The sequence below is a fragment of the Sorex fumeus genome, unplaced genomic scaffold (assembly GCF_029834395.1).
Source record: "Sorex fumeus unplaced genomic scaffold, SorFum_2.1 ptg000063l, whole genome shotgun sequence".
NCBI classification, from domain to species: domain Eukaryota; kingdom Metazoa; phylum Chordata; class Mammalia; order Eulipotyphla; family Soricidae; genus Sorex; species Sorex fumeus.
This window is the reverse complement of record NW_026606120.1, coordinates 14,989,496-15,133,674: the sequence shown is the minus strand read 5'-3', so window position 1 is coordinate 15,133,674 and position 144,179 is coordinate 14,989,496. Positions and strand designations below refer to the sequence as shown.

The window sequence follows — 144,179 nt, the reverse complement described above, 5'->3', positions numbered from 1 at the left end:
GCTACTCCTACTCTGTGCCGGGTAGAGTAGGCACCAGAGGTCCAACCAGGGTTAGCTGCAGACAACTCAGCCCCCGTGCTGTGTCTCCCACCCCCTTATCATACTCTAGATGTGCTAAAGGATGTGCTGCTCCCCTAAATCTTAGGGATCTATTTGGGATTCAAAGTCTTTTTGGTTCTATCTTTGGGGACTTTCAATACTGAAACTCCTGGTTATTTCAAATTTCTACTTCACTGCCACAGTATTCTTCTTTTGTGAAGTGCACCAAAAGATTAGGACTCACAAAAGTCTGCTCTTGTTTCTACAAAGCGTAGACAATGACATTCTAGTCCCTGCCATCCCTGGCACCCAATCACACCCCCCGCCCCGCCCCCTCCCCGCAAGTCCCTAGGTTCATTTTCTCTTTTTGCAAAAATGAATGTCAGGGGCTAGAGATAGCACAATGGGTAGGGAGCAAACCTGGCATTCCCAAACTCTACGTGGCATCACAAGGTCCCTTGAGCATTGCTGACAGCAGGCCTGAAAGCCCCAAAGCACTGCCGGGGTGCCCAGTTTCCCCAAAACCGAGGGTCTGAGCAGCATCACATCCTCAATCCCTTTTACTGACCTACCACCCAAATGGCTAAAAATTGTTCCTGGGCAAGCAGCACAGCACTCGCAGTGGAAGCTCATATAGATTAGAGAAGCACACCTCACGAGGCCCCCATCTGCCAAAGAATTTCAGAGGACAGGAAGCAAAACAGGCGTGTCCCAAGAATAGCCGAGGTAAGTACCTGGAGGTTTACTCCATGGCTTGAACGCCGGCCACACATGCTAGGGGGAAAAGCAGCTCAGATAAAGAAGGAAGCATCAAATAAAGGGTGTTGGGAGGATCCTCCCAGGGTGGGAGAAGCATGCTGAAAGTAGACTCTAGATCAAACATGATTGCCACTCAATGCCTCTTTTGCAAACCACAACACCCAAAAGGAGAGAGAACAGAGGGGAATGCCCTGCCACAGAGGCGGGTTGGGACGAGGGGGATGGGGGTGGGAGGGATACTGGGATCCGTGGTGGTGGGAAATGGGCACTGGTGGAGGGATGGGTATTTGATCATTGTATAATTGAAACCCAAGCACAAAAATTTGTAAGTCTACAACTGTACCTCATGGTGTTTCACTAATAAAATTTTTTTTAAAAAAAAAAAGTTAATGAGAAAGAATTCATAATGTGAGGCCAGATCACTTTTGTTTTTTCCTGGTCTTGGAAACAATTGCATTCCAGTTGAGGAAAATATTGTCAGGCTCTAGCCTACAATTTATTTTGATGTATTGAGATGCCACGGAAGGTTTCCAGTTTTCTTGAAATAAAAGCAAATGCCTTTGAAAAAAAAAAAAACAGGCATGTGTAGGAAATATGAAAGAGAGGAGCCCCCTGTTGGATAACATTGGATTGTCTTTGCTCTTTCCTTAGGGAGCTTAGGTTTATTGAGTTACTCCCACAACAGTACCCCTGAGGTACACCAATTTCATCAAGCGCTGATAATACTATATTGCTTTTCTCTTTCCTTTATGTCATTTGCATGGTTGAGTTTAGACACAGGATAGACACAGGAAGTATAGACAAAGGAAGACAGCTGATGCTATGCTTCATAACATGGGAATTGACTCCAAATAATGTTTACTCCTGGGCATCCATCATATTTACTTGACTCAAGCCTCGGTTGTCCTTACTTCCTAACTCCACTAAAAGGAGGGCCCCGACAAAGGGACCGGATGGACCCAGGACATCAGCTGTTAGCTACCCTGGCATCAAAAGAGGACAAGCTAAGCACCATAAATATAGTCGGTTAAGAGCATGGTCATGGAACAAACTCTGTCATGATCCAAAAAGAAGTAACTGAATAAGGACCCTGCTGGGGTTAGAAAAGACTAACCTGGCCTGAGGACTGTGGGCCTGGGATATATAGCAAGATGTCCCCAGGAAGAGCCATCCTTTAAGCCTATGTCTTTTTTAACTTTTAAGTTACTTTTAAGGTCCTTCGGTCTTATCAGATTCCCTTGATGCATCTCTTTAATTAGGGGAAGCAGGTGGCACTCAGTGGTGCTCAGGGCTTACTCCTGGCTCTATGGGACCATTCCTGACAGTACTCAGATACCATATGGGGTGCTGGGGATCAAACTGGGGTCGGCCACATGCAAGGCAAGTTAAGTGCCCTACCTGTTGTACTATCGACACCCTCTTGACACACCTTCTGATGGGTCCTGGGCTTGGCTTGAAACTTGCTCCCCGCTCTCTAGCCAGCAGATGGTGACAGGAACTCTTCTGGGTCGTATCTTCATCTCACAGCTTTCTGAAATCCACTGTCCCCCACCTCACTCCACCCCCACCCCAGCACTCTCACAACGGGATGAGGGTTACTTATGGCAGAGCAGGTGTCTGGGAATAAGGCCTCACAGCACACACCCAGGGTGTGTGCACGTGGTACTTGACACATGGCCACCAGCGGGCAGCCTGCCTCGGTTTCCTGCAAAGTCTCAGACACCAGCTTATCCAATAGCATCATCCACAAGCAACAGAATAGCAGTAAGCCTCGAAAAGAGGCTATCTCCATCAGCCCTGCTTTCCATGAAAATGCAGGGTGGCTCCAGACAGCTCAGTACTGAAGAAGCATGCATCTCGGTAGTCGTGTTGTGTTGGTTACATGAGATTCTTTAAATATGTTGAAACAAACTCATTAAAATGTTCACCTGCTTTCTGTTTTACTCGCACATATGGCTCATATCTAATTTCCGCTGAGTGGTGTAACGCCAGATCCTCGGCAAAACCTCAGCCCAACTGGCACAGGGCCAAGGGGCTGGAGCTACAGGCTCTGCTTGGCTGTGTCCTTGATCTCCTACTACAGAACTGGACCGAGACATCTGGGTCCTCACTTCAAAATCAAGAAGCAACTTAAAAGGGGTACATGTAGGCCCATCATGTCCTCAGTGGTGATTGGTGGAGTTACAGTGAGACATTCCCGACCGCCTCTGAGCTCAGCCAAATTTCCCAGAGGGAAGAAATGGTCTTTTCACATGCTTCTTACCAGGCTAGAAATCTGCAACTCAAAAGGGGGGTGCTTAAAGGAGTCCCCGCTTAGGCAATGCACACACACTGGACAAGGGAGTGGCTCGTGTTCTCAGGTCACACTGAAGCAATTAAAATTCTCGTAACTGACAGTTCAAGTACTTTTTCACAAGTACATGTCAAATTTTCAGAAATACATTTTTGTGTGCCTGTGTGTTGTCTAACTTTATGTTTGGCTCTGAAGTGCTTATATAACACTTTATATAACATTTTATAATAATGATAATTAGTACACCTATACTAGGTCAGTTTTGCATTGTATATGTGAATATATATGTAATTATACATGTTCTTTGATAATCTTACAGCATGTTCATATTACTCATCATAATGTACCTAGGTATATGAAAATATCTAGGTGTATATTCCAAGAAACTTGTGAATAGCATTTTTTTTTCAGTTATGAGTGGATATTTTGTTCATTTACATAACTATAAAACAAGATTCAAATTAAACACACAATAGCATCAGGAAGGCAAGATGATGATAAATTACTAGGGTGACTTCTTTGAAATGATTGTCTTCACAGAGGACACACTTCATGTAGGTTTGTATTTGACCAGAAATGTTTCAGGTCCACACTGTCCTCCCATTGTTCATCGATTTGCTCGAGCGGGCCCAGTAACGTCTCCATTTTGAGACTTGTTACTGTGTTTGGCATATTGAATATGTCACGGGGAGCTTGCTAGGCTTTGCCATGCAGGCGAGACTCTCAGTAGCTTACCGGGCTCTCTGAGGGGCGGAGGAATCGAACCTGGCTCGGCCGGGCTAGCTGCGAGCAAGGCAAACGCCCTACCACGGTGCTATCACTCCAGATGTTTCTAGTAGCTGCTCATATTATACCTTCACTGATTCATTGACAAAATGGCCACCTGTTGTATAACATTTTAAAACAATCAATTTCTATACCAAATTTCACTAGTTCATCAAAGCTTATGATTGGCAAGCTTTGCATGACAGTAATTATAAATTTCAAATTCTATAGTCTACTACTCACAAGCATAAAATAACTAAATTTCCTTTTTCTGGCCAACGAGAATCCCCCAATGATGGCAGAAAACATAAATCTCATTCATAAAACAGGAGCCGTTTTGCTCTACCTGACCCTGGTTTCCTCACTTCCATCCCTTCCTCCCTGAAGATTAAGTTCCTAAAGGACTGATGTGTGCATCAGGGAAGAACACTGGGACCCCATAATCAGGCCAAGCTTGTTTGATGGCAGTCATCCTTTTCAAGATCCATTTCTGAAAGGTCTTTGCTATCAGCCTTCCCACTGCGGTCTTACATGGGTCTGTTCTTACACTGACCACCAGCTTCCTTCAGCCCGTGGTCTTGTAGGACCTCCACTCCTCCCTCACGTGTCAGCACATGTGGGGCTTTTCTTGGAGCTTTCCCTGATGTACAGTGCTGTTTTGCGTAGGGTAGTCTATTCTCTCAGAACCTTGAGCACATTGACAAGTACATACTGGTGACCTCCGTGCCTCTCCACACAGCTTCAAGAGCTCTGGCCATCACCTCACGACTGTGTCCAATGATAAGTAAGAACTGCCTTCTTGGAACCTCTCCCTCAGCACCACCAAGACCGGTCTGGTTACATGCCCAGAGAATGGAGTAGCAGGCTTCTTCCCCTGCACTCTCCAAGCTGAGCATAACCTCATTCCTGACCTTTATGCTTATTTTTATTGGGAGTGGGAGCACACCTGGTGACACTCAGGAATCACTCCTGGCCACACTCAGGGGCCTATACTGGATGTCAGAGATTGAACCCAGGTTGGCCACATGCAAAGCAAGAGCCTTACCCACTATACTATTTCCCAGGACCCCAAAATGTTACTTTCCATATACCAAGTTCATTAAGCATTTCCTACTCTACTCTATTATCATCCCCTTGGCCCAGTTCCTGAGGCTTAGGTCTCGACAGAATTATGTAAAATTCCAAAACACTTGAAGAACATGCCCCTACAATTAATCTCTCCATTTTGGCCACCAAAGCCAAAATGGAAAAGAATTTATGTCCAGGGCTTCCAGGAGGCATAAGCTAAGCCTCTTAGTCGCGAGTGTTTCATTAAAATGTTTGGTCAGACTGTGCAATAGCTAAGTGCAGTACGGATAGGACGTATATGGGAACTCCGCACTCCCACTCAAAGCTGTGTATCTGAAACTGCTCTCAGACATCTAAGAGATGCTCTTTAGTTCTAGTTCTCTAATAGGCCTTGTGCGAACGTACTGGAGAAACTGAAGGCCTCTTCAGCAATCCTTTGCCCAAGCAGAAAATGCCATATAGCCCCTTTGAACTTCGAACAGAGTGACTTTTTTCAAGCTAAGGAGTGGGAAAGGGAAGGAGGTTCAGAGGCACCTGCCCCTTGAGGATCCCCCAGTTAATGGCAAAAACACAATGAAGTCTTGAATGCTCTTTGCTCTGTAGTTACCTGTACACAGACCTCTCCCTGAACTGGAACCACTTACTGGAACCAATTTTCCAGCATGCGAATTACACTGTTATGTCATTCATAAGTGTCCCCTTTTCTCATTCTTTCCTGCAATAGTACCAGAGGACAAGTGAAACAATTGCTGAAATGCAAATGAGGTACTGGATTCCATCACCTGAGACCTATCCAAGCAAGGAAACCATGGGGCCAACGGAGAAGAATGTGATCTTCATCGAAATTAAAATCTCCAAGTTACGAGTTCCAAGCAAACACTGCAGAAAGCACTGCCATCAGATCCCCTGAAACTGGAAAGCAATTGAAGAAACAAAATGGGGACAGCAAAGAACTTGTAAGGTTACTTTCATAGATGGTGGGTGCTTCCCAGATATCTTAATAAAGGTAAACAGGTCATTTTTGTAAATGAAAAAAAAAAAATCTTCATATGGCAAATAGGGCATGTGTGAATATGCTCAGAAGGTAGGAGGGACATGGCACTGGGGTAGTACAAGTTTATTTTTGGTCTTTGGGTCACACCCGGCAATGCACAGGGGCTACTCCTGGCTCATGCACTCAGGAATTACTCCTGGCAGTGCTCGGAGAACCATATGGGATGCTGGGAATTGAACCCGGGTCGGTCGCGTGCAGGACAAACGCCCTACCTGCTGTGCTATTGTTCCAGCCCTGGGGTAGTACAGGTTTAAAACCAATAGCAACAACAGTCTTGGTACTATTGAAAAAAAGATTTTAAACTTGTAGTAATCTCCAATACTATTCTGGCCAGCACCACTTTCATTTACTTGCTCTTTTCCTAAATTTTGGATTGAGGCAGTTTTACTAAATGAATTTTGAAATTTGAAAACCTGCTTTTAAAGGACTATACCACATGGAACGCTTTAGAAGCTGCAGTCAATGATCTCAGTTTATGCCAAAGCTGTGGCCTGGCACGACCTTCTGATGTCCCTCCCGCTGGCAGTCTCAGAGGGAAGAGGAACAGGAAGGGAAATGTCATGGAGTTTCCTTTTATTATTCTCATACTGAACTTCTAAATACTCCTGTTCAAATTGGGCAGGAATGGGGGTCGGGGGTGAATTAAAGCTACTCATACACATAAATGCTCAAGCTAGTCTGGGAAACTAGGGAAAAGTTTAAAAAAAAATTTCAATGTTGCCTACTTAAAAGCATGACAACCAAATATCATGGAGTATCATCTGAGTAGATTGTGAAGATAGTATCTATAGAAATAGGAGAGTTGGATAACTCAATTTAGCTACTTTAATGAATCACCTATGAATGATAGTACAATTGCAAATTACAGCTAATTTAAAATTCTTTTAACTGTTCTTGACACTTGACACGTTCATACCCTGCTGGTGGCTCACAACTGTATATGGCTTAGTAACCCAAGGTGCAGTGCCAGTGTCAACGTGTTTAACTCTGAAGGGCCGGTGAGAGCTCAAATGGCTGCAGCCGATGCTTTGTATGCAGAAGGCACAGGTTTAATCTGCAGCACAGTATTTTGCCTGACCAGGCATAGCCCCCCAAAGCAAACCATCCTGGTGTGTGTGTGTGTGTGTCCTAAAATACAATTTACAAATGCATTCTGCAGGTTTTAAAAAAAATGCACCAAACAGTAAGGATGGGACTGACTTAAGTGGGTGATGGTGAGATCATGTATCACTTGCCTTGCGCATCTGACATGGTCCCCTAAACTTTTCCAGCTGTAACCCCTGCCCAGACAGGTGTGACCTCCAACAAATAACTAAAAGGGTACAGTGATAACTCAATGGCCCAAGTTCTTGTATAAACCAAAGTAATCCTGAAATTCTCTTAGGAAACCTTGTTAAGAGAAATGCCTGGGAGATGGCTTAGTGGGTTACAAAATGGGTACCCAAGTCCGAGTTTCTGAGTTTCAACCCCTGTGTGTCCAACCTAACAGCAGTGTGCCCCATGACCAACACACATGAGAATGGGGTATTTGACGACGTATGAGACACAAATATATAGTATTTATTTAAAAACTTTTCTTGAGAACAATTTTCATATGTTCGTCTTCCATCCTTGTACATACTGAACAGACTGATCACAGGATTACATATCAGTGTGTTCCCAATACAATATCAATCCCCACAATATGTAATTTCACCCAAGAACAAAACAAAGCACAGAAGACAAATCCCAGAGTTCACTAAGATATTTTACTAATACAGTATAGCAAACAAAATACTTCAGTAGTTTTTGTTAGATGCCCTCTTTCAAACGTAATTATTGAATTACAGGGATAATTCAATTAAAAATTTAATTGATAATTCAATTAAAATTTAATTTAGACATAAAAATGGGATGGAACAATAGCACAGCGGGCAGGGCGTTAGCCTTGCATGCAGCTACCTGGGTTCGATTCCTCCGTCCTTCTTGGAGAGCCCGGAAAGCTACCGAAAGTATCCCGCCCGCATGGCAGAGCCTGGCACATTGCCTGAGGCATATTCGATATGCCAAAAACAGTAACAAGTCTCACAACGGAGACGTTACTGGTGCCCGCTCGAGTGAATCCAATGGGAGGAGAGTACTAATTAAAAAGGAAAGAGGGATATAGGAGTAAACAAACAGTCTGGCAGTTTCTAGCTCCCGGAAAGGGAAAGATAACCAAGATCATCAACACCCAACACTTTAAAAACTTTTCAGAGACTCCAAATGGAAATTGAGTGACCGGTGTTGGCGCCATGCTGCTGTTTTCTAAGTCACTAATGCCAGCATGGTTCTTCCAGTTTCTGCAATGCTTATTGAAGCTTTTTTAAAGACCTGAAGAAATAACTGTTTTACACCCAAAAGGTTAACGTGGAATAATAAGGCCCTAAGAAAGGCAGCAGGTCGTATAGTTACCTCCTTGTGGGCAAAATCCCTGCCCTAAAACTATGCAACCTACTACCTCTTCCTAGGAACCCACTTTTTTCTTGCCGGTCTTCTACTTTGCAGATGCACTTCAAATTAGCCTGTTAAATCTGATCACATTCGTCACAATTTTTTTTTTAAATTTAAAGCAGTTAGAATTCTTTCATTAATGCTTTTAAAAATAAGTTCCCGGTCATATACAAACTACAAATGTACTTGCTTAGAACAACCTCAATTACAACTTACAAACAGAAAAAAAAAGGAAATTAGAATAAAGAATACAATTCGGAGCCTGGTACAATGCAAACCAGAAGTCAAATACCAGAGATTCTCATCTTGCTGAAGAAGTCTTTTGTCACCAAACTTTCACAAGTACTTTTAGTACCTCCCCATAAAGGAAACTGAAAGCATTTTTATAAAATATAGCCGATCTCCAAGTTGATTCCTATCCGGCTTGGCTAATAAAGAGTAAGAAATGGATCCTTACACAATTAAGAAATTCCATTTTCTACAGACCTCAGTTAGTAACTAGATGTTTCCAATTACAAAGCAATGAGTATGCCCACAATGGAGGTACTTGGTGAAAAACCATTCAACCCTGCAACTGTACTCTCCCCAAAATGGGCAGGTGAGTTATCATTTAGTTCAACAAAGATAAAGCCAAAGAAAATTTCTTCAGCTTTCTCTTCATTTATTAGTATACTAAAAGCAACAAAATTATGAGTCTCTCACCCTGCAGTGTTTATATATCTAGTTATATAAAAGCAGGAATTTAGTCCAGGATAAATCACTTGGGTTGGATTCATCGGAAAGAGAATTTGTTTTCTCTCATGCAAATTTCTATGCATGATGATTGTCTTAACTGAGGATAGGTGAAAATATTTGTAAAGAGGTTGATCTCACCCTAAACTCGAGTCTTTATTTCTTCTCCCCCAAAACAGCAAGCATTTGAAACTGAACTTTGGCCTTGCCCAAGTCCCAAGGTACCATGCATTATGATTTGACCATAGAAACACCCGAGACTTTTCAAGGGTATTAAAACTCAAGAATTAGCATTATCTTTACACATTCTTTAAAATCACCCTCTCTTTAAATGAAGCATCACATCAAGTTCTGGTGCCAAAGATGAGGTCTTAGTGAACTTATCTTTTCTAGGCCGGATAATGAAGTTAGAATCAATTAAAACATGAAGCAGTAGTTACATCACTGCCCGAAGCATCCCAATAATCCGAAATGGGGGCTGAAACTCATCTATCTTACTCAACTTTAGCTCAGACCACCCAGTATTTCACCCTAAATGTGTGTGCTGGGTTTGAAGCAATGAAGTTTCAGTCTAAAAGGGGGCTGGTCCTCTAAAGATTACTTTCTCCACTTTGAAATTAAGCTTTTGCTTAATTGAAAACTTTTAAAATATACCACATACGAACATTTGAAATGTTAAAATCACTCTTATAAGGATACTATACATAAAGGAAAATTCAGCAACTGACAAATTATAAAAATGAAAAATTGAGTTTCAATAAAATCTAGGTAAAAACAAAATGCAGCAAGTCTACTCCTCAGGGAAGGCAATAGATTGTATAGTTATCTCCTGAATAGGGTAAAATAACTACCCCACAACTATACAATCTACTACCTCACTCTGACAGAGCAATCTTTTCTTCGGTAATGGATAACGCTTTGCAAAAAAATTTTCAAAATATTATACACACTATTCTGATATACAGAAAGCAGAAAATAATTTCATCACCGACACGTTAATTTTTAATCACTGTAACAAACAATGAGAAATGATGCATTTAACATTCACAATCAAGTACTGTACAATTAAATCATAAAATTCCATGAGGCCACCTGGATGCAGATTTTTCTATCACGTTAGGAAAGACAGTAGATTGTATAGTTATCTCCCAGTGGTGGGTGTGACCCTAAAACTATACAACCTACTACCTCATCCCACAGTGAAGACAATGCCCAGAATGAATGCTGAAAAGGTAGCACAGCTGAATACCACAGGAAGGCCTTCTTGGGAATCCTGGCTCCCTGTGTGATTTAAGAATAACGAAAAATTAGATCACTTTTATTGACTCAATACACCCGTAACACATTTCAAAATCCAGCAATTTAAATCTTAACAGTTGTGTGAACAATTCTGTCCTTTCATTTCCTATATTAAATGTTTAACTACCTAAATCCATTATTACATTTAGAGATTCGGGTATCACTGTACATACTGCTTGATTTTATCAACTTATCATTTTCTTATAATTAGAAATAAAAAGTTGTGAAGTAATGTATCTTTTCTCGAGGGTAAAAATTCATTACAAAAGAACGTAAGAGCCTCTGAAGAAAACTGATTTCACAAGTCTTACATCATGCATAATTCATAAGTAAACGTACTAATGTACAGAGATAGTAAAAAATACAAAGAGTAATTTTTCAATTAACTTATTTGTGCTTTCCATGTAAGCAAATACTAAACAGCTTAACTATCAAAACAATCTGAACTTGGGCTTGAGTGATAGGAAGCAGGGAGCCACTTATCTTGCACACGGCCCACCAGGGTTCAATCCCTGGCATTATATATGGTTTCCCTGGGCACCGCCAGGAATAATTCTGAAGTGCAGTCAGCAGTAACTCCTGAACATCGCCAGATGTCCCCCCAACCCCACAAAGGCAATATGAATCTGAATCAGGATGGGTATATATATCATTCTCTTCTATCCAGAAAGGTACTATAAGGAAAAAACACAGTGACACCAAGATACTTAAAGCATTGATACTATCCTAAACTAAGTAATTTGATCAACTTAAATAATCAAAATTAAAAAACCAAGTAAGTCCAAATCATATTACAAATCAGACTTCTATTTACAATTATTTAAGCGACAGCTACTATAAAAATTATTTCCACCACACAGAGGACAATCTAAATAAATGAATACAAAAGAAGAGTGGTGGAGACAGCTGTGACCGTCCTCTGCTGAGCTCACTAAGGAACCCATAGAAGGGACCAGAGGAAAGAGGCGAGTTTACTTTTCTAGCAGTATGCAAGTTTTCTATAGAAGAAAGTTGCTAAGTAGTGACTCAGTAACCAAGATGTGTAGTTAAGTCTCTTACGGAATTGCATACACCAGACATAAAACCCATAATGGGGTCGACTGATTTCCAAGAGTGACCAGACAATTTCCTACAAGAGCGCTCAGTTTCAATAAATTGTGCTAGGACAACTAGATACCCACAGGGTAAAGAATGAATCTGGACTCCAACCTTGCATCAATTATATATAGATTGAAACTTAAAACAATCTAGGGCAAAATCAGTCACAACTAACACATTCTATGGTAACTCACTGGTAACTACAGAAACCAAAACCACCACAGCACAGTACCTATTTACATGTGTGTATGCTACATATCATGTACCACACCAACTGGTGCTTGGGGAACACGAGAAGGCAGGTGTGTGGTGTCAGAGCCTCGAACTCTGGGCCTTACACATGCTGTACCTACCAACACCAACCAGGGGCATCTTTATAACCTCAAGGAGGGCTATAATAAAAGACAAGTACTGAGCTGAAGCAAGATTGGGCATTTGCTTTGCATGTACTGGCCCAGGTTCAATCCTCAGCACTCCATATGATGCCCTGCCAAGGGTGATCCCTGAGTGCAGAGCCAAGAATAAGCCCAAAGGATTGCCAGGTGTGCCCAAGAAACAAATTAAAAAGACAAGTATTGATGATGATATGAAAAGAAATTAGAATGGGAACATGAAAAGGTGCAAGTGCATTGGAAAATTTAGCAAACCCACCAAAAAGTTAACCCACCAATTTCACACATATACAATGTGAATTAAACTTTTACATGAACTCCCGAAGTGTTAACTTTATTGTTTTGAAGTTTTGTTTTCTGGGGGGTAACACACCCAGCATGCTCAGGGGACCATATATGGTGCCAGGGATGCAAAGCCTTACACTCTGGCCTCATACAGGAATCAACAAGAAGACAAGACCCAGCTGGCTCATTAGCTGCTACTGAAACCTTGCTAGAGTCTTTTTAGCTCTAGCCCCTAACTTCCCTAACTTGGACTAAACGACTCATAGGGATTCAGAGAAAAGATCTTCACATCAGAGAAATCATCTGCACACATTTAACATGCATAATGTACCAGATCAACTCTTTCGTCTTAATAAATTTCCATTCTGCATAGGTTAAAAATGGTGCTAAGTGAAATTTGTGGGGGCTGGAGCAACAGTACAATAGGGTGTTTGCCTTGTGTGCAGTCTGAGTTTGATCCCTAGCATTCCATATGGTCCCCCAAGCACTGAGTACCGAGCCAGAAGTTCCTGACCATCGCCAGGTGTGGCACCAAAGCAAACAAATAGAGTAGAATCTGCCACAAATTTTAGGTGATCAATGTTCCTCCGAACTTAATACACCTGAGTTAATCAATTTCACTAATGATTCAAAGTATAAACCCAACAAATATCCCCTAAAAACCCCTACCTTTCTTTACAAGCAAAAACATTTAAAGCCCTCTAAAAACAAACCAATATTAACAGCAAAACCAAACCCTCAACCCTAACCAATTTTCCTATTTTAAATGGTTAAGAGTCTCAGACCAGAGATATAGCTCAACAGGCTAAGTGCACACAAAGCTATGTGCAACGGAGGTCTGGGTTGGATCTCCTGTACTACATGATCCCCTGATCATCTCAGGGAGCAAACATCCACCACCCAGAGAGCTGGGAATAGCCCCATGCACTACCGGGTGTGCTCCAAACCAAAAAATACATTTAAATAGAACGGTAAGTCTTGGGCTGGGGAAAGAACTCAAGGGGCTGGAGCATATACTTTGTATATGAAGTCCACAAGTGGTTTCTCCCAAAATCCTTAAATGCTAAAATCTTCCTTGTCTTCATTCTTATATACTTTGCACTGTTTACTGTGCTCCAGCAACAAATACAGGTCGAAAAAAATTGGCAATATACCAAGGGCCATTTAAATGCGCAATCTAGAGAATATGTGCGTACAAATAAACCAAAAGGGACTGGGAGACTACAGAGCTTCACTATTCCTGAGCAGTGACACCTTTTCAGCAAATTTTGAAAGCTAAAAATCTAACAGCAAGAAAAGTATGTTTGGCTAATAAGCTTCCAGTCAAAAAAAGAAGAATCCATAAGCAGAGCACATAAAAAGACTGATAAAAATAGTTACTGTTATCTAGTTTCACTTAAAGTTTCTATTTCAAAGAACCTAACTGGGAAATCTAGTAAGAATTTATGGATTATGAGGATCCATGGAAATATTAAGAACTATGAATAAGTAAAACCACTTACAAGTAAAAGCACTTATACACTGCCCAAAGCAGGGTACTGGGGGGGGGGGGGGAAGAGCAAGGAAATTAACGTTTGAGTTCTTGAAAATTTTTCATTCCCAAGTGTACTTCAAAATGAGATATTTGATTAAAATTTGGCTCCACAGTTACTGTATGTTAGACACACACAGTATCTAATTTCTGGGTCTATTAAATTTATATAAAAGCAGACAACTCTTACGGGACTGTCAAGAAGGATTAGAAATAGAATGCAAGATCAAGGGCAGATGTTTATTTTCTTTATAACCGTCATTAAATTTTTAATAAAAAAAAGTCCTTAGAAGAGACTAAGTGAATTTAGTCTTTCAGATAAATTTTTTAAAAAAACTTAAAAACCACTTTGTACTGAAATGTTTCTATCCACATTAACTCTTCCACACTAATAGGGTTTTAAAATCACAATCCAACTGGGACAAAATATGAAACAAGCTTATTTCAGCACAGCAGAGAAAACTTCAGGGGTATGGCTTGTTCACCTGCAGCTCTCTGGTGGCTGTGTTGAAAAAGTTACAGATCCCCCTCACACCCAGTTTTGGTTTTCTCATCCCCACAAAATCCTACCCTGTGGGCAGTTTTAATACAAACACAGGCAGTGCACTCATGAATGGTCAGCCTCTAGTGAAAGACTGCTCCTTTTCCTTTGGCAGGGCTGGGGTCTAACCCAGGACTCAAGTGTGAGAATATGCACTCTACCACTGAGCCATACACCCAAGTTATTCTTAATAAATTAAATCAACTAGAGAAACTCAGTAACTTTACTTTCCTAGATATACACATAGTAGCCAAAAATACTTACCTTCCACAAAAATCTACTGGAGGCAAATGTACTAATTATGAATGAACTTGCTCACTTATGAGTCTGTATATTGTATGCAGTTCTATAATTAAATCACTGTTGCACAACATTGTGAAATTCATCTATGTTTTGGCAAATGACAGTGTGTAGAATATTTAAGTATAGTTAAGGTTTTTAAAGGCAGAGTTTTTTAATCTGCATCAATAATGGGCTTCAGGGAAGGCTCCAAACGGCCCCAAAATTGTATACACAATTCTGCAAGCAGTACAGGTTTTAGCATATCTACAAAGAAGTCTATAACCCAAAGTGCAGTGTAATAAGGCCACATTTAAATATACACCCAGAGCAGTATATTAAGATATAAATTTTTCATACTTATATTTATCAATTTTACTAATACAGAACTTAAAATTAGCTTCAATCTACATTCTTAAAAACTACACTGAGGTGTGCCAGAGAGATAGTACATGGGGGCAGGGTGCTCGCTTTGTGAACAGCTTACCAGGTTTCATCATGGCACCGGATAATGATCCCCTAAATTGCGCCAGGAGTAAGACCTGAGCACCACTGGGTGTGGCCCAAAAAAGAAAATAATTTTTAAAACTACACTAAACTCAGTCAAGAAGAGGTAAACTTTAATACTCAATACATTAACAACTTGAATTCCTGAGCTAAAATATTTCTCCGGAAACTTAGTATCTTTTCACATTAACTTACATACTTTTTAGATCAAGATCTTTTATTTTTAAAATATTTAATCACAAGCAATGACAGTATAAATTTCATTCTGCCCAAACTGCCATTTAAGTATTTCCTTCAGTCTCATTCAGTTCATTTGCTGATGATATGCAAATTAAATACCAGTTACGGGATCAAGATTTCAAAGACCCAAAATGATCAGAATGGTGTGGGCTAAACTATTAAACTCTTCAATATTTTAGAGTATATGCAGAGTGTAAGTATAGTACCAATACATATACCAATCAATCACTTTGAATTGATGAGATCATTTATACTAATGAGAAATTGTTAAAGTTTGAGCTGTAACTTAGATTCACTACTAAAAGAACGTCCTTTTCTTATTCTACCAAACACTGTGTAACCCTGATTAAGATTTTCAAATCGAACTATCTAAGTCATTTCTCACAAAGACCATTTCCCTCACTCATTGATATTCTTGTGAGACCAACATAGTAAATTCCAACATGCTTCTTAAAAAGGTACTACTATCAACTTAACTACCAATTACCCAGTGTAAATTTTCCAACGCAAACTGTTCATGTGGGGCCAACTTCCTGCCCGCATGTATTTGAAGGTACTTCTACTTAATCCCAGAAATGAAGATTCTGCTATACTCTAATGTGCTTTAGGGTAAAGCAAACACCATTTGGATGAACTGGTTATTATTTATATTCTCCTTTCTCAATCCTTTCAAATCTCATGCTTTCCTAGTTTTCATTAAACTACATTCCCAAACTAAGGTAAATTCTATATGCTTTAACTGTACAATTTATTATAAGCCTATCCTTGGAAAATTCAGTCTACTACTCTGTATAACAATGAAGTAACTAAGATTTCCTCCTAGGTCCTGACCAAATAAAAACTTTGGGGGAAATGCCCATGATCTTAGAATAACTTTATAATGAATATTGTCATGGAGCACAAAATGTATTAACATCTGCCACTTTAAAACAGGTAATCTAAAAATCTCTTAAAATATCCTACAGAAGCAAAAGTAACACTTAACAAGAGTCATTGTCAGCTGCCTCAGATACATACATCTCAGATCTAGATCAATGAAGCCCAAGATGCAATTTCCTCACATTTGAAATGACTCTATGGAGACAGAAACATCTGACTGATAATCTGAAACTTCTAATATTCAGCTAGATGAATTTAGTTCTTTAAGAGCTACCAGAAAACCCACCAGAACCACACAATTTGGTAGCTGTTAGCCACATGTCACTATGATCACTGAAAAATGCAAATCAGGCCAAAATGAACCTTGTTTTAACTATAAAATACACCCAACACTAACAAAGAAAAAACACTGACTCTCACTTTATCTGAGTCAATGAAGTCATGCTTAAATGATTGTGCAATGCTTAGAACAACCATAAAAGCAAAGAAACAACAGATAGTCGCAGGTCCTTTTCTCCAGTCCTGAGGTCACTTGAGGCCCTACCTACCGCTCATTACTGGAATCTGGATTCTCCTATTCTCACCTAGACACGGAAAAATCCTTGTCAATTAATCTAAACTGGAAAAGATCACTTATTGTACACAAAATGCCTGTCAGGCTATGAAAAATATTAAGAGAAATTATGATGCTAGTTACTGATGGCCAATTTCCAAACTCCTGAACACTAAAAATGAGTGGGACCTGCATCCAGCCAATCCAAACAGTGCTGTTTTCAGTTTGGACTGAAACTGGAAACTTTTACAGAAGTTCATTCAGTGCTATGAGAGAAAAAAATGCCCTTGAGAACTGTTTCTCAACTTCTTTGAAACCCTCATAAAAAATATTTTTCGCAAGAAAATATCATTTTAAGGGGCCGGAGCGATAGTAAAGAGGGTAGGGCGTTGCTCGGTGCCGACCCGGGTTTGATCCCTGGGATCCCATGTGGTCCCCCAAGCGCCACCAAGGAGTAATTCCTGAGTGCAAAGCCAGGAGTAGCCCCTGTGCATCGCTGACCCAAAAAGGAAAAAATATACATTAAAAAAAAATCATTTAAGAGCTTCATCAACACAAAACTATTTTCAGTTCTATTTTTTAAAAATCCTAATCACTCCCACCAAAGTTATTTCATCGCCCTTAGTCACTTATCTACAGTTCGAAAGAGTTAGCCCTTTCCATTATTTGTAAAGCCATCGTTACGATAACCAATAAAGACTGGAAGGATATGTAAGTTTCTTGTTTCACGCAGGCCACGAATCTGTCCCAATTAAAATACCCTTCCACGTGGGAGAGCAACTGGTGCAATACTGAGGCGTTACTGTCACAATGTCATTAGTGTAATCACTGAACGGTGATTTTTCCAACTTCTTTGGTATTTTGTCATCAGACGTTTCGCGTCCCTCCGCTCGAGGAAATCTGGGCAATTCTTGAACCTCTCAAGAACTGAAACTTCAATTAAGCGGAGCGTGGGTGGGGACTTCACTGCCGACTTCAAAGGTTTAAATGATCCGTACGAGCTGTCACTGCAGTGTTAATAAACTCCAGGATTCCATTCCCCCCCACTTCCCCCCACCCACCCCACCCCACCCCACCCCACGCCTACGGCATCCTTGTACACCTTTCCAAGACTTTCAAACGCTGTGAAGCCATCACGGGCCTTCCTTAGAAGAACATCCATCTCCTCTCGTAACAGTTTCGAAGTTCCCAAACAATACTTGCTGCAACTGAGCCCCGTCTCCGCCACGCGGTCACCGCCCTCCTCTTAAGTCGCCGACAAAGTTGGATCCCCCCCACCCACCCGGCTGCCCCACAAACCAGAGTTTTTGCAAAGTGCACGCGCGCACACACACACACACGGGCAATGCCGCCTTCGAGTTTCTGGGGTCCCCCCGCGGGACGCTCTGGCCAAGAGGCATAATAAGCGCGGGAGCACGTTCCGAGGCGGCTCGGGCTAAGCCGCACCGCCCGCCAAGGCCGCGCCGCCGGTCCGGAAAGCGCGCCCCCACCGAGAACTGAACGCTCATTGTCCCCCACCCCGGCCCCCCAACCCCCGCACGCTGCTCCCGGGCGGCGGCCGGCCAACAATAGCGCCGAAACCGGGGTGACACGCACCCCCCTCCTCGGCCGGCGCCCGCGCGGGTCTTGGCGCGCCCGCGGGCCAAAAGTTGGGAACGCCGCGGGGCTCGGGGAGAGGCCGGCCAAGGGCACCGAGGTTAACCGGGGCGCCCACGCCGGCCGCCGCCAAGTCCCAGGCCGCCCAAGGCGGGCGCGCGGCTCGCGCGGGCCGGCCGCTGGCGGGGGCCCAGGCCACCGCCGAGCCCGGGCGCGTCCCCGGGGCCAAGACTTCCGCCGGCTCCCCTCCCCCCACAAGGACGGCGCGCGGCGGTCCGGCCGCTCGGACGTCCGGGAGGCTCGGCGGCAGCGCCACCCGGGCCGGCCGAGGGCGGCGGGGGAAGAGCCGGGCCGGGCCGGGCCGAGCCGTGACGCCCGCCCGCCGGCCTTCCTTCCCCGCACCCCCGCCTCCACGCCAGCATCCCGGCCCCCGAGGCCAAGGTCTCCCCGGCCCGCAGACCTGGGGCGGAAGTGACGTCAGGGGAGCGGGCAGCCGCCGCAGCCAGTCGCGACCCAGCGAGCGGCGCCACCGGCCAACAGGCGCGCTCCGAGGGCGGGACTTCCCCCGCCCAAGTTTGATTGAAGTGGGGGGAGGGGCGGGGTGAAGAATGTGAAGAACGACCCCTCCCCCGCCGGCCCGCGAGGCGCTGGCGGGAAGCGGAGGGGGTTGGGGCCGGCCGCCACGCGGCGCCCATCCCCCCCCGCCCGCCCGCGCCGCCCGCGGCCGCGGCCGTGCTACCCGCGCGCCACCCGCCCGCCTGGGCCCCGGGTCTCCGCTCGCAGCGCTGCTCTTTCCCCCCCTCCCCCCGGAGCCGCCGGCAGTCTGAGCGGAGGAAAATGGCGACGGGCCCGCGCCTGCTTTCCCGCCCGCCGTACCCACCTCAGGCTCGAGGAGAGCGTCAACCGCCCGCCGCCACCACCGTTCTTCGTGGAGGCGGCCGGGCCCCGCGCCCGTCGCCGCCGCCGCCGCCCGCCGCTTCCCGAGAGCGGTGCGCGGGATCCCGGGGAGTGGAGCGGGCGGGCGCCGCCGCGGCGGCCCGAGGGAAGACAGCGCGGGCACCGGGAGGCCGAGGTGGGGGCGGGCGCGAGGGCAGCGCGCGCGCCCATTGGCCGGGGCCGTCTGATTGACATGCGTCCCGCCCTTTCGCCTCCGTCGAGCAGGACTCGCTGGGAGCCCACTGGCGGGCGGCGGCTGGGCCCGCCCCGCGCTGAGTGGCACCGGCCACCCTGCCCGGTCCCGGTCTCCTATTGGACAGCTGGCAGTGGCGGGGGACGGCGTCCCGCCTTCCGCGGGTGATGAACGAGCCCCGTCACGTGGTGGCGAGGTGGCTCCCGACCGCAGTGCGCCCACCGCGGCCGCCGAGGGCTGTGCCTCAGTTTACCCATCTGAGCGGACGAGAGGCAGCTGTGTCGGTGGGCACCCAGGGTGTTCCTTCGGCGGGCGCCTTCCGAAGCCACCGGCCACCACCAGTCGAACGCGGGCCAAGGCGTCGTTTGCAGACCTCGGAAACCGTCGTGTGCCGGCTCGGAGCCGCCGCCGCCACGGCCGGTGCCCGGAGCACCAGAGGACACTCGTGCTACGGGAGAAGAGGGTGTTGGAGCCGCTTCGAAGCCCGGGTCAGCCGGTGGTGGTCGCGGTGGAGACCGATCGAGGTGCCGAGTTGCTGAAGCTGCAGAGGCGGAAGGCGGCCGGGGCGACCGGGGGCACCGTCGTCTGCCAAGGAAAGTCGACTGGCCCAGAAAATCCGGGCCGCGCTCACGGCAAGCTGCCCTAATTTAGCTCGCTCGCGGGGGGCACACGTGCTGCATGCGGGCTCTTTAGCCAGGGCGGTTTTTGTGGACTGTCACAGCCCAGCTCCAAGCCCTCCCTCCCGGGGGCACCCTGGCGCCAGCCAGCGGGATGGCACAACCTCCGGGAGTGTCGGGGGGGTGGGGGGGGGGACCGCGGGTGATAGGCATCGAGTTGTCACTTGACGTTGATTTTTGAGGAGCCGGCATAAGGCAGGCTAAGGTGGCTGCTGGTTCTTTGAATTATTCGCACTGCCAGATTCCTCCACTAAGGACCAGCCTCCTGCTCTGTCTCTTTATCATTTACATAAATGCCATTCAAACCTAGCCGGCTTGGTACCCAAAACGTAACAACCTCCCCTCCACCCCCGCAGCCCCTCACCTGATCTGCCTTGGTCGTTGCGTGACCACGAGTTCTTGGCCTGCTGTGACCTTTCCTGATCACCCAGCATCAGTGTTGCACCCTTCCTTCACCCTCCCTCTCCCCTCAAAATCAAAAACACCATTTTCAGTACTCTTTTCACATCTTCAGTGCAGGGGAGAGAGCTGTTGTGTGTTGCATGCAGGAGGCCGGGGTTAGATCTGTTTCAGGCAAGGGAGGTAGGAGGGCCTTGGTAGTATATATTGTAAAGAAAATATTGGAAGCTGAACCAGCTCAAAAGCGCGAAGGCTTTTGAGACACAGAACCCATCTCAGGAGCCCTACCTAGGGAAAAACTGAGATGCAGAATTCCAGGCCCAGAATGTGGCTGAACCCCGAGCAAGGAACGTGACACCTCTGGAACAAAGGCCACACCAAGAGTTAGTTATCTTAAGAAGATCCAGCTCCATGCTTACTGCTTACCCTGTTGGCAACGACCCTAGCAACAGATTTTTGGGGTCCGCTTGGGAAAAGGTGCACACTTTGGGGGTCAGCAGAGGGAAAGGTGCACATTTGCCTGCATCTCCCGCCGAAATCTGTAATTTCTTGCTTTAAGGGGCATTTCCCCCATGGAGAAAAGGCCTGCATGTGTCCCTGGGACACGTGCTTCCTTTTCCACTCAGGAGAAATGTTTTCTCTCAAGCGGGTACTCGTGTGTGTGTGTGTGGGGGGGGGGGGGGTATGTGTGTCTCCTCCCACCCCACCTTTATTACCCAAATAAATTTACTTATTTTCTGTGAGGAAAGGTGGAAGACCTTGAGCCTGGATAAGATTTTGGAATAACTTCCTGCCTGCAAAGAGCAATTCCTCACTTAGCCTGGGTTCCAAAAGAAATCAGGTGATAGATCACGTCCCACACCAGGCAGAGCAGGTGAAACCCGTATGTCATTTGACACGGCCTCGGATGGGTGAGACATAAGGCCATACCGTGCTGGTGCTCATAGTCGACTTAACATCAGTTTAGATTTCCCAGGTACTTCTTTGGGTGACCAAGGTGGGGAGAGAGGGCCATGGTAGACTCCCTTCTTGAGGCTGCCTCTTCTCTCTTGCCCCTTTCACACTCCAGGAACCCTCCCCTCCAGTGAGAAAGGTGATTACAGATTCTGGCACTGCGGGGTCCTCCAAAAGAACCTGTAGCAAGCACCCCAACCCCTAACAGCAAAGAGACTGAAGTAACCCCTGAGTATTGTGGGGTGTGATCAAAAAAATCCCAAATTAAGTGATGGTAGCATTTTAGCACTCTGGAACTATCGAACTTTTTTTTTTTTTAAATCTCTCTCCAGAGAGCTTGTCTGCATGAGTGTTTTATAGCCTTTCCTTAAGTGTGGAGTTCAGAGTTCAGTGGTCTGGAGGTCTGGAGAGGAAGCCGAGCTGAAGGATCTGGAGCTGTGGAAGGAGCTGGAGAGGAGTGGTGACGGCTATGGCTCTGGACAGGGTGACCAGCAGAGCCAGGTGGAAGGGGCTGGGGAGTCCAGAGTAGACAGCTCCCTGAAATAGCAACCCCAAACACTCCATAGGCCAGTATCCCAGAGGCCTTTTATTTTCATTCCAATTTTTATTTGTGAAGGGGAGTGTGGTTGGGGCACATGAAATTGCTCAGGGCATATTTCTGACTGCTCAGGGATCACTCTTTGGTAATGCTGGAGATGAACTTGGGTCAGCCATGAGCAAGGCAAGCACCTTAGTCACTGTGCTAACTCTGACCCAGGGCTCTGGGCATTTCAAGTATTTTTGTGGGGGAGGGGCTTGGGCGGGCTGGGGGAGGGGGGGTGACTCCTGGTTATGTACTCAGGAATCACCCCTAGCAGAGTTCTGGGGACCAGATGGGATGCCAAGAGTCAGGCCTGGGTCCAGTCGCATGCAAGGCAATGACCTTACCCACTGTATTATAACTCCAACCCCATCCTGGGCACTTCTGATCCACATGTCCATACCCCTCCTGCATCTTTATTGTTTTCTTATAATCAAAACTACCCACATAAAGTGTCCAAAAGTATGCACTCGTGGACACTTCCTCTGACTTGCCTTCCCCACTGCCCCTCCCTAGTTAAAATTTGAAGATTTGGGTGGCTGCACCCTCTGGTCAGTCACTCAGCACATGAGTCAAGTGAGTGGCTTAATGTCCCTGCTCTTCATATAGACAGAATTGAGGTGAGAAGGGAGCACTCTACAGGAAAGAAGGAGATATCTGAGAACAGACAACACAGACAGCAACCGGTTCTCACAGCAGACTTTCTGAGCATTTTCCTTGAGCCCACCCCAAACTCTCTTGTGTTTTCAGGAGATGCTCCTTTCCCTCTTTTCCCAGCACCAGTGACTCAGTTTCCATCACTTACAACCAGTTTTAACTGGTAATGAAGCCACTAGAGGGAGGACATTCAAGTCCATGTTCCTCCCATGATGCTGACCAATTTTGTATGAATGGCTGACCTCTTTTTCATTTTGTTCATCAGTCTAATGAAACTCTCCTGCCAACCTGCTAAGGTGGGAGTGAGGAAAAGTTTCCATAGTGTCATTTATGTAAGGCGGCATTAAATGCATTGCTTGGACATACAGTAGTAGCTTGGGCGCTACTTACGACCCCAAACATGTTGGATTTTATAGTGGATATTTGAATATCCAGCAGAAAATCTGAAATAGAGCAGTTTCTCTTCTAAAGAATGATAGTGGTGGGGCTGGAGCAATAGCACAGTGGGTAGGGCGTTTGCCTTGCACGCAACCGACCTAGGTTCGATTCCCAGCATCCCATATGGTCCCCCGAGTACCACCAGGAGTAATTCCTGAGTGCATGAACCAGGAATAACCCCTGTGCACCACCAGGTATGACCCAAAAAGCAAAATAAATAAATAAATAAATAATGGTGCTCTAGTTTGTATAGTTTGTTATTTGGGTTTTGGGGGAGGGGATTCTTTTTCAGTGCCAGTTCTCCTGCAGATGAAGCATGCACTTTACCACTGACTCACACACTCAGCCCAGATAGCAGTGTTCTCTCAGTCTTGTTTCCAAATCAGTCTTGCCTTCAGAGACTCGAGAGGTAGGCTGAGAGAAGCCAGGATTCTAGCCAGATGCACTTGAATTTGTATTTTCCATGACACTAATCTCGACCTAGTTATTCTCTGACTTGGGCTAAAGAGATAGTACAGGGGTTAAAATGCTTTCGCCTTGCATGTGGCCAACCTGGTTCAATTCTTGGCACTGCATGGCTCCCCTGGACATTACAGGAGTGAGCATAGAGCCAGGAGTAAGCCCTGAGCACAGCCAAGTGTGGTCTGAGCCCACTTCCCCAATAAAATAAATTACATGCCTCATTAGCTTCTATAAAAGAAGAGACAATAATTCTCACACCTTTCAGTTATTTTGAGAACAAGATTAACTCATTATATAGAGTGCCAAGAAGTATGTACCAAGCACTCAACAAATTGGGGGAATCAAAAGTCATAGACAAGAACTCACCAAAACTTTCATTGCTGGGGAATCTTTGCTATTTAAATTAATAGGATCTGAGGCACCACTAAATTAAAATTGCACGACAGCACACACACACACACACAAAAACCCCTTGTGCTAAGAATATACCTCCTGAACCATCCATCCATCCTATGGGGCCACACCAACAGCCATCACAATTCAAAGCCTTCCTACCTATGCAACAAACCATTGCTTCGAGGTATATTTCCATTAAGAAAAGGAAAAAAAATTTTTTTTTCTATTCATTTAGTAATGTCAGAGCCAAAATCAGGAGAGAAACCACAACATGAAAAGATTTTTTTTTCTTTTTAAAGTCAAGTCTGACAACTTTCAGGTTGCAGCTAAAATAGTAAAAGTTATTGACAGTCTGAGGTCAATAGAATGTATTATACCATTGACTCCCTAAAACCAACCCGTTTTCTGTGGGCCCAGGGCTCACTGCCTGAGGAATTACCCAGGTTCCCTGAAAGCTTTGCCTCTTCGCCTGGGTTGGGTACCCAGTCCACCACTGCCTAGGACAAAATCTCCAGCATTTGTTGAGACTGCACACTCTGTGCCCAACCCTTCTGCCAAGCTTTGCAAAGACCCAGTGTGGGGGCCAGCACTGAATTACTCTCAGGGAGCACAAAGACACTGATATCAATGCCCTTAACGAGCTCTTGAAATAGTGCCTGATAGAGATACGGTCTTTGAGAGGGACCTGGGGGACCAGATCTGCCCCCTACAAGTCTCTCCATCTCTGCCTTGAGCCTTTTGTGCTCATGGAGAAATTGCACGGCACTCCCTGGGCACTGCAGCAGCCACTTCATCTGCTGGTAGAGCTGCCGCGGGGGTGTCCAGCTCTCCGGCCGCTAGTTGTAACTTCTCCAGCTTAGAGGGAGTTTGAGCTCCAGCTGCTGCCTCAAGGAGGCCATGAGCCCTCTGATGCCGCTGAGCAGATGGTCTCTGACAGCGTCCACCATGGCTTGCACTTCAGTCGCACTGCTGGAGAGTGCCCCCATGAGCTGCTTCGTGCCCTGAGGAAGCAGTATGAACATTTTCTCAGCACAAACCTCTGGAGAGAAGACCGGACACTGGCCTCTTCTGCCAGGCTAAGCCAGGGGCAGACACCTGAATCTTCCTCATCACAACTGGTTTCCCAGCATCTGTTTTTCTACCAGAGACCCCCTCGTTCTTCTACCAGCAGTGGGAGTAGAAACGTAGCAGATTTGAGGCTGGAGCGATAGTACAGTGAGTAGGGCATTTGCCTTGCACCCTGGTTCAATCCCCAGCCTCCCACCCGGTCCCCTGAGCACCGCCAGGAGTAATTCCTGAGTGCAGAGCCAGGAGTAACCCCTGTGCATTGCCGTGTGTGACCCAAAATGAAAATAAATAAATACATAAAAGTAGCAGATTTGATGGGATTAGATTTGGTTTGGTTTGGTTGAGGGACCACACCCAGTGGTGTTCAGTTCTTATTCCTGGCCCTTTACTGTAGGATCATTCCTACAGTAAAGACACCATTCAAGACACCATAGGGGGCGCCAGAGATTGAACCTGGGTCAGTCACGTGGGCGGCAAATGCCTGACTGCTGTACTATCCCTCAAATTTGATGGTTGGTTTGTGGGGACCACACCCAGAAGTGCTCAGGGCTTCCTCCTGGCTCTGTGCCCAGGGATCACTGCTTGGGAAACCCCATGTATTGCAGTAGAGGTGACCCAGAAGACTGAATGCAAGGCAAGTGCCCTATGGGCTGTACCAGAAATACCAGAAATGTGTACCAGAAATCTGTCCAAACCAGAAATGCCAGATTTATTTCCTGCTTTCCTTGCAGTTGGGCTGCGACCAAGGCAGGACTACTGGGATGAATCTAGCAGCTTCCTAAGGGCAGCCTTGAGTTTAGATCTATCCTTCCCTCTCACTGACATGCACCCAACTGTGAGCTGACAAGAATGAGCACCACAGAGCTGAAAGAAGGCAGGGCTCCGTGGACACAGCAGTATGGCCAGTCTGGATGCACCACTTCTGTCCATGGCTTAAATGAGAAAACAAAAGGCCTGGTTTTCAAAGCCACTGCTCATGAATCTCTCAAATGCAGCTCCTTCTGAAAAAATAGCCAAACTGGAGGACCTACTTGGGAACTTTAAGTGGAGTGTTACCTCAGAGTCATCTAACCCTCAATGTACTGTCCTTGTGAGAAATGCTGATCTCCTATGCTGGCCTCTGCCTCTGTGACTCATGAGTCTCTGTAGACCACCAGTGTCATGTGACTGTCAGTTGCCTCCCTACTGTAGGCAAGCCCTTCCTGATCAGAGGCAACAGTGTTGGGATGCACCAGAAGTGAGGTGAGGGGTGTTGTGGAATCTCTGAACTACGCAGTCAGTTCTGTAACTCAGTATGGTCTACAAGATCCATGTAAGCATGTAGAAGGGAAAACTACCCTCCCACCATCCCCCCCACCACCACATCACTGGCCCAAAGGAAGTGTCACGGTGACAAAACCATCTTGTGACATGTCTACTGTAAACCAAGTCTGGTGCCAGGCATGACAGTTCTCTGGAACAGAGTTCCTTTTCATGAGGCAGACATGGTGATGGTGCTAGAAGACCAGGACCAGAGAGGATCAGGAATTGATTCTCTGAGACGCCTACCAGTAACCAGTGGACAGATATAGATACCTGAACTGGAGGTGAAATTCTGGAGTCAGTAGCAAAGAGGTGTTTTTTTTTTTCTAAAAGTTTTGAATCTGAGGGTAGTACAGAGATTATTTATGTGAAGGGAGTGACTAAAGGGCTAAGCTATGATCTGACAGAGGTAAAGGTAAAGGTAAAGGCCCTCCCGTTGATAGTCGATTTGCTCGAGCAGGCCCAGTAACATCTCCATTGGAGACTTTGTTGTTACTGTGTCTGGCATATCGAATACTCTCGGTAGCTTGCCGGGCTCTCCGAGAGGGGCGGAGGAATCGAACTCGGGTCAGCCATGTTGGCCGCTTGTAAGGCGAACGCCCTACCCGCTGTGCTATCGCTCCAGCCCTAATGGATTTGCTCGAGCGGGCCCAGTAACGTCTCCATTGGAGACTTTGTTGTTACTGTGTTTGGCATATTGAATACGTCATGGGGAGCTTGCCAGGCTCTGCCGTGCGGGCGAGATACTCTCAGTAGCTTGCCGGGCTCTCCGAGAGGGGCGAAGGAATCAAACTCGGGTCGGCCATGTTGGCTGTGTGCAAGGCAGACGCCCTACCCGCTGTGCTATCACTCCAGGCCCTGACAGATCTGACAGAGATGGAAGCAAAAAGAAAAGTGGCAAAGTTCAAGTTCAGGTTGCTGAGGTCGTGACTGTTTTAATTCACACCAATCTGGAATGTTTTGTTGACCATGGCAACGAGTGTTTTCGGAGATGTTTTCTCATTCAAGCAAAGAAGGAAGATGAGGATAAAAAGCAGATCATTGAGCACTTTGTCTCCTCCACTCAGTTGGGTCTTTCAATATTTTAAATATTTCTTTATACACCTATTTCGCCCGCACGGCAGAGCCTGGCAAGCTACCCATGACGTATTGGATATGCCAAACACAGTAACAACAAGTCTCATGATAGAGACGTTACTGGGCCCGCTCGAGCAAATCGAACAACGGGAGGACCGTGACCATGACCGTGACTTTATACACCTAAATTTTTTACATATTAGTTGCTATTTATCTCCTGGGGAACTTTGTAATCTATGCTCTAAATGAAATGTGCTCCAAATAGTGGGATTTTACACTTATAAATGGTCTATTTTCTTGTAAGATAAATAGAAAATAGTAAATAAAATGATAGTAAATAGAAAATGTATTTGATATGCTACATGATATATATATATATTGTAGACTTAACAGAGTGAATAGTGCACCCAAGGATAAAATTCATTTAACATTGATTTCAACACCATATTCTTTAGCTTAAATGAGTTATTTAAGTATTTGCTTTTGTAATAGGTAATAGGTGACACAGTACAATGAATTTTAGGCAATCCTATAAAGAAGTTTATAAAATAACATGTCTGCTTAATTTCCCCAACCTTTAATCTCACTGAAAATATACCTGGTTTATCCAATCTATGGAGTGACGGTTTTCTTAAATTTCCTGCAGTAGACATGGGGGTGAAACTAAATGAGTACTTAGCAAAATCCTCCCTTTGGGTCTACTTTTGGAAATACCAAAACTATTTGTGTTGGTTCTTCACCATGACTTGAGTTCAAAAGCTTAAAATATTTCTGTTTCTTAGGCCAGATATGAATGGTTGGCAAATGCCTAGTGGTTAGACTCATGCACTTGTTAGCAAAAGAGGCCTAAATTCATTGTCCTCTCCCCTTCATACACCTGGTGTCAGCAATACTCCTACATTAAAAAATTATTTTAACTACAAATTTAATTTTTCCTTAATAGACAATTGACCATTCTTCTTCTTAGGCAAAGATTAATAACATATCTCTTCACAGAATTTAATCTATGCTGCAATGTTATTAGCATATAATTGTTTATAGTGATTCATTATTATCTATTGGAGTTACTCCTCGAAAACCAGAAGACTACTAGAGACACCAAAACCACATTTAAAATATTTTAAAATATTCCTGGAGAGGGTTGGAGTGATAATACAGCGGGTAGGGCATTTGCCTTGCATGCGGCCGACCCAGGTTCACTTCCCAGCATCCCATATGGTCCCCTGAGCACTGCCAGGAGTGATTCCTGAGTGCAAAGTCAGGAGTAACCCCTGTGCATCACCAGGTGTGACCCAAAAAGCCACTATATATATATATATATATATATATATATATATATATATGGAGAAGCGAAGAGTATGAATTTTGCTTGAGGGAACAAAAACCATAGATTTTTTTTTAACTGGGTATGAGATGGGTCTATTGGTGCTTAAAGGTCTAAACTTCCTGCAAGTGAAAAACACAGGAAGAAGACCTGGGCCTTCTCACCAGCTTTTCCAGATTTGGGATGGAAAGAAAGAACAAGAAATGAGGCTTACAAGCCATCAGCATTTGGGAAAATGGAAAAGTCACATTCAGAACGCAAAAGAATGAGTGTATAACTCTATTTCACATCAGGCACAAAAGTTAATTCAAAATGGATTAAAGACTTAGAACCTAAAATCGTAAAATATACAGAAAAATATGTGCACAATCCATGCTATTGATTTCAGTTGTGTCTTTGGGGATTTGACTCCATCAGCAAGTAAAAGCAAAGCTATCAGCAAAACAAATAAAGACATCTTACTGAATGAGAGAAAACATTTGAATGTAATACATTTGACAAAGCTTTAATATCCTAGTTACACATAAAGACTCACAAAGCTATAATAAAAATATCCCCAGCAAGAAATGGGGAGATACATTAAACAAACACTTCTCTAAAAAAAGACATATGGGTGGTCAACAAGCACACACACAAAATACTCATTATCACTTATTATTAGATAAATGCAAATAATAATAGTTTATATCAAAATTACCAGAAACAATAAATTCTTCTGGGCATATGGAGAAAGAGGAACCACCAGTTGACTTTTGGGATTATTACCTTACTCAGCCTCTATGGAAAACAGTATGAATGAAGGCATTTTTAAAAATTAAATATAGAACTTTGGCCAGGATCCAAAGATTATCACAACAAGCTCCCGGGAGAGCACAAGGCAGAGTCTCCTACCCTGTGTCTGACTATCCTCGCCAGGGCCCAACAGCTGAAGACTTCCAGGCCCCAACCAAGGCCTTACTGGAGCCACTCTCCACACACTTGGATAAGCCTCAGACATAACCGAACTGGCAGAGGAACCCAGGTGTGTGGGACCCGGGACTGAGATCTCTAAGCCTGCACGGTTTGGGACTGGACCTGTCAGTAGCTAAACAGTTACACCCTCCAACTGCCGTGTAACCCCAACAAAGGCCAGGATCCAAAGATTATCACAACAAGCTCCCGGGAGAGCACAAGGCAGAGTCTCCTACCCTGTGTCTGACTATCCTCGCCAGGGCCCAACAGCTGAAGACTTCCAGGCCCCAACCAAGGCCTTACTGGAGCCACTCTCCACACACTTGGATAAGCCTCAGACATAACCGAACTGGCAGAGGAACCCAGGTGTGTGGGACCCGGGACTGAGATCTCTAAGCCTGCACGGTTTGGGACTGGACCTGTCAGTAGCTAAACAGTTACACCCTCCAACTGCCGTGTAACCCCAACAAAGGCCAGGATCCAAAGATTATCACAACAAGCTCCCGGGAGAGCACAAGGCAGAGTCTCCTACCCTGTGTCTGACTATCCTCGCCAGGGCCCAACAGCTGAAGACTTCCAGGCCCCAACCAAGGCCTTACTGGAGCCACTCTCCACACACTTGGATAAGCCTCAGACATAACCGAACTGGCAGAGGAACCCAGGTGTGTGGGACCCGGGACTGAGATCTCTAAGCCTGCACGGTTTGGGACTGGACCTGTCAGTAGCTAAACAGTTACACCCTCCAACTGCCGTGTAACCCCAACAAAGGCCAGGATCCAAAGATTATCACAACAAGCTCCCGGGAGAGCACAAGGCAGAGTCTCCTACCCTGTGTCTGACTATCCTCGCCAGGGCCCAACAGCTGAAGACTTCCAGGCCCCAACCAAGGCCTTACTGGAGCCACTCTCCACACACTTGGATAAGCCTCAGACATAACCGAACTGGCAGAGGAACCCAGGTGTGTGGGACCCGGGACTGAGATCTCTAAGCCTGCACGGTTTGGGACTGGACCTGTCAGTAGCTAAACAGTTACACCCTCCAACTGCCGTGTAACCCCAACAAAGGCCAGGATCCAAAGATTATCACAACAAGCTCCCGGGAGAGCACAAGGCAGAGTCTCCTACCCTGTGTCTGACTATCCTCGCCAGGGCCCAACAGCTGAAGACTTCCAGGCCCCAACCAAGGCCTTACTGGAGCCACTCTCCACACACTTGGATAAGCCTCAGACATAACCGAACTGGCAGAGGAACCCAGGTGTGTGGGACCCGGGACTGAGATCTCTAAGCCTGCACGGTTTGGGACTGGACCTGTCAGTAGCTAAACAGTTACACCCTCCAACTGCCGTGTAACCCCAACAAAGGCCAGGATCCAAAGATTATCACAACAAGCTCCCGGGAGAGCACAAGGCAGAGTCTCCTACCCTGTGTCTGACTATCCTCGCCAGGGCCCAACAGCTGAAGACTTCCAGGCCCCAACCAAGGCCTTACTGGAGCCACTCTCCACACACTTGGATAAGCCTCAGACATAACCGAACTGGCAGAGGAACCCAGGTGTGTGGGACCCGGGACTGAGATCTCTAAGCCTGCACGGTTTGGGACTGGACCTGTCAGTAGCTAAACAGTTACACCCTCCAACTGCCGTGTAACCCCAACAAAGGCCAGGATCCAAAGATTATCACAACAAGCTCCCGGGAGCGCGCGGCCGCATTCGCGGCCGCGCGACTATTTATTTAATAATTTTCAGGATACCTTAAATATCCTTAAATATCCAACCCACACGGCAGAGCCTGGCAAGCTATCCGTGATCTATGCCAAATAGACCAAATTGATATGCCAAATCCAGTAATAAATGGATCTCATTCCCCTAGCCCTGATTATGCAGAGTCGAGAAGGATATGGAAGGAGAAGCTGATAAAACACCAAGGCAGACATGGGCTGCCAAAACGCAGAAAAACAAAAATGATTGTCTGTACTTTTAATGCTCGTACGCTGGCATCTGCTGCATCCATTGAAGACCTTATGGTACAAGCACGAAAGATCAAGTACGACATCATTGGTCTGACCGAAACGAGAAGACATCAATCCCATCATGCTGTTTTCGACACTGGAGAAGAACTGTTCCTTGGAACATGTGATAAAAGAGGCGTCGGTGGTGTCGGTATCCTTGTCAACACAAACTTAGTCACAAGCATTGATTCATTTGAATGCCTAACAACCCGAATCGGACGATTACACTTGAATAAATGTGGCTCACTACCGGCAGTTTCTATCTTTGTTGTCTACGCACCAACATCCAGTTATGGTGAAAAAGAAACTGAGAAATTCTACATGGAGCTGGAGAAATTCTATAAAGAAGATCACACCTTCTACAAGATCATTGTTGGTGATTTTAATGCCAAGATAGGACCAAGAAGATCAGTCGATGAACTCCACATCGGAACCCATGGCCTGGAATGGAACGAACAAGGTGACAGACTGTCTGAGTTCATCATGTCAACCAAAACCTTCCATGGTAACTCACAATTCCAAAAGGCTGAATCTAAACGTTGGACATGGGAGTCTCCCGATGGACGGTTCCACAATGAAATAGACCACATCATATTCAATCGGCGGTTTTGCCTAACCGATGTTGCTGTTGTCCCAAAATTCCAAACGGGATCAGACCACCGTCTTCTTCGTGCAAAATTCTACCTCACAGAACGAGGAGAAAAGAATGCAAGGTTTAAGAAGAAGACTCCCAGAACAACCACCAACTGGGAACTCTTTGGCTCTGTTGCAGCAACATGGGAAGATGCCGTCATTGACAACATTGATGAGGAATACGATCGAATGATTCAGCACCTCCATGATTGTGCAAGGAATGCCAAGAGAGAGATAACCACAAAAAACCGTCTTTCTTCGAACACTCTTGAACTTATTCGCCAACGTGGCGTGGCACGTGCCTCAGGCAACCACAAGCAAACGTCCGAACTGGCAAAACAGTGCAGAAAAGCCATCAAGGATGACCTCAAAAACAGGAGAGCAGCAGTACTGGTAGATGCAGCAGAAGCTGGGAAAAACATTCGTAATGCCCGCCTGTCCTTCACCAACTACAAAACCAAGATGACTGCCCTCCGACATCATGATGGATCTATCACATCTTCCAGAAGGGCAATGGAGAAGATTATTCATGAATTCTACTCAGATCTCTTTAATAGCCACATCCACTTGCCCACATACCACATACCACATGATGGATATGTCGTTCCCAATGTTCTCCCTTCCGAAATCCAACATGCCATCTCGTCGGTAAAGAAACAAAAAGCACCTGGCCCAGACAAGATCAGACCTGAACACCTGAAGAACTTACCATCAGTACTCATCAATACATTAGCTCGACTCTTCACACGCTACCTGTCTGAATGCAAGGTTCCATCCCAATGGAAAACCAGCAAGACTGTACTACTATACAAGAAAGGAGACATCCACGACATTGGCAACTATCGCCCAATCTGCCTATTGTCTGTCATCTACAAACTATTCACTCGAGTCATCCTGAATAGGATTAGCAGAACACTAGATGAAGGACAACCATGTGAACAAGCTGGATTCCGAAAAGGATTCAGTACCATCGACCATATCCACACAATAACCAAGCTCATTGAGGTATCTCGGGAGTTCAAGATGCCGCTCTGTCTAACATTCATTGATTTAAAGAAGGCCTTTGATTCTGTTGAGACGGAAGCGGTCATGGAAGCCCTAGCCAATCAGGGCGTACAAACTCAATACATCAGGATCCTTCGTGAGCTCTATTGCGGATTCACTACCAAGATCTCACCATTCTACAAAGAAGTAATCATCCATATCAAGAGAGGGGTTCGGCAGGGTGATACCATTTCACCAAAACTCTTCAGTGCCACCCTCGAGAACATCATGCGACAACTAGAATGGTAAAACATGGGAGTGAAGATAGATGGTCGGCAACTACACCACCTCCGCTTTGCTGATGACATAGTTCTAATAACACCAAACATCAGCCAAGCAGCACAAATGCTTGCGGACTTTGACCGTGAGTGTGGAAAGGTTGGACTACAGCTGAATCTTACGAAGACAATGTTTATGAGAAACAGCCTTGTTCCTGACGCTCCATTCGCTCTCAACGGAACCACCATCTCCGAATGCAACAGTTATATATACTTAGGTCGAGAAATCAACATGATGAATGACCTGGCACCTGAGTTACGCAGGAGGAAGAGAGCGGCTTGGAATGCCTTCAAGAGCATTGAAGAAATAACTAAAAGGACAAAGAACCTCCAACTACGAGCACATCTCTTTGATTCCACTATTCTTCCTGCATTAACATATGCCTCAGAGACCTGGACCCTACGAAAACAGGATGAGAACACTATTTGGGTCTCTCAAAGAGGAATCGAAAGAACTATGCTTGGAATATCACGATTCACTCAAATGAGAGATAGAATCCGGAGTTCTGATCTTCGTCAACGCTCAAGAATCAGAGACGCTGTCTCATTTGCCAAGACATCAAAAATCAGATGGGCTGGACATGTAATGAGGTTTACAGACAACCGCTGGACTAGAGCCATTACTGATTGGATTCCACGAGACATCAAAAGATCACGTGGACGCCCACCTATAAGATGGTCAGACTTCTTCGTCAAGACCCTAAATGATCGGTTTGAGGCTCTACATGTTCCTAAAACGAACAGATACCATTGGGCTACGCTAGCACGCAACCGTGAGGAATGGAGACGTTACTGGCACCCGCTCGAATAAATCGATGAATAACGGGGATTAAGTGATTAAGTGATTAAGTGAAATATAGAACTAGCATATGACCCAGCAGTTCCAATCCTTGACATCTATCCCAACTACACAAAATTCAAGAAGATTTTTGCATACCTCTGTTCACTGCTGCATTATTTTGAAACAGCCAACTTCTGTACGCACCCCAAATGCTAAAGAACAGCTAAGGAGATATAGAAATTGTGGTATATGCTCACAAATGGAATACTACTCATCTATGAAATGAGTAAGGATGAAATCTTTCAGTTACCTGCTGGATAAACAGGGATGTCAGGTTAAGCCATGCGGGTCAAGAGGACCAATGAAACTAAGATAACCCATAAAGCCTGAGATTCTGCCTCCAGAATCAAGTCTGCCAAGCGGCGTGGGACAGGAGCAAATGGGAAAGTAGCTGGGGACAATGGTGGCAGAATATTTGCATGCTGGTGGTTGGGTATAATACAGTAAGAGGGTATTCCTAAAACATTCATCTTACTACTGTTGTAAATCCCAATACCTAAGTAAAAAATTTTAAAGATGTAATTTTAAATTAAAAAATGTACACACACAATGGAATACTACTGGACTGTTAGAAAGGACGAAATGATGAAATAGTGTTTTGCTACAACACAGATCGAACTAGTGTAGAAGAAAGACAAATACTGGATGATCTCACTCATGTGGGGCTGGAGCAATAGCACAGCGGTAGGGCGTTTGCCTTGCACGCAGCCAACATGGCCGACCTGAGTTCGATTCCTCTGCCCCTCTCGGAGAGCCCGGCAAGCTACCGAGAGTATCTCGCCCGCACGGCAGAGCCTGGCAAGCTACTTGTGATGTATTCGATATGCCAAACACAGTAACAACAAAGTCTCCAATGGAGACGTTACTGGGCCCGCTCGAGCAAATCTATGAACAACGGGAGGACAGTGACAGTGTCAGTGTCTCACTGATGTGTTATCTTGAGAACCAAAGCAAGAAGCATTAACAATGTCCAGTGAAAGTGAATTGTGAACTCAGACCACACACAAACCGAGATTACCGAGGTCGAAGTTCAGGGCGGAAGGGAGCGGAAAGGGTCCAAAAGAGTCCAGTAGGCTGGGGTGGAAGGCTGTTATTAGCATTTTGGTGGCAGATGTGGTACAGTAGCAATGTATTCCAGAAACAAAACATTCACACTCTGGGAAATCAGTGCTACCTCAATAAAATATTAATGAAAAATGCGAACAACAATAAAAAAAAAGCCCTACCTCATCAGCATTTAACATCACCTGACATGAAATCTGACAGTTTATGGAGGGTCGTGTAGTCAGATTTTTATTGTAAGGTAAGTGACAAACCAGCGGTCCCATTTTAAAAGACATCTGTCTGAATAAAGTACAAAAAGTCAGAAATCCCACCCATGAAGTTCCTCCTTTTGGTTTTAGGGAGTGGGCTATACCTAGCAGTGTGGGGGTTAGTTGTTGTGGGGAGTGTATTCCAGATTTGGTGCTGGTTTGGTCCTACAGGGAACCATGTGGTGCTGGGCATCAAAATGGTATCAGCAGCATGCAAGGCCAGTGCCTTAACCCTGACTATCTCTCCTGCCCTAGTTCCTCCTTTTAAAAAGCTCTGCTTGGCCTAGATAATTTGACCTTCTGGGCTGATGACTTGCTTTTCACTTCCTGCACTTTTCATCCACTCCGTTTTAAATTCACCAACACAGTAGTGAACCGGCAAAACCCTAGATCCCCCACCCTTGACCTTAATAGAGGTAAAATCCCAGATTTTTCTCTGTCTCTATCTGTCTGTCTCTGTCTGTCTCTCTCTGTCTGTCTCTGTCTGTCTCTGTCTGTCTCTCTCTGAATGTGTCTGTCTAACTCTCTCTCCCTCAATCATTGACCTCAAAATAAATCTCCAGACTGACTCACCTCTTCACTCTCTCTCTCATTCCCATCCTGCCCTCTCTAATATACATACTCCCTTCTCTTCTTTCCTTTCTCCTCTCCTCTCTCCCTTACTCCTTCGCTCCCTCTCCTCCCGCCACCTCTTCTCTCTCTCTCTCTCTCCTCTCTCTCTCTCTCTCTCCTCTCTCTCTCCTCTCTCTCTCTCTCTCTCTCTCTCTCTCTCTCTCTCTCTCTCTCTCTCTCTCTCTCTCCTCTCCATGGCTTTGTTTTATACGCTCCACATATACCATGTACCCTAATCTAGGACCTTTGAAATATTAACTTTTAATCTTCAAAGTTCCCTCACAATGGTTGCTGAAGTGTATCTTGTGTCTTGCAATCATAGTAAGAACCCTTATGTATTTGTAAACTTACTAAGATGCATAAAAACACTGACACTGTCACTGTCCTTCTGTTGTTCATCGATTCGCTCAAGCGGGCCCAGTAACGTCTCCATTGTGAGACTTCTTGTTACTGTGTTTGGCATATTGAGTATGTCACGGGGAGCTTGCCAGGCTTTGCCGTGCGGGCGAGATACTTTCGGTAGCTTGCTGGGCTCTTCGAGAGGGGCAGAGGAATCGAACCTGGCTCGGCCAGGTCGGCCAGGTCAGCCGCATGGGAGGCAAACGCCCTAGCATAAAAACAATTGGAACTAATATTCTTATTCTTTCAACCCCTTTATCCAAATAAACTTCTCTACATTAGTTAATTTGAAATATGCTTTCACCTTATATTACTGGATCAGTTTCTTTCAGCAAAATATGCCTCTCCCCATTCATTTACTTTTTCTTTTTTTTTTCTTTTTGGGTCACACACGGCGATGCACAGGGGTTACTCCTGGCTCTGCACTCAGGAATTACTCCTGGCGTGCGGGGGGCCTGCAAAACCACTCTCCGGCCTGCGGAGGTGGCCCTAGGATCCGTAGGTGCAAGGAGGGACCAACCGAATGAACACAAGACACAAGAGACAGAATGCAGTTTAGAAACAGAGAGAAAAAGGGACAGACTTTATTGGGGGCAATCGGGGTATATATCTATTAGTAAGGCAGCTACACAAAAGGTCGTGCCCATATATGGTTAGGAAGGTTTGTTTTCACATATCATGCATTACAAGGTTTGTGTCTATCTCGTACCAGACACGAGGTGATTACACAATGGGCCATGTCCATATGATTTACCAAGTTTATACGTATCACGTACCAGACATGAGGTAGTTATTTCTTGTTATTACTGTCAGCCATGACAGATGTTCTCTCAGGATAACCATACATCAAGATAACCATACATAGCACTGGCTTTGCCTGCCACGGTGTCACGTAGTTCAAGCCAACCATACATAGCACAGGCTGTGCGTGCCGCAGAGTCATAGGTCAAGATGACCATACCTAGCACAGACATGTAGGCCCTTGGTCAGTTAAAGGGCCAGCTTCCCACACTGGCGGTGCTCAGGGGACCATATGGGATGTTGGGAATTGAACCTGGGTCGGCCGCGTGCAAGGCAAACGCCCTACCCTCTGTGCTATCTCTCCAGCCCCAGCAATAGGTGGTTCTTGACTTTTTAAATCTATTCTGACACATTTATTTTTAATTGGGATCTTTAGAGTATATTCCCTTAATAGCATTATTGATATGGGCAAGTGAGATTTTTATTATATTGGTATTTCTTCTGTGTAATATGTTTTTTGTTTCCTTTCTCTCTTTCCTTGCCTATAAGATTACTTATTTTATTATTTTAGCATTTTTTAGGTTTATAGTATAACTCACCACAGTCTACCTTCAAGTGACAATGTGTCATTCATGTAAAATGTAAAATAAATACAGTATAGAAGATAGTATAGAACACAGATAGTATAGATTTAGTATAAAATAACAGAGTATATGTGGAATACTATTGTTTAGTATAAAGTAGTAAGTATTGTATATAATAGTAAATATAGGAAGAATATAAGTATAGTACAGTATGGTAATATAGTGCAAATTTTGAGCCCCTTCCCTTTAGCTATTATGCTATTATTGTTGTGCATTTTACTTTTATACATTATAAGCCCTATCATCTATTGCTATTTTTAAACAATTATCTCCAAACTAGAGTTAAGTAGGAAATCAATATATAGTTATGCTTTAGTTCCCATTCCGGGTTCTCTTCTTTCCCTGTGTAGTACTAGATTTCCTTCTGCCTGAAGGATTTGCTATACCATTACTTGTAGTTTGGGCCTGCTGGCAATGTATGCATTGAAAATATTTTATTTTTGCTTTACTTTGGAAAGATATTTTCATTGAATATAGAATTCCAGGTTGTTATTTCTTAAATTGGTTCTCTTAACATTTTCTTCATTGTCCTCTTGTTGGATTATTTAGATAAAACAAGAAGGATTTTTCTTCTGTTAACCACACACATTTTGTTTAGCTGCTTTTAAGAATCTACCCTTACCATTGGCTTTCATCACTTTGACTAAGAAGTACCATTTTCGTCTTATTTCTTGTGTGTAAGGAGAGGGATAGTCAAGCTTTTTGGATGTCATTTTATAGTTTTCATTATGTTTGGAAATACTTGGGTCATTGTTCTGCAAATGTTGTTCTTGCCCTACCCCCGGTTTATTATTCCCTTCAGGGATTTCAAATAATCTATACATTTGGGACATGTAAAACTGTTCCACAGGGGCTGGAGCGGTAGCACAGTGGGTAAGGTGTGTGGCGCACTAGCAGGAGTGATTCCTGAGTGAGAGCCAGGAGTAACCCCTGAGCATCGCCAGGTGTGACCCAAAAAGCAAAAAATAAATAAATAAAAATAAAAAAGAACCAAACAGACAAACTGTTCCACAGCTTCTTGTTTCATTTTTAATTTATAGTTCCTATTGCTATGCCTTCAGGTTCATAAAACTTTTCTCCATGATGTTTAATCTGCTGTTAATCCCACCTGGTCTATTTTCAATGACATTTCCACTTTAATCCTTTCAACTCCTGGTTTTGTTGTCTGGTGGTTCTGGAGTTGGGCTAAGTCTGGGGCTGGTTTCCTGAATAGTTGCCCCAATGTCTCGTGGATGTATAAGCCTTGTTAGGTCTTATGATGTATGAGGCAGTCACTGTTTCACAGTTCTGTGGTTCCTTCCCCAGCCTAGGATAGACTCCTCATAGACTAATTCCAGTAGATTCTCTGTTAAATGTTCCGGGATCCTCTGTTGACCTCTGGGGCTATTCTCTGTGCAGTGTTATCTCTGGGTTCTGTCTTGTGCACTCACACTGCTTTCACCTCTCCAGACTCTCAGGTTAATCTCCTGACCTCACAGATTCTCTGGGCTATGGCTTTCTTATTCCTGTCCCAAGGCTTGGAGATTCTTCCAAGGCAATAAGTAGGGAACAGTGTGGGGATCACCTTCTTTATAGCCTGTGTCTCAGGCATTATTATCTTGCGTCTGAGGTCCAGTGCCTTCAAATCCATTGTTTCATGTTTTCCTGTTTACTTTTTTGCTATAGTTTCAGGTGGAAGGTAAATTCAAGAAGTCATAAGCCTGATTTTAACAAAAAGTATTTAGTATTGATAAAAGTCAACTGTAGCAGACATAGAGCTCTTCTTTCCACATTCCTCTTTTCAGGGTAAACTTTCAGGCTGCTGGTTAGACCAGCCTCCACGATCCGATTCTTGTCCTTTCCCAGAGAGCCCCACTTCCGGTGGCCGAGGAAGAGAATCTATAATAACCTGCTGCTTCAGCCCAATGTAGGGGACTCCCGCTGGTAATGCTGACTGCAGGTCCCCCACCTGGATCATACCAAATTCCCAACACGCTCTGACCCTGCCGGCCAAGTCTGCTGTATAGTTTGCCTTTCCCTCTCTTTCCTTGCTTTTTCCTTTTCCTTGTCACACGTGAATCTGTGTATCACAAACTCTGTCTCAACTTCAGCTGCCAGAGACCGCAACCTGCGGTATCAATGCTTAAGTAGCTACTACTGTTCTACAGATAGCCTGGTGAGGAGACAGTCCTCAGGTCCTCTGACCTGGCCATCGACTGTTATTTCTGTCTGCAAGAACTGGAAGTCACTAGTGTTTGTCAAATGCCTACCTAGACCTGGGCTTCTTGAACTTTTTCTATTGCAGCCCCTTTTCAACTGATTTTACATGACCTCAAGTTTATAAAGTAGGTTCAGGCGGTTGGAGTAATAATGCAACAGGCTAGACCACAAACTTTTCAGGCAGGAGGCCTGAGTGTGGTCCCCTGAGCACTATTAGGAGAGACCCCTAAGCAACAAGCCAGGAGTAATTCTTGAGCACCACCAGACATGGCTCCCCAAACCCAAAATAAGTAGGAACACAAATCCAACATGTAACAACACAAATCATAAATTCTTTGAAGCACATTTTTCACGGCCCCACACTTAGTTACATGGTACCAAATAGGGTAGTGATCCACCATTTAAGAAGCTAGACCAGCATAGGTGTATGTGACTTAGAAAATTTAGTTCTCTTGGCAAGGCATAGTTGACTAATAATCCCAAAATCCTACCTAGCATGGGGAAAAATAATTTGGAATTAAGAAATACAGGCCATCAAAGTTAGAACTTATTCTAGAGTGCCAGAGAAAAAGTACAGTGGGTCAGGCTCTTCCCTTGCATGCAGCCAAATCATGCAGGTTTGATTCCTGGTACACCCATATGGTCCTCCAAGCCCCACCAGGAGTGACCCTGAACACCGGAATAAACTCTGAGAGTTAGGAGTAAACTCTGAGCACTGTGAGATGTGGCCCCCAAAAAAGTTTATTCTAAATTGTAAAGGGTAAATGATGTGGCCATTTTTAGAAGTGAGAAGTCCCCTTATTCTCATGATGCACCATTCAAAATGGGATGTGCTTCAGGACACACTTAAGGCAAGTCAGTCTCTAGAGAAGGTAACCTGTAATTTCTCCTTGAATTGAACCACTACCACCTTTGTCAGCCCAGTGTCCTGCTGTGCACAGGGGCAAGGACATGGGCCCTCGCACATACCTGTAAGGCCCATGTGGCATGATGAGATTCCTGCAGCACCCGCTGGAGATCCGTGGCCAAGCTCACCTTCCTCCGCACGGGCGTCAGAGATCTTGGCTACCTGGTGCAACTCTCTCTCTCTCTTCTCTCTCTCTCTCTCTAACTGAAAGAAACAAAATTCTCATATACTTTATTATGTTTTAACCACACTACAGCTATTTGGGCCCATTTATCCACGGTCCCTTAAATTCTATGTATGTACCTTACTCCCTTCGCCTCACCCCCATCCCTCTACATGTAAATTCCTGGGCTTCATATTAAGAATGAAGACTGAGAGCTGTGGAGATGGCTCAAAGAACTGAAGCCCGTGCCTTGCATGTGAAGGGCTGTATTTCAATTCCCAGTACCACATGGTTCTCTCTTGTACCCCTCAAACATTGCTGGGTTCAAGCAGGACCACATTGCAAGATTGAACATTTCAGGTCCACACAACTGGGCCAAGAATCACTGGGAGAGGTCTCCAGGCCCCCTGAATACTTCCTAAGGGCTCTCCCTACAAAAAAAATCCTGAAAAATAATATTATTGTGGCATTTATTTATGTTGCAATCGTTTGCTATGCTCTGGAATTAAAGGTATTCTTCGTGTTGTGCTTTCAACTAAAAGGTAGTCACTTAGCATTCTGGATGGCAAAGCAAGAACAAAAAAAGAAAGTATAATTTCGTAATTATAATTTCATAATTTCTCCGTGTTTTTCACACATCTGAGCAAGCTGATTTTGCTCTGTGGTGCGGAGAGTCTCAAGTTCTTCCTTGAACTTTTCCAGTATGTTTTCAGCCAGGATGTTCCTCTGAAATTCATTTGTTTCCCTTCCCCTCAAGTTAATCACCTGGAACAGGAAGACATCGGAGTGGGTGGCAAGTTCCACCACCACTCTGAGGGCAGGCATCCTGGGGAGAAGAGAAATTTTCCTCCAGTACTTAATCAGGACACAAGGGAGAAGACCCAAATAGGGAGTACAGTCAGGAAATCTCACTGACACATGGTAGCTCCACCTTCCCGGAACTCCACCTGCGACGGTAGCTCCACCTACCACGGTAGCAACACCTATCACAGTAGCTCCACCTACCAGGGTAGGTAGCGTTTATTAGGAGAAATCCTGTCTCAGATGTGTACAGTTCGGACACCTTGCCACCTGTATTTTATGCTCACACAACTTTGTGCAATAAACAATGGACTGAGATTTGCATACTCTGTGACTCCTTAGGGTACTCCTATAGCACAGAGGGAATACCACGTGCTGTAAGATGTATCACACATGGAGGGAGTTACTATTCTCCTTTCCCCATTAATGACATATGGTTGTATAATTCATTGCATTACTCACACGCTGGGTTGTGATGCTTGTCCAAGGTCACACACTGGCTTGCAGTGTATCAAAGATTGTGACAACCCCAGGGATGCCAATGCCTGTGCCAAAGAATCTCTCTGCATTCACAAAAATTCGAAAATTTTTGTTATTCGTCGATTGCCTCGAGCAGGCCCCAGTAACGTCTCCTTCATCCTAGCCCTGAGATTATATTCAAGGCTCTTTAGGAGAATGAGACCCATCATTGTTACTGGTATTTGGCATATTGGGTACGTCACGGGGAGTTTGCCAGACTCTGCCGTGTGGGCAGGCTACATTTGGTAGCCTGCCAGTTTGTCCAAAGTAGGAATGAGATGATAAGATGTCATAATAAGATGTAGCGTGGTTCCGGGAGCTGGTTTTTATAGTCTCTGAGTCTTGGCCGTTGATGGGATTACATTCTGCATTCATGGTGAAAATAAAACTCAATGGAGTGACAAACCCCCCCTACCCTTGGGTCACCTCCCAGCACCCCCCCCACACACCCACCGCTTATAAGATGGGAGTTCCACCAGTGATCCATCATCATTATTCTTAGAGTGGATGTTTTCTCTTTCAAATAGGTGCCTAGTTAAACTTCTGGTCTTGGATTTAGAGATCAATTTCTTGCAATACTTATGTACTTCTATTATTTTTCAATTTATTTATTTTTCACCAGGACTGAAACCCAATCATGAGCAAATGATGCCGTTTTAGCACTTCTTTTTCTCGGTAGTCCTTTTTAGAGTTTCCCAAGGTGGTGATTTGGGGGCAGCACACTGGACTGCTCCAGAGTGGGGCAGTAGTAGCCCTGGATGCAACTCAGGAGGTGCTTTCTGTGTGTTCAGTTAAAGAAGGTAGATTTCTTGGGAGATGGAGGGGGCTAGCAATGTGTAAATTTGCAAACCTCTGCTCTAGAGGGTCCAAAAGCAGGCCCGGCTCTGCTCTCTTGGCCACATATACTTTCATATCTGAGGAGTTTCCCCCCCACCCCACCCATTTCTGCATATTCTCTGTTCCCACTGACAGAGATGCCTTACATAACTTCCGTCTTCCTGCTATCCATTTATCCTGTATTTCCTTCTTCCATAAATACCAAAGGATTTGGAAAATTGTCAATTACTCTTCGCTACATCTCAGCTGGGAAGACATACCACAAAAATGTTCCATGAACGCACATAGTGTAGATCATAGTATACTTTTGGATTCAATGGCATTAGGACTTTTTCACCCAACACCCCACCTTTCCTAAGATAGAATGCATATGATTTTCCATATCCCCTAGCTTGCCTTCCTTGTGAATACTCCCAAGTGCTCTGACAATCCCTTGTTCCTTCCCCTTTTCTGTCAGGAATTGAACCCAGGGCCTTGTTCATACAATTATGTGCTCTACCACTGTGTTACACCCTTGGCCTACACTCTAGCATCCCTAAATGCCAGCCTGCTTTAAACATCTCCAGTCCCAGGTTGGTATCTGTTACTTTTTGCCCAGAATGTTCTCTCAGTCTCAGCTTGCTATAGACTCCATTCAGGTTGTCGCTCCCATGCAGCCTTTCCATGCCTCCTCTTACTGAGTGGGACCTGCTGGTGGCGTGACGAGCACCCAGTCACCTACATGTCAGGTCTGTCCCTAGCCAGCGCTAACCACTTCTCCCTTAGCCCGGTCCACACTGAGCATCTACTCCTTCTCTGGTGGGAATCTCCTCTGGTGGGCCACATTCTCTGCTGACCTGCAGCACCTCACTTCACACTGAGCTAGGCTAGGCCCCCATGGCCCCTCGCCTGGTCCTCTATGTTTCTGACTCTGCATCAATGCCTGACAGTCCTTCTGAGGGGACTGTCGCATAACCTGGGCTGAGTTATGTGGGATGGGCCCATTCCCAGGAAGGATTCTGAGGAGGACACCAGGAAGATCTGTGTTGCCTCATGTAGCAGGAGAGCCTAAATGCTTCTCACCTTCTGAAACACGGGGCAGTGGAACTGCCCGTGGCTGTAGGTGCAATTCTGACCCACCAGGACCAACTCTAGGCACTGCTGACAGAAGTTGTGGGAACAGGAGAGCAGCAGCATTGGGGGGTGGGGGGACGGAACGAAGCGTCCATGCACATGGGGCAGGTCAGTAGCGTGTTCAGTGCCTCCATGGCTCTGCTTCACTCCTCCCTGGAGGGAGACTCCGGTAGGGTTTCTAGAACAGACTCGGAACATGGTGGAGAGAAGCAGATCACCATGGAGACAGGGCGAGGTGTTCATTCCTCAGAGACAAGAGAAGACAGAGAAGCCTCAGAGAAGCTCAATAAGAGCCCCCCCCCCACCCCCTCACCCTCGAGGAGGCATGGAAAGGCTGCAAGGGAGCGATAACATGGACAGAGTCCAGAGCAAGCTGACACTGGAGAGAACATTCTGGGCAAAAAGTAACAGATTTCAACCTGGGTCTGGATGTGTTTAAATTTCAACCTGGGGATGGCAGGTGTGTCCACAGTGCCAGGTGTGTGCAGTTATGTATATGTGCTCTCTCTATGTGTCTCTGTCTCTGTCTCTCTTATACACACACACACACACACACACACACACACACACACCAGCTCACAAACTCAGACTGCTAGATCCTCTCCACAGCCTCTTTCTGTACCACTCATAAGCCACAAGTGGTTTTTTATCTTTAAGAAGATAAAAAATCCAAAACCATGCATATGGATTAGACACAATCCATGGCCAACAAAGACTAAAATATTGATGTTAACCCCTTTATTAAAGAGTTTTTGTAATTTAGGTGACAGGAACCTATGCACATTCTATCTGTCTCAATTTTAGGAGCTGGCAGATTGGGCAAGTCTGGGCCCAGCAAGCCACAGGTGAAGGACTGCCCGTCTCGCTCCTCCCATGTCTTTGTCCTAAATTGTTGAACTGGGTCTACTGCCATCCTTCCTGCTGTGTAACTCTCTTGCTTATCTCTTCTCTTGAGCCAGACTCTCTTGTGAATGTGTAACTGTACAGTGTTGTATAGGCTGCATAGTCCCTGGAACTGTGGTCTTGGTATTGGCTGGTCTTACACCAGAGACACTGACAGAGCACCAGACCAAACAGAGATTATTCCAGTTATGCTCCTCAACCCTCTGAGCGTGGGCACTGCTTTCCCCTGAGTCCGGGAAACAGGACTGAAAGAGTAGATGACCAGCACTACCATGTCACGTTCTTTGTATCTGCCTGCCTCAGTGGCTTCACAGAGGGAGTCTCATGCAGACCTAAAGGCTCACAGTGAAGTGTCAGCTTCTTCACATCCCTGGGGTGCTGGTGGGCCAGGCTGGCAGCAGGGAGAAGGAATGAAAACCATTTGGCATGCTCTCAGCCTCCATTTAACAATGGATATATTCAAGACATATGTAACAGCACACGTGTTGCTCCTGTAGTCCAACTGAATCACAAATGCAAGTGTGGCAAAGCCCTGTTCTCAGAGAACCCCAGTTCAAAGGAGGGGAGATGTAAAGTAAAAGAGAGACGTGAAAACAGACTACCTCTCAGTCACCTCTCAGACCACCTCTCAGTCACCTCACAGTCACCTCTCAGATGCCTCTCAGACACCTCTCAGTCACTTCTCAGACGCCTCTCACACCATCTCTCAGAACAACCTCTCAGTCACCTTTCAGGTCACCCCTCTGACACCTCTCAGGTGCCTCTCAGACCTCTCAGACTACCTCTCAGAACAACCTCTCAGATCACCTCTCAGACCACCTCTCAGTCACTTCTCAGACCACCTCTCTGTCACCTCTCAGATGCCTCTCAGTCACCTCTCAGTTACCTCTCAGACCACCTCTCTGTCACCTCTCAGACCACCTCTCAGTCACCTCTCAGTTCACTTCTCAGTCACCTCTCAGACAACTTCAGTCACCTCTTAGACCACATCTCAGTCACCTCTCATTCATCTCTGTCTCTGTCAAGACCACCTCTCAGTCACTTCTCAAATCACATCTCAGTCAGTTCACAGACAACTCTCAGACCACCTGGCATGGTCTTGTCAGTGTTTTTGTCCAATAAGACTGCCATTGAGTTCAACTGAGGGGTTTGTGAAATGTTCTTTTTTTTTAATTAAATTTTTTTTATTAGTGAATCACTGTGGGGTACAGTTACAAACTTACGAACTTTCGTGTTTGCATTGCAGTCATACAGTGATCATTTACCCATCCCTCCACCAGTGCCCATTCTCCCCCACCAATGTTCCCAGCATTCCTCTCCCCACCCCCACCCCGTTCCCCCCACCCCACCCTGCCTCAGCTGCAGGCCATTCCCTTTTATTCTCTCTCCTTTTAGGTGTTGTGGTTTGCAATAGAGGTATTGAGTGGCCATTGTGTTTGGTCTATAGTCTACTTTCTGCGCGCATCTTTCAATCCCAATGGGTTCTCCCAACATCCTTTACTTGGTGTTTCCTTCTCTACCTGAGCTGTCTTTTCCCCCAGCATGTGAGGCCAGTTTCCAAGGGGTGGAGCAGACCTCTTTGTCTTTATTTCTACTACTCTTGGGTGTTAGTCTTCCATTCTGTTACTTTATATTCCACAGATGAGTGCAATCTTTCTATGCCTGTCCCTCTCTTTCTGACTCATTTCACTAAACATGATACTTTTCATATTGATCCACGTATATGCAAATTTCATGACTTCATCTTTTCTAACAGCTGCATAGTATTCCATTGTGTAGATGTACCAAAGGTTCTTTAACCAGTTATCTGTTCTTGGGCACTTGGGTTTTTTTCCCCCAGATTTTTGCTATTGTAAACAAGTGCAGCAATGAACATACAAGTGCAGATGTCATTTCTACTATACTTTTTTGCCTCTCCAGGATATATTCCCAGGGTCAAATGGGAGCTCAATTTCTAATTTTTTTTTTGAGAATTGTCCATACTGAAATGTTCTTTCTTAATCATAGAGATGAATAAATATTCCACCATGCTCTTTTCCTCTTTCTACCTCTAAAAGACTCAGAATTTGAGGGGTCAGCCACTTTACAGCCCTATGGATCACTGACAGGGGCTCCATTTTCACCTCCCTCCAGCTCTTTGCATCTGGAAAGACAAGACCATCATGAACAGGGTCTGCAAGTTGGAACCAAGGGCAGCTGCATGCAAGGCAAGAACCTTAACCCCTGTATCATCTCTCTATCCCCTATATGCTTTAATAGACAAACCTATTTCCTACACTAAGCAGTATGATTTTCTTTCCCTTTTCGGGGGTGGAGGTGAGGTGGGCATTGGGTCACATAGGGCAGTGCTCAGGGTTTACTCCTCTGTGTTCAGGGAGAACTCTCAGCAGGACGTAGGGATCATATGTAGCACTGGGGATCGAGCCAGGGTCAGCTGCATGCAAGGCAAACAACTTACCCTGTACTATCCCTCTGGCCCAAGATTTGCAATGCTACCAGATAAAACAGGGCAGTTGCTATTAGGAGCCTTTAAAGAAAAGAAGCCAGAAGTCAGAGAGGCCAGGAGAGAAAAGCTTATTCAAAGAGAAGAGTTTGGGTCCATGCTAATTCCAAGAATGGTAGGAAAGGACTTGGACCCTAGACATCGCCTGTGACCTCAAGATAGGAGAGAGGGGCAGGCAGGGAGGGATTCAAAGGACTGAGTGTGGACTTTGTACGCTGGACTTCTAAATTCCATCCCAGCACTATATGGTCCCCTGAGCACCTTGGGAAATAGTCCCTAGGTACTAGCTGTGACAAATTCCCCTCCTCAAAAACAATACAAATAAAAATGAGCAGAGAGGGGACTTGGGTGGTGCGTTGGCAGGGGGTGTGGGGGGGACAGAGATCCAGAAACAGGGGCTGCAGCTTCTGCTTTCGGAATGAGTTAGGGCAGTCAGTGTTCCTTTCCCTGCTGAGAGAAGGCGGACGCCTCCCCTCATGGCCCTCCCTGGTCCTAACTCATTCCCGTTGCTAAGCTCTGTCTCATCCTTTCCCATTTCCACACTGCCCCATTCCATGGCAGCCCTCCTTTGGACACTTCTCTGTGCCATGCACCCTGCTGGTATTGGGGACTTGAATAGAATTCAGCAGCTGCCCCCACCTTCCAGGAACATGCTTGCTGGAGGGGCCAAGTAGGCCAGCGGCCCATACACAGCCCCAGCAGGAGGCAAGCGCTCTCCTAGGAAAAGAATTTGCCCTAAGACAAGCTCTCTTGGCCTGGAGCTTGGGGAAGCTCCACAGAGAAGTGTTTCACTTACACGACCCCCCAGGAGACTGACTCATGGTGGGCAGGTAAAGGTCACCAGGGAAGCAGCTTAGAAATCAGAACCTGGGCTCTGTTTGGTGCTGATCAGGCCATACACAAGTGGTTACTGGGGACAGAGAGGAGGTAGGATGTGACCAGATGGACTTTGAGAAAGCTAGAGATCCCGAGATAGCAGATGGAGCTGAAAGTTATCCAGTAACTGGGGACAAAATGGAATGTGGGTTTGAGGGGTGGGGGCTGAGGTAGGGAAGGTGAGGAATAGGGGCTGCCCTGTTCTGTGCAGGGCCCAGAAGAGGGAAGACTACAGTAGCATCCATTGTTTATAAAGCTGCTTGCCACCACAGCCATGGCCCTTTACTAAGCTGGTACCCAGGAGAGGCAGCGGGTACACAGGGACCGCTGTCAGTGTGCATGTGTGCCCCATCTTTATTCACAACAGCCAGAGGCTGATTCACCCAGACACCCTGGGCCAATGATCTGTCAGTGAAAATGTCTTCCATCAAGAAAACAGACCCAAGACCCATAATCCCACAGCTGCCACCCTGTAAACAATGGCCCAGCTTCACAGTTTAATGACTAACCTAGGAAGAGATGAAAGTCAGGCTGCTGAAACTCACAGCTTCGGACGGAGCCCCCTGGGGAGGGGTATGACTGAGAATCATGCCAGTTCTACAGATCCTAGAGCTCCTGGAACTTGCATATGCAGCTGCGGGAACACCTCCAAATTTCCCTGGACTGACATTCTAGTAGGAGCACACCAAATCAGATGGGAAAGTAGCATAGAAGCCTACTAAGCTCAATAAACAAAAACAATAACACAGAAGGCTCAACTAGCAAGAAACTGCTCCATAAACCCTCAATGAACTTTAATGACCCCATTGTGAGGCATAACAGTTTTCACAAATTTTCTTTGGCTGAAGTATTTTTGATAATTCCATTTGCTATTTTGTTGTAACAAGCAATATAAAACAAATCATTGTGTGCCTGCTAAGGAGGCAGGTTTGGGATGTAGGTGGGAAACTTGGAAGGTTTGTGAAGGGTGAAGGGAAGGTCACACTAGTGGTGGGATTTGTGTTGGAACACTGAAGGCCAGAAACAACTGTATTATGGACAACTTTGTTAACTCCTGTGTTTAAATCCAGTTTTTTAAAAAAAATAATTAAAAAAATAAACTATAAATGAAAACAGACCTGGGGGTGACATGCAGCCACTAACGGAGATGAAAGGAAGAGATGTTCTTAAACAACTCATTCCCTTAGGCAGAAAGGACCAAGAGAATGGAGAATGGCGATTTCCTTGTGTGCAAGAGGAAATCCCAAGTGAAGTGAAGTTTAGAAGTGAAGCCTCTAAACTCCTAGAGATCTGTTTGTCCTTTAAGAGTCCCCGGGCACAAATAGCCTCTGCTCCTCATGGACTGACCACATCTCCAGCTCAGCTAGAAACAAGTCCGCAGCCTGCTTTGGACCTACCTACATCCAGAATGCAATTCGGCATTGAAGGACAAAATCTGCCTTGCTGAAGGTCTTGAGTGCCAGGGGGGTAAGGAGGGGGAGCTGGGAGGTAAGTTAATGGATGGACACAGGCTTAGGTAGAGGGACAGAAGACTTGGGTCAAAGAGAGCTAACATTTCTTGGGCACAACCACGAGCCCCAGCATCACTACAACCAGAGATTTCACAACCTAAGGGGAATGCAGACTAGGAGTGGACACTGGATTTAAGTATGGAAATAAAGGTGCTATTATTCTTTTCTAATATTTACTTAGAAGTATTCAGAATGTAAAAATAAAACAACTGAAACGTTTTAATTTTGCAGATACAGAGCGGTTTTCAGTTAACAATAAGAATTATTTCATGTGAGCGGCATCAGAGACAAGTGAAGACGAAAGAAAACACATCTTCCTATATAAGCAACTTGTGCTGTGCACCAACAAGAACCTGCTTTAACTGACCACGTGCTCCTAGAGTTCTAAACTTTTAAATAATTGTGGTCCAGAGGCATCCCTGCAGTGTGTTGCTCTTTTCTGGGATTCATTTGTGAGTCTCTGGATCATGACCATTAATGTGCTTAAGTGGCACCCAGAGGCAGTTTGTGGGCATGACTGCCAGGAAACCAGAAGGTCAGGGAGATGGGGGAGGCAGTCCATTCCCGACTCCGTGAAGCCTGGAGTTTTCAGTCACTGGTCCCGCATTCCTGGGGTTTCCGGAGGATTCATTCTCATGTGTGGGGGGCTCTGGATAAGACTGTGAAGGTCAGCTATGATTAGGTTCTGGGTTTTTTTTTTAAGGAAATCTTATACAGCCTTACATTTCAATTTTTTTTTCTTTTAAAAAAAAGGAATGAGTTGTGTATGAGGTGGGGGTGGGGGATAAATGCCATATAGACAAGAATGTAAAAACCTGGGTTAGAACTGATTTACTCATCATCTTCATCTTCCTCCTTTTCTTCTTTTTCTTGCTCTTTTCAACTCGAACAGTTCCCGTTTGGGCCCTATTGGTCAGTATGCAGCAATCTCCTTTCTGTATTTTTCCTCCGGCTGAGCAGCCTTCTTTTCATAAGGCTGCTTGTCACCCACAGCAGTGTTGTTCCACATCTCTTCTAGTTTCTTTGTTATGTCGCCAATAGACAGGCCATGATGCTCTCCTTGGTTTGGGGGGGGGGGGGGAGCGATACTCAACATACAAGGAAAAGGCTGAAGGAGGCTCTTGGGTGTACTGAGATCCTTGAACTTCCTTTTTGTTTCCCCTTTAGGATATACGTTTTCATTTCTCTTTCATAACAGGCCTTGCTGGCCTTTGCCATACCTGCCAATTTTCCTTTCTTTTTAGCAGCCATGGTCTTCCACCTCTCTAAGCACTTCTTAGAAAACTCTGAAAAGTTGACGGAAGCATCTGGGTGCTTTTATTGTGCTCCTCTCGGTAAGCTTGTACAAAGAATGCATACGATGACAAGCTGCCTCTCAGCTTCCTGGGATCTCCTTGAGCCATGTTTCATGATTTTTCGTCAGTGAGGCGCAGAGTTGCCCAGTGTCTGCCCGGCTCTTACTTGCCCTGGCACTGTCTTTATGTCTTTATGGAGCTCGGTACTGTAATGGCAGAAAGAGTGGGCACCATATGCCAAAGAGGTGCTGCTCTTGATCCCTGTGTTTATGGATTTTTTTTTAATTAGGGTGGGAGTGGAGGAGTCTGTGAGACTTAGACTTCTGGTTTCTGCCCCAGCCTTCTCTTAATGCACCCTGGAGAGTCAGAATGATCTGGCCTCAGAACAAAAGGCACTTTTCACTCCCCACATGCTCCGGCCGACGAGTGAACATATTCCTGGACACATCATAAGAAACACTCCCTACCCATTCTCCATAAGTACCGCACCATATTTGATGGGGTTCCGATAGTAGAGAACAAATCATAGAGGGAAATATATGTATATTCATATATAGCACAGTGGGTAGGGCGTCCGCCTTATAAGCAGCCAACATGGCCGACCCGAGTTCGATTCCTCCGCCCCTCTCGGAGAGCCCGGCAAGCTACCGAGAGTATTCGATATGCCAGACACAGTAACAACGAAGTCTCCAATGGAGACGTTACTGGGCCCGCTCGAGCAAATCGATGATCAACGGGAGGGCCTTTACCTTTACCTTATATACATATACCAAAGCTCACATCACTCAACTTTTAACATGTTAGTGATATCCTAATAGCCGCTGCCAAAATAGAACAATCTTCACACTGTTTCCTATATGAATATTTTTTGTAAGCATTTTCAGCAGTTCTTCATAACAGACAATACAAAATATATTATTTCGGTTGTGCTTTGGGACAGGGCTTGGGGCTTGGGATGGAAACATCCCAAATTGGGTGGTGGGAAGATGTAACGGTGGTGGGATTGGTGTTTGAATATTAAATGTAATCAAATAAAAATAAATAAATGTAATCAAATATTATGAACTATCTTATAAAATAAAAAATTAAGAAAAAAAAGAAAAGAACAAAAGGCACTTCCATAGTTTCTAGGTCCAGAACTCTCCTTCCTATTACACATGCCTAGTGCCAAAGCCATGCACTGGCCGCATCATGGAGCCTTTTCTCTCTTTTCCAAGGAACCAACTCAAATGCCTCCTGCTCCAGGCTACGGCAGCCTGGCCCAGCTGCTGTGTGACTGTGGGGTCACCAATCCTGGGTCCTGAAGCCTGGAGACTCTGCAGGGGCTCGAGTGAGGACTGAATGGCATCACAGGAGAAGCATTTACGTGGCCCCCGCATTTCATTTAGCTTTCTACTCTGGATCTCAGACACAGCCCCCTTATTTTCCACAGCCCTTTCTTAAAGCACCGTTTCTCTGTTGTCTGAGGTTTATTTTACACCCGGGGTTTCTTCATGACTCAGTTCCTGGGCAGCAGCCAGGAGGCTCCTTCTGTCCGAGTTCCTGGGGTGAGGAGCAAACCAAGCAAGCCGTTGAGGGAAGCAACAGGGGGAACCCTTTCTGAAGTGCTGGAAAGAAGCAGGGATCTCTGCACCCTCAAATCGGTTGGTAAATGTCACTGTCAGAACTCTTAACAGTTGAAGAAAATTATTATGTGGCTCCAACAGTTGACTCTCCTCTGAACACTTTAAATATAGAAAGCAGGAAGACAAACACTTAGTAATAGGGGCTGTGTGCTGAATGGGCAGTCGCCAAAAAAGAAAAAAAAAATCCTTGCATTAGTCAGAGTCTAGAAAAATAGTGTTTTACTTTTCCAAGTAATATTTAGAGACATAACTCAAGAGGGAAAGACATGTTAAAAACCAGATTTTTTTTCCAGTCCAGTCTTTCAGAAATTCTTAACAACATTTTATATGAATAATTTTCCATTTCTTTAATGATACTGCAGGTGACAAAAACAAAACTCCTAGTATAAAAATGAGACCTCAGGGAGTTTCCCTGAAGGTTAACAGTTAACAGCTCTCTTCTGGGCTAGCCATTTTTTTTTTCCGGTCTTGATTTTTGGGTCATACCCGCTGGTGCTCAGAACTGACTCCTGGCTCTGTGCTCAGGGATCACTCATGGTGTAACTTAGGGGAACATTATAGGGTGCTGGGAATTGAACCCAGGTCAACTAAATGCAAGGCAAATGCCCTCCAAGTTGTACTACCACTCCAGTCCCTAGGCAGTTCTTTTTAACATTGTAAAATTACATAGTGAAGAGGTGAGCAAATTTGCATTATAAGATCAATCCAGAGAAGCTCATGTTCCTTTGAAAAAGTAGAGCCCTCATCTCAATCTCCTTCCATCTACTTGCACATTCCTCCTTCCAAACCACAGCCCACTCATAGGAAACACACTTCTATTTATCTTATTGTAACATCGAAATTGATATAAAGCTGATGCAAATATGTGTGAAGCACAACACTTGGTAAGCTCTGACACAAATATAGCGATGAGACCAACGTAACAGTATGCAAATGCGTCCATCTTTCAGAAAGTTCCATGGTGAATTTTTGTGATTCCTCTCCACTCACCCTTCACACTCCCAGGAAACCACAAATCTGCTTTCTGTCATTTAGATTACTCCCCCACATCCACTTTTATTTTTAGAGTTTGCTATAAATAACATCATACAACATGTACTTTTTTTTTCCCCTTTTCTGGTTTTCCTACCAAGTACTTTTAGGCTGAAATCATTCCTGTTGTATATCTCAAGAATTCCTTTGCATTGCTGGATAGCGTTACATCTGTGGATCAACCACAATTTATTTGTACATTTACCTCTTCATTGATATGTGTAGTTTCCAGTTTTTGGCTATTCCAAATAAAGCTGTTGTTAATGTACACATTCTTGTAGAGACAAACACATTTTTCTCTTGGGTAAACATATACAAGTTAAATAGCTAGATCACATAGTAGGTAGATATGAAACTTTTAGGATTTTTTCTCCTCTGTTTTCCCATGTATGTACTATTTGATTTAGTATCTCCATACATACTTCAAAATCAAATGGGGGGGGGCAGTGTTCAACACCAAAATGGTGTTCAAGATCCAAGGGGATTCTCCTGGCAATTCTTGGCCAACTGGGCTTGTGGTTCAAACACGAAAGCCTGAGAATATGGTGCTGCTTAGGCCCTACAATGCTGGCGATAATTTTGACCCACCTTCTGGTGCCTGGTGATGCTGAGGACCTTCAGGGCTGCACCTAGCAATCCTCGGAGGATGATGTGATGCTGGGGATCAAACTGAAGTCGGCTGTATGCAAGTTATGCAACTTAATACCTGTATTATCTTTCTGGCTCTCTCAAAAGAAATTTTTAAGATTTTTTTTTTTGACACACAGATTTAGTTGCATGACCTCATATGGGGTCTCAACAACAGTTTAAGAAGTTAGACCCTTCTAAAGGTCCTAGAACTTTTGGAAAAACAGATCATGCTAACACCTTAATTTTATTTATTTTGGGGGGACTCAAGAGGGTCACATCCAGCAATGCTTAGGGATTACTCCTGGCTCTGCACTCGGGAATCACTCCTGGCTTGAGGGATCATATGGGATGACAGAGATCAAAAGCAAGTTGGCTGTGTGCAAGGGAAGGACCTTACCCACTGTACTACATCCCCAGCCTCCAAATAAAAAGCTTTGAGGTAGGAGAGGTGGTGTAAAAAAAATTACTGAGAGGCTGGAAGAAAAATGTTGGCATCTTTCTTCAGGATTTGACCCAGCTCATAAATTCCAGCAATTATCATAAAGATCTGGCAGGCGGGGCTGGAGTGATAGCACAGTGGGTAGGGCTTTTGCCTTGCACGTGGCCAAACTGGGTTCGATTCCCAGCATCCCATATGGTCCCCTGAGCACTGCCAGGAGTAATTCCTGAGTGCATGAGCCAGGAGTAACCCCTGTGCATTGCCGGGTGTGACCCAAAAAGAAAAAAAAAGATATGGCAGGCAAATATTGTCATGTCTTGGAAAAAGCCATAAAGCCATTCAGTTATCTGGGACAGAACAACTAGAAACTTTTAGTCTCTGTGCAAGTAATGGGAAGGGGCGATGTCAGCCTTGTGATCTCCCTTGCTGGTTGATGTCTTCACACATCTCCCTAACAGCACAGCCAAAGATGTTTATCATTTCACCAAGGAAAAAATCCCGCCTAGAGTCATTTCAGTTATGTATGAGACACGTACGAGAAGGAAGAAGACTGGAGAAATGCAGGCCAAATATTGGTGGGGATCCCCCTGGAAATAGGACAAAAACAGTACAGTGTGAAAGTTTTAAACTGGAGCCTTACCAGGAAATTATGAGGCTCTACCTGGAGGAAGATGGTGTATATATAAATAAGGCATCACTGCTACAGAATGAATCAACCAATGAATGATTACAGACACATGATAAAGTATGCTCTACACATGTTCTTAATTATAGAAGAAAATCCACTGAGGCTGCCAAAGGTACAACAGGCTCTCTAATAAGACAGCAGTGCTTGAAACGGAAAGACTAGAGGACTTAAAACATGCTCTGCATCGTACCATCTTGGCACTAGTAGGACAACAAAGCTCTTGGTGTTAGCTGCTGTTGCTTTTGTTTAAAGTCATACCCAGCTGTGCTCAGGGAGTACGCCTAGCTCTGTACTCAGGGATCACTTCTGGCAGGGATAGGTGGGCCATATGGGATGCTAGAGATCAAACCTGGGCTGCCTGTCATGCCAGGCAAATGCCCTATCCACTGTGCTATTTCTCCAGCTCCATTTAGCTATTCTTTTTAAGGATGAAAGGTGTCAGCAACATGTTGCTTATCGGGTCCTAGAGAAAATGCACCTGGGTAGGACCACCACAAGAAATTAATTTCAAGAATTTGATATCGAGGGGCTGGAGAAAGAGCAGAGTGGGCAAGGCACTTGCCTTGAACAAGGCTGACCCAGGTTTGATCCCTGACATCCCATATGATTCCCTGAGCACTGCCAGGAGTGATATCTGAGCACAGTCCTGAGCATCACTGTGTATGGCCCCAAACCAAACTGAATCAACTCAAATCATAAATAGGGCCAGAGCAATAGTACAGGAGGTAGGGCACTTGCTTTGCATGTGGCGGCCAACCCAGGTTTGATCCCCAACACTCCATATGGTCTCCCAATCTCTGCCAAGAGTGATCCCTGAATTCAGAGCCAGGAGTAAGTCCTGAGCATAGCTTAGTGTGGGCCCAAGACAAAAACAACCAAAAAAGAGAAACTGATATCATATCAATAGACTTTTTACTACTACTTTTTTCTTTTATTTTTTTCCTTAAATTTTTATTATGAAACACAAATTTTTGTGCTTGGGTTTCAGTTATACAATGATCGAATACCCATCCCTCCACCAGTGCCCATTCTCCACCACCTCTGATCCCAGTATCCCTCCCACCCCCCATCCCACCCATCCCACCCTGCCTCTGTGGCAGGGCATTCCTTTTTGTTATCTCTCTCCTTTTGAATGCTGTGGTTTGCAAAAGAGACATTGAGCGGCAATCATGTTCAGTCTATAGTCTACTCTCATTACGCATCTCCCATCCTGAGAGGAACCTCCCAAGACCCTTTATTTGGTGCTCCTTTCTCTATCTGAGCTGCCTTTCCCCCTAGCGTGTGCGGCTGGCCTCCAAGCCATGGAGTAAACCTCCTGGTACTTATCAAGGCTATTCTTGGGTGTTGGTCTCCTATTTTGTTACTTTATGTTCCCCAGAGGAATGCAATCTTTCTATGTCTGTCCCTTTCTTTCTGACTCATTTTGCTTAGCATGATACTTTCTATGTTTTACTACTACTTTCAATAAAAGATTTTTATTTATATTTTAACTTTTACTACTTTCAATGGGGCTGGAGCAATAGCACAGCGGTAGGGTGTTTGCCTTGCGCGCAGCCAGCCCGGCCGAGCCTGGTTCGATTCTTCCGCCCCTCTCAGAGAGCCCAGCAAGCTTCCCGTGACATATTCAATATGCCAAACACAGTAACGACAAGTCTCACGATGGAGACGTTATTGGGCCTGCTCCAGCAAATCGATGAACAACAGGAGGACAGTGACAGTGACTACTTTCAATAAAACATTACTTCCTCTGAGCCCATATATACACCACATTCTAGACATTTCCTCTATACTCATACACATCAGATGCTATCATTTTTTGCTTAAGTCATTAAATATGATTTTTACATTATAAACAGTCTACGACGCCAACTTCTTTGTTTTCCTCTTCTTTCTGCAACTCCAAGCATCCTCTTGTAGCACATTCTTGCTTCCTTTTGGGGGTTCTAGAATCACATGCTGAGGTGGGTGGATCTGTTCAGCAGCCGCTGGGCCTGCCCCGCCTGGCAGTGACTCATTGGCCTTGCAGATGGCTGGGGGTGGGGAGGAGGAAGGGGTGAGTTCTTAATCTTGCCCCTGCAGCCTGGCATTGTCATGATGGAGTGAGTGCAGCTGCCCAGGTGACCTGCTCTCACCAGGAAAGAGGGTGCAGAGGTAACAGGCTGCCTGCTGGATGTGCATCCTTCATGCTTTGTTGACCCCTCACAGTGAGGGAAACAGAGCCCTGCCTGTGGACTGAGTGGAGTCACATCAGAGATAGGTGGACGCCAGAGGGGCAAATAGAGCACTGACAGCCCTGGACCGGGGCAGGCTCCTCTCCCGACATTTCACCTTCACTGCCTTGTCTTGTGGCTGCTTCCAATGTGACTGGGGCTCACTTGGATACTGAATTCCCCCTGCCCAGGCTTCTGTTGGGTGGGCATGGTGGGATGTGTCCCCTCCTGCTTCCATGGGGGTCTAGAAGGGGGAGGCACCAGCACTGTTAATGGCCACAGGTATCTGGCTGGAGCAGGTGCTGTTCGAGGGCCTTCTGTGGGAAGACTCCCCGTTCCCTGCCTCCTTGAGGAATCCTGGGTTGGCAGTGCCAGCAGCAGAGTCTGGAACCTGGGGATGTGTGTGGGGAGGCAGAAGGGAGCTCAGGGGGCTTCCAATGCTCCTCAGATTCTGAACCTGTGTGCTTCTCCTGCTCACTTTCTTGGCTTGGGTTTTGCTGCTCTTTCCAAAGTGATTTGGTTATAAAATGACCTGCAAGGAGGTGCTCTTCCACTTCAGCCAGAACTAAAGCTTGCACTGGGTTTGAGCAGGGAGAATGATTTCTCTCCCATTTCTTCTTCCTCTGTCCCTTCTCTGATCTCCATGCATTGATTCCCCTCCATGTGCCAGGCATTAAAATAGGTGTCAGATTCATTGGGTGAACACTTTTTTTATTGATTGCATTTAATAGAATGCATGCTCCAAGTTTTTGATACTTTGGAGGGCCCCAAATTTGGGATTAATAATGATTAATTGGCTTCCTCATTGGCTGGCTCTATTCCAAATTACTAAGCACTAATACATTTTCAGTGTGAGTGAATCAAGAAGGCCATTCCTTGATACTATTTTTCATGAATGTGGTTCAGATTCTAAAAGAGTTTTCTTGGGGCTATCATGATAGTACAGCAGGTACAGATAGTACACTTGCCTTGCATACAGCTGATTCAGGTGTGATATCCAGCACCCTCTATGGTCCCCCCACACTGTCAGAAGTGATTCCCGGGTGAAGAGCCAGATATAACCACTGAGCATTGTCAGGTATGTGCCTCAAACCAAAAATAAATAAATGAGTCTTCTTGATTCTAGATTGTTGAACATTGTTTAGGAATAGAGAGGCAGGAGAAAAACTCAACAAATGCTGTTGTGCAGTGGTGCATTATTTTTTAATTATGCTTTTAGGCATGGACTGATCTTGGGTCAGCCTGACACAATAAAACTGATTTACAAGTAGTCACAATGGAATCATTCAGTAGTGGCCTGTGGTGAGTCTTCATCCTGCCACCCATCACAAATTCCAACTACCGGAAATAATGTCTCAAGAGGACTTTTACCTTCTGAAGCCTATTTTGTAAGGAAAGGTGCCTGCTGATCCACTATAATTCACCACCTTACGCTGCTTGGCCCTGGCTTCCTGGCTTTCTTGGTTAAAAAGAATGTTTCACTCATTTACCCATCTGGGGAAGAAGTTTGGGGAACAGGTTCTCATTTACATGACTGCATGACTACATGCCATCTGCAAAAATACCTGATTTGATTTAGTGAATAACTTTATCATTTTCTTTTACCTTTTAGAAGAACCACTTAGGTTGAGCCATGTGACAAACCTCTTCTGCCTGGTGAGAGAAGGCAGCGTGTGGTTGGTGTTGAATTCTCTGCTGAAAGATGTAGGAGGCAGAGTATGGTGGGTTGCTGAATTCTACTGCATGTGCTCCTGACCCTTCCCACCTCTGCCCAGTGGAATGTTGCAATTCTGTCACTTTTTCTGCTGGGCAGATTCCTTTCCTCTGGACACAGAAGCATTTACCCACTCAGTTATCTCAAAGCAGGAGCCACCCCAGCAGCCAGGGCACCCTCCCTCATGGCTCTGAAGTCTCTCCATCTGGTGCCCTCTCTGGTCATTCTGATCCATGGATGGGACTGGCCAGAATGAGCTGGCACTGCCTTGCAACTCAGTGTGTGTCAGGAGATTAATCATAAGAACAGGTTTCCTCAGAGGACACACACACACACACACACGGCTTCCAGAGCATCAGGCAAAGAATGAGATGAGGAATAGAGCTTATTCTCATTTTTCTAACACACACAATACTCACATACTGCTGGCGTCCTTTTTTCCTCACCATTTCTCTTCTTTGGGTAGTTTATACCTGGGACATTCGATGAGCACCACAAGAGTTGTGTTCAGCCATACAGCTCTTATCTCACGGGAAACCACCGGTTTAGACTAACAGGCCAACAGCCACTCAACCAATGAGCTGTGGCATCACCTGCCCAGGGGAGACTGGCTAAGATGAGGGCAGACATCTTTTTTTCTTGCAAAGTGTATTTTCACACACATGGATGTCAGTACAGATACCTAGCGAGGCAATGTACCTACGAATAAAAGTTCTTTCTTTTCTCGCAGAAGAGGCACTTGAAAAAATTTTTTTACAATGGGCAATGCAGTTCATTAAAATTCATTGGATTTGACTTCCTAAGAAAATCCAGTGTGGGAGAAAACAGCATTTGGCATTTTCCAACAAATTAAGAATGATGAGGACTAATTTTGATGTGCTAGAGCTGGATTCAGAAATGTGAGAAATTCTGTTATAAATTTGTCTTGTTTACCCTGAAAGTCTGTCACTAAGATTAAGCAGTCCTTTATTTTAAAAGTTTGAACTTTTTTACTAGTTTGATATAATTTTTATTGAGAAACATTATTTTCTGCGATAAAACTATTACCTTTTCTGTGATGTCTCTCCTCAGTCCCTGTACAAATTGATTTAAAGAGTCTTTATGGCTTTAAATGCTGATTGACAGCTTGGTCTCCCACGAACTCCTAAAGGCAATTCCTTCTCACCTAAAGCCAGTCAAGTGCATGCAACCTGCATGATCAGACTCAACTCAAAAGCGTGAACTTACACAGGAAAAAAGTAGCCCTCAAAACAGAACCCTGAGCCCACTGGTTGCAGGGGTTGGTGGCAGTGGAAGGTGTGAGTCAGGCCTGTCTCTGGCGCTGGCTGGGTGGGCAGAGCTGCCTCTGGCGGCAGCTGTGGGCTGCCCACAGCCAGTCCTCCCCGCGGCATCGCCTCCGGCAGCCTCCCACGCTGCTCTGCAAGCTCCCTCTTCCGCTGGAAGGAAGCCGGCAGCTCGGGAGTGGGAGAGGCCTGACGCGCTGAGAATGTCTCCACCCCCACGGAGGCAGCGTGCAGAAGCCGTTAGCCCCAGTTAGCCCCACGCGGGCACGTTCCCTTCCGCCGTAAAGCCAACCCAACCACCTCCCACAGGATCCTGGAATACAAATGGAAATCACTCCTTAAAATAATACACTTGGGAGAGCTTTGCAACGTTTATAAAAACGACAACTATCCCCACCCCCAAATTCCTTTTCAAATGAACCAAGAGGTTTCCAAATAAGAAATATAAAATAGTTTAAGACACTTGGTGGCTTCCATAGGTCCTGGATCAGGGGATGGATACACAATTAGGTTTGACTACTAAAACGATCTATTCTGGTAAAAACTCTTAAGGAAGAGTTTTGGTCAACAGAACAGCTGTTTTGGAAAGAAGAGTTACAACTTTTCCCAAAATGTCAAAGAATAGTGATGTAAAATGCCACATACTTGAAATAGTCATACAGCGGTTACTACATTAATTCAGTTAAGTGAAGAAAAGTGGTACCCACTTAATGGGCAATTTCAACGAAAAGAAAGCTCAAAGAGATTATTCCAATAAATAATGGCTACAGAGAGGAATGAGCATTCTTCGCACAAACGGAGAGTATCTGAAATAAAGTGCTGCATGATACAGTTGCCCCAGACTTGCTGACCGCTGGGCAGAAGTGCTGCCTGACCTTTAGGGTGAAATATTCGAGGCGACAGCATTAAGTGGCAGGCACGGGGCTGTCTTTTGTCAGTTTCCTTTTTTCTTCCAGTGTGTGCTTAAATATTTTCTTCAGGGTGTTATAAACTACCGGTCCATTTTCAGAATCCAAATTAACCTGACGACAAAGAAAAGTCATATTCAGGGCACATGAATGTGAATTTTAATTAGTCTCAATGTTGGGAGGAAAGCAGGAGGGTGGGGGGGGGGGAGGGAAACGAGGTCTTAGAAACAAACCCAAAACTAAAATTTAAAAACACAAAATGCATTTCACACATTTTTTTCTTAATTGAGGCTGTATGGGAACTATCTATCATGTCCACCTGAGCATTAAGAAGAAAATTTTAATTCTTTGTTTTTGGGCCACACCTGGCAAAGTTCAGGGGTTACTCCTGGCTCTGCCCAACTGGCGAGTTCAGGGGACCATACGGGATGCCAGTGATGGAAACTGGCTGGCTATGTGCAAGGCAAGAGCCTCACCCGCTGTATTATCTCTCTGGCCCAAGAAGGAAATTAAAACAACAGCAACAAGCCAACGCAGCACCTAGACATGAAGCAAAGTCACATGCCCCATCATGAAGAGTGTCAAATTGAGAGTGATGGTTTAACTGAGACTCATCACTGACAGTCAAGGAAAGGCCTCTGAGGGAGCCAGGGAATGCCTACTCTGCTCTGAGGCTTCACTGTGAGTCTGAGGGTGCCCTGAGCAAGAAGTGGGCACCAGCCTCCGTGAAACCTGTCTGAAAAATAGCATATTACTACTCAGTAGAACTCCTACATGTTTGATACACATGAAACCCTCAGTGAAAGTAACTCATTAGAGGCTGGAGTGATAGCACAGCGGGTAGGGAGTTTGCCCTGCAAGCGGCCAACCTGGGTTCGATTCCCAGTATCCCATATGGTTCCCTGAGCACCGCCAGGAGTAATTCCTGAGTGCTTGAGCCAGGAGTAACCCCTGTGTATCACTGAGTATGACCCAAAAAGGAAAATAAAAAAGGAAAGTAATTCATTATAGGGGGAAAGCACCAGGTATTACTCTGGCTGCAGAGGGAAGGCACCAGGTAATCACCTTGAGACTGTTTACTTAACACAGGATTAGGTGTGACCTGGGCAGAGATGCAGGCTTCTAGCCCAGTCCCCTCCCCCAGTGAAATGCGTGGACACTGGGAGGAGGAATCATTTTCCTGGGAAGGCCAGGAGGGAAGGCTCAACCTTGCCCTGCCTCCGCTCCCCCCACTTGCAAACACGAACAGAACGCTCGTTGCCTAGCTCACCGCCTAGCCTCACGGGCACTGCTGGGTGAGACAGCTCAAGGCTGTACGTGCCTCCTAACTGGGTTCCTCTGGGTGAGAGGAGGGTATTGTGGAGGGGGCTGCACAGACAATGTGTTTGCCGCAGAGCTGAGGAACGCCCAGGCTGAGGTGGTCCCAATGCTTGACGAAGGGGCTGCAAGCAAGCCTGCCAAGGTTTGACCATGATGTTTCTTCCACAAGAAACAGACTCTGCTGAGGCTGCTGGAGAGCGCGTCCAATCCAGATCAGGGGCTGCCAGCTTGCATGCTGTGCCCCAGGGAGAGTCCCCAGAATGGTGTCCTGACATTTTAATAAATTTGGAGCAACTAGTATATTTAGCTTCTCATTAGTGTCCTCCCAAAAGGCCAACAGAAGTTGTAAAGAATTCCTACCGCTTTCAGAGAGAGACCAATAAGGAATTTTTTTTCCAGTTAAATGCAAAAATGTCATTTTATCTTAATGATTGTATTCTTTATTCCATTTGGAAAAAAATTTTTTTTGCAGTGCTAGGTTTCGAACCAAGGACCTCACACCTTCAAGGTGAGGTGCGCTGCTGGCCCTGCAAAAATTTAACAAATAATCGTTTAAATAGTTTATTTTGCTAGACACAAAACCACAGCCCACACCACACAGCAGGTCTCTTCTCTGGGAAAGTCTAATATAGACATTCAAAAAGCTCATGTGATCCAGGTTTGAGCTACTGACTCTGGAAGGTCTCAAGAAGGGACTGAGCAGCCACAAATGATACCTCACTTCAGAAGGTGGAGAGGAGGAGGCTGGTGAGTATGTACAAACACCAACTACGACGATGATTAGTAAGGTTCATACTGACACTGGTACCTCTCAAAAGTTGGGTTCTTTGTTTAATGATGTGTTGATGCCATTTAGGATAGAAACCAACACATTAGTTGAAGGGGTGAGGGAACCTTTTTCTCTTAGCATGAATCTTGCTTCGTTCTTGGACCAGGATGGGCTGATTCAAGACAAGGAGGGAAACTTAAAAAGACAAAGAGGGGCTAGAGTGATAGCACAGCGGATAGGGCGTTTGCCTTGCATGGGGCTGACCTGGGTTTGATTCCCAACATCCCATATAGTTCCCCGAGCAACGCCAGGAGTGATTCCTGACTGCATGAGCCAGGAATAACCACTGTGCATTGCCAGGAGTGACACAAAAAGAAAAAAAAAAGACAAAGAAAACAAAACAGAAAACAGAACCTCTCTGCTAAGGATTTGCCAACCAGGACATGGCACTGAATTTCCAATCCTGGTTACTGAATTCTCAACAGATGGTTTCTTGTTCAGACCCCAGGTAGAATTGGCTCAACCAGAAAAAACTCTGATTCCTACTAGGCTCAGGATTTAAAAATACTTTCTCAGCACCCAATTGTTCCCATACAAGAGCTCTTTGTTCTAACGTTCTCCTTGAAAAAACCCACAGTGTAGCTTTTTTCTCAAACCACTGTTAGGAAACTGATATTTGGGGACAGTTCTGCTTTCAAGAGTGGTCAAGCATCCTTCTCCCCGGGGGAAAGTCGGCTGAAGTTTTGGGGAGAGGGTTGCTGATGTGTGAGCTGTGGATTCGTAGAGAGTCACTGCCTGTGGTGTGTGTTGGGGAGGTTGCATACCCACCTTGGTGAAAGCCTTGATGCTGTGGGCCAAGACAGCTTCCTCCACATCCACTGGGAGCGTCCGCAAGCTGGCAAGGCAATGCAGCACACACAGGATGGTCTGGTGCTGACCCTGATTTTGCAGAAAGGAAAAAAAAAATCAAACAAGGGATTCCAAAATGCCTCTAGAAATCAACTCACAGTGACTTCTGAGCCTTGGTCTGCATCCGAGGATGCATCCTCTCAGACACTGAATGAGCTACTAAGGGCAAGTCAGTATCTGCTGTTGTGTCTATGTGGTTTAACCAGTGCCTGGACCATGAAAGCAGAAGAACCAAACCACAACCACCAAACTCAACGATGTGCCTGTCGAGGAGGCAGGCTGGGGGGTGGAGGGACCCTCGGGACATTGGTGGAGGGAAGTTGACACTGGTGGTGGAACACAGCACGACAAAAACTCAACTATAAATAACTTCATAAATCATGGTTTCTTAACTAAATTTTTTTTTTCAAAAAAGCACTTAGGAGATAAAGTCAAAGCTGATTTTTCTGACATAAAGTACAAATAAATCTGGAGAGTGCAATTCCACATCAAGTGCTTTCCTTGCAGCAGGCTGAAGAGATGTTCCACTCTAGTTTGTTTTGAGACACAACACACGGACACCCAGAGCTCAGGGTCTGCGCGTCCTGCCCTGCACACAGGCAGCAGGTCCCGGGCAGGGCAGAGGGTCTAGAGACGGCCACGTCCTTCACGAGCAAGGCAGCACTGAAGGGGGGAGCACAGCAGAAAGACGAGCCCCCGATAGACTCTCGAGGCTGTTCCCCTTAGAGAAGCTGAGGGAACGGTCACCGCTTGAGCAACAGGCATGAGGCACACATCACTCTAGAGACACTAAGTTCACTCTGGAAATTGCCCGGGAGGATCAATGGGACCCACAGAACCACCTGTAGGACAAAGGAGCATACCTGCTGTGTGTGAAGGGTGGCTGTGGCACTGGCATGGCCTGACATGCCACACAGGGCAGGAGCTGGGACTCCGCTCTGACGTGAGCTGTTCTAGCTTCCCTTCTCTGTTGAGCAGACGCCTACCTCTCAGGGCCATGGGGCTGGCCATGGTGAAGGCGGAAATGGATTTCTTGGTTTCTAGGTGGAACCTGGAAAAGGCCCGGCCCCCACGACCCACGGAACTGGACAGTCATCTCTACTCCCTTATCCCATCAGCTTCGCCTCCAAAATGGAACTGCTGAGGATATATCCTCACCCAAGGGGCCCGGATGCAAGGCGGTCTCCTATATCAACACCTTTATTTCTCACGCCATGCAGTGCGCAATGGTTCAACTGTGCAACTGTCTGTGGTGTACATGTGCCACAGTAGATGACCTGGGAGTGATAACAGGGTGCACTGAGGCACAGCAGGGAACGCGAGTGACTATGACAAGGACAACAAAGTCTCTTTGCAATTAAAATTATAATCCTCTCTCTCTTGCCCTCTCTCTCTCTCTCTCCTCTCTTACTTTGTCTCCTCTCTCTCCTCCCTCTGTCTTTCTCTCCTCTCTCTCTCTCTCTCTCTCTCTCTTTCTCTCTCTCTCTCTCTCCTTTCTCTCTCTGGTTAAAACACCAACTTGTGCAAGGACTGCAGAAGAAAGCAAGTATCCACTCTGCCAGTCCAGGTCTCCGAGGATCTTTCCCCAGGTGACCATCATCACTTTCTTCTTTTTCCCCTTCCAGACTCTTAGGTAAACCCATATTCATCAATATCTGTATGTGCCACACAGCACTTTGTGGAGAAATATAAATACTCCAGCCTAACTCACAGTATTTTTTAAAAACAATATCAGTTCAAAAAAAATAAAATAAAAAAGAACAATATCTGTTCATGGTAATAAAAAGTAGAAACAAATAGTTAAAAGTGATAAAGTCGATAGTTACGTCTTGTCCCTTTGTTCCTGGAAAAGTACTACTACCTACTGTAATAGTTCATTTTCACAAAAAAACTAATATAAGGAAATAGCTATAATTTGTGAGCAAAAATGGGATGTAAAACTATAGGTTTATTAACCAAGTTGAACATAGGTATTTAGAATAAAAATCTGAAAATGTTTAAAGTGGTTCTTTACAGACATCCCGCCCCTTTTTCTCGCATCTTCTAAATGTTTATACTGGGTCTGCATTTCTACACTTACCTTGGAAAAACTGAAATAAGACTCAGATATGAGATTATGCACAAATTCCTTTTTTTGGGGGGGGGGGAATCACACCTGGTGTAACCTGGTGCTCAGCGCTTATTCCTGGCTCTGTGCTCAGGGATCACTCCTGATGGGGCTAAGGAGACCATATACGGGGCCCTTGGTTGAACCTGGGCCAGCTGCATGCAAGGCACATGCCTTACCTGCCTTATTATCTCTTCAGCCCCACAAATTCCAGTTTTAAAAGAATGCCTTCTTTTTTTTTTTTTGCTTTTTGGGTCACACCTGGCGATGCTCAGGGGTTACTCCTGGCGGCACTTGGGGAACAGTATGGGATGCTGGGAATCAAACCCGGGTCGGCTGCATGCAAGGCAAACGCCCTCCCCGCTGTGCTATCGCTCCAGCCTCTAATGCCTTCTTCTTAGCATGCAGAGCTTACACAAGGGCCTTAGTTGCTGCCATCGGTCCGTCAAAGAATGAGCTTACCTTCTCCAACAGGAATAGTGCCTCGGCCGCCTCTGCGCGTGCGCTGACCAGCATGTCCAGGTCGGCTTTGGTGATCACAGGCTCCTTCAGCTGCTCCACCCACGACCACATCAAGCTACAGAGGGTGAAAGGGTCCCTTTCACCACAGATTCTTTCCCAAGCTCCATCTCGGGAATTTAGTTCTTTCTAAAAAGAAAGAAAGAAAGAAAAAAGACAGAGACGCACAGGAAAGGAGAGGGGAAGGGGGAGAGAGGGGAGGGGAAGGACAAAGGGGGCAGCAGAGGGCTGAGAGTGAGGGCGGGTGGCACCACTGGACGACTAATAAGCCCCAGTCAGGTCCTGGGTTGTGGACTGGGACCCCTCCAGCTCCCCACTTCTGAGGCAGTGAATGGGTTCAGATGCTCCATTTCTCCAGGCCTCGATTTCCCTCTGTGCAGTCAGTCCTTGCCTCACACGTGCTGCTGGGTAGAAAAACCAAGAGGTCTGACCAACCTCCCAGCACCGAGAAGGTGCTTGTCTTGCCCAAGTTGGTTACTTCACTTCTAACGAACAGCAGCATTTCCTGAGGAGGGAGCTCACCCCTCACAGCCTCAGTGAACAACACAGAGATACTGCATGAGGGAGAATCACCACGACGAAAAGGTGTGACTAAGAGCAACTGGCAAATTACTCTAGGGAAAACTAACCAAGAGAAAGCTTGGGACTGAAACTTTGAGGTGGGGCATGAAAGTGGGAAAACGTGGTCTGCTTTCTTTCTTTCAGATTCATTTTAAAAGTCCTCTATAGAATTACTATTATTTTTATGTGGGGGCCATCGCCATGAGGCTCAGAGTTATTACCAAAGTGATGCCGGGGACTGAAGCCCAGGTTCCTACATGCAAAGCCTTCACTCCAGCCCTCTGTTCCACCTCCCTGGTCTCACTCTTTAGAACTCAACAAATAATAGGTCCCACATCCTGGAAGTGATAGAGTGGAAATAACTAGAAAGTCTTGCCAGTACACCAAATGCCTAGAGATCTTTTACGCAGAAGATCCAAAACCTTTGCCTAACAGAGCTGGGAAAATGAAACGAGCTCTTAATTCCTGAAAGAATTGATATTTGTCTTAGAAACACGTCTGTCTCCAACAGCAGTAAACTATGAAGTGCTTCCATATATTATTTGCCCACCTAATACTGATTGAACCCTTCCGACCTGAGAGCTACTGTGACACACGACTTATCTCTGAATTTTAGCAACCTGATAGGGAGGCCACAGAGACAAATACGGAATAATGTGCCCAGTGGCCCAAAGCAAGAAGCCTGCAAAAGAAGCTTCCTACCTACTTCTGCTCTGTCTCAGTTTGATGTTTCTGCCATGCACAGAGCTTTCTGGCATCTGGATGCTTTTTATTATCACATAAATAAACCAATTCTTTCAGTTATGTCAAGTCTTTCATACTCCATAGAGATCATACCTAAGGCAAAAGAGCTTTTTATTCAAGTTTATAATGCAAGTGAGAAAAAGAATGTCTTTAGGAAAGATCGGGAGTGACAGGAAGCATTAAACACACAAACTATGCCCCCAGTGACTTGTGATTGAGCAAGTAACTTGACCCCCGTGGACTTTCGACACCCCAGCCTAGGCACCCAATTCATAAGGATGATAAAGACTAACAGAGAACCTAGAAATACACCACCTGCCTCCCAGGACGGCTAAGAAACTCACTAGGAATAACACGCTAAAGGGCTGAGTAGAGGTATAGCATCTGATGCTGTTCACGTCATGGTCATTTTACTCTCTCCAGAATTCAGTTGGTGTATGACTGACAGGCCTAGAATTCACCTAGAAAGTGGGGGTGCGGAGCCCAACCCATTCAGGTGAAAAGCTGATGGGTCTCGTGTGGGCCAGAGGTGGGGCTCAGCTTGGGCACGGGGTCGGGTGGGGGGGGGTGATCCAGGATGATCTCGAGACCCACGGGCCTCCTGGAGGCTGCTGGACACAGGACTGAGTGGACACAGACCTTGCCAGATGTGGACAGAAACTAACGAAGACACTTCCTACGGGATGTACATGAGAAGCAAAACACAGGCAATTTGGAGGCTCCCTGGGTGCAGCCCTGTCAGGGCAAAGCTGCCTCGCGCTCCGCCTCTGCATCACTGATGCCCCTGTCACCCCCTCTGAGGCACCCACCCTGGACTTCACTACAGGGCAATGTGGCAGAGAGTGGTGGACATGGTTCCTGGTAATCCAGGCAGATCAAGATGTCGCTGAGTCACACTTTCCCTGCTCAGCCCTCTGCCTGGGCAGGGCTCTGCTCAGGCCTGTACCTGGGGAGGGCTCTGCTCAGGCCTGTACTTGCATAGGGCCTTTGCTCGGTCCTGTACCTGGGGAGGGCGTTTGTTCATAAAACCAAGTTCCTCAAGCCGGCTTTTCTTCCACAGCTCCTTATTTGAGGGGTTGCATAATTGATTAAAGGCCATCGTTTTGGTACAACATATGAAAGGGGTTGAACATTTTAAATTTGGGGTTGGAGAGAAAATACACTGGATGGGGCACTTGCCTTGAAAGTGGCCAACCCAGGTTTGATTCCTGGCATCCCATATTGTCCTCTGAGTCCCCAGGAGGGATCCCTGAGCACAGAGCCAGGAGTAGACCCTGAGCACAGCCAGATGTGGCCCAAAATCCAAACAGAAAAATGTAAAAAAAAAAAATTTTACATTCTAATTCAAAACCAACAACTGGTCCCAAAGGTGCAATCTCAGGTCAGACAGGGACACAGTCGGGTCATTAGTTGCTCCTTGCCATTCTCAGGACCCTGAAGCTGCCATGACCAAGGATTGAGAGGGCCAGGAGAGGTGATGGAAAGGAAGCATTTATCACACCTCACCTGTCTTCACTCAACAACCAGAGCTATGTACTGGGGAAGAATTTTCTTGGCTTTCATTTCCGTCTCTAGTTCAGTGATTCAGCGGCAGAGGCAGAACCCCCTCCCAGACTTTGGGTTAGAGACATCAGGTCACTTCCCAGAGTTGTCGAGCTGTGGCCTGCCCACCTGTCCAGCGGTCTATCCCACAGACCCAGTGGGAAAGAAGGAAGCTGCTGCTGGCATGAATTCACATTAGCCCCTGGCTAGGTCAGGCTGCCCACAAAGGACCCAGCACTAAGCACTTCTGTTCACACAGACAACTAACGGGACTTCATACGACAGTCCTGCATCTGTTGTCTCTCTGACAGTCAGCTTATATGGCAGCCCGGCAAAGTGAAGTTCAAAAGGGGCTGGAGTGATAGAACAGCAGGTAAGACATTTGCCTTGCACATGGCTGACCTGGGTTCGATCCCCAGTATCTCATACGGTTCCTCTGAGCCTCACCAGGAATGATCCCTGAGCACAGAGCCAGGAGTAAGCCCCAAGCACCGCCGGGTGTGGCCCCCAAACAAACATTATACTGACATGCCAACCAACTCCAGTGACAAATGACATATGTAAATAACATACAAATACCTGCCACATTTCGACCTTCCTCCTCACTTCCTCCTTCCCTGCAGACTCATTTAAGTTTGCTAGGGCTTTGGCCGCCAGGACTCTCCTTGCAGTGACACTCAATTCTGACTGTTCAGAAAGGTCTTTGCTGCCCTGTGGTCCAGATCCAGCCAAGACCTGTGATTTGGAACTACAGCCAGAATCCACAGGCATGGAGCGGGCCTCCCTGTCCCCTGTGTTCGAGCTAGAAGCCCGGCCTGGGGCTTCGTACAGGCCAGTGAGCTTTTGCTGGTGAGAACGGTTTGGCTCTTTTTGGAAATGTGCACAGTTGGGTGTCCCTGACTCCTCAGGGTTGAATGGACACGAAATACCCGAAGAGAAAGTTCGACTTCGCGGAACTTCCTTTTGATTACTCTTTCGATAAGAAACTGGTGACCTGTCATCTTTGAGTCCCTCCGTGCCGCCAAATTTGGCTTGATTCCAGAAAGAAAATGTGTTATGGATCAGAGTTTCCTTACACAAGTCTACGTGGGGAGTCTGGGGGGTGCAACAATGGCTTAGGGGCTTCTGCTGGCGGGAGTTAGGGTCAAGCAAGGAGTGGACAGGTGCCGTCCACGGAGTGCCCCCTTGCTCCAGAAGCCACTCAGCCCTCTTCAAATCTGAGTCACTGTAGCTGAGTCGCCTCTTCAGACAAGTCAGGGGCTGAAGGCACTCGACATTCCGCCTCTTCCAAAGAGGGTCGAACTCGTGCTCGTTGGAAAGAATCATACCCTGAGTTTCACCGTCTGCTGTCACCAGGGAAGGGGTACAGGAGTCAGACGTGTCACTACCAGGCCACAGCAGCTCCTGGTCCCGGTGCATCGTCACCATCTCAGACACCGTCTTTTCAATTTCAGCAGAGAGGCCGGGTGCTGGTGCCACTTCCTCCGTCACCACGGGCCTGTTTTCAGCTAAGTCCAGGAGCAACTTGCAAACGAGGTGGATGATTTTGGGCACATGCTTCAGAAGCCGCGCCTCGTAGCCATGAAGCAGGTGCCGCTGGCGAATGAGGTACTGTGCCAAGGTGACAGCGTGTGCTTTGGGGTCGCAGCAGGAGAAAATGTTGCGCAGGGGAATCAGAAACTGAGTAAATTCCCGGATACACAGCAGCTGTCCTCGAGTCTGTATGGAGTTGGGTCGCTTTGCTCGAACGAAGATGATTGCCTGGTCGGCAGTCATTCTTGTCGCAAAAACTAAATAACATGCTATTAAAACACCTAAACAGTGAAGAAGATTGGTAAGAGAAAAACGCACATTTTACTTACCGCATTTTTACGACTTAATATATGTAAAAGTGTTAGGAAATCACACAAATCAAGGAAAGCTTTGGGGTCACTATAGCTTCGTGACTTTATGTACCGCTGTGCATGTATTTGCTCGCCTGTATGATGATGCCCATTCCCTTCAACCTGACACTTCTGTTCTCTGTGTTCACACATGAACAGTCATGGAGGGACAAAGTACGGAGGAATGAAGTATGGAGTACTCAATATAGTATAATGAGTAAGTGTGAAGCAAGAGGCTATGATGAGTTAGTACGGGGTAAGTGAGGATGAGAAATAAGTACAGAATAAGGAGGGATGAGGAAGAAGCATAAAACGGGAGGAGCGAAGAGAAAGTGTGGAGTGAGGGAGGATAACGAGTCTGTGTGAAATATTGGGGATGGCGATGAGTAAGTGTGGAGTGTTGTGGAGAATGTAAAGGATCGAGTAAGGTGGAACGTTAAGCAATCCAGACTGAGGGAGGATGATGACTAAGTATAGAGAAAGGAAGGAAGGTGAGCAATATGGAGCGAGGTAGTAGGATGACTAAGTGCAAAGAGGGAAAGTGAGCAAGACAGAGTGAGGGAGGAGAATGAGTACGTTCAGAGTAAGGAGGGAAGGCGAGCCAATATGAACTAAAGGAGGGATGACGAGTAAGTTAAGAGTAAGGAAGAGAATAAATGTGGAATGAAGGGAAATGATGAGGAAGTGTGGAGTAAGAAGGGATGCTGATTAGAAAAAATGAAGTTATGAAATTTACATACAAGTGGTACTACATGGAAAGTATCATGTTAAGCGAAATGAGTCAGAAAGAGCGGGATAGACACAGAAAGATTGCATTCATCTGGGGAACATAAAGCAACAAAAAGGGAGACTAACACCCAGGAGTGGCTGAGATTAGTACCAGGAATTTTGCTCCATGAATGGAAGGCCAGCCACACGTCCTAGGTGAAAAGGAAGCTCAGATAGAGAAGAGAGCACCAAATGAAGGGTGTTGTGAGGACCCTCCCAGGGTGGGAGAAGCATGCTAAAAGTAGTCTATAGACCAAACATGATTGCCACTCAATGTCTCTCTTGCAAAACACAGTACCCAAAAGAAGAGAGGGAGAACAAGGGGGAATACCCCGCCACAGAGGCAGGATGGGACGGGGGGGATGGGGGGGTGGGAGGGATGCTGGGACCCATGGTGATGGATGACGGGCACTGGTGGAAGGATGGGCACTTGATCATTGTATAACTGAAACCCAAGCACAAAATTTGTAAGCCTATAACTGTACCTCATGGTGTTTCACTAATAAAAAAAAATTTAAAACAAAAAACAAACAAACAAAAAAAAAGAAGGGATACTGAGTAATCTGATGTGATAGGACATAAGTATACATGGAATTGATGGGTTTGATAATTCAGTGCAGAGTGCAATTTCTCAACTTTGCTCTGATCGTGGTCCCCTTCCGACCCTGTTTCCTTCCTGGATCCCTGCTTCATTCCACTAGTTGGTCCCCTTGTCTAGAGTCATGGCCTCTATTTATGAAATTTCCACCTGTTGTGCCCTTGGAATATCCTGCAGGACCCACGGGGGACCATATGATCTCTGACTGAGAAATGCTGTTATAAAATATGGAAAATTATGAGTATCAAGAGGAAGATGAGTAAGCATGGAGAACGGGGAGTAGTGTAGAGTAAGGAGGAGAGTAGTATAGAGTAAGTAATAGTGTGGAGTACGTGTGGAATACGGGAGTTGAGTGTGAAGTGAGGCAGAAGGATGAGTAAGGGTAAGTAGAGGGCATGATGAGCAAGAGTGGTGTACAGGAAACGGTAAAGGTAGAGTAAGAAGAGAGGATGACTGAGTGTCGAGTGTGGGGAATGATGACAGAGCATGAATAAGTGGGGATTAGAGGGGTTCTGAGTTAACAGGGAGTAACAAGGATGTAGACTGAGGCGGTACACGAGTGAGTGTGAAGCAGAATGACATCTGACTGTGAGGGGATATGATGCACTTGTGTGCAGTAAATGGAGGATGATAAAGTGTGAATTAAAGGGGGCGACCTAGTGAGTGCACAGTAAGGAGAGATGATTATTAAGTGTGGAGTGAGCGGGGAGCGAGTAAACGTGGAGTGAGGAGGGTTAGGAGTAAGTGTAGTCGTATGAGAACTCAAGGAACTCATTAGCTAGCCAATAAATTTTTACTTCTGTCAAACTCCCAGTAAAAAGGAAGCGAATCCAAAAAAAAAAAAAAAAAGGGAAGCGAATCCTGTTCTCCATTAACTAATTCTGAAGAGCACTTATGATTCCCTACTCAGCTGACTCATACCTATGCTTGGGACTTCTCACCTCAGCAATTAGCACTAGCCACTGTCAGCTCCAGCTTGCATTCTCCTTACTTGATCTTTTTGGGGGTGGAGGGAGATTATTCACATTTACAACCCATTTTCACCCCAGGATTTTATCTACACTATGCTTTTCTCCAAATCATTACATAAGTATCTTTCTCGAAACACTTAATATTAAAGAAATCAGGAGTTGGAGCCATAGTACAGTAGGTAAGGCTTGCACGTGGTGGCCAATCCAGGTTCAATCCCGAGCATCCCATATGGTCCTCTGAGCACCAGAAGTAATTCCTGAATGCAGAGCCAGGAGTAACCCCTAAGCATCACCAGATGTGACCCAAAAAGCCAAAAAAAAATCAGGTACATCAGTATAATACCATATATTCTTATAAGTTAGAATCAAATTAAAATAAGTAATAAATGAAAAGGTCAAAATCAATCAATTCTATGGGGGCTGGAGCAATAGCACAGCGGGTAGGGCATTAGCCTTGCACGCGGCCGACCTGGGTTCGATTCCCAGCATCCCATATGGTCCCCTGAGCACCGCCAGAGGTGATTTCTGAGCGCAGAGCCAGGAGTAACCCCTGTGCATCGCCAGGTGTGACCCAAAAAGAAAAAAAAATCAACCAATTCTATGTCAATTAATATTGAAGTGAAAGGCAAATCAAGCAACACCTGTGTGATTCTCCAAGTTTGAGACATTTGTTACATATGAAAATGAAAACTAAGTATTTCCTGTGATATGGGAGATAGTGTCCAACTTCTCCATCGCTAGGATGTGTCAGGCCTTTAAATACATATGAAGTATCTGCAGAGCTACTATGTGACCTCCCCAGGAAACAGTGAGATTTTTGCCTGACTCCTAAAACTATTACCTTGGGCAGAACTGAGTCCCAGACCTGAAGATGACCTCAGCCAGGTAAGAGGTCTGATGGCAGGCACCATGCAGAGAGGCCCGAGTCAAGCACTAGTGTGTGATCGGACCCAGTGACAAGAAAGACCCAACAATCCAATACAGCACTGTGCTGAAATTCTGCTGCACTTTTAAGTAAAACAACACACACACAAATCTAGGGATGTAAATTCTTCTTTATAAACACAATCTGTAGTCATGGGTTTATTTATTTGTTTGTACTCAGGACACATCCTGGCTCTGTACACTCTGGTGGGTCTCAGGGGACCAAATGCAGTGCCAGGTATGGGCCCTGGGTCAGCCACATGCAAGCCAAGTGCCTTACCTACTGTCCTGTCTTTTGGAAGAGTCATGAATTTAAATCTTGGTCTTGTTATTTGCTTGAGGTAACTAATTAATTGACATTCAAAACTCCCACTGTTTCTAAAGACTTACAAAGATAGTAGATGTAAAATGCTTTGGACAGAGTAGGTTCTATGTTTGTCATTTTGTTATTATTTTGGTCAAGAAAAATTACCCTTTTAAAAAGACATTATGTATTAAAATATGAAGTTGGTTCTTTGGGAAAAAAAAAGAAAATCAGAGTGGTCATTTAGGTCATTTAGCTAGCTATAAAGAGCTGTTTATGAAATAGGAGTTTTTAGTCCTGAGTCACTAAAACAGTCTCAAAAGCATAGTGAAATGAAGATTTCAAATGTCTTTTATTTACTTCTTCCCTTTGACTCCAAAATTCTGATAAGACTCTGAAAAAGATATTTACTCAAGAATTTAGGAAATACTAATCCTAATCTGTTTCAATATGCTATTACATAGCCAAAAAAAAAAAACCCACCTCCTAGAATTTACCTGTTCGCCCGAGTCCTGCATGACAATGGACAGCAACCTTTCCTTCTTGTAAGGCAAATGTCATAACCTTCACCATATCTAAGATGGTGGTGAGGGACGCCACGCCATAATCCTTCCACCCGAAATTGTAGAAATAAACTAGAAATGAAAAGAGAACAGTTCCCCCAAAATCATATAGTAAACATGCTTGAACACTTGAAGAAAAGAGTGAGATAATATAAAGTACAATGTGTTTCAGCACTTAGATTTCACTGACTAAAGAGACCTATTCTAATAGGCTTTTTCTGTTTCTACTAAGTTTATTATTAACATTTTTTTTAAATGAAGCACATTCTATCTTAAACTAGTTCCTGATGAAACTCAACCAGAAAAAATTATTTAAAAGTAAGATTTCAAATGAACAAAGTAAGTGTTCTGTCTTAAGATTTCTCTCCCCAGCTATGGAGAGAAATCACAGTCATGTTTAAATGCTAAAACATGTCTAAGTGACTGATAAATGGCACAAGATGACATACACAGATTTTCTAGCTAGCTAATGGGAGAAGTACAACCCAGACACAGCTTTTTAAAAACCAGCTCTAAAAATCACACGGGTTTACTGTCTAGGCTGGTAGCAATGATGTATGCAAGTGGATCCTACCCGAAAGCCCCCGTAACCAAGTAGCTGGTGGGGAGTCCCATGAGACCCAGCATCCTGCTGGGGTATGACAAGCAGCAGTGACAGCACAAGTAGGAACAGGAGCTCCTAATCACTTGCACTGTGAGATTGTGGTCAAAATTGTTCTCTCTCAAGAACCGTGGGGTCTAATGTGCAAAGCAGAAACTACTTCTTACAGGACTGCTCCGGGCACTCACGGAATGAGACAACCATCTGGGATCTGTCCGTTTTTCATTACTCAGAAATGAAACGTTACCAATATTCCTCCAGGGCCTCCACCCAAAATCCCTCTCTCAGGAAAAGAGGAAATGCCGTACTTTCAACAGCAGTGCCAAGGAAGAAAGCCAGCACTGTTTAAAGTCAAAGTTAGCGCGGCCTCGGACAACTGTGCAGTGTTATTTTCCACTCCCACTTCTAATGCCAGGAGCTGAGGAGACAGGCCAGAGCGATGGTGCAGCAGGCAGGGTGCTTGCCTTGCACGCTGGTGATCCACGTTCGATGCCCAGCACCCTCTAGGGTCCCCCACGCCAGGAGTGAACCCTGAGTGCAGAGCCAGCAGTAAGCTCTGAGCACTGCTGGCTGTGACCCAAAAACAAACAAACAAACAAACAAAACAACCGAAAAAAAAGAGCAGAACGTTTTACGCACCCCTGATTATTCATAGGGAAGGGTGAAGACTTACTGCCGGTCTCCATGAACGCCTCAGGAAGGTAGGTGAAGCCACTCTCCTGCTCCAGGGGGTTCCCACAGCTGGCATGCTCTCCAGGGCGCTGCAGGTTGATTATTGTTTTTATGCCATGGCTTAAAAGGAAAAGAAAAAAAAGTCATAATCGATGCTAGTACTTAAAAGGATTAACCTGTTTTGTTGTTGCACTAATAAACACTACGCTCAAACACTTCCTGTTCGGAATGAGTTCTTTACTGCATACTATGAAAATAAAAGCACTTTGCATTTAAAGCTAAAAACCATGGAAACGAGAACATTACTTGGCGGCTTTCTTTAAGGCAAGTAAGTGTGTGGCACTTCACCTTCGAAATTGTTCGATGATGCAGTACTTCTCCAGAAGCTCGGTGGATGGGCGGGCCATGGCCAGGATATTATCAGTCACCCTACAGAGGGAAGGAGGCACGAGTGAGTGGCAGAGGGCCTAAAAGAGTCGAGCTCCAAAGAGGGACAGAACAAGATATCAAGCCCTCTACCTTTTCCCCTGTGATTTAAGAAGAAGATAGAAGATAAGAATACTTTCATACAGCTTTTGTTATGGGTTTTATACCCTGAGTAGACACGCTTAAGAAATACTAGCTTCTCAAAATGGAAATCTCTCTCTCAAAAAAAAAAATAGAAATAGAACTACCACTCAATCCAGTGATACTACTTCTTGGTATCTACGTCCAAACACAAAAATATGAACTTGAAAGGATATATATACACACACCTATGTTTATTGCCACAGGAAAGCATTTTCATGGACTCTCAGGAAAGTATACAGGATACTACAGGGCATCCTCAACGGTGCAGAAAAGGTAATATCTGAATGGCTATCTTAAAGTCACTTTGTGAGGAGGTGCTGGGGGGAGTTCTTTGCAGGGAACGGCCTCAACTTACCTTAAAAAGTTAAAGGGGGAGGGAATACCCATGTAACAAGATTGTGTTGGGCTGAAGCAATAGCATAGCGGGTAGGGTGTTTGCCTTGTTCATGGCCTACCCAAGTTCGATTCCTCCGTCCCTCTCGGAGAGCCTGGCAAGCTACCGAGAGTATTCCACCCACACGGCAAAGCCTGGCAAGCTACCCATGATGTATTCAATATGCCAAAAGCAGTAACAACAAGTCTCACAAAGGAGACGTTACTGGTGCCCGCTCAGTAAATTGATGAACACCGTGAGGACAGTGCTACAGTGCTAAGACTGTGTCAAAAATCAATATGACATGGATTTCGAGTCTTAAACACACATGCTACTGTGTGATTTTTAAAATTTTTGCTAAAATACTCTGCATTTATTGTTATAAATATTTATGACATGGTCACAGTCCTCCCGTTGTTCATTGATTTGCTCGAGCAAGCCAGTAACGTCTCCATCGTTAGACTTGTTCCTGTGTTTGGCATATTTATATAAATTTATATACATAAATTTATATAAATATTTATAACTTATTGTTATAATTAAGTGCAGAGTATTTTAGCAAAATTTTTTTTTAAATGGGCTGGGGTACTGGAGTAATAATACAGCAGGTAGGACACTTGCCCAGGACGCAGCTGACCCAGGTTTAATCTCTGGCATCCTAATATGGTCCCCTGAGCACCGCTGGGAATAATTCCTGAGTGCAAAGTAAGGAGTATTCCCTGAGGTCAGGTATAGCCTAAACACACTTCACCCCCAAATCAATCTATCTATCTATCTATCTATCTATCTATCTATCTATCTATCTATCTATAAGGGCTGGGCTTTGGGTCAACTGGGAGTGGTTTCAAATGCTGACTGTTCTGCTTTATAGCAAATCACTTAGTTCTCTGGACCTCAATTCTTTCATCAATAAGAAGGACATTAACAATGCCTACTTCACAAGAGTTCTGTGAAGATCAAAGACAATAATTTAAGAGTGGCTAGCACAGAGCCTGGCGTGGAGTCAAATGGATGTGTATTGATAGTATGAAAGGAGAGAGGCCCAACAAACAGCATCCTGGGCTCAGCTTCCCCATCTTGAGAGCTAAAGGCCTGCTAAGAGACAGAAATGGGAGGCATGGGCCCAGGAATTAGAGAGGCATACCACAGACAATGACAAACGGAGAAAGATCCAGAAAGGACCCTTCCCTAGTGCCAATGCCTGAGATGGCCACAGGGTTCACTCTCCACAGGAACACCTCCCCCCCCCCCCCCCCCACACACACACACCACCACCAAATTGAAAGTTCTTAGAACAAAAGAGGAAAGATGTACCATAGAAGCTGCAGACGTGAAAAAGACTCAGAGGACATCATCACCAATAAATCCAAACTATTCATGTGATCTGAAGCTGATCATTAGAAACTGACTCGTGGGCATTTCCTGACACAGTAAGAAGGCTGGACACAGCCTGGAATGTGATGTGCTGGGAGGCTAGGGGGCCAGTGGGGCCTAGCTGGCATCCTCACACCAGGACCAGCGAACCCAATATGAAGAAGTATTGGCTATAAGCTGGGGGAGCAGGAGACAAGGATCCAGTTGATCACTGATAAACGAATCCTTGCTACATTACAAATAAAAAAATTCCCTCACAGAGTTCTTCAAGTGGAAAATTCCTCTAAGTGTATTTGTTTTGGTTTTATTTTGGGGCCAGACCTGGTGATATTCAGGGGTTACTCCTGACTTTGCAGTTAGGAATTACTCCTGGCAGTGCTGGGGGGACTATACTATGGGGTGTTGGGGACTGAACCCTGGTGAGCTGCATACAAGGTCAGGGCCCTACTGGCTATACTAGCTCTCTGGCTCCTCCAGGAGCATTCTGAATGTGATCGGATCACTGGGAAGTTTCAGAACCATTACTAGCGGGCAGAGCTGGCAGTTTACTGCTAATAAACAGGATGAGTTAACAGTGAAGGAACTTCACTTCCATACCAGAAATCAACCGCAGGGGCACAGAGCAGTGTGTGGGCTCCTGCCAGACCCATGGCTGGAAAACCCCTGCAGAAACAATGCAAGCTGTCGCTCAAGCCCCTTCCCTAGCAGACTAAAAGCACGCTTGAGTGAAAACGTGTTCTTTCAGCCGGAACACAAGAACAAGATTAGAGAGAGGTTTCCGCTGACCGGAGGGAAGTGGAAAACTACATGTGCACCCCAAAGTCTCAGATATTTAAGCTGAGTGCTTTCTACCATTTCTAGCCGTTTCTGCGGCTGAAGAGGCATCTACTGACCGTGGTAGGAGCCTTACCTACATTTCACCTAATTAGAACTAGGGAAACCCAAGGGGCTGGCATCTCTGTCCCTTGGATGGATGCAGAAACTGGTTCAGGGTGCCTTTATAAATAGGCTGTGCTCACACGGCCCGTCAGGTGGCGAAGTGGGAATGGGGAGGGGAGGCCGCCTGGCTCCCAAGCCTGACTCCTGCACCTCCAGTGCTGTGCCCCGGGAGTGCGGCACCCCATGCCCCTCTCCCACTTGGCTCTGGGGTCAGCCCCACATATGGGCAGGGTGGCTCACCAGGATGAGTAGAGCCCCTTAATGGCCTGTTCGTGCTCGCTCCAGCGGCTTGGGTTCTCATACTTGCAGGCTTTGCCACCGCACGCCATGGAGCAGGCCATGTGTCCGGGGATGACATGTCGCAAACGCTCTCCAACTTTCGTGTACTTGGGTGCCGGGCGTCCCGAATGTCCTGGAACAGACAGAGATGGGGAGAGTCACAATTCCACTCCCCCACCGGAACCGGAACGTGGAAAACAGCTTCTGCTTCCTCGAGGCCTGGAGGTGTCCAGTTGGTGGCCTCGGTGCATGTCCCATGGCCCCTGCCCCTCTGGGGGGGTGCATGCTCTCTCTAGTGCACAAAGCCACCATCGCTACCTGTCACGTCGGTCACAGAGAGAAAGAAACGGTTGCAGCCCATCCTTTACCAGGTCTCGTTCAAAATCTACATTTCTCGTGAACGCATGCCAAACACTCACAGTTTATCGCCCTGCTCCTGCCCACTGCGATTCTGAGCAGGAGAGGAAAATGCAGCTTGCAGAACCATCAACATTTTCAACTCACCCACTCACACGCCTTCAATCTAAGCTCAAAAGGTGTGGCGAGCTGTCAGAAGGGGGGAAAAAAAGAACTTTACTTTTTCTCTCGGGGCAAGTTGGGTTTCTCTCAACGCCTCGGACGGAGGCCACGGCCACCATCACCTGGAGGGAGGAAGACGACAGCAACTTGGCGGCGGAGCTGCCCCGGTCCTGCTGCAGCCGCATCATGGGCTCCGAGGTGGAGTGGCGGCGGCCCTGGAAGAAGGCGCTGAGGAAGGGCATGGCCGAGAGCCTCCGGGGCGCGTCCTGCATGGTGCTCGCTTGGCTCCCGGGAGGAGAGCTGCAGGCAGAGAGATGCCGGTGCCAGCCCACTCGGCGATGAAGTTACACTGAAGCTGAGCAGCAGCTGCTGATCTCAGAGCATCGGGATAGGCTGCCTCGTTTCCATGGAGACGAACAAAGAAACTACTGATTCCCACTCAGATCTGTGCAGGCACGGTCTTGTGTGAATGGCTCGCGTTTTGGACAGATTGTTCAAATATAGGGAACAATAGCATGCCTGCAAATGGATTTTACCTAAACTGAGAGCGATTCCGGTTCGCTCCTCTGACACCCTAAAGAGATCTGATGGCTCCGGGAATTACTCCTCAGATGCTCTGAGAACTGAGAAACAGTTCTGGATGGCGTGAGCTCTGCGTCACTCTTCAAAGACATGCAGATTAAAAGGGTTAAATTCCATCGTTCCAAGAATATGTTTTCTCTGGATAGTTTGAAAAACAAAACTTTCAACTCTTTTTTTGTGTTTTTTTTGTTTTTTTTTTCTTTTCTTTTGGTGAGCGCTGAGCCACACCCAGTGGTCGTAAGGGATTCTCCTGGCTTTGTGCTCAGGGGTCACTTCTAGCAGGACTCAATGGTACTGGGCACTGAACCTGGGTTAGCCTCACGCATACTAGCCTTACCCACTGTGCTATAACAGCCTGGTCCCCAACTTTCTACTCCTCTATGGGCTAGAAGAGCTAATAAGCTCACTGTAATGAAGGGGAATAATCTAGATTTTAAAAAAAACAAAAACAACAACTTTCTTGATGGAAATGCTAAAGAAATTCCAGCCATTCTTGGATGAGTCACAAAAAGATACCTATATGGCTGGCATATGAATCAGAAGATATTTCCCTTCATAGTTATACTTCAGGAAGCTGGAAACCCAATTCTTGGTTATACTTTTGTTGCACAGTCACGATGCCTCTCAAAAACAAAAAATACATAATTCCGAGCCGTTGTCGCTGACTAGGGGTAAAAAAGAAACCTTCAATAATGTTCTGGTGGAGGCACACGTAGAAAATTCCACAAGCATCACATTTTTTAAAGGAGCTAGATGAGGGGGAGGTTGCAACTTGAGGATAAAGGATATAAAGAAAACAGAAACTCTAACAACCACCTAACAACCACCAATTGTCTGCCTCCTCCCTCATTAATGTCAGGCCGCGTCCCCACCCCCGACTCCCTCTCCAAATGGTATTTCAGTTGTGCGCATACAGAAACAATCTACTTCCATAGATAAGGCTTTTTTTAAAAAAAAATTGGAGGGGGGCTTTGTTCTAACAATTAAAAATGCTTCATTCTTGTGGAGTTCAACCAGTACTTTGTATATCCTTGATATCAACCCCTTGTCGGATGTGTATTGGGCGAGGAGAATGGGCACTGGTGGAGGGATGGGTACTCGATCATTGTATAACTGAAACCCAAGCACAACAATTTGTAAGTCTACAACTGTACCTCATGGTATTTCACTAATAAAAATTTTTAAAAAATGCTTTAAACAAGCTCCTTCTGAAATGTACGGCCCTGCCCAATGCATAGATGGGGAAGGCAGAGCAGCTCAATTCAGTGACCCAAAGCACCAAACGCTGGCATTAAATATACCCTAAGGGGAAAGAGGGTGTGTGTGTGTGTGTGTGTGTGTGTGTGTGTGTGTGTGTGTGCGCATGTATACATGTGTGTGCACGTGTGTTCGGTTTTCACCTGTATGGCAAACAACCCAGAAGCATGGAGAAGCTTTCTTAGAGAGGAAGGAGAAAAGGGTACACCAAAAGAAAGCTGGCACCTGGCACCTGACTCCCAAGGTCCCAAACGCGCAGATGAAGGGGTCTGAGGGATCGGGGAAATCAACTCAATTTCCAGAGCCCAGGTTCATCCAGAGCTTGCTACTCCCCATAGAAGCTGAGCCAGAGCTCAGCCTGCTGGGACAGTGACCATCCAAAAGAGCTAAACCTGGACAGAAGACAGTGCAGGGCTGGCCGGCTGGGTGGGTGCTGCGTGGATGCTGGAGTGAAAATGGGCAGAGAGGGGGATAATCAAGCCTAAATGAACAGTAAGCATGAGGGAGGAGAAGGCCCCAGAAAAGGCAGGCACCGTTGGAGATGCAAGGGCCTCTGGGGGACAACTAACTCCAAGGCAACTTGGAAGTGACATTCTAAGGGGGCCATGTGGGAGGGGTGCCTGCAGTCTGCAGCGTGAAGGACACAGAGATGAGTTTAGTGACAGCTCTCTCACAACAAACCTGAGGAGAAGAGAACTTGCCTGGACGAAGTGACGGAAGGCACCGCTAAGGAATCACCCCCAGAAAAGTTCCTGGTAGGAAACCTTCTCTCCCTCCTGCCCTCCCTTCCTCTCACAGTTGCTGACATGACGGGGTACCAGGCTGGGTTGTGGTGCTCCCAGGAGGCCTATCCCTGGCTGTGCTGTGCTGGCCGGGGCTTCTGCTCCTGGTTCTGGTGATGGGGTACCTGCCAGGGGTCGCTGTGGTGCTCATGTAGGTGAAAGCCAGGGTCCCACGGCCCAGCTGCAATGCTGTGGGGTGGCCGGAGAAGGTGCATGGTGTGGGGAGTGCAGGCAGCTGGGTTGCTGGGCCCACTCAGTGTTCTGAGCAGCGCAGGGCCTACCTCTGCCTCGCCTGAGCCATGGAGCTGCCCCTGGGTCCAGTGCTGGGAAACCCTAAAACTGTGCCGGCCCCAAAGGAGCAGGAACCCCGGAAAGTCCAGCAGCTGAGTTGCCTCAGTCCCTGGACCTTTGGGCACTAGGGATCTGGGAGAGAGTTTAAAGGAGACCACAGCCTCTCTTTGGGGGATGACCATGGCAGGACCACCCAGTACCTGTGGCCTAGCACAAATGGGAAATCACCCTCCTGGGGGGCATTCTCCACACAGCAGAACCATCACCTCACTAGCTCATGCTTGGCAAAAATGTCCAGTTTACATTAAATCCTCCTGAGTGTGACTGGACATGGCCCCCAACAAACAGAAGAGCCAATCTGCTTTGTGGGAAAGACTTCGCAACAGGAATGGAGACCTTTTTTTTTTTTAATTAATTATTTATTTATCTATTTTGCTTTTTTTTCCCCAGTTACACCCAGCAATGCTTGAGGGCTACTCCCAGGTCTACATTTAGGAATCACTCCTGATGGTGCTCGGGGGACCATATAGGATGCCGGGGATTGAAGCCAGGTCGACCGCGTGCAAGGCAAACGCTCTACCCGCTGTGCTATCACTTTGACCCCAGGAAGCAGACCTTTAGACTTCTAAAACTCCAGATGGGCTCCTTTCAATCTCTGCACATTTGTAATAATACTGAAAATACATTTTTCCAACTTTTTCTAAGTATGAGAATATATTACCAGGGTTGGATTAGGAGCGGGGCGGGGGGGGCGCACTTGTCTTGCATGCAGCCTGAGTTTGATCCCTAGCATCCTATATGAGCGCCCCTTCCCCCCACCCTGCGTACACACGCACACACAAGACCACCAGGAGTAAGCCCTGAGCATAGCTGGATGTGGCCCCAGAATAGACAAACAAAAAAAAAACATATTGCCACACAAAGCACTGAAAATGATGGAGCCCCCACAAAACGGAACTAGTCCCTTTATGTCAATGGTGCTTCTACTGAACACTCGTCTAGAGAATCTTAGTGCAGTATTTGGAACCTGACCCAGAGATATCATAATACTTTAATTTTTCAAAGAGCGGATTTGGTTTCTGTGGTTTCTTCCAGTTCCAAAATAATGGTTTTGCTATGATTCTAATGAGACTTTTTAATCAAGCTGTTTTATATAAATCACTTTACTTCATTGGTTAAAACAAAGTTTTGGAGGCCTGATGTGATAGTGCAGCGGATAGGGTGCTTGCCTTGCACTCAGCATCACAGGTTCAATCCCGGGCATTCCATATAATTCCCTGAGCCCAGCCAGCAGTGATCCCTGGATGCAGAGCCAGGAGTAAGCCCTGAGCACTACACGATGTGGCCTCAAACCAAAATAAACTTGGGGACCAGGACGTGGCTCAGTGGGAGTGCTTTTGTCTGGGAAAGATCCTGATTTTGATGTCTGGCACCAAAGAAAAGAAAAGAGAACTTGATTATACTGTTATACATTTGGCTTAACTATGTGAGTCTACTGGGACAATTACAAATATACCTTAATTATATTAATAGAAAGATTTCCAAATATGTAATATTCCAATCTGTTTCTTTGTATGCGTAATTAAGATATTCTTTTTAAATGGTGAGTATTAAAACAGTCCTATTTTTCTGGGTCTGAATGTGGAGGTGGCTGAACTAATTCATAGAAAACTACTGTGTAAAATTCTGCATGAGTTTGGAAGGGCTGGAGCAATAGCACAGCGGTAGGGCTTTTGCCTTGCACGCAGCCAACATTGCCGACCCGAGTTCAATTCCTCCGCCCCTCTCGGAGAGCCTGGCAAGCCCGAGAGTATCTCGCCCGCACGGCAGAGCCTGGCAAGCTACCCGTGACGCGCTCGATATGCCAAACACAGTAACAAGTCTCACAATGGAGACGTTACTGGGCCCGCTCGAGCAAATCGATGAACAACGGGAGGACCGTGACCGTGATGGTGAGTTTGGAAATGCTATGCTACACCACTGGTTTATGGGATGTTCAGTTGGCATATGGAACACCTCCCCCTGTTGCTACATGGGAAAGAAGCAGCAGACTTCAGGAATTGCATAACCTAGGGAACTTAAGGACTCTTGAATTTTTGACCTACCAGGGTAATTTTTTTAAAAAGCAGTAGTAATTATCCTTTATTATATAAATTCTGAACAGTTTGACAAAAGGTTTGTTTTTATAGAGATGTTTAAACAGAAGAGATAATCCTAGAAATAACCCGCCATCTAATTATTACAGCCTTAAAGATAAAATTCCTTGAAGTTTAAAAAAAATCACTAAATTACAAAGTCTTAGACATGAACAAGTTTGTGGAAGGAAGTAGAAGGCATATGTAAAATAATTTGAAGGAATATTCTCAGCTACAAGTTCTAGCCTCTATTTTAACGGAGCCACGCAGCACAGGAAATGAGAATCCAACTCTTCGGGTGACCCTTACTCACCATTGCACAATTCTGCTCTAAAACACACACAGACTTGTGGGGTGTGCTGAGTCGCAGTCTGAAAAAATTCCTCTCATATGTATTCCAGTGGTTTCTTTTTTTGTCTAAATAATCCCTCCCCCCCCATATATACAGGGTTTTGTTTTTTAAACAGGAAATTACATGGGTGGCCGAAATGCATCCCCTGACCCCATGTCCGGCTCATTCTCAGGGCACAGACTTCAAGACCCCAAAGGCTGCTTCTAACTGTAGATAAGGGAGAATATGAATAGCAGTATTTAGGGTCTGGAACTAAACATTCTCTGCTTTACCCAGTACATACCAATTCATGGTAAGAATTAATAAATTAGGCACAGGAACAATAACAGTAGAACCTAACAATGTAATGAATATGTGAGTATGAATCTACACTCCCCTTACCCACCACACCCACCTCTCATTTAGTTTCATGGCTATAATATGACCATCTACACGCTGACAGTCCTTGCATTTATCTCTGTTTCAGACTTCTCTCCTGCACTTGGCCGTCTAATTTTAAACTGAATGTGCCATAGGTGAACTTCTGTTGTCCACTCTGATTTTGACTTCAGCTATGATGTTTTTACACGAGCCTTAACTCACGCTGCATCAACAATGGCCCACCTCCAGGATGCTATGTCTGTCTTTCTTTTCTGACTTTTCTGCTATCATAAGTCTAATTTCCTAAGTGCTGAGGACCCTATAACAATCCTCAAATGGCAGGGGCTGGAAGCGGATGGATTAAGTACATCCATATTTCAAACATAAAGTTCTGGAAGGCATTCTTGCTGCCTCTGAAAGATGCCACAGGATCAAACCCATTAACTGTTTCGAACTTCTACTCCCTGCCTCCTGCTTCCTGAGATCAGCCACGGTGATGGGTACAGCAAAGCACTTGTCCCAGGTAGGCTCTACCTGTGGGAGAATCCTCCCCTCTGTTGAAAGTAGTCACAGACAGTACTGTAGCACTGCACTGTAGCAGTGTCTTCCCGGTGTTCATCGATTTGCTCAAGTGGGCACCAGTAATGTCTCACAACAAACTGTGAGACTTGTTGTTACTGTTTTTGGCATATTGAATACATCACGGGGAGCTTGCCAGGCTTTGCTGTGCGGGCGAGATACTCTCGGTAGCTTGCCGGGCTCTCCAAGAGGGGCAGAGGAATTGAACCCAGGTCGGCCATGTCAGCTGTGTGCAAGGCAAATGCCCAACCCACTGTGCTATCGGTCCAGCCCAACAGACACAGATAGTAGAAACAGAGGAAAGATACAGGAGAAGGTCTCTCTGGAACAATAGCATATTCTCAGATGCCAAACTGGGCAATGTAAAGAGAACTACACACCAGCATGCAATGAGATTTAGGACTCCTTGAGTCTCCCAGAATTGGAAATTCGATGGCTTTCCCAGTTCTGAGTGTTCTCTGCTATGATTTGCCCAGGTAATGTCCTGTCCCAACCCCTTTGGCTCTCCTCTGCATTTAGAATCCAGGTGTTAGGCCTTTGGCTGTTGTCCCATTAGTTTTCTGTTATCTTAATCTTTTTGTTTTTGTTTTCCTTTTTTTCAGGACTTCATTACACCCTATTTTCCAGCTTAGTTTTCAGCGCCAAGCAGCTTCATCCCTCTCAATGCACTTTTAAGTTAAACTACTACATTCCTTAGCTCTGTATTTCGGTTTGGGCCTTGTGCATTGTTCCATATTCACTGACGGGAAGACTAAATATTGTTTAAATAGCCAAAATTATCTAAAGCAATTTACAGATTTGGTGCAATCCCTAACAAAATCCTGATGGTGCTCTTTAAGAAAGCAGAATAAACAATTCTAAAATTTGTATGGAACCACAAGAGAACCTGAGTAGCCCAAGTAATTCTGAGAAAAAAGAGGCAAAACAAAAATATTTCACTCTCTGACTTCACACTATGGTGTAAAGTGCTAATAATTAAAGCAGTACAGTTTGGGATTTAAAAAAAAGAAGAAAAAAAAAACAGGCTCCCCAGATTAATGAAATTGAATTGAGTCCAGAAATAAACACACACATATGTGGATGGTTAATTTACAACAAAGGAGCCAAGATCAATCAGAGTTTTGAAAAGGAATTTTGGAAGAGCAAAACAGCAAGGCAGAAAAATGAAACACTATAAGTAATACCTAAAATGGGCTCCTACTATGAACAGACTTTTTTTTAATGGCAGTTCACAGTTTTATTAAATTTCAGTTTACAGAGAGGCAAGAAGCATATAAAAGTAATATTACCTTCCATGTTTGCGGCATACCCACTGCTATTCACCATGGTAGAAAATGGTTGTTCATTCTGAGGTAAGACTCCTGCAGCCATGGTTAGTCTAATGGAAATAAAAGAAATCATTTCTTGAAAACATGCCTCTGGGATATTCCTGACCCATCACCAATAAAGCACAGACCTGTTGTTTGAGATGGTGAGATGTGGCTACTCACACAGCTCAAGTGCCTATTCACTCATCTCCAGTATGTACAATTTCAAGTGCAGTTTTAAGGTGCGAGAGGTACAAACTATAGGATTTTGAGGATTTTAAGATTTTAATAATATTAAAGAAAGTGAAATATCTCACTAATAAAACTGTATCTCTATATTGAAATATTTACAACATCTTGGGTCAAATACACTAATGGAAATATGTTTGAGCCTTTTCTCTCTTAGTTTTGTTATCAGGAAAGCTAAAATTGGACATGTGGCTCATGTGATCCAGAGCAATGCTGTGCTTGATGGTAAGAACAGAGAGAAAAATAAGATCTACTCTCCCTCCCGCATTGGTCTGCCAGGAAGATAAAACGTGGTTTTTGGCACATGCTACTATGTGCCAAGTGTCCAAGACAAGCCTGGACAGCAGGAGAGCAGGCATAAGACCTCAAAGAGGAATCTGTGCTTGAACAGGGTTCAAGAAGGAGAGTTAAACAGGTTTTTGCTGCTGTTGCTGTTTCACTGACTTTCCAATTTTTCTGTTCTGCTTTTCTCATTTCAAGATGTGAACACTTACTTCTACCTGCTGTAGAGCCAAATGACCAAAAACCTAATTTAGTAATAAGAAGCCTGTATAGTAATTAACAGATCATGAACATTAGCTATAACCCATATTAGTAAGAACTCCAGGTAATTTACGAACAACATAAATGCCTGTCCACATGATATATATGCATATACACTTAACTATGATCAACAGTTGGCTTCTAATTAAGGGCCCTGTATGATCCATAGATGTTTCAGTGACAGATCGACCTTTGTTCCTTGGAAGTATGGATGATTTTTCCCAGCTTGTAGTTTTCATCCTTCCACAAAGGCCGGATTTGTATCTAAACTCTTTAAGTGTACTGAATTGTCCTTCTGTTTCAATAAAACAGAATGCATTTTTTGGGTGCATCTCAAAAACAGAGAGTGATGTAATACTCAAACATTTTCTAACTAAGAATTTTAATATTTCTCCTTGGAAAATTATGTTTATTGTTTGAGCATCAACACTTGTGGACTCAAACACTAATTTTTATTAACTTATGAAACAGTTATGCAGTTTCTGAAAAGGTTCTAAAAATAATTTCCCCCAATAAATAGTGGTAATTAACTTCAGCCCTAATTAAATATAAATTAAGTAAATTTTTATTTATTTTATGGGGGGGTTCTCCCAAGCAGTGCTCAGGAGCCTGAGAGACCTTTCCTGGCAATTTCAGTTAACCAGGCCTAAAGATGTGGTGCCACTTGAGCTGTGCCAGCAATGCTCAGGGGACCAGGAGGTATCAGGAACTGGGACTGGCGGATTTTGAGGCAAGCACCTCAACCTTGTATTCTTGCTTCGACTCTGCTAACTTCTCGCATCAAGTTTTATGCATTCAAAAGTTATAAAATACAAAATACTACTTGGTGAAACTGTGTCTCTTTAAAAGAAACACAGGAATGAAAACATCGGGCAGACCCAAATGTAATTAAGGAGAATGCACACTGTCATATCAATATCACAAATCTGGTGCAATATTCATGCAAATTTTAGAATATGCGTCACATTTCAAATGAATAGCACACAAGGATATGAAAGTCAAAGAACTAAAAGAGTAAACCAGGCCAGCAAATTCATCAGCAAACAGTTCAAAAGGATGCCCATTAAGATTAGATTTTAGTGGCTGGAGCGATAGTACAGCGGGTAGGGCATTTGCCTTGCACGAGGTCGACCTGGGTTTGATTCCCAGCATCCCATATGGTCCCCCCAAGCACCACCAGGAGTAATTCCTGAGTGCAGAGCCAGGAGTAGCCCCTGTGAAGCACTGGGTGTGACCCAAAAAGCAACAAAAAATAAAAAAGATTAGATTTTAGACAATATTTTTGCCATATTACTTTTTTTTCTTTTTGGGTCACACCTGCGACGCACAGGGGTTAATCCTTGCTCTGCACTCAGGAATTACTCCTGGCGGTACTTGGGGGACCATATGGAATGTTGGGAATTGAACCAAGGTTGGCTGTGTGTAAGGCAAACGCTCTACCTGCTATGCTATCATTCCAGGGGTGCCATATTACTTTTAATAAATTTGAATTGATTTCACTTTTGAGCAGGGCAGGCTGGCCACACCTGATTGGGGCTGACTACTGGCTCTGTGCTCAGAGATCATTCCTGGTGGGGCTCGAGGGACCATATTATTGAATGCTGAGAGGATCAAACCAGGACCAGCACTATAAGCAAGGCAGTGCCTTAACCCCTGTACTATTGTTCCAGCCTCTGAACCATTTTGTTAAAAGGAATTTTGACAAGAAAGACAATGATCAGGGCAGGAGTGATAGCACAGCAGGTAGGGCATTTGCCTTCCACGCCACAGACCCAGGTTTGATCCCTGGCATCCCATATGGTTCCCAGAGTACCATCAGGAGTGATTCCTGAGTGCAGAACCAGAAATAACCCCCTGAGCATCACAGAGTGTGGCTCAAAAAATTGAAAAAGGAAGAGAGAAAGAGAGAGAGAGAGAGAGAAAGAAAGAAAGGAGGGAGGGAGGGAGGGAAGGAAGGAAGGAAGGAAGGAAGGAAGGAAGGAAGGAAGGAAGGAAGGAAGGAAGGAAGGACAAACAATGCTCAACATTTTAGAACCAAGGACTTTCAAAGCCTGTCCTAGGTGACAGTCCAGCACTGTGACATACTGAGACCAATAAGGGGACTTCCTCTGTGATGCCTCCTGCCCCTACTGTTCACATGAAATTAAAAATGGCTGCTCCACTAGGTTCCCTTTGGTGGGGGTCCCTGGAGAAAAATGCACCATTTGTGCATCTCTGAGTCTCTAGAACTGGGAGAGTTTAGTGCACGAGATACTTTCATGTGTTTACCTGAAAAATGGGTGTGTCAGATCATGTTTCCTGGAGCTTGCCCCATCCTATTTAATTACCTCCATATCCCCAATACCTACAGCCTACTGGAAACAGTTATATAAAGTCAGTGTAACTTTCGGTGACAAAGAATACATGAATCGTTGTGAATTCCCAACCCACCTGAGCATGCTCTCCACAAACGTCTGCTAGAAGGGAACACTGGCATGACAATGGCTAGAACGTGGCCTTCCCTTTTGACACCAAACAGAATTACACACTTCCTTCCATGTTCCTAAAACCGATGGTCCCCTCCACCAGATTCCATAGCCCATTCCCAAGCCTGATGCCTCTTAGGCCTCCACTCTCTAGTTATTCCCATCGATTATTTTGTTTGTTTTGTTTGGGGACCACACCTACCAAGGCTTAGAGGTTACTCCTGGCTCTCACTCAGGAATTACTCATGATAGGCTTAAGGGATTATATGGGATGCTGGGGATCGCACCCACATCGGCTTCATACAAGGCAAACACCCTCCCCTCTGTGCTATCTCCAGCCCCATTCCCATCAACTGTTCAGAACTGAAGTTTATCATCTGTTGTGAGACAAAAAGGGCTAATATCTAAGATACAGAAAGCCAACAACAAAAACACCAATAACCCCATCAAAAAATAAAAAAACAAATCAGGGAGAGAAGAACAGACACATCCTCAGAGAAAGAACAACGGTGAACAGGCACATGAAAAAGTGTTTTACCATCACGAATGGTCAGGCAAGTACAGATCGAAACAATGAGGCATCATCTCACACCAGCCAGAATGGCCTACATCAAAAATGCCACAAAGAATAAGTGCTGGTGAGGATGCAGTAAAAGCAAAGCCTTTATTCAGTGTTTGTGAGATGAGACTGTTGCCTTGTCCAGCCTTTTTGGAAAATAGTTTGGAGACTTCTCAAAACATTAAAGAAGCTTTCGTGAGAACCCTCAATTCTACTCCCAGGCATCTACCCCAATAATAGAAAAACATTAATCTACAAGGTCATATCCACACCTATTTTCATCACAGTATTACCTACAATGGCCAAGACTGGCATCAACCAAAGTGTCTAGTAACAAATGAGCAGATAAAGAAACACAGTGGAATACTACTAGGTTATGAAAAAGATAAAATCAGGCAGTATGTGCAACATGAACAAACTTGAGGATGATTTGCTCACTGAAGGAAGTCAGAAGGAAAAAAGATGACCTTGTTTATGTGAAAAATATAAAGAAACAAGAGATTAGACACTCCTCAATGAAAACCAACCTTGAAATATCTCCAGATGTGGTGAAACCATCAACAATCAGAAAAGAAGGTTCCCTTGTCTCGGCAGTATACACATCTTAGCACTACATCAGTGCTTCTAACAGTCTTTAGACAGTAGTATATACATCAACAAAGGGGTAAAAAAGGATTACAAATGATAAGCAGTTAACATTTTGAAGTTAAAAGATAGACAATCGGGAACCTGAGAGAAGACAGTGGGGCACTTGCCTTGTACACCACCGACCTGGGCTTGATTACCAGCACTCCATATGGTCGACCAAGTCCTGCCAGGAGTGATACCTGAGCTTCACCGTTGTGACTTAGAAAACGACAAGGACAAAAAATTCAGTACCATTCCTATGTCCCAACCATGTATTAATCCCAGCAGTAAACCATGTATACACTAGCTTTAGTTCTTCTGGGGCTGGGGTTGGTGGGTCACTATACTTCTACCTTTGGTTACTATTTTATTGTCTTTAAACTATATAAGCAAATTCATGATATAAACAATAAGAAAATTAGCTTGACAAAATATCTACTCCACACACATGTATAATCTGTACAAACAACCTTAAAAAATTAATAACCAACTTACGTGCTCAGACCCTTATAAAATCACTATAATGTTGTATCATCAAATCTGTGTTGCTCAGAGTAAAGTGTTCCAGGCATCAGTGTCAAATAACTGTCTTTTGTTTGATTCATCAGTAACTTAAAATAAATACACATCTGATTTGCTCCAAGCTTGGGCCATGCATTCATTATACAAATCCCCCTGATTTAGGGGTTTTTATTTTTAGTTTTGGGGGCACACCTGCTGGAGGTCAGGGCTTACTCTTAATCTCTGTGCTCAGAGATCACTCCTGGCAGTGATGGGGACCAAACCAGGGCTGGCTGTATTCAGACAAGCACCTTAACCCTTATACTATCTCTCTGGCACCTTCCCTAGTTTTTATAATTGCCTTTTTTCCTTTCCTTTTTTTTGGGGGGAGGGGTCCACACCTGGCAATGCTCAGGGCTTACTCTGGAATTATGACCAGCAGGGCTCAGGGAACCATATGGAGTGCTGGGGATCAAACCTAGGTCATCCACGAGCAAGGCAAGCACCATATCTGCTATACCATTACTCCAATCATCCCTCATTCTTTTCTTCTTCTTTTTTTTTTTTTTTTGCTTCTGGACTGCACCTGGTAGTGCTTGGGATCACTTTAGATTGCTGCTCTGGGGTCACTCCTGGCTGTGCCCTGGAGCAGGTGAGGCTGGGGGTCGAAACCATGCCTTCCAGGCACACTCTAAGCTCCAGCCCCTTGTGCTACTTCCCTGGACCAATTACCTTTCTCTGGCTGATAGAAGAAACATCAATCTTCATCGTATCACTAAGGTCCTTCAGGATCTTATTGGCACTAATCAGAAGGAGGAGGGAAAGCAGAGGGTGGGAGCACTTGCTCTCCATGCTTTGATTTGACTGAGATTTGAGAGTACTGAGATTTGACTTCGTGTCCAGAGCCATTGTTACTTAGATTCAACTTCGTGCTCATTTATTACAAATATTTCTTTAATAGGGGAATTAAGAGAAAGCAAATTTTCTAGATCATTTCTTTCTGATCGGGCGTATTCGATATGCCAAACACAGTAACAACAAAGTCTCCAATGGAGACGTTACTGGGCCCGCTCGAGCAAATCGAGGATCAACGGGAGGGCCTTTACTTTACTTACTTTATTTCTTTCTGAAAATCCTTTTTTCAAACTTACTTTTAAAAACAGAAACACCTTGAGATATATAGGTGTAAGTTGCTCATGATTGAGTTTCAGTCATAAAATGTTCACCCATCTCTTCATCAGTATATACGTCCCACCACGTCCCACCACTAGAGTCCCTTTTCCTTCCTGTCACCCCTCACTCCAGCCTGGCAGACACTCTCTCTCTCTCTCTCTCTCTCTCTCTCTCTCTCTCTCTCTCTCTCTCTCTCTCTTCCCTTCCTCCCTTTCCCTCCCCCCCCCCAAGTTGAATTGTGCTCTAGCAGATAGTGCTGATGAAGAAATATGATACCACACAGTGACTTGTCTGGAAAATCTTTATATTTGTGGCTCTGAAATTTTCCAAGGCTGTGTTCAGAGCAGGCCCTTCTCATTTCTCTTGATTAGTTCCTGGTGGACCCTTAAAATATGCAGATTAAGATCTCCTTCCGCAGCAAAAATACAGTGTTTTATATCTGATGTTTTACTTTCTCACAATCCACGCCATTCCCATAGAATTCTACAGAACTTCTCAAAGCATGGTTTTACATACTGTCCTGATTTGCATTTCCTCGGGTAGGAAACTGAGTCTGAAATCCTTCCTCTCTAGAGATGGGTCTGGGGCAGGGTTCTTGCCTACGTGTACTTAGAGCCAATCGACTGTGCTTTAAACAGCATCGATGCTTTTAATGTGAATCTGAATACACAATTCAAAGGCAATTCTTCTCCCCTAATTTATTAACACCAGGCATTCGGAATCCTTGAGAGTCATGCCATTTTTGTCTGACTTTGCATTTGATAGCTGCTACAAAACCTTTCTAACCCAGTGGTGAGAGCAGGGATTATTTCCAGTCCTCGGAGAGTCTTAGACCCTCCGTCATGTGTCCTTTCCTAGTCTGCTCAGGTGAGAAGGGGGGTCAACACCCAGGCTGGTGAAGACTTGAGGGCCCAAATAACCCCCTGCGACTCCAACCAGGATGGAAAGCTAGGTGCTGGCCCCTCCTTTCCAGTTCTGCCGAGGCTCTCTGTGCCCTTCCGAGAGGGCTCCCTCCTGCTACCGGAAAAGTGGCCAGTGCCACCTTGGACTCCACAATTCCCATTTCTCTCAAGAGACCTGGTTCCAAGTTGTCTGCTTTCCATTTCCAAAAATGCTTTTTCTTTTCTTTTCTTTCATTTTTTCCTTCTGATTTTTCAGTTAAGGCAGAAATGTCATTCTGATCTTTATTGTTTTGTTCTAGTTAGAAGCAGAAATCCCTGCTGGTCCTTATCAAGTCACTGAAATCCAAAGGAGCTCTGAAATAGTGCTTGATGTACATCGACTCTGTATAAAAACCAACTCATTCTCCAGCTGGGTGTCATTGCGATCAGTTAAAAACAGCTCAATGGTATTAAAAACAAGGCAAGAGGTTCAAAATGGAGTCAATTATGCTAACCCAGACCACCAAGCAGGTTTGGTCTCTTTCAGAACTGAAAACAACAGTAGATCAGGAATCACCTGATCGGTACTAGAGAGGTCATTTTCTGAATGAAGCTCTATAATTCCTTAAAGGAGACACAAACTACAAATGGATTTATCACAAAGAATGTGTTCTACTAGTTTAACTTACTTGTCCTGTTCCCTTCTGACTATGTCTTTCATTTAGTACAGCTCCTCCTATTCAGGAGATACAAATGCAGCCAGATTAATGAATTATTGAATCAAGTCAATAAGAACTTTAAAATGGACTCAGTTGAATATTGTCTTCTATTCGGTTGGAGTCCTGCGCAAATCTTGACTCTGCATTCTAGCCATGGAAATCATTTTGAGCTTTGATTTCTTCTTCTGCAAAAGGAAGATTATTATGTCTACTTTCTCAGTCTGTGAAGATGAATATTCTGTATGTTTCTTGCAAAGCAACCAATGTATAAGAGTTTGACAAATACTTATTATTTTAATTTGCAAACCAACTTGGGAAAAAGAAGATGGGAGGCATCACCTTCCCCAACTTCAAACTATATTACAAAGCAGTAGTAATTAAAACAACATAGCAATGGAATGAAGACAAACTGTCAGATCAATGGACTAAAGTTGAATATCCTGACCCAGATCCTCAAATATATGATCTTTTAATCTTTGATAAACAAGAAAAATGAAATGAAGCAAAGTTGAAGGAAAGTCTCTTCAACAAGTGGTACTGGAAAAACTGGGCAGCTACTTGCAAAAAGAAAGAAAGAAAGAAAGAAAGAAAGAAAGGGAGGGAGGGAGGGAGGGAGGGAAAAGAAAAGAAAAAAAAGAACTCAGACCTCTCTCTAACACCATGCACAAAAATCAGATCAAATGGATCAAAGACCTCAATATCAGACCTGAATCCATAAGGTACCTGAAAGAAAACACAGGCAAAAGCCTCCATGACACTGAAGCTAAAGGTACCTTCAAGGATGAAACACCACTGACCAAGCAAGTTAAAGCAAAGATAAACAAATAGGACTACATTAAACTAAGAAGCTTCTGCACCTCAAAGGAAATGGTGCAATTCGTCCAAGGGATTGGAGCAATAGCACAGCGGGTAGGGCATTTGCCTTGCACACAGCCAACCCGGGTTCGATTCCCAGCATCCCATATGGTCCCCTGAGCACCACCAGGGTTAATTCCTGAGTGCAGAGCCAGGAATAACCCCTGTGCATTGCCGGGTATGACCCAAAAAGAAAAAAGAAAAGGAAATGGTGAGCAAGATACAAAGACAGCCCACAGAATGGGAAAAATTATTTATTCAGTACCCATCAGATAAGAGGTTAATGTCAAAGATACAATTTGCAAATCAGTATGTCTCCTTTTTGGTGGGGAGGGGTGTTCAGCGGTGATCACATCCAGTGGTGCTCAGGGCTTATTCCTGCCAGTGCCTAGGGGACCCTGTGTAGTGACCAGGATCCAACTCGAGTTAATCACATGCAAGGCAACTGCCTTAACCCCTGGACCTTCTCTCCAGTACCTGTCATATATTTTTGTTTCTTTCTTACTTTGTATTCACCTCATCTCCCTCTTACTTTTTTTAGAATTTGTAAAAAGGACTAGGGAGATGATAGGAAGGGCTGGAGCATGTGTTTTGCATGTGAGAGCCCCCCATTCAGTCCCCAGCACTGCATGATCCCACAAGCACCCCCAAGAGCCCACAGACACTGCAACAAAAGATTAAATAAAGAAAAACCAATTTGTGAAAGCATTTCACTCATCCCCCGTAGTACAGTCCTGTCAGTAGGCAGGGATGGTTGAGCTTGTTAAGAAGATTTATGAAGGCATTACTTCCATTCACAACTCTACTGATTTCATGGTTGTAGAATTTAGAAGGAAAAGATTTAAAAAGTAATCCGGTCATTTCACTCTGAGCAGCCACATACAATTTCACTTCATTTCCTGTTGCTAATGACAGATGTTTTTGCTCACTCCATCCTACAGTTTGCTTTTATACCAAAATTCTCTCAAAATGACTCAACTATTTAGAATGAATCAGACTCTCATAATTAGTATTTAACACTGTAAACTGAGAACAGCAGTGCACTATTACTCACTGCTAGGAAGAACGGCCACAAAGTAAGAGTTTGATATAAAAAAAAAGTTCTACTTCATAAAAAAGTAATTTTATACAAGAGCCTGGGTTCTGAAGTAGATGGAAGAATTCTGAAATCACTAACTTCCATTTAATTTTCCAGACACATGGCGTGCTGCCAAAATTGACATGTGTATTTCTGGGAAAATTTATTGCACTAAGAAGTGCCTGGGAGGTCACGAGTTGGTGAAACTCTCAAAGCACATCGGAGTCACCCGGGGTTTGTGGAAAATGCATATTCCTTGACCCTCATCCTCAAAATGTTCGAATCAGTGAGTCTGGTAAGGAGTAGAACAATTTGTACACTCTACTTAAACTTCAATGACTTCTGCCCACATTCAAAGAAATATATCATACTGTCATGACAAAATTCTGCACAGCTGTCATGGTTGAAAAATTTGAGGTTAAATTTTTTCAATTTTCATTGGGAAATGAAGAGAGAGAAGCCCAAGGAAATTACCAAAAGTTTTATATTATTATGTTCACAAAAATAATTAAAATATCTGTTTAGTCCATGTAAGACACAGTTCCAAGTGCTTCTTATAAGAATTCATATTCCTCACCATAGTATTTTTAGGTGTGTCTAAAGTTGCAAGCCAATTTTATCAATTTATTTTTAGGGCAGTTTTAGGTCAACTGAAGAACTGAGCAGAAGGTACAGAGATTTTCCATCTGCCCCTTCCCCACCCCCACGTGCACGATCTATCCCACCCCACCACCACCAACATTCCTCACACAACTGTTATTCTAAATTGATGGCCTACACAGATACATCATGACCTCAGGGAATTATTCTTGGTGCACCTTCTGTGGGTTTGGGCATGAAGCCACAATCGTGGTATCAAAATATTTTCACGGCCCTAAAAATCTTCTGTGTACTATGTATCCCCCATCCCACCCCACCCCTCTGCCCCTAAAATCACTGATTATTTTAGGTCTCTAGTTTTGCCTTTTCCAAAATGACAATAGGAATGACAGTGGGAACCATACTGCACGCAAAATGACAGTGGGAACCACGTTGCATGCAGCCCCCTGAGACTGGCCTCTTTCACTAGATACTATATATATATGCGCTGAGATTCCTTCATGTCTTTTCACGTCTTAATAGCTATTTTCTTTTTTTCTTTTTCTTTAAAGGGCTGGAGCGATAGCACAGTGGGCAGGGTGTTTGCTTTGCATGTGGCCCACCGGGCTGACATGAGTTCAATTCCTCCGTCCCTCTCGGAGAGCCCGGCAAGCTACCCATATCTTTCCCGCACAGCAAAGCATGGCAAGCTACCCGTGATATATTCAATATGCCAAACACAGTAACAACAAGTCTCACAATGGAGACGTTACTGCTCGAGCAAATCGATGAATAATGGAAGGACAGTGCTACAGCGCTTTTTCTTATTAAAAAAAAAATACTTATTTAGGGCCAGAGAGATAGTACTGGGGTGAAAGTGCTTGCTATGCACGCAGTCAATCCCAGTTCAGTCCTGGATTTCACAGCACTCCAGGGTTACTCCTAAGCACAGAGCCGAGAATAGTCCCTGAGTGTAGCCCCAACCCCTCACCTCCCAAAACTGATTTATCATTATTCTAATATTATAGAATCACAGGATCCCAGCACACCCACCAACGAAGCTTCAGTGCTATTCCATCACCAAAAGAATGTGCCTGCCACAAAGACAGGGGGTGGGAAGTGGTGGGGGTGACGGGAGGGATGCTGGGATCATTGGTGGTGAGAATGGGCACTGGTGGAGGGATGAGTGATCGATCACTGTATGACCGAAACGTAATCATGAAAGTTTGTAAGTCCGTTACTGTATCTCACGGTGATTCAATTAAAAAAAAAAAAAAGATTCTTCTCGCCACACTTCCCACCAACCTCCCCTTTCCCACCAGCAAGTCCCACGGTTTTCACCAAGTCAAGAAATTAGTTTTATTGTTTTCTGTCAGCTTGTTTGCCTTTGTGATTTATATTCCACATGAGTAAAACCATCCTGTGATTTTCTTTCACATTTTTATTATTTCACTTAGCATAATCACCTCAAGCTCCATTCATTTTGCTCCCAATGGTACAATTGCATCCTTACTAACAGAGTGGAATTGCACTGAGCATGCATACCACGGCTTCTTCCTCCACTTGTCATCTCTTGACTGGCAGTAAGGCTGGATCCATGTTGTGGTTATTGGGATTTAATGCTCAGAGTTCGTTTATTTTATGTACTGAATAATATTCCATTGTCTGAATGTAACACAAATTATACTCAACTACTAAAGGACATTTTAGTTGTTTCCAAGTTTTACCTTTGTGAATAAAGGTGCTAGAAACTCCCTGCCCAGATTTTTGTGAGGACATGCTTTTTTGTTTTGTTTTGTTTTAAGTTCCTTTGGATCTATACCAAGGAGTATAACTCCTGGATCCTTATAGATGATAAAGATATTTAGTTTTATATATTATTCCTATTTTCATTGGCCTGTAAAAGAAGGCAAAGTCAAATAATTTGTCCAATGCCATATTCAGTAGCAAAGCTGGGATTTAGATTTCAGTTAGTCCAGAGTCTATTCTAAACCACTACATATATAGCTTCTCAAGAAAGATCTCATACTTAAGAAAAGGAATTTTACTTCTATTCTAAATAATATTTAGGGGGGGGTCCAGGGAGGGGATAAGAGTCATACCTGGCAGTACTCAGGTGCAGCTCTGGGCTTGATAGTTATTCCCTGTGAAGCTAAGGGAATATGTAGTGCCAGGGATCAAACACAAGCCTCCTGCATGCGCCTCTCTCTCTCTCTCTCTCTCTCTCTCTCTCTCTCTCTCTTTCTCTCTCTCTCTCCTCTCTCTCCTCTTCTCTCTTTCTCTTTCCTCTTCTCTCTCTCTCTCCTCTCTCTCCTCTTCTCTCTTTCTCTTTCCTCTTCTCTCTCTCTTTCCTCTCCTCCCCTTCTCTCGTCTCTCTCTCCTCTCCTCTCCTTTCTCTCCCTCCCCTTCTCTCTCCCTCTCTGTCTCTCTCCTCTCTCTATCCTCTACTCTCTCTCTGTGCAAAAAAATTTTCAGATCTCCCTATCCATAATAAGATTTTCTAATATTGTAGGTTATTTGGGGAAAATATGCTGTCCTTCATGCTCTTCATTAGATGCTGTCCTAAGATGTTGAGAATATTTACAGGCCTTTACACTTTTACCCTTCTCATCAGAGAGAAATAAAACTACAAAGTCTGGAGAGAGAGTACAGTGGGTAAGGCACTTGCCTTAAACACAGCTGACCCAGGTTGGATCCTGGGAACCCCGCATGGTCCCACAATTCATGACAGGAGTGATCCCTGAGCACAGAGCTAAGTCCTAAGTGCTGCTGGGTATGGTCCAAACATCAAAAAGAAAGAAAAAGAAAAAAAGGATGAAAGGCAGAAAGGAAGGAAGGCAGGAAGGAGGAAAGAAGGAAGGAGGGAAGGAGAACTATAGCTGCTCTGAATTACATGTTCAATCACTATCACTGTTCTCCTGTTGTTCATCGATTTGCTCGAGAGGTACCAGTAACATCTCCATTGTGAGACTTCTTGTTAGTGTGTTTGGCATATTGAATACTTAATGGGGAGCTTGCCAGGCTCTCCGAGAGAGGCGGAGGAATCAAACCTGGCTCGGCCAGGCTGGCTGCGTGCAAGGCAAACGCCCTACCGCTGAAAACCCAAACACACCTTTGATAGAAAATTTGGCACTTACTGGCTCTGTGGTCGTAGATACATTTGTGAACGTCTCAGAGTCACTTCCCGCCCTCTGTTCCCTGGAAAGATGGTTCTGGAGCCCATGTACAGACCATGTGGGAGCCATCATTCAATCCATTCTCCAACAGCAGCCTGTAGAAGCTCCTATCTGCTTATTTATCCCACTTGCTAACAGCTAACCCTTCGAGAATGTCAGCTCCCTGGGCATTTTTTGAAGGCAGAAATTTTGTTGGGTTTATCAACTGCTATATCTCAAAGCCTCAGGCAGGTTTTGGTGCAAAGTAGGTGCTCAATAAAGACTTTGCTGAATGCGTATGAACATTCCATAAAGGTAGAGGCATCACCACCAGCAGCATCATTTATTATTCAATCTCTGTATCTCAGCTTTGCCCTGTGTAATGGAAGAATGGTAATCTTGCCTCACTTATCTCAAGGTTAATGCCAAGATCATAGAAACCATTTCCCACACCAGCCACTGGGTAAATCACGAGATACATTTTTTTGTTTGTTTTTTGGCCACACCCAGTTGTACTCGGGGCCTACACCTGGCTCTGTGCTCAAGGATTACTTCCAGTAATACCTAGAGGGGAGGGGAGCAACAGCAGTGTCAGGGATCAAACTGAAAGTCCACCACATACAAGGCAAGTGCCATACCCTCTGTGCTCTCTCTCCAGCCCCAGATACATTTTGGACACCATGATCTGTATTCCCAACAGCACCACTACACGATGCAAGGGAGGCCACATCCTCATCTTAAATGTCACTGATCACTACTATATTTCTGACATCTCACAACCGTTGCTGAATTTGTGTTCCTCTGAACCCCCTAAAGTATGGAGCAGTGGTCTTTCCAGTCAAATACGTAGGATGACAGTAACTTCTACTTCAGCTCAAATTTTCTTCCTTTAAGATGTCTTTTCTTCATTCCAATTACACATTTCATCTCTATCTCCCCCATAATAAAGGAATCCAGCCATCATGACTGAAAGTTTGTTCAGGATTTTTCTGTTTTGTTTTGTTGTGGGGGAGCACATCTGGCAGAGCTCAGAGCTTACTTCTGCATTCAGAGACCACTCCTGACGGTGCCTGGAGGATCAAGTTGTGCAAGGCATGTGCCTTACCCACTGTACCATTTCCCCAGCTCCAAAGATTTTCCGAGTGACTCCGATGCTAAAAGTCATGACTTCTAAATACCTTAGTAGTATTTTGTCTATAAATAACTAAAGCCCTTATTGTGACTGCTTGTATAAAACTAAGCAAAAACAGACTTCCGGGCTGGAGATATACAGTGCTCTGCTTTGCATGCAGCAGACCTGGGTTCGATCCCTGGCACCTCAGACGGTTCCCCGGCAACACTAGGCGTGACCCCTGAGCACAGAGTCAGGAGTAAGCACTGAGTAAGCTGGGAGTGGCCCACAAAACAACAAGCAAATTTCATTTAAATCAAAATGTCCTCACCTCTAAATCTGCAACTTTTAAAAAATGATAGAAAAATATGCAATCCTTGGCCTCCCCACACCCTCCTCCGAGAGCAGGTAGAAACATTTTCTAAAATCCCTCCTTTCTCCCCACCTTTCTGACAAGGTACGGTCCTCAGGGGCAGAGCCACCTGAAAATACGTTATGTCTGGAAGTTTGTAATTAACTTTGCTGGCTTCTGTGATCTCATATCTTAAGTACGCCCCAGGAGACTAGTTGCAGAGCAGGGGAAAAACAACACTACAGCAGGAACCTCGTGATTTCATCATTCAAGAAACAGGCTATTTAGTTTCAGATTCTTCAGAAAACTCACTATGGGAAAGCAGATGGGGCAAGACGGTAACAAGAGGAGAAGCAGGTCTTCAGCAAGGTCTGGAGCTCTTAGTCCTTTCTCATGAACAGCCACATCAATGACACCCCACAAGCATTTCTAAATTCATCCACAAGTCCACCAGGCCTGATCCAGCACCATTAAAACCCAGACAGCTGTGTCCCACACAAGTCTTCCCTCAGCAGGGCTGGAGAGAGCCAAGAAACTGCATTTCGAACCATTTTCAGTGAAGCTGAGATTTGGAGAACCACTGCATGAGGTAAGCAGTTGGCATTCCCTGAAGAGCTCGTGGCCAACCTGGGTTTGACCCCTGCTTGCAGCGCCAGGAGCAATTCCTGAGTGCAGAGCCAGGAGTAACCCCTGAGCACCTCCAGGTATGACCCCCAAACAAATAGCAATAATAAAATTAATATTTTTTTAAAAGCCTATTCTGTAAAGCATATTTCAAGTGCTTGGGTGACAAGTCTACATGACGAGAAACAGGCAACATGCGCTCCGGGGCCTTCAGTGTTCAGCCCGGTGAGGCCAACGGTGCTAATGTTTACCTGCCTTTGCCGGCTCTACTCAGGGAGGCTCTCACTTTCCCTTCCTCGTAAGATCTTGGTGAATGCAAATGGGGTGAAAGCTCCTAAAATCAGGAAAGGGCTACTGGCATTATCTCCTTAAGCTTCTGAAAGACACAAAGAAAGACGGAAGGGACAACTACACCTGAACTGAAGCTAAGGTGCAGACGGTAACCATGAAAGGACATTTACTCTCCTCCCTGTGGTACAGATGACCTACAATATTTCAGCAAAAAAGGCCAGAAGACAGTCAGATCACCGTCTTTGGGGTTTAAAAAAACAGCTGGCCAGCCAAGAGTTCCACAGGTAACCAAACTCTCCTCGCAGGGAGAAAGGGAGGCATTAAGAGCACTGCAGGTCTGGGGAGGGCTCTGGGGCCAGCAAGCCTGCCGTGCAAGCGTGAGTCCACGCCCCCCCCCCCCAACACGCACTGGGCAGTCAGGGTGACTCTGCCCCTGGGGACCCCCTGCAGCACAGTAGCGCACCACAGCAGGTGCGTGTGAGCACATCGACTACAGCATGGAGCTCCTGTCAAACACTGCAGCTAAAGACGGCGTGAGCAGCTCAGACACAGACCCCCACAAAATACTAGAAGCAGAATATGTGTACGTACACACATGAGAAAGTACAACCCCCAGCGGGCATGTGTGCAACCACCACAACTAAACATGGATGGTCCCCAGGGGTTAGGCAACTGGGCAGAGTGGTACTGCTCAGGTCCAGTAGCGCCCAGGCTACTGGGTGTTGCAGTGGCCCTCACACGTAAGCCCTGCACATGCAAGCTTGCACGTCAACTGTTTCTTTAGTCCTTGACCCAATTTTTTTCCACTGAAATTAAGTGGGATTGTCGTACTGTGTTTTGTTTGTTTCTCTTGCTCTAACCAAATTGTTCTGATACTAAGACTTCCAATATTACACTGTATAATACTAATGAGAGTGGACAATTTTACCCTGAAACTCATTCAGAGCAAATGCTTCCCATTTTTCACCAGGGTGTGTTAATATGCGTTTGTCATATATGGCCTTTAGTATGTGGAAGCATGTTCCCACTATCCTCATTTTGTTGAGTTTTAACACAACTAGATATTGTATGTTGTCACAATTTTTCTCTGCATCTACTGATATGATTATGTACTCTTAATCTTTCGATGACGTATGACATTAACTGATTTGCATATGTTCAACCACCTTTGCGTCCCTTGGGTTAAACCCAAGTAAGTCCTGAACCGGTCACAGCCTTTCAATGAAGCACCAAACATGATGTGCTAAGATCCTGTTGAGGTTCTATGCTTCTGCCTTCTTCAGGGAAATGAGTCTGCAGTTTCCTTTTTTGTGATGTTCTTGCTCCTTTCAGTACCTTCAGGTAAATGCTGGCCTCATAAAATTTGTCTGAAATAATTTCCTTTTCTTCACTTTCTTCAGAAAGCATGAAGACAAGTAACGGTTCATCTTTAAACAACATTTGGTAGAATTCACTACTGAAACCGTGATTCTGGTTTTTGCTTGATGACTGTCTCATTTCTTTTTCTTGATCTGTTCATATTTTCCATTTCCCTATGATTCTGTTTTAGCTGATTTGTCTATTTCTTTTAGTTCTCCAACTTAATGACGTAAAGTTGGATGTCGTACTCTTATATATTACTAAACATTTCTGTTATAGGTCTTTTTTTTTTTTGGTTACACCCAGCAACGCTCAAGGGGTTACTCCTGGCTCTGGACTCAGGAATCACTCCTGGTGGTGCTTGGGGGACCATCTGGGATGCCGAGATAGAACCCAGGTAGGCCACATGCAAGGCAAATGCCCTTCCTGCTGCACTATCTCTCCAACAACTAGAAAGACTGTGATTTTTTTTTCTCTTTTCCTTGGTGAGTCTAACAGAAAATTTTTCTATTTTGTCTATCCTTTCTAATAAAATCATTCTGTTTCTATATCATCTTTATTGTTTCTAACTGTATTTCTGCTCTAGATTTTATTAGTTTCTTCCTTCAACTGACTTAAGCTTTGTTATTTTTCTAGTTCCCTTCAGCGTGCGGTTGGAGGGCTTATTGAAGATTTTTATTATTTCCTGAAGCAACCTTGTATTTTTAGGAACTTCTCTCTTATTGTTTTTGTTCTGTTCTATATATAACACTCCTACATCCATTATTCCCTTCTTCCAGAAATTTTAAAAATTTCACTTTTAACCTAATAAGTTCCTCAGTGCCGACAATTATTCAGTAGAATGTTTTTACTTTCCATGTATATTTGTTTATTTCCAACTTTTTTTGTGGTTTATTTCTAGCTCCATATCACTGCGACTTACCCACCCCACCCCACCATACCTAGTAAGAGTTCCTGAACTATTGATACTTGTTATGTCAACTTATTGACACTGTATTGCTCCATCATAGGTCTGTCCTCAAGACCGCTCCATGTACACCGAGACAAATGTGTATTCATACTTTGAGGGATGGAGAGCTTTATAAATATCTATAGTGCCCATCTGATCCAATCCTCCTATAAAAGCTGTTGTTGATTTGTTGATTTTCTATCTGACTGAAGTGGCCATGGATAAAAGTGGGGCATTAAAGTCCCCTACTAATTTATTGTATTGCTGTAAGTGTCTCTCCTTGGGTCCAGTAATAATTCATAAAGGATATTAATTACTTAATGGATTTATATTTTAATCATTATACCCTATTGCTGTCTCATTACTTTTAACTTAAAATCTAGTTTATCTTATATAAGTATGTCTGTCACTGACTTTCTTTAGGCTACCATTTATCTTAAGATTTTTTTCCCAAAACTTTTTGCTTCAAGACTATTTGCCACTGGAGCTCAGTGAAAGCACATAAGAACTCATTTTAATTTGAAAGAATACACGAGAACCATTTACTGGACTCACAAGGAGAGAAAATTCTAATACACTGAATCAAAAATGAAAGTAGGGATGTCACAACAGACACCAAAGAAATTCAAAAGATCACCAGCGATTACTCTGAAAATCTTTATGCTATAGACTGGAGTGCCTAGAAGAAATTAATAAATTATTGAATTTCTTTCATCTTTAAGGCTGAATCAAGAGGAAACAGATCTGAACAAGCCAATTAAGCATTAGAAAAATTGAAACAGCAAACAAAAGTCTCCCCCAAACAAAAGCCTAGGCCCAGATGGTTTTACTAGTGAGTTCTTCTAAATCTTTAAAGATTTACTTCCAATTCTTTCCAGGCCTTTCAGAAAATTTATGAAACAAGAATCCTCCCAGTTTCTAAAAAGCAACCTGATATAAACAGCAGATAAAGACACTATAACACAGGGAAGCTATAGACCTCTATACCTAATGAACACAGATGTAAAATCTTCAACTAAATATTAGCAAACTGAATCCAACAGCACACCAAAAAGATCATACACCAGAAGGATGCATCTCGGGATGCAAGGATGACTTAGTAAACACAAGTCAATCAACATCCTATACTATATCAATACAAGGAAAATTAATAATCATAATCATATCAATAAATGCATGAAAGCATCTGACAAGATTCAACACGGATTCATGATAAAATGGGAGTTGAAGGAACCTTCCTCAACATAGTTAAAACCATTTAACACAAGCCCACAGCAAATATTGTACTCAATGGTGAAAAAGAAAAGTCTTTCCTCTAAGATCTGGCACAAGATAAGATTTCCCACCCTAAACCACTATTATTCAATACAGTGTTGGAAGTCTTTGCCATAGCAATTAGGCAAGAAAGTTATTAAAGGCATCTAGATTGGAAAAAAGAAGTCATCCTCATTATTTGCAGATGACTTAATGCTATACTTAGAAAATAATAAAACCTCTAGAAAAAAAGCTCCTAGAAACAATAGGCTTTTATAATAAAGCGACAGTTTAGAAAATCAATGTGCAGAAAACTGTGGTATTTCAACATGCAAACAATGAAACAGAAGAGAGAGAAAGTAAAACAATCCATTCACAACTGGGTCTCAGAGAACCAAGTACCTGGGAATCACTGTCACTGTCCTCCCGTTGTTCATTGATTTGCTCGAGCGGGCCCAGTAACATTGTGAGACTTATTACTGTGTTTGGCATATTGAATACGTCACAAGCTTGCCAGGCTTTGTGGTACAGGCAAGATACTCTCATTAGCTTGCCAGGCTCTCCAAGAGGGGCGGAAGAATTGAACTCAGATCAGCCGTGTCGGCTGCGTGCAAGGCAAATGCCCTACCTGCTGTGCTATCGCTCCAGCCCACCTGGGAATCAGTTTAATAAAAGAGGTGAAAGACTTAAACAAAGAAAACTATAAATCACTACTAAAAGAAATGAAAAAGACACAAGGAAATGGAAACACATCTCCTGATCATGGATAAGAAGAATTAATATTGTCAAAATGACAATCTTTCCCAAAGTTCTATACAGATTCAATATAGTCCCTATAAAAATACCCATGAAAATTTTTAAAGACACAGATCAAACGATCTTGAAGTTTTTGTGGAATAATAAAACCCCCAAAGAAATCCTAGGGAAAAAGAAGATGGAAGGTTTCTCTTTCCCAACTTCTAAGTCATACTTTGTGCTGTAATAATCAAAACTGTGTGGGATGAGAAAGTCCAGGGGGTAGGCATTTTCCTCGCTTGATTGCTGTTTCTATTTTCTGGATGGATCCCCAGCACCACATATGGTCCCTTGAACACTGCCAGGAGTGATTCCTGAACATAGGCCCAGGAATAAATCCTGAGCATAGCTCAGTGTGCTCTAAAAACCAAACAAAAACAACAACAACAACAAAATAGTATTGTACTAGAATAAGGACAGACTCTCAGGTCAATGGAATAAATTCAGTGTCAGAAACAGTACAGGTAAGTCACTTGCCTTGCACAAGGTCAACCCGGGTTGATACCCAGCACCCCACATGGTTCCCTCCTCTCCGTCCCTGACAGGACTGATCCCTAAGTGCAAAGTAAGGAGTAAACCCTGAACATAGCTGGGTGTGGCTCAAAAAATTAAAAAATAAGAAAACCAAGAACCAAAGACAGTCTCTCAAGTAAACGGACAGCTAATCTTCATGACAGGAGCGAAGTGTATGAAGTAAGGAGTCTCGTCAATGAATGATATGGGGAAAACTGTTCACATGTAGCACTGCACTGCACTGCCTCCCATTGTTCATTGATTTGCTCAAGCAGGCACCAGTAATGTATCCATTGTGAGACTTGTTGTTACTATTTTTGGCATACCGAATATGCCACAGGGAGCTTGCCAGACTCTGCCATGCGGGCAGGATACTCTAAGTAGCTTGCCAGGCTTTCTGAGAGGGACGGAGGAATCAAGCCCGGGTTGGCCACATGTAAGGCAAACGCCCTACCCACTGCACTATCGCTCCAGTGATAGCACAGCTATGGGCTGGAGCGATCACATGCATAAAAATTAATTTAGATCCCTTTCTCACACCATGCACAAAAGTTAAATCAAAATGGATTAAAGAGGAACTGCCTTTGGTGCCATATAAGCTCATTAACTGGTCATGATCCAGAGACACAAATAAATCTTGAAAGAGATCAACAAGTCACAGAGATGCTCCAGACCCTGTGCCAGGCTGAGTCTCATATCTGGGACACCCCAGAGGGGGGCAGGTAAGCCCTCCCTCCACCTGCCCAAACAGAGCCCCAGCAGCCAAAGAGTCCACACTCCAGTTGCTGCCGTGCTCATGGCTGGACTCCACTGGCTCAGGACGAGCTTCATCCAGGAATGAATCTGCTAAAAAACTCAGGTCTGTGGGGTTTGTGACCGAAATTTCCAAGCTCTCACAGAGTAAGAGTCAGGGATGGGCTATTCTTCTGGGAGCCTGGCAGTCATGCCCATTAACTGCCTCTGGCACCACATAAGCTCATTAACCAGCCATGATCCAGAGACTTATAAATAAATTTCAAAAGAGATCAACAAGCTGCAGAGATGCTTACATACCCCAAAGTCACCATCTAGTTAAAAATTTAACTCCACCTGTAATCACCCCATTCGAAATTTTTGAATTCCTGGAGCGAGATCTCAAGCTCTACACCACTGACATATCAGAAATAGCACACCACATTAGATGGGATGTAAAGTACAAGGCAATCAATCTCAATTAAGAAAATATTAGTACACAAGGCTCAACCTGTAACAACATGTTAGTAATCTCTTATACAAGGGCTTAATGGCTCCAGGGTGAAATATAACAATCTCCACACATTTTTCTCTAAGGAATTTTTTTGATCATTTTTAGTGAACTATTCATAACAAGCAATATAAAATAAATTATTTAAGGCTTGCTACTGGGGCAGGCTTGGGTGGTGGTTAGGAAAATTGGAAATAATGGTAGTGGGAAGGTGTAATGGTGGTGGAATTGGTGTTGGAATACTGAATGTAACAAATCATCATAAACAACTTTATGACAATAAAATAAAAAATATTTTTTTAAAAAAAGCATATTAAGGGGCTGGAGCAATAGCACAGCGGGTAGTGTGTTTGCCTTGCACGCAGTCAACATGGCCGACCTGGGTTCGATTCCCAGCATCCCATATGGTCCCCCAAGCACCGCCAGGAGTAATTCCTGAGTGCATGAGCCAGGAGTAACCCCTGGGCATCACAGGGTGTGACCCAAAAAGCAAAAAAAAAAACATATTAGGGCAAGTAACTGGAGGTAACAAGATCAGGATGAAGAGTTCCAAGCCTATTAATGGTGAAAAGGTGTGGTATAAATATTTGTACATATCTAAGCTACAGATCCAACAACACTGTAAGCATGAGACCCAAATAGATCAACCAAACTAGTTGGGGGTGAGAAAGAACCTGGAGCATTGGTGGAAGAAAGTTTGACAATGGTGGTGGGATTGCTGATGGAACACTGTAGGTGTGAACCGCTATTAAAACAACTTTGTAAATTATGTTGCCTGAGTAAAAAATAAAAGCAGATTAATAAATGAATTAAAAAAATTTTAAATGGGTTAAAGATCTTAATATCATACACTGAATCCATAAAATACATTGAGGAAAACAGAGAACACTTCATGACACTAAATCTATAGGCATCTTCAATAATTCAACGCTCTTGACCAAGCAAACAGAAGCAAGGATAAACAAATGGGTCTCCATCAAACTGAGAAGTTCCAGTTTCATCAAAAGAAATAATGACCAGAACAGAAAGACACCTCACGGACTGAGAGAAAATATCTGCCACCACTCATCTGACCAAGTATTGAAAGAGTCAAGATATATGTAAAATACTGGTAGAATTGGGAACTCCTGTTTTGCTTATGACCAAAAATAACAAGTGAAACAGAAATCACAAAGGTGTACATGCCTACACATGTACTTCCTAAGCCTGGCCATTGACAGAGCTTAAAAACAATGACAAGACCCAGTAGCTCAGAGCACATCAGCTCAAAGCACGCTTCTCAGGCTATTTACCATAAAAGGATGCAGGAATTCCTGTTGAAATGGCTGGTTTGGGAGCTGTAACAGGGAATATACATCTTATCATGCCAGAAAGTAGGACAGAAATAACCACACAAATTGCTGGTGCTGTGACAGAGCCAACTGAAAAGAGCTGCTGTGGGCAAAAGTGGGAAAAACCTGACCAATAAAATGTGTCATGGATTTTTTTTTTCCATTATAACTGTCCAGTAACAAAAAGTCTTGACACATTCAATGATAGTAAAATGAGATTACCTTTGTTAGTGGTTCAACTCCCAATCACATACTACTGGATCACCATGCAGGGAGACTTTCTTCAAGGCAGGACAACAGAATTTCTAAGGAACACAGCTTGAAAGGAACACCTGGAAAACTGAAGGATGTGCAGGGTAGAAGAGGCCAGGAAGGCGAAGGGCTCCTCTGACCTTCAGTCTCATTCAATCTAATAAATAGCTGACCCCCTCCCAGGTACTCGGGACCCTAAAAGACACGAAGCTGGGCAGGCTCTGACCTCTTAAAGTTAAATGGCTAGTAGAAGTGATGAAGGCAGGAAATAATGAGCCCAAACATTTAAAGGACTGCTGTGTGGAACTAGGGTCAGAGGTGTTCAGTGTGCCAGGATGAACTGAAGGGCAAATATGAAACTGGCTGACTCGGGTCACCACCTCGAGTACCAAAGTAACAGATCCATGTATGTGAAGATCCATTCACCCAACACGATCCACCAGGAGCACATTCCATTAGCACAAAGTCTTCCCATTAATGTGGTAAAAGACTGTCACTCCCATTCTGTGTTGTTATATGCTCACCTAGAAACGTAAGCTTTGGTAAAACAGTAAGTGTGAGGCTGGAGCGATAGCACAGTGGGGTAGGGTGTTAGCCTTGCATGCGGCCAACCCGGGTTCAATCCCCGGCATCCCATATGGTCCCCCAAGCACCGCCAGGACTGATTCCTGACTGCAGAGCCAGGAGCAACTCCTGAGCATTGCTGGGTGTGACCCAGAAAGCAAAAATAAAATGAAATAAAATTTTTAAGTGCAAATTTTAATATAAACCTAAGCAAACCTTACGACTAAAGAGATGTAGGCACTGCAACCCCCAGTAAGCACAGCCAGAATGCCCAGGAGCCCCCATAAGCAGTGAGACCTGCAACACATATGCGGGCACTGTGTCTAGGACACAAGCACCACAACCAGACGCCTGGCGCCTGGTAAGTATCACAACCAGGTGTGTAATCCCCAGGCTCTGTGACAGCAGCAATGGGAAGGGAAGAGGGAGAGACAATTTTCATGTAAAGAAAAAGGGTTCAATTTTCTCTCTTAAATGTGAGGAATTCTTAAGTTTGTCTATCAAGGAGTTATGCGGTGATCCGAGTAATAATCATGTAGGGAAGCAGAGTATTAAGTTAAAAAGCATAATTATTCTACCATCTCTATAGCAATGTAGACCACGAAGGGCTTTCACGCTTTAATTAGAACTCTGTTGTCCCTGTTTTGCAGTGTCTGTCATTTGCGTCAGATGGAAGAGAAGGAAATTATTTAAATGAGAATACTTTTCCCCTGTGCACCGTACACAACTAATCAGAGAGAAGAGAGCCTCTCCCGTGGCCCTTGTCGATCATTTGTGTTTTCAATGAGCTTTTACTTAGAGAAAAGAAACACTCACTTAGTTGATTCCGTCCAGTCTTTTACTGATGGGGCAGGGTGTGAGATGCATGCTCGGAATTTGGGAAAATGAGCTAAATAAAATAATAAAAATAATGAAAGAAACATGAAGCACAGTGGCTGAGAAACAGAATTCATCCATGGGGTAGAAAGAGGCAGTGACTCACTCATGCCAGGGCCTGGTGAAGGGAAATCTGTTCAAATAGCTTCTGGGTACAAACTACCAAAAGCATAAGGTCAGCAAGGGTAACACGAAAATATCCAGGTCAGGACACTAACAGTTGCAAAGAACTGGACCTTCAGGTGGCGAGCGGGGAGGACTGGCACTTCCCAGAGGCCGGCATCAGCCACAGTCCACTCTTTTAGCACCATATTAAAATATTATAAATTGACACTGGTGGAGGGATGGGTGTTGAAACATCGTTGGCTGAAATCCATCCATGAGTCCATGAACGGCTTTGTAACTGTGTATTTCATGGGGATTCAACAAAAGTAAATAATAAAATATTGTAAATCGACTGAAAATGGTAAAACAGTTCAATTAAAGGAAGTGAAATACAAGAGTTGTACCTATTTAGAGGGAAACGACTTGAAAGAGATTGACCAAAATGCTGATAATGGGGAGGGCGGTTAACTTTTTTCCTTCGTGCTTCTAGATTTTCCATTCCTTATGGCATTTTCTTTTATTACTCTGTTATCATTGACTGAAAAAAAAAACCTTTTGAAAAATGAGTTTACTTGGAACCATGATGCAGAGCTTGAGTGGTAGCTGAGTCCAGTGCCCGGCACTGCGTACCTCCCCCCGCCTCAAGTACTGCCACAGGCAGCATCCCCATCAAAAAAAAGGAAAAAAAGAAAATGCGTTTTGGTTTACTTTACTTTAAAAACACCTGATTGGCCAGATATCTACAAATATGCAAGGGGTGCAAAAATCAACTAGTTTATAAACAAGGTGGGTAAACGAGTTTGACTTTAAAACAGAGAAAATTTCATCCCTTCGTGGGACAAGTTTCAACTAGACAAGGCATGTATTCAGTTCAAACAGACAGTCGAATGCCTGGAGTTCCACCACTGCATGCGGCCATTATGAGCAGACTCCACCACAGAGTAAGAAAAGGAAAGGCAAATGTTGTAAAAAACAAACAAACAAACAAACAAACAAACAACAACAACAACAAAACCCAAAGTAGTGGGCATTAATGATGGTGGAACTTTGTCTAACTGTTTAGTGCTTTCTACATGCTTAGAATCAGTATTTTACTTCTGTTTTTGTTTTGTTTTGTTTGTTTTGTTTTTTTTTCCCCTTTTTTGCAGGGCCACACCTGGCCATGCTCAGGCTATATGCTTGAGGGGACCAGGCAGTACCCAGGATCAAGCCCGGGTCTCCTGTATGCAAAACACATGCTCCTGCCCATTGAGCTTTCTCTCGAGTCCCAATATTTTACTTTTAGAGGAACAAACTGCTATTTCCAGAAAATTCTATGGTTATACTGTTATACGCCCTGTGTACTTCTATTTTTGGTATGGAACACTGAACCCAGAACTTGAGCAAGATGAATATTCATTTATCACATAATGCTGGATTTAAGAGTTACGAAGTACAAATGAAATATAAAATATGATCTTATTTGCCTTTACATGTATTTATACATACACGGATATAAAATGTAAGTTGGGAACAGGGCTGTGCCTCTGTGGTCAAGATCATGCTTTGCATCCATGAGGCAGCAGGTTCAATGCCCCTACACCACCCCATGTCCTGAAAAGGATCCTCATATTGTCAGTGTGATCCCTGTGCCACTGAATATTGTAGCCAAGTGTACTGAGAAGCAATGCAACAAGCATGCAATTACAGGACACCGCAACCAAAACAAAGAGAAGAAGGGGGTAAGTTAGAGTTAACTTAGTAGGAAAGCGCATGGTTCTGATGTTAAAAACCATATATGTACATGTACATATATGTGCACATGTTCACACAGAAAGAAAGATGGTTCAGAGGGCGAGAGAACCACTTTTGCATGTAGAAGCACCAGATTCAGGCCCCAGAACCACACGGTCCCCAGCACTGCAGAGGATAAGCCTCCTACCCACAATGTATAGGAACACAGACAAGTGACTGGTGTATAATGTTTCCATATTGGTGATATTTTCTAAATTTTATTGTAAGTGCATGTTCTCCCTGTTTGGAAAAAAAACTGGGGCGGGGGTGGGGAGCTGGACAGATGATTCAGAGGGCTAGAGCACGTGCTCTGCATGTAAGAGCAGCACAGCCTGGCACCCCAGCACTGTCAGGAGTGGACCCCAAACACCACTGGGCATGACCCCCAAAACAACAAACATTATTTAAAAGAAAACATATGATGCTGAAGAGATAATACAGTGGATAAGACATCTGCCTTGCATACGTTTGGCCTGGGTGAGGCCCTGGCACCACGCATGGTCCCCTGAGCATTGCCAGACCACCATGCATGGTCCCCTGAGCAGTCAGACTGAAGGAAGTCCTGGGCATAGTCAGGTGCAGTCCAAAAATATTTTTTTTAATTTTTAATAAAAAGACAACATATACTGTAACTTCCCTGGAAACAGTATCAGAAGGAATCAGAATAAAACAAAAACATGGCCACATACTAATTACATAGGGCTGGAGTGATAGCACAGCGGGTAGGGCGTTTGCCTTGCACGCAGCCAACCCGGGTTCGATTCTTCTGCCCCTTTCGGAGAGCCTGGCAAGCTAACGAGAGTATCTCGCCCGCACGGCAAAGTCTGGCAAGCTATCCATGATGTATTCAATATGCCAAAAACAGTAATAACAAGCAAGCCTCACAATTTGTTGTGAGATGTTACTGAGCCCGCTCGAGCAAATCAAGGAACAATGGGAGTGCTACAGTGCTATACTAATTAAACAAGTAATCAATTTAATTCCCTGAAGCAGAATGTAACGGTCACTATCACTGTCCTGCCGTTGTTCCTCGATTTGCTCGAGTGGGCCCAGTAACATTGTGAGACTTATTACTGGCTCTCTCTCTGGAGAGCCCGGCAAGAATGACGGAGGAATCAAACTTGGGTCAGTCATGTGAGCCACGTGTAAGGCAAACGCCCTCCCTGCTGTGCTATCACTCCAAAATGAAGAAAATACAATTTCTCTAGAGAATCTTCCATCTAGAGCTAAATTAGTTTTTTTAAGATATAAAAGTAACATTATGATTGATTTTGCAAAGGAATGATCCTACTTTTCCTGAGCTTCCCTGAGTACATATCATCACATGTTCCTTATGTACACAGAAATCCATCACGAAATCCTCTAATAGATTTTATCAAACCATTACCATGCCTGGCACATAATAAGTGCTCAAATTTATTCTGATGAAATAATAGCCTGAGTTTATATATAGAGCTAGACAGCTTTTATGTAAAATGTCATGCATTAATTAGTAGATCAAACGTGCAAAAGAATAGTGCCATTTAAACTGCAATATAGAAATGGGCCTGAGACAAAGGAAGTATGCTCTGATTTTCCTCAAATAACCACATTCCACTTACGATTAATAGCCAGCTCTCGTGATACAGACACTGCAAAACGTAGACAAGAAAGTTTGATGTTGAGCCCATCATCCTTCATACCCACAGATTAAAATTAGTGCTCTTTTGTAGCAGGTAGAATGAGACTTGGTAATAATTTTTTTTCAGCAGAACCTGCCACTCAAAAGGTTAAGGATTAAAATCTGACCACCCTTGGGGCCAGACAGCACTCAGGTAAGGCATTTGCCTTGTATGCAGCCAAACCGGGTTCAATATCTGGCCTCCCATATGGTCCCTCAAGCACCACCAGGAGTAATTCCTGAGCAGGTGTAATTCCTAAACCAGAAGTAATACCTGAGCATTGTCAGGGATAACCCAAAAACAAAAAATAGAGACTACCACCTAAGAAGATAAATGTTAGGTTTTAAACCATGACAGTAAAGGTAATGTTCAAATATTCCATTAACCAGATAAACCAGAATACTGAAACAAGGTTAAGATTTCCTTTTTTTTCTTTTCTTTCTTTCCATTTTTGGATCACACCCAGCAATGCTCAGAACTGAATCCTGCTTCTTCAAAGTAAGAAAATACTAAGGTAGATTCCTCATTTTTTTCATGCAAGAGTTAAAAGGAAGTTTCAATGATCAGATTGAACTAGAAAAAAAAAAGGTAACTTCTAATTATACCTATAGTTATCAGCAAGTTGTTCTTCAGGCATATGTTTAAATTATCAGTACATAATGATTGCCATAAAATTCCCAAGGGCTTTGGGGACAGTAAGTGGTTTCTACAGAAACAACTATTAAAGATTCCTTTGGGGACGTTTCCTACCAATTGTTATCAAAGGGAAGGACTGCCAAGAGAAAGCTAGAAAACTATCAATGCATTAACATTTTTATGACACAAACAGCAAACTGAATCTCTTAGAATAATTGTAAAAGTATTTCAAACCTAGGAAAGATTGCTGGTCATTCATTTTCCTTAAATACTCCATCTGCAGACACCAGAAAGTTGGTCTGAGTGTTTTCTAACCAACTAGCACACTGTCATCAACTAGCACACTGAAGAACACATCCCATCACCACGTGAACATTCAGGTTCCAATTTTAAGTATTTCTCACTATTTGTAATTAGCTATTTTATTATCTTGGGTATTTTTCTGTATAACTTCTTTAAAAATCAGCGACCTCATCTATCTTCTTCACTGGTATACGCCTTATATTTACCATAATGCCGGGATCACGATAAGTGTTCATTAATACTTAATGAATTAACAGATGGATGAATTTTGTAATAGAGGGCAACATATGTTAAGGATAGCCACTAGACTCATAAATTTCTGGAAAAGAAAAAAAATTAAAGGTTGAATTATTCGGACTTTTATTACTAACAAATTAAGATATAGTGTAAAAACAAAAACTTTTTTTTTTATAATCAAAATGACCTCAAATTTACAACACAATGGGAACTTACATGTTTGCTCTAAAGAGATAAATAAATCCTGGTGGAGAAAGAAAACAGTAGAGAAAAATTGTGCTAGTGTTCGACTAGGTATTTATACATTCAGTCTCAGATAAAATCCTCCAGGTACGGCTGCCAAGTTACTGATCCAAGTTCATATAACCAAACAGTGTTAAAATTAGGAATAGCTTTCTATATGCAAATAATGAAACGAATGAAAGAGAAATTCAAAACAATCTCATTCACAATTGTGCCTCAGCAAACCAAGTACCTGGGAATCAGCTTAACAAAAGAGGTGAAAGACTTATACAAAGAAAACTATAACTCACTACTAAAAGAAAAGAAAGAGAACATGAGGAAATAGAAACACATCTCCTGATTGTGGACTGGAATATTGTCAAAATGACAATCTTGCCCAAAGCATTATGCAGATTCAATGCAGCCCCTATAAAAATATCCATGACTTTTTAAAAAGTGTTTTGTTTTGTTTTTTTTGTTTTGCAGGGGTGCACATCCAGCAATGCTCAGAAATCACTCCTAGTGATGCTCAGGGGACCATATGGGATGCCACGAATTGAACCCAAGCCCGATGTGTGCAACGGGAGTTATGACCTACCTATGTACTATCACTCTAACTCCCCCTCCCCATGACATTTTTTAAAAGACATAAATCAAATGCTGTTGAAATTTATATGGTATAATAACCACCATCTTATCACCACTACCCTGAATAGCCAAGGAAATCCTAGGAAAAAATGAAGATGGGAGACTTCTCTCCCCCCAACTTCAAACTATACTATAGAGCTGTAGTAAATGAAACACTGTGGTACTGGAATACGGACAGACTCTCATATTAATGGAATAAAATTGAGAATCCAGAAACAGAATCTAAGGAATACAGACAGCTAATCTTCAACAAAGCAGAAAAAAGTATGAAGCAAGAAAAGCTTTTTCAGCAGTGTTGGGAAAACTGATTGGTCACATGCAAAAGAACAAAATGAGCTCAGATCCCTAACACCATGCTCGAAAGTCAAATCAAAATGAAGTCAAGGTCTCACTATCATACCTGAATTCATAAACTATACTGAAGAAAATGTAAGTGTAGCAATTCATGACATTGATTCTAGAGGTATGTTTAATGATTCAGTGTCACTGGCCAAGAAAGTGGAACCAAAGAACACAAAGGGGACTATATCAAACTAAGAAGTTTCTGCACTGCCAAAGAAATCATGACCAGAACAAAAAGATACTCCACAGACTGGGAGAGAATATTCACCCATTGCTCATCCAATGGGGGTGCTGATATCCAAGATCTATGAAGCACTGGTAGAACTTTACAAGATAAAAACAAACAACCCCATTTAAAAAATGGTGTTGGGGTGAGGGTATGCAGTGGAGATGGACAGAAACATCCTCAAAGAAGATATACAAATAACCGAAAGGTATAAGAAAAAAATGTTCTGCACCACCGATCATCAGGAACACAATGCAAATCAAGACAAGAATGAGATATCATCTCAAACCAGAGAGACTAGCATACATCACAAAGAAAACAAACAACCAATGTTGGTGTAGGTGGGGGGAAAAAAGATGTGTATTCACTGCTGGTGGGAATGCCGACTGGTCCAACCTTTTAGGAAAACAATATGGACACTTACCCCCCAAAACTAGGAACTGAGCTTCTACATGATTCAGCAATTCTACTTCTTATCCTCTACCCCAAGAGCCCAAAAACTCTATTTAGGAAATACATTTGCACTCTTACATTCATTGCAGCACTAGTCACATCACCAAAATCTGGAAATAACCCATGTCCACGTGTCCAAAAACAGATTATATAGAGACAGTAGACTACTACTCATCTACTAGGGTAATAACAAATGCCCAAAGGCAACAGAAACAGAACAGGTCTTCAGCAGAAAGATCATCGTCCTTGCACAGCAGGGATGGAGGGGAGATAAGACGGAGAAACTGGGACAATAGTGGAGGGGAAGCTGACAGCCAGGTAGAGGGAGGTGATGCTGGAATGCTTTACGCATGAAACCCTACCATTAACAGTATTTCAAACCACAGCGCATAAATGCACAAATTAAAATAAAACACAATGAAAACTGGGACTGCAGGGAGAGTAGAGCAGGGAAGGTCCTTACCTTGCATGCAGTCATCCTTGACTTGATCCCCAGCATCACATCTGGTCCCCGAGGCACGGCTAAGGAGTGACCCCTAGAACAGAGCCAGGAGTAAGCCCTGAGCACAGCCAGGGCTTACCCCGAAATACGGAAAAACAAAAATAAATTGGAACTAGAATACCAGTTCTTCCTTATACCAATATTCTGTTTCCTCAAGTCCATATTGCTTCCACAAGAACCAGAAAAAACAAATACAGCTTTTTAGCACAACACATTAACTGTATTAAATATACAATTTAAGAATACTAAATGAACACAGTTTGTGTATTAAATGATACGGAAAGCTGGTCCTCAAATAACAGTGCTTTTGTTCAAAGTTGGTCAGGATAGTTTTACACTCAATAATTATAAGGAAACAAAAGTAACAAAATATTGTTTCCCAGGGCCTGATACATGTCAAATAAATTACAAATATCTATTTGAAGGGATTTGGAGGAATTCGAAGAGATTTGGGGGAGAGGAGACAAAAAAAAAGTCACTAAGAAACACTTCAATATGTTTCTTTCACATCTACTATGCTATTCATTATTGTTTTTAATTGTCATGAAATCTCTCCCCCACAACCTTTACAAACCTCCTCCAACTCCCTTCTTTGGAGATAACTTCAATTCTATTATGTCTACTGCTTCATCTTTGTATCTTGTTTCTTCTGTTAAATCTTCTATCCTTACATTGTACAACTGGATTGAAATAAATTGACCAATTCTTGTCTTTTCCCTTCTGATTTACTTTAATCTGCTTAATTCCCCCAAGCTCCCTCCACTGTGTTGTAAATGACAAAATGTTGTTTTAAAGTTAGATATCATTTTATTGTAAAAAATGTACCCATCCTTATCCAATCAATATCTATCAAGAGAACTTCAACTGAGCTTCCAAGTTTTAGCTACTATAAATAACACTGCAATAAACAGTGGAAATAATGTTCTGTATTGATGTTTTCCTGTTACTTGAGTTAGTCCCGTACTATTTTAGAAATAAAAGTTTCTGATTTTTATTTATGATATCTGGGTTTGGAAGAGGATGACCTACACTTTACGAGAACTGTGACTCAAGGCTTCTCTTCAGGGAATCTTCAGATTTCCGATTGGAAATTTTAACTCGAAGTCGGACTCGAAAGAACTTTCTAAAAGCTACAAACCTGAACAATCTATAAGATGAACAACAGAGACTTAACTTTAGCGCAATGCAAGAGAATATGAAAATACATGCCAGAGTGATCTTATTTAGCAAGGTTTCCAATTAACAGTATGAGAGGCTGGGAAAATGGCCACAGAGCAAGACTTTCACAAGTTTTTCAAACTGAACCTTTCATCAATTCAAGGTGCTTCTTCCTCAACCTTGGAAATCCCAGCAGAGGCTTCATTTCTTCCCCAAGTCTGCGCAACTGTCTGGAAGTGGGGGATGGGGTGGCGGGGGTAGAACCTCACGAAGAACTGGGAAATGGGTGGGGAAAAATAACTAGTTGTCATTGTCCCTGATCACCAAAACGGGAATGAACTGGAAAGCTGGTTAAAATGCAGATTCCCGGGCCCACTCTGGTACCGACCTGCGTGTCTGCAAGTGAGGGGCTGGGAATTGCGAGTTTATAAAAGGGGAAGGGGGGTGGAATTCTTGTGAACTAAGCGTTTTGGCTGCAAGTAGCCTGGAAGCGTGAGTTCTGGAACCACACAGACTTGGGTTTACATTCTTCTTCTATATAATACCCCTACTTCTGACTTCTGCATGGCATCAACCTTCGAAGCCTCAGCTCTGGAGGTGGAGACCACACAAAAGACGTGAACGCCCCGTGCGTGCGAGTGTGCACGGGCCGGTCCTGGGTCACCGGACAGCGGGGCTGGATTCTGTCCCAAGGTGCGTGGCTCTTCGGGGATGCGCCCCTCGCCGCGCACAATCAGCGGGGTCGGGTCGTGCCCAGCGGCGGCCGCTGCACGCACCCACGGGGCCCCACCCGGGGCCGCGCCCGCGTAACCGCCACCGCAAGGCCACCTGAGTCCTTGCAGCACTCCGTGTGCGCCACTCTCTGCCCATCTCTGAGCAGGAGCGCTCTGCTCCGTCATCCCTTCCCTAAAAGGGGGAGCGGAGGGGAGGAACCCCCTGCTGCACCCTCCTCCTGGGTCTTTTCCCTTACACGGTATACAAGCCCATAAAGACTGAAAAAACGTCTCCGAAGAGCTTTATAACTGTTTGCATGGGCTAAGAGGCCCCACCCCACGCGCTGGAGATGTTAATGCTGCAGGGGCCCCCAGCCCTGACCCCGCGCGGCGCAATCTCGGCCCGAGGCGCCCCCAGACCCCAGCTGCGCAGGCGGCACGGGTGTCCGCACACAGCGCGCGTGGTCCGGGCCGCCCCGCCCCCGACCGGGTCAGCTGGACACAGAGTTGCAAGGCCTCGCCCAGCCGCCGGCCGGTGGCTGATTTGAACTTTGGTCAGTTGGGGACATGGACAAAGCAAATTCCACTGGGGGATCCCGCACCTGGACTCGGGTCCTCAGGGCCCCGCGCGCAGTCGCAGACCCGCCTCCATCCTCCAGCGAGGCTCCCCGGCGGGAGCCTCTCGCACTCGCGGACACTGACAACCGCGTCGCAGCTCCGCATCCCGGACAGCGCCAGCTCCCGCGGCCTCGGCGGCCCCGCGGCGCCACCACGTACCGCCCCTGGCGGCTCGAGCAGCGGCGCGGCTGCCTCTCGGGGCCTCCGCCGGCCCGCCCCCGCAGCGCCGCCGCACCAATCAGCGCCACGCGCCGCCGCACGTGACGCGCGCCCACCAATGGCAGCCCGAGTCTTTTCTTGACGCCGCCGGCCGCTTCGCGTTCTTTCAAAGAGGGCCGCGCCGGGGAGGCGGGCGAGGCGGAGCCGGGGGACCGCGAGCGGGATGCGGGGCGGGACGGGATGGCGAGCAGGGGACGCTCCACGTGGATCTGGCCGGCCGCGAGGGTGGGCGTGATGCGGGGGCCATCGGGCAAGCTCCTGCGGGAAACAGACCCGCTTATTTCTGCCGGGGTCAGGACTCGGATGCGGGTGGGAGACGAAAAGAAAGATTTGGGGGAAGAAGGAGCCCGCCCTGGGCGTGGGGTACGTGTACCGCCTGCGGGGGTAGCTGATGCTAATGCCATCCTGCGCAGCCCCCACACATGCCCAGCCCTGCAGCTGGCCCAGGCCTGCTCTGTTCGCGGGCTCATGTCTAATCCAGGTCCCCAAATCCTGAAATCCTGAATCCCTGCTGTTTGAGCCTAAGTGGATGTATTCCTGAACTCGTGGGTTCTTGAGAATTGTAGGAAAGAATTGCAGACAAAATTCAGACGCTTAAGAAGTTCAGGTTTGGGGCTGGAAAGATGTACAGGGGTTAGAGAGCTTGCTTTGAGTGTGGCTGCCTGGCCTGTGTTGGTTCCCCAAGCAGTCTCGTCTGGTACCTGCCCTCCGCCCCCAGACACACAAACAGCACCTCCAGGAATAATTCCTGAGTGCAGAGCCAGGAGTTACCCCCTGAGCACCACCAGCTTTGGCCCAGAAACGAAAACAAAACAAAAAATAAGAAGTTCAAGTTTATGGTAGAGTTCAAGTAGCCGGGTCCAGGCCTCTCCTCTACCTGTGTAGGGCCTCACTGTTCTGTGACCCAGTGTAGTGCACCCTAATTCCAGTCCCTTGTCATCTGCTTCCCTCCAGTGTGCGATGGCCAGTGTTGTCTATGCTGTCCTCTGTCCAGTGTACTCTTTCCTAGCCTGGAATTTGTAGCTAGAGCTTGTCGCCTGGGTCCCCTTGCTGGGGCTGGCTGCTCTGTAACCTGTCCCTAGGCTTCTCTCCACCCGTATCCCAATGGTTTCCTGTCTGCTCAGCTTTCCTAGTCTCCAGTCCAGTCATGTGCACATGGATGTGATCCCTGCTGTCCTGTCTGTCTATTTGTCTGTCTGGGTAGGTGAGGGGGAAAATAAAGCATTTCCACAACCCCACCCCCAAAAGAAAGCAGCTGGGGGTCAGAAAGATAGTGCAGGTGGTAGAGTACTTTCCTTGCACATGGCTCACCCAAGATCAATCAATTCCTAACACCCTGTATGGTCCCTTAAGCCCCACCAGGAGTGATTCCTAAGCGCAGAGACAGGAATATAATGGATGTGAGGAGAAGGACGAGGAAGAGGAGAGAGGAGGAGGAAGAAGGAGAAGAAAAAAGAAGAAAGAAGAAGAAAAAGGAAGAAGGAGACGGAGGAGAAGAAGATCACCACCTCATGTGGCGTTCCTCCCTTCCTCTCCACAGTATTGGGATCTGATGGCTCTCTGCTCTCATCCTGAAGTCTGACTTCCATCCACAAAGGTGTCTCATGGGTCTATGTAATATTTAGTAATAAATGTATGGTATATGGATATGTTTTAAAATAGCTAATAGATGAATTCCACCATCACGTTCCTGTTTCGTAGGGGTGTTTACAAAAGCTACATCCACCAATTTCTACCCATATCTTGCAGACTCAAGCTTAGCAACCATCTTCACCTAGGCAGGAAATATGGTCTCAAACATATTTTTTTGCCCCGCCCTCCGCCCCTGGCCTGGGGAAAATTTGGTAGGAATAGACAACTAGCATTCTTTCTTTTATGACCCATTTGTGTGTGTGTGTGTGTGTGTGTGTGTGTGTGTGTGTGTTTTGAACCTTCCCAAGGGATTCTGTATCACACAGTGCAGTGGTAATAAGATTTTCCCCATGGGTGTGCTAAGCCACTTACTAGATAAATGCATGCTCTATGGCTGGCCATATGCTAGATGCTTTACATAGATTTTTCTATTTAATTCTCAATAATCCTGCAAGACAGGCATTACTAACATTAGAGTGTAAGTAAATACTGGGAAATAAAAATGTAGAAGACCAACTAAAGAATGTAGCAGAGTTTTCAGATATATCCTGTTGGGTAACATTGCTTTGTCCTTCAAGAAGCTTAGGTTTTATCTGGTTACACCCACCACAGTGCTCCAGAGGCACTTCCACTTCCATTGTGTTTACATGTAAACATGTAAACAGTCTTCCCTATGCTCTCCTTCCCACCCAGTTAATCAGCTTTCCCCTTAATCAGACTTTGTTAATTTGTAAGATCAGTTTCCCAGAAATCTATGATTTTATATGTATGAGTGAAATATTGCCCTTTTCCTCTCCTTATGCCTTATGAATAGTTTACCTTAAAGTAATATCCTTTTTGTATAGATACAGAAAGAACGTTAACATTATGCTTTGTAACTTAGGATTTGATTGGCCTTGAATATTATTCACTCCCGGGCATCTTTCTCGACTTAAGCCTCAGTTGCCCTTAGTTCCTAACACCCCAAAAGCAGGGTCCCGACGAGGGACTGAATGGACCCAGGGCAAGCAGTGAGCTACCCTGGCAGCGAAATGGGCCAGGCCAAAGTGCCACGATTCTTAACTATAAGTTAAGAGTTTGATCATGGACAAATGCTGTCATGATCCAAGGTAACGACAAGACTAGGATCCTGCTAGGGGTGGGAAAGACTATCTGGCCTGAGCACCGTAGTCTGAGATCGAGATGGCCCTAGGAGAGCAATTCTATAAGTTTAAAATATTTCTTACTGTATCCATACAAAATGATTTATATTATATTCTTGTATGCTTGTCGGACAAGGAGAGGAGAGGCACGCCCATGGGATTCTGCTCTAGGGTGGGTCCTCCTGCTAAGGAAGGATCTGTCCTAGGAGCGGTCTTCCCTGAGGCTAAGATTTATTGATCTCCACCCCTATTGATTGTGACCGCACCTATGTAATTGTTCCCCCAATTCTTCATGGGGAGAGGATTTAACTGTACTGTAGGAGTGGGGTCGTTCAAAAAGAGAACTCCCAGAACGACCACCAACTGGGAACTCTTTGGTACTATTGCGGCAACATGGGAAGATGCCATTGTTGACAACATTGACGAGGAATACGATCGACTGGTTCAGCACCTCCATGAATGTGCGAGGAACGCCAAGAGAGAGATAGCCACAAAAAGTCGCCTATCTTCGAAAACTCTTGAGCTAATTCGCCAGCGTGGTTTGGCGCATGCCTCAGGCAACCGCAAGCTAACGTCCGAGCTTGCAAAGCAGTGCAGAGATGCGATCAAGGAAGACCTCAAAGAGAGAAGAGCAGAAGTACTGGTAGATGCGGCAGAAGCCGGGAAAAGTATTCGTAACGCCCGCCTGTCCTTCGCCAACTATAAGACCAAGATGACTGCCCTCCGATGTCCTGATGGATCCATCACATCCTCCAGAACGGCAATGGAGAAGATTATCCATGACTTCTACTCAAATCTCTTCGATAGCCATGTCCACTTGCCGACATACCAAATTCCACAGGATGGGTATGTCGTTCCCAACGTTCTCCCTTCCGAAATCCGACACACCATTTCGTCAGTAAAGAAGCAAACAGCACCCGGCCCAGACAAGGTCAGACCTGAACACCTGAAGAACCTGCCGTCAGTACTCATCAATACACTGGCTCGGCTCTTCACTCGCTACCTGTCTGAATGCAAGGTTCCATCTCAATGGAAAACCAGCAGGACCGTACTACTGTTCAAGAAGGGAGACATCCATGACATTGGCAACTATCGCCCGATCTGCCTATTGTCTGTCATCTACAAGTTGTTCACTCGAGTCATCCTGAATAGGATTGGCAGAACACTAGATGAAGGACAACCATGTGAGCAAGCAGGGTTCTGCAAAGGATTCAGCACCATCGACCATATCCACACGATAACCAAACTCATTGAGGTTTCTCGGGAGTTCAAGATGCCGCTCTGCTTAACGTTCATTGATTTAAAGAAGGCCTTTGATTCTGTTGAGACGGAAGCGGTCATTGAAGCCCTAGCCAATCAGGGCATTCAAGCCCAATACATCAGGATCCTCCGTGAGCTGTATTGCGGATTCACTACCAGGATCTCACCATTCTACAAAGAAGTGATCGTTGATGTCAAGAGAGGGGTGCGGCAGGGTGATACCATTTCACCAAAACTCTTCAGTGCCACCCTCGAGAACATCATGCGACGACTGGAATGGGAAGGAATGGGAGTGAAGATAGATGGTCGGCAACTACACCACCTCCGCTTTGCTGATGACATTGTTTTAATAACACCAAACATCAGCCAAGCGGCACAAATGCTGGCCGACTTTGACCGTGAGTGTGGAAAGGTAGGACTACAGCTGAATCTTACGAAGACAATGTTTATGAGAAACAGCCTTGTTCCTGACGCCCCATTCGCTCTCAATGGAACGACCATCTCCGAATGCAACAGCTATGTGTACCTAGGTCGAGAGGTCAACATGACAAATGACCTGGCACCCGAGCTGCGCAGGAGGAAGAGAGCGGCTTGGAACGCCTTCAAGAACGTCGAAGAAATAGCTAAGAGGACGAAGAACCTCCGGCTCCGGGCACATCTCTTTGATTCCACTGTTCTTCCTGCATTAACATATGCCTCAGAGACCTGGGCCCTACGCAAACAAGATGAGAACGCCATTCAGGTCTCCCAAAGAAGAATAGAAAGAGCTATGCTTGGAATATCACGTTTCACTCAAATGAGAGAACGAATCCGGAGTTCTGATATCCGTCGACGATCAAGGATCAGGGACGCTGTCTCATTTGCCAAGGTGTCGAAAATCAGATGGGCTGGTCACGTAATGAGATTTAAAGACGACCGTTGGACTAGAGCTGTTACTGATTGGATTCCACGGGATGTCAAGAGACCGCGTGGCCGCCCACCTACCAGATGGTCAGACTTCTTTGTCAAGGTCATGAACGATCGGTTTGAGGCCCTCCATGTTCCCGGAGCAAAGAGATGCCATTGGGCTACACTGGCACGCGACAGGGACAAATGGAGACGTTACTGGCGCCCGCTCGAGCAAATCGACGACTAACGGGAAGTTAAGTGATTTTAAGTAGGAGTGGGGCAGGAGGCAGAAGGAAGAAGAGAGTTCAGAGAGGATCAGAACCCAGACTCCAGAGAAGGAGGATGAAGGGGAATGGAGAAGGAGAATGAAGTAGCTGGGGGAGGAAGAATGGGGGCAGAGACAGAAGGAGAGATGAGGAGAGAATCAGAATAAACTACGACTAATACCTACCAGCCTGGCCCTCGTTCCTTCCTCTGCCTGACCATCGCCATCGACCTCTCCGGGGTGGGAGAAGGGTGAGACTACCGAACGCGGGCGGCGGGAGAGATAGAGCCGCCGTGTGGGTGCAGTGCCCCCCATCTTGTGTGAGTTTACACAATATCCAATGGCCTGACATGAGGTATATATAATACAAGCACATGAACCTAAGGAACAAAATGAACAGAACTGTTAAAAATCAACAAGGGCACATGCCACTATCAAAGAAAAGGTAGGCATTTACTCAAAGCCTCTTTTGCAAAGCACAGCACCCAAAAGGAGAGAGAGAACAAGGGGGAATGCCCTGCCACAGAGGCAGGATGGGGTGGGGGGGAAGGGGGGTGGGAGGGATATTGGGATCAGTGGTGGTGGAGAACGGGCACTGGTGGAGGGATGGGTATTGGATCATTGTATAACTGAAACCCAAGCACAAAAATTTGTAAGTCTACAACTGTGCCTCATGGTGTTTCACTAATAAAAATCTAAATTGAAAAATGTAGGCATTTAACTGAACAACTCAATAGCAAAAGAGAAAATATGAAACACAACTTTTACATAGTAAACAGACATGATCTAGGGCCCAACCTAAGTGTCCCTCCTTCCTTCTAAACAAGACGGTACAGGCTGAGTGTTTGGTGTCTTCTTTAGTCCCTGACCCATGAATTCTCTCCTGGAGCATCCACAGAATCAAAGAGGAAACCCAGACCCCTTGACAGAGATGAGAACCTCTTAACGTGGTTGAGAACCAAGCCACCAATTTCAGGAAGCAACTTGAGGTGGAAAGTGTGAAGCTGTTTCTGTCACCAGTGGCTGTTTCTGTTGGAGTTGGTGCAAAGCAGACACTTTCCCAGTGAGAACAAAAGTCCTCTCCCACCTGTCACCCCCAGCCCTTTCGTATCCCCTGCTGGACCAATGATACTGACTTTGTGTTCCAGCTGAGAACTGGAAGGGGCACTCTGGGAGGCAGGGAGGAGAGAAGAGTACACCACTGAACACATGGGACCCTAGTATGTGGCTGGCACAAACTAGCCATTTCCTGCAGCTGAGAAGATAGGCCTTAAATGCAGCAGCAGCACAGGTCTGGGGAACAAGATTGCAAGTAAATGCCAAGGATCTTCTCCGTAGAGGGAGGAGACTGAGTCTGGGGGAGGAGAGAGGTGGGTCAACTCATTCCACTTTATTCAACCAGGACTCCAGGCTGCTCAGCAGCTTCAAACTTGCCACTTGTGGCCATGGCCCACTCTTCCAGTTCTGATTTCAGATCCCCAGCAGAAACTTGTTTTTATTTCTATCACAATCTGCAAGGAGAAGTTACAGAAATAGTCGTGTCGAGGTCCGGGACTTCCCAGGCACCCTGGAGATCCTGGTTAACTTTATTTTTATTTTGTTTTGTTTGGGGACAACACCTGGCAAAGCTCAGGGGTTACTCTTGGATCTGCATTCAGGAATTACTCATGGTGGTGCTCAAGGGACCATATAGGATGCCAGAGACCAGTTGGCCACATGGCATGCAAGGCGAGCGCCCTACCTACTCTCTCTCCAGCTCCCAAATCTTAGTTAACTTTAAACACACTTTGGGTGAGACTTCTGTTCAGTCTTCTGTTCTTGGCAGCTCCTTGACGCCAAAGAAGGACCAGCAGCCCCCAGGGTGGACATAGAAGCCAAGCCTGGGGTCTCCAGCAGCTTTGGATCACCTGACTTTCTTAAACATTTCCAAATGCCTGAAATTCTGGTCTTCCTCCCTAGAACAGGGTTTAGTGTTCAAGGTGTATGGCACTGATGGGATTTCTATAGACTGCAGATGACCTCTTTAAGAGGGTGGACTTTCGAGGTAACTGAGCTCCAGTCAACCCCCTCAGACTGTGTTTACCTCCACACAGAGCCAGTTCTGTCTTGACCTCCAGTGTCATCTAGAAGAGTGATCTCCTGTAGAGACTTTGAGTGTTTGAATTATGCACCTGTTGGCTGTGCTGGTCCCCCATGTCCCTAGATTAAGTTGGAGTAGTTAACTAAGCCCATAAGATCATTTACCAAAATGAGAAGAAAAGTAGAGGTGAAAAGTAGAGTTCCTAGATTACTGGTATGGAGTTTGCTTTTGCAAACAATAACCTGGAGTTTTGCTACTTCATTGTTACATCTCACAACTGATACACTCAATTTTAGTCTCTGAAACAGAGGAACTCCATAATAATTGTGTTTTTCCAGGGGATTGCCCTGCCACAGAGACAGGGGGGATGGGGGGATGGGGGTGGGAGGGATATTATCCATGGTGGTGGAAAATGGGCATTGGTGGAGGGATGGGTATCTGATCATTGTATAATTGAAACCAAAGCACAAAAAATTGTAAATTTACAACTGTAAAAAATAATAAAATAAAATAAAGGGGAAAAAAAGTAAAAGGAGTAAAACAGAAAATATTATATGGTTTTGTGTCTATGAAATTTGAAAAAAGGCAAATCCACAAAGACAGAAAGCTGACCAAAGCCTCCAGAAAGAGGCTGTGATAAGGAAGACTTATTTAATAGTTATGTAATTTCTTTTTGAGGCGATGTGGATGTCCTGCATTAAATAATTAATGGATCTAAAAAAAAATTTAAAAAATAAAAATAAATAATTGTGTTTTTCTTGTTTGTTTCATTTTGGTATTACTGGTACTCAAGACACAGTCCTCTGGTTAAAGAAACTTTGGTACATCTACACAGTGGAGTACTATGTAACATTTAGAAAAAATGAAGTCATGAAATTTACATACAAGTGGTACTACATGGAAAGTATCATGCTAAGTGAAATGAGTGGAAAAGAGAGGGACAGACATAGAAAGATTGCATTCATCTGGGGAACATAAAGTAACAAAATAAGAGACTAACACCCAAGGGGCTGGAGCGATAGCACAGTGGTAGGGCGTTTGCCTTGCACGCAGCCAACATGGCCGACCCGAGTTCGATGCCTCCGCCCCTCTTGGAGAGCCCGGCAAGCCACCGAGAGTATCTCGCCTGCACGGCAGAGCCTGGCAAGCTCCCCGTGATGTATTCAATATGCCAAACACAGTAACAACAAAGTCTCCAATGGAGACGTTACTGGGCCTGCTCGAGCAAATCGATGATCAAATCGATTATCTTTATCTTTATCTAACACCCAAGAACAGCTGTGATAAATACCAAGTTGTTCACTCCATGGCTTAGAGGCCAGCTGCACACTCTAGGGGCAAAGGCAGTTCAGATAGAGAAGGGAGCACCAAATAAAGGGTGCTGGGAAGATCCGCCCAGGATGGGAGATGCATGCTGAAAGTAGTCTATAGACAGAACATGATTGCCACCCAATGTCTCTTCTGCAGACCACAGCACCCAAAAGGAGAGATAGAACAAAAGGGAGTGCCCTGCCACAGAGGCAGGGTGGGATGGGGGAAGGGGGATGGAAGGGATACTGGGATTGGTGGGGGTGGAGAATGGGCACTGTTGGTGGGATGGGTACTCGATCATTGTATAACTGAAACCCAAGCACAACGACTTGTAAGTCCAACTGTACCTCATGGCGTTTCACTAATAAAAACAAAAACAGAAAGACACAGTCCTCACTCTGTGATTAGGGATTATGCCTGACAGTGCTCGGAGAACCATATGCAATTCTAGGAATTGAACCTGGGTAGACTGTATGCAAAGCAGTTTCTTTAACTTCTATACTAAACTATCTCTTTGGCCCAAGTAATGGTTCAGTTCCCCACCACCACCACCACCACCAAAATTAAATACTTAGTATCTTAAATCAGAAAATGCAGTAAATCTATGTAACAACTTGGATAGAGTATGCCACAAATACAATTTGGGGGCGGGAGTGGGAGGCCACAGCCGGCCATGCTCTAGGCTTGCTCCTGGCTCTGCCCTCAGGGATCTCTCCTGGTGGAACTTGGGGGACCATATGTGGTGCTGGTATCAAGCGTGGGCTACATGCAAGCAAGTGCCTTACTCGCCGTATTATCTCTGCAGCCCCGACACAGAAACAATTTCTGAGTGATATGTGTAAATTTTACTCTAATTTTATAACAACCTGTCATCTTTCTTGGAATGTCAATTTAATAATAAGAGTCTAGAGTCAAAAATTATTATAGTGTTATTACCTTACATATGAATTCTTTAGCTTTCTAAATTTCTATGAACTTTAAAAGGCTGCATCCTCCTACCCAGAAGAAAACAGACTGACTCCTTAAGAGAGCTTTGCCTTAGGGGCTGGAGCAATAGCACAGCGGGTAGGGTGTTTGCCTTGCATGCGACTGACCTGGGTTTGATTCCCAGCATCCCATATGGTCCCCTGTGCAGCACCAGAACTAATTCCTGAGTGCAGAGCCAAGAGTAACCCCTGAGCACCGCCAGGTGTTACCCAAAAAGCCAGAGAGAGAGAGAGAGAGAGAGAGAGAGAGGTTCGCCTTAAAGATCTCCACTAGTGTTATGATTTCAAGGCTTTCCGGATGACAGAGAGCCATGAATAGAAAGCCAGACTTCGTGGCCGGTGCTGTGGCTACTACAAATATAATCTACTTTTCTCACATGGAGAAGGAGTCCTGGAGAACAAGACATAAACACCTAACATTTCCAGGATCTTGCTTCCAGGTAAGGGCTGGAGTGATAGCACAGTGGTAGGGCGTTTGCCTTGTGTGCAGCTGGCCCGGCTGAACCGGGTTTGATTCCTCCGCCCCTCTCAGAGAGCCCGGCAAGCTACCGAGAGTACCTGTGTAGTATTTGATATGCCAAACGCAGTAACAACAAGTCTCACAATGGAGACGTTACTGGGCCCGCTCGAGCAAAATTGATGAAAAACCGGAGGATAGTGCTACAGTGCAGTGCTTCCAGGTAGCAAGAGGTGAAGTAGAAGGTAGAGGATCCGTGTGTCACTTCCGCTTTCCCAAGTCTCCTAATCCTAATTTATACTGAAAGTATAATGGCAAAGATAGTTTCCACATCTCCAGCTAGAAGGAGAGTAGAACCGAAGCGTTTCATCATTCTGATTCATATGATCCACCACATAAGATTCCAGAGGGGACATATCTCCTTTATCCTTCATCATCCCAGAGAGACTGTGTATATGTGTGTGTGTTTGTACATGTGTGCACACATATGTGCACACAGAAACTAGGTCAAGCTAATGCACTTCATTTTTGATTCCTTGGAATTAAAGGTAGCACTGCACCGTATAGCACTGTCCTCCCATTATTCATCGATTTACTCGAGCAGGCCCAGTAACGTCTCCATTGTAAGACTCGTTACTGTGTTTGGCATATCGAATACGTCACGGGTAGCTTGCCAGGCTTTGCCGTGCAGGGGAGACACTCTTGCTTGCCAGGCTCTCACAGAGGGGCAGAGGAATCGAACTCGGGTCAGCCAGGTCGGCCTCGTGCAAGGCAAATGCTCTACCTGCTGTGCTATCGCTCCAGCCTGGAATTAAAGGTAGGTAATTAAAATAAAAACAGAGCATAATTTGATATATATAAGCCCTGATATTGAATACTTTTTTTATCTTACTAAATAATGCTGACTTTTTAATAAAAGTATTAATGAAAGAAGAAAAACTGGAGAATTGGATATTATAAAATTTATTCCTATAAGTCTGAGTGAAAATATTCACTTCATTCTTCACTAATACAGGTTGTGAATTTTATTATTTTTACTTTATTCAGTTATCCATTTAGTTACAGGCAAACAATATTTCAACACCAATCCCACCACCATTGCAACGTACCACCGCCATTATTTCCAATTTTCCCAACGACCCCTTAAGCCTGCCCCCCATAGCAGGCCCTAAATAATTTATTTTGTATTGCTTGTTACAAATTATTTGCTAAAAGGATGATCAAAAAATGTTTCCTTAGAAGAAAGTTAGTGAAGATTGTTGTATCTCACCATGGAGCCATTAGCCCTTGTATAAGAGATTACTAAGATGTTGTTGCAGGTTAAGCCTCCTGTGTTTATATTTTGTTAATCGAGATGGATGCCTTTAACATTATATCCCATCCAATCTGGTGTGCTACTCCTGTTTTATCAGCATTTTAGGGTTTTAGACGTCATGTTCATGCCCACATGCTCCAGGGTGTCCGAAATTTTTAACAGGGTGATACAGCTGGAGTTAAACTTTTCACTGGGTGGCAGCTTTGGGGTGTGTATGTAACTCATGGGGCTTTTAGAAGGACAGGGAGATTGGGGGAGATAGCCCATCTCAACTCGTGAGAGCCTAGAGTTTTTAGTCACAAAACTTGCATACGTGAGTTTTTCCAAACAAATTAACTTCTGGATGAGATTCATCTGAGCGGTGGAGTCCGGCCAGGAGCAATGTGGTGATTGTGGAGTGTGCAGGTTTCCAGCTGCTGGGGCTCTGTTTGGGAAGATGCTAGGCTCACCTGGCCCCCTCAGGGGTACATCAAACGACTCAACCTTGTGTGGGGCCCAAGAGAAATTCTGCCATGTGTTGATCTCTTTCAAGATTAATTCATGAGTCTCTGGATCATGGCCTGTGAATGAGCTGACTTGGCACTGGAGGTGGTTCATGGGTGTGACTGCCGGGGCTTCAGGAAGTACAGGGAGATGGAGACAGGAAGCCCAACTCCAACTCTGAAAGTCGGGAGGCAGTCTCTCGTGCAACCCAAACTGGAGCTTTGGAAATCTGTGCTTAAAAGAACTTAGATGCTTTATAACAAAAATTGCTGCAAAAACATTTTCTTTTAGTGATATCATAGACTTTACTAGTTCTGGTAGAAATCTTGTGTTTTGTCTTCATCTGATTTCTAGTTTCTTCTGACAGAAGGGATAATCTCAGAATCGATGATGGATCACTCATCTACAACCTCAGTGTAGTGAGCAGGTGTGATGAACTTCCCAAACTCCTTTAGGAATGTTTCAGTAATATTCTCTTCCAACAGCTGTTCAACAATATGTAAAGCTTTTCTCTCAAACTCTTCTTTTGCACAGCTGCTTCTAGTTCTGCTTTTCTTTTAGAAGCATCTTCTTGTTTTAAGGAGTTTGTGAAGTTTTGGTAGCTGGGTCCAAGGCCCAGAGGCCAGCAGCCAGTCATCAGCCATGCTTGTGTCCCGGTTGTGAATTTTAGAGTGGGTCAGCTTCCTGGTGGTTAAAGTCAGGTAGAATTCACAGGCTAAGATATAACTTCTATTTTCACTGCCACCCTAGAATAAAATGCCTTTGTGGAAAGACTATTTCATATGAAATACTTTCCAAACTATTTAATTCAGGTGAAATAATACCTTCATAGTTTTATTAATGTAAATAAATAAAACTCATAGTCATTGGAAAGTACTTTTTCGATCTACCAGCGAGGCTACTTAACTGTTCCTGCTACTTAGGGGAAGCGCTGTCTGAAAGAACTGGCATAACTTGGAACTAGGGAACCCTCATGTGCTGGCGATGAAGAACCATGTTGGGAAAAGACAACATTGTTTGTAGAGTGGAATAGATGCTGAGTTTTAGATTTCAAACTTAAGATTTTCAAGTTTTAGATTTAGATCACAGATTTTAATTTCACTAATTAAAGCCACGACAAGCAAATTCTTTTTAAACTTATGGGGGGTACAGCATAGTCAACAATTCTGGGGGCTACTCCTGGCTCTGTGCTCAGGGTGCTGGTGCAGAGGGCAAGAGGGCGTTCAGGAGACAAAACCCAGACCCCACCCCGCAAAGCATGTGCTCAGTCCATTGAGTTATCTCCGGCCCCCTTAAACTTACTTTTGATGAGTGAGATTGTGTTCCTGGTGATATTTTATTTTCTTTTTTTCTTTTTTTGGTGGACAGGGGGTGTTGAACACCACCAAGTGTGACACCTGAGCACAAAGCCAGGAGTAAGCCCTGAGCACTGCTGAGTGTAACCCCCTAATCCACCCCTCCACCCCCCCCCCAAAAAAGTGAGTTACTTGTTGCTACAGATTTGTGGGAAATAGAGAACAAACAAGCTCTGGAATGTTCTCTTTTTTATACAGTTCCATGAGTATTTTATTTCCAGTAATAGCCACTTGCTCCTGAAATTATATGGAAGTATGTCATTTATACTATAATCACATCATATAAAAGGACATGCTAAGTGATGAAACTGACAATAGGGAATAGATTCTCATGGTCTGCCAGAAGGATCTGGCACAAAGACCAAACCACAAAACCCCTAAATTAAGAGGACAGGAAGATCCTGCCACAATACAAGGACTGTAGAAGCAGAGTCCTGTCGAGCCAAGGGCACCAAAGTGTCTGTTGGGAAAGCAGTCATTTGTTACCCAAGGGACACCAAAGAGGGCCAAGGAGCAGAGAGCGTTGAGACCCAGCCTGGCAAACTGGAGTGTAAAACAAGTATATTTGCTTGCCCTCGTAAATTCCAGCAAGAACTGATTCAAAGAGAAATTCTGGTAACCAGAAAGCCACGGAGATTTCCTGAGCTTTGATTCCTAAAGGAATAAATGAAAAAAATGTATTTTTAAAAAAGTAAAAGCGGGTATTAAATTCAAATGCTGTGACTTTGCCTGCAATTTCCAGCACTTAATCCATGGCCTGGCTCCATTTGGGTCCTAGATAAATATTTATTTCCTGACTCCTGATTTGTCTTTCTTTTACTTGTCTCCGTCCCTCATGGCAACTGGCATATTAGACACTTAATGAATGCTTCTGGAATAAATGATTGAATAGTTTGAAGAAATAACTGTATAGGTCATCAAGAGAGATTTTAGTTACATACTAATAATTATGATAGCCCCCTTATGGAGTGGGTTTCACTGCCCCAATCACATTCTGTTGCCTGGCACCATTAATATTATGAAAAAGCATTGTGGTAGGCCAACCTACTCACACGAGAACTTTCAAAGCACAGAATTTTCTCAATCTAATAGCAACAGAAGTCAGAGGCTTGAAGTATGAAAGGACTTAATGCCTTTATTTTGACTTAAAGGTAAAGAGCTCTCTCTCATATGTGGTATATAAAGAAACTTCATAGGGGAATAATAATGTCCAAAGACAATAGGAACAGAGAGCAGGAGAACAGGTCTCCAGTAGGAAGATTGGCACTGGGGATAGAGGTGGGAGTTAAGACAAGGAAAGGGACAATATGACATTGGTGGAGGGAGGTGGTCACTATGGAGACCTTCCATAGAGGCAGGCTGCTGGGCAGGAGGGAAATGGGGACACTGGTGGGTGAAAGTGGGGCACTGGTGAAGAGATCGGTCTTGGAACGTTGTATTTCTGAAACTCAGGAATAAATAACTTTGTTGTCCATGGTTCAAACTGGAACTCTGCTCCAGGCTGTTTTCACTCGGGGTACCCCAGAGAGGGGTGAACGAGAGCCCTCCCTGCCCCAAGGGACCCAGCTCCCGCAGCCGACCTCCACTACCCAACCGCCGCCACGCTTCAGGCCGCTTTCCGGACACATCATAAGATACTTCCTATCAATTTTCTGTAATCACTCCATGTTTGATGGGCAGAGCCTGGCAAACTCCCCGTGGCGTATTCGATATGCCAAAGCCAGTAACTATAACAGGTCTCATTCCCCTGACCATGAAAGTGCCTCCAATCATTGGGAAAGATGAGTAAGGAAAGGCTGCTAAAATCTCAGGGCTGGGATGAATAGAGACATTACTGGTGCCCGCTTGAGTAAATCGATGAACAATGAGATGACAGTGCTACACAGTGATACAGTTCATGGTGATTCAATTAAAAAAATTTTAAAGGCAGAGAGAGCCACATATAAAGGCACCTAGCCTGGTGTGACCTCTAGGAGTATAGAGCCGAGTTATTGTGGAACCAAGGCTTAACCACCCAACTGCAAACTCTGCCAAGACTGAGCATGGGGTGAGTCTATCCCCTGGAATTCTGGGTGACCGCTTCATGATTCCACAGTCAAGAGATCTAACAATTATGGGCAATAGTGAGATACAAACCGGAGCATTATTAAGTGGTTCCTAAACATTGTTCATCTCTCTCCATCTGACAGAATGAAGACTAGATGAGATGAAAAGTTGGTTGGCGAATCTCGCATTTCTTCTGGTAGGAAGATTCCTACTCTCCTCCCTCCCCCAACTGGAATCTCTTATGTTTCAGTCTGGAAAGACCTTTGAGGTTTTCTGTGTCTCTAGTCCTTGGCCTACCACTCAAAAATGTTCATTGTGGAGTGCCTGCCGTAGCTTAGTCACAGAGCCTGACCTCTCGGTTCGAACTGCAAATGACGTTTGTATAGGTCTGTGTCCGGATACGAAGTTTAAAATCTAGGAGGTAGACGTTCAGAGTGTGCCTGGTACTCACTAGCCAAGGGCAAGAAGCTCCAGGTGTGTCTTCTTTGAGAATGAATCTGCTCACACTGTGAGCTGGAATTCTCTAAGGAAAGGCGTTAGGTGACGCTGAGGTGATGATGAGTCCACAGGGCTTGAGTGCCAGAGCAGGACTGCAGGGGAAAGGAATTGTCATGCTCCTTATAAAATAGAAAGTCAATGGAGGAATTCCAAAAGAAAAAGGATTCTCTAACTAGAAAGAGCTATGCTTGGAATATCACGTTTCACTCAAATGAGAGAAAGAATCCGGAGTTCCGACATCCGTCGACGATCAAGAATCAGGGACCCTGTCTCATTTGCCAAGGTGTCAAAAATCAGATGGGCTGGTCACGTAATGAGATTTAAAGACGACTGCTGGACTAGAGCTGTTACTGACTGGATTCCACGGGATGTCAAAAGACCGCGTGGCCGCCCACCTACCAGATGGTCAGACTTCTTCGTCAAGATCATGAACGATGGGTCTGAGGCTCTTCATGTTCCCAGAGCGAACAGATTGGGCTACACTAGCACCCGACAGGGACAAATGGAGACGTTACTGGCGCCCGCTCGAGCAAATCAACGACTAACGGGAAGTTAAGTGATTAAGTGAACTAGAAAGGACAAGTCTTAAGACTTCAGGCTTGGACTGAGCTTCTTCCATTTACTGAGAATTGTGCCACCTAGTGGCAATTCTCCGCAAGAGCTCACATTGCGTGTCAAAGATTGTTTTAGGAGAGTGGGATTTATATTTTAGCACATCTCCCTGCTTTAAAAAATGACTCTGCTCCATGGCTTGGAAGCTAGCAGCATATGCTGGGGGAAAAGGCAGCTCAGATAGAGAAGGGAACACCAAGTAAAGAATGTTTGGAGGACTCGCTCGGGATGCGAGATACGTGCCGAAAGTAGACTGTAGACTGAACACAATGGCCACTCAATACCTTTATTGCAAACTACAAGACCCTGAAGGAAAGAGTGAGCAAAAAGAAATGCCCTTCCACAGAGGCAGGGTGGGGGGGATGGGATGGGGGTGGGAGGGCTACTGGGATCATTGGTGGTGAAGAATGGGCACTGGTGGAGGGATGGGTACTCGATCATTGTATAACTGAAACCCAAGCACAAAAGTTTGTAAATCTACAACTGTACCTCATGATGTTTCACTAATTTAAAAAAATGACTATTTCCGAATGGGAGACTAACATCCAAGACCAGTAGAGATAAGTACTAGGAGAATTAATGCCTCTATTGAAAACCACAACACCCAAAAGGGGAGGGAGAGAGAGAGAGAGAGAGAGAGAGAGAGAGAGAGAGAGAGGAAATGCCCTATGCCCTGCCACAGAGGCAGGGTGGGGTAGAGGGGACGGGGTGGGGGTGGTGCGAGGGATGCTGGGACCATTGGTGGTGGGAAATAGGCACTGGTGGAGGGATGGGTACTTGATCATTGTATGACTGAAATGCAAGCATGAAAGTTTGTAAGTCTGTAACTGTACCTCATGGTGATTCACTAATTAAAAAAATTTTAAAAATGACTATTTCCTTGGTTCAAGACTTTGAACCATAAAAAGTATATCTATGATGTATGATTCTTCCAAGAGTTATAATTTGTTTGGTTTTGGGTTTTTTTGTGTGTGTGTTGGGGGAGGGGCGCCAAGCAGTTCACCCTTGGTAATACTCAGGGCTTACTCATGCATCAGCACTCAGGGATCATTCCTGGTGAATACAATGGATTCAAGCGGATACTTGATGTGGGCATTGAAACAGGGTCAGCTATGTGCAAGGCAAATGCCCTACCCATTGTGCTAGCTCTTTAGCCTGTAACATTCCTACTTTGAAAAGTATTTGCATAAACTTCTTTTATTCCTGCCCTTCAACCCCGCAATTAACTATGTTATTCTGGTTACCTTATTAGGTCAATGTCATTACATTTAAAAGGGAAAAAATGTGCTTTTTGTTTTATTTAGTATTGTAAAACCCCAGCTCTGTGTTAGTCATCAATATTCTCTCTCTCTTTCTCTGTTTTTTGGTCTGAAAATGGAAATGTTAAATATAACAACAAGCGAACAAGCTACTTTATCAAGTAATTCTGAGTTACAGTGGGTTGGTTGTCAGCAAATGGCTTCATCTTCTGCAGTCCCGTCATGGTCAAAAGTTTCATTTTATTATTCTAATGATCCCTGCTCATACCCAGGGGTTCCATTCTTGGAGTCTGACCCCAACTTACTTGGACATTCTTAATTTGCAGAGGAAGAAATCAAGACCCAAATGAAAGGAAGTGATCTCATTTCTGCCCCAATCTTAAATTGTCTGTCAATTTATTTGCAATCATTCTTTATAAAAGGAACAAGTAAAAATAAGATCCAGGGTCCCTCAGAAACACACAGAAGTTCGGTATGGCATAAGAGTGATGGACAGAGTAGCCAGGGCATGGCCCAGAATCCAGCATGCAAAGCTTTCTGGACTATTTCAACTACTCTGGTCTCTGTTTTAGGGAAGCCAACAAAGAATGTTAATTACTGGTTGACATTTGAAAACATCTTGACAATTGCATTTTTTACATTTTTCATTCGTCTGTTTGGAATGAAACAGTAGCTTCGGTAGCTTGCTGGGCTCTCTGTCCCTCTCAGACAGCCCAGCAAGCTACCGAGAGTATCCCGCCTGCATGGCAGAGTCTGGCAAGCTACCCGCGGCGTATTCGATATGCCAAAAACAGTAACAAGGAGTCTCACAGTGAAAACGTTACTGGTGCCCACTAGAGCAAATCGATGAACAACGGGAGGACAGTGCTACAGTACTGTTTGGAAAAGTCGAATCAAGGCTTAAAGTTAAAAGTATTGTGGTTTCAGGAGGAGCAGAGATAGTCCACTGTTGCCTTGCATGTGTCCAACCCAGGATTGATTCCCGGCACCTGAGCCATGCCAGATAGTCCCCTGAGCCTACCAGGAGTGGTCCCTGAATGCAGAGCCAGTAGTAAGCCCTAAGTACCCTCAGGTGTTGCCTAAAAATTTTTTTAAAAAATAATAAAGCATGTGGTATCGGCTGGAAGTAAGAAATTAATACTTTTCCCCCTTTGCGAACAAGAGTAAAAAATGGTGGATTTATCCAAGCTAAAGAGAGGTTGATTGGATACACATGTGTGGGACAGCAGAGTTCTTGGGGTATTCAGTCAGAATATGAGAGTCAGGAGCCAGTATTAGCACAGCATAGAGGGTACTTGCCTTGTATTGGTCAACTGGGGTTTGGTCCCTGGCATCCCATATGTCACCTGCGCACCACCAGGAGTAATACCTGCGTGCAGAGCCATGAATAAACCCTGAGCATCACCTGGTGTGGTCCACTGTCCCCAAAAATAATTTTTCAAGAAAAGAATTTGACCTCCAGAGATAATTGGAAATGATCACTCTGGACAAGAACTGAGTGCTGGAAGGAGGTAAAGGGATATACAATATAATCTTTCAGTACCTGTATTGTCAACCATAATGCTCAAAAGAAGAGGGAGGAAGGAGGAGAGAGAGAGACCGAGAGAGAGAGAGAAGTATCTACCATAGAGGCAAGGTAGGATGGTGGTGAGAGGGAAAATGGAGACATTGGTGTTGGGAAATGTACACTGGTGAAGGAACAGGTATTGGAACATTGCATGACTGAAACCCAATAATGAACAACTGTAACTGTGTTTCTAATAGTTATTTAATTAAAAAGAGAGAATGAGAGTATCCAAACTGAACCGAACAAAATGAAGAGTCAATATGTCCAAAGACTCACAAAATATAATTTCAATATTGGTGTTCCCCATATATATTTTTAAAAGGCATTTTGAGGAATGGGGAGTGTGAAAATCACTGTAGTTTTTATGCCAGGTGTGATTAGTGAACCCCCAA

At 44.7% G+C, this 144,179-nt stretch overlaps 2 protein-coding genes and 2 pseudogenes across 3 annotated transcripts in view; 2 read left to right on the top strand and 2 right to left on the bottom strand.

Moving 5' to 3' along the window:
- LOC130036138 (NUT family member 2G-like) overlaps window positions 1-5,834 on the top strand; it is a 15,708-nt gene extending 9,874 nt beyond the window's left edge. Inside the window, exon 7 of the mRNA XM_056128122.1 lies at window positions 5,649-5,834. Within this exon, the coding sequence (XP_055984097.1) occupies window positions 5,649-5,834 (186 nt within the window). The remainder of the gene's footprint in view (window positions 1-5,648) is intronic.
- Window positions 5,835-51,470: 45,636 nt separating this feature from the next.
- On the bottom strand, window positions 51,471-52,042 carry LOC130036135 (high mobility group protein B1-like; annotated as a pseudogene).
- LOC130036134 (COP9 signalosome complex subunit 4-like) lies at window positions 52,041-56,578 on the top strand (annotated as a pseudogene).
- A 5,634-nt stretch (window positions 56,579-62,212) lies between these two features.
- Window positions 62,213-124,605, bottom strand: PTPDC1 (protein tyrosine phosphatase domain containing 1). 2 transcript variants are annotated; one of them, XM_056126985.1, is made up of 11 exons: window positions 124,397-124,605; window positions 121,885-121,957; window positions 89,900-89,988; window positions 81,715-81,886; window positions 78,567-78,647; window positions 78,220-78,338; window positions 76,880-77,017; window positions 71,514-72,748; window positions 68,031-68,216; window positions 65,381-65,491; window positions 62,213-62,577 (listed from the first exon to the last, which is right to left on the bottom strand). In XM_056126985.1, the coding sequence occupies exons 3-11, from the start codon at window positions 89,979-89,981 to the stop codon at window positions 62,461-62,463; spliced, it is 2,241 nt and encodes a 746-aa protein (XP_055982960.1). In that variant the 5' UTR covers window positions 89,982-89,988; window positions 121,885-121,957; window positions 124,397-124,605; the 3' UTR covers window positions 62,213-62,460. The 2 variants fall into 2 exon arrangements, with proteins under 2 accessions (XP_055982960.1, XP_055982959.1); XM_056126984.1 differs by lacking the exons at window positions 89,900-89,988; window positions 121,885-121,957; window positions 124,397-124,605 and adding an exon at window positions 82,331-82,597.
- Between the last annotated feature and the right edge of the window lie 19,574 nt (window positions 124,606-144,179).

Excerpts from the sequence above, each read along its gene's own strand:
- PTPDC1 (XM_056126984.1), bottom strand. The coding sequence starts at position 82,544 with ATGCAGGACGCGCCCCGGAGGCTCTCGGCCATGCCCTTCCTCAGCGCC. Across the intron at positions 81,887-82,330 it reads AACTTGCCCCGAGAGAAAAA|GACATTCGGGACGCCCGGCA; the intron begins GTAAAGTTCTTT and ends TGTCTGTTCCAG. Across the intron at positions 62,578-65,380 it reads GCATCAAGGCTTTCACCAAG|GTTAATTTGGATTCTGAAAA; the intron begins GTGGGTATGCAA and ends CTTTGTCGTCAG.